Source organism: Engystomops pustulosus, chromosome 6 (assembly GCF_040894005.1).
Source record: "Engystomops pustulosus chromosome 6, aEngPut4.maternal, whole genome shotgun sequence".
In the NCBI taxonomy this organism is placed as follows: domain Eukaryota; kingdom Metazoa; phylum Chordata; class Amphibia; order Anura; family Leptodactylidae; genus Engystomops; species Engystomops pustulosus.
This window is the reverse complement of record NC_092416.1, coordinates 94,480,757-94,596,766: the sequence shown is the minus strand read 5'-3', so window position 1 is coordinate 94,596,766 and position 116,010 is coordinate 94,480,757. Positions and strand designations below refer to the sequence as shown.

General features: G+C 43.1%; 1 protein-coding gene and 1 long non-coding RNA gene across 3 annotated transcripts; one reads left to right on the top strand and one right to left on the bottom strand.

The window, feature by feature from the left end:
* Positions 1-13,116: 13,116 nt before the first annotated feature.
* Positions 13,117-58,749, bottom strand: LOC140064022 (uncharacterized). The gene is made up of 2 exons (XR_011847682.1): positions 58,395-58,749; positions 13,117-13,348 (listed from the first exon to the last, which is right to left on the bottom strand). It is a non-coding gene; the product is annotated as an uncharacterized lncRNA (long non-coding RNA).
* On the top strand, positions 35,862-75,441 carry LOC140064021 (branched-chain-amino-acid aminotransferase, cytosolic-like). 2 transcript variants are annotated; one of them, XM_072110407.1, is made up of 11 exons: positions 35,862-35,900; positions 62,343-62,417; positions 62,740-62,940; positions 64,708-64,818; positions 64,955-65,074; positions 66,602-66,765; positions 68,184-68,326; positions 70,201-70,286; positions 73,329-73,469; positions 74,253-74,327; positions 74,964-75,441. In XM_072110407.1, the coding sequence occupies exons 1-11, from the start codon at positions 35,877-35,879 to the stop codon at positions 75,000-75,002; spliced, it is 1,179 nt and encodes a 392-aa protein (XP_071966508.1). In that variant the 5' UTR covers positions 35,862-35,876; the 3' UTR covers positions 75,003-75,441. The 2 variants fall into 2 exon arrangements, with proteins under 2 accessions (XP_071966508.1, XP_071966507.1); XM_072110406.1 differs by lacking the exon at positions 35,862-35,900 and adding an exon at positions 38,847-39,026.
* Positions 75,442-116,010: the final 40,569 nt, after the last annotated feature.

Sequence of the window (116,010 nt, the reverse complement as noted above, 5' to 3'; positions counted from 1 at the left end):
CTGAACCGGCATCAGCTCAGCGTCCGATATATCGGACGCTGAGCGCTAAGTCACTGCGCTCAGCGTCCGATATATCGGACGCTGAGCGTTAAGAGGTTAAAGAGGTTGTCTGGACAGGCCCTAGGTGGTGTAAACATAAGTATGAAGTTATACTTAACTCTCTCCTATTCTCCGGTCCAGAGGCTCAGCAGTGACTTCAGGTGGATATAATAGATCTGCTATAGTTTTTCACAAACATTTTCTTTCATTCTGGCATACAATTGCCAGTCCATTATACTTTCTCTGTGTAGTCTCTGGTTTTGGGTCACAATAACTGTCCCTAAGACGAGGTTTGCAATCTGTGTGCAATCCAGAGGTGGATATAGACTCAAAGCTTGTGACCATGATGAAATTCAAAGTAAATCAAGAAAAAAAAAGTCTTCCGTAGCACATCCTGTTAACATTACATTCCTTTATTCTTCATCCATTAAAAATGTACAGTGGTGTACATGCAGGTACAAACTTTTTTTGGCTACTCAAACCTTACTCATGGTATGTTAAAACAAAAAATTAAACACCCTTGATATACCTACATCAAGGTATGTCGTATCCGGTCTACAAAAACACACAGTTTGCAGAGGAAACATCACAAATGATAGAAAAACCATAGAAATAGTAATTCATTAATAAAAAAGAGATTGTTAAATGCATATGGAACAACGTAATGGAGCATATTACATAAATATATGACAGGTCGATTTTAGAGTTAATGCCATTGGGATATCTCAACTCCAGTACTTGGATTCAGTATGCTTCCCTTCTCAGGAGCGTCTTTCTCCATTCCTCTCCAAGGGTTGGACATTTAACCTGTTCCAAACCAATGAAGCGGAAAGATCTTTATTGAGATTCTCTATAAAATGTTTTGCTGCTCCAGAAACACTGGAATCTCCATTCTTAAAGGGAACCTGTCACCAGGAGACCCATTTTTAGCACTCATCCAGTCCCCACAGAGCATAGTACATACACTGCCAAAGTGTTTTTGTATTAAAAATTGGTTTTACAGAAAAAAGATATGTTATATTGTACCTTTCATTAGCATGTGCTGTGTGACTAGACAGTTGCCCACTGGGAGGGGCTGGAAAGGAGGAGTCCCCCCCACCCTTGGGAAACAGCTTCTCCACGTGACCTTTTCAAATATATGAAAACACCCATCACTTGGCTAAGCGACGCCCCCTGCTCCTCTACAGCCAATCCCGAGTGTTGGGAGTTATTCGTATATTTGAAAAGGTCACATGTTTCCCAAGGGTGGGGGAGAGCTAAAAATGGGTCTCCTGGTGACAGATTCCCTTTAATGTTTGTATTATGTTGCCCAATCCTGGCTTTGAGTTTTTGAATAGTTTTGAATTTCAAAGTAGAACTTGTACAAACAAATTTTTATTACTGAATAATTATACACTTTATTAGTAGTGTAATTTGTTCACTGTATGACCATACATTATTTGATGGGGTGCGAACAACAGCTACTGTAAATGGCATCTGGTGTAAGGAAAGCCATGGTTATTAGGTTGTTAAGGGTACCAACACATGAACATGGCAAAAAATCTGTGCTAAAATGGACGTTAAATGTCTAGTTTTTATGGCCAATTTGCTTGGGTCTTTGATCAGTTTTTCACAGAACCTCAAACTATTGTCAGTGATCAGGGAAAAATGTTTCTGACTAGGAAATGCTCTCATTTTTAATGGGTTGGTTGATCAATCTGTTGAAGTGACAAGCATGGCCCTAATGCAATTAATTGCATTTAGTACGGCTGCGTGCTGACTGCTCAAAACCCAGACTTCACGCAGCCGATTTTCTATATCATGTACCAGAACCTGTGTTAGCATGATACTTTTACATTGTGTCTCCAAACACATCTCAAACACATTGGAAAAACATGTATACTGCATTTTATCAAATTGTATGTGTCTGTAGCAATGTATGATTTTCTTTGTAACAATAATAATGATTAACAATGCTAAACACATGTTCCTACTTAAAAAACGCTTCTGTTCTCATCAGGGCACAAATATGTTTGGTGATGCATTCTTCCCAATGTGTTTTAAAATCCAGTACCAAGGCATCATGTCAACGCTGTCTCCCTCTTCATTTTTATATTATATGCTGGCCTAAGTTTCTACAGTGACATACTTCATCTTAACAGAAGCACCAAAACAACACAAACAAAAATCAAAGTTTAAAATTAGATTTTTATATGTATGTTATTTGTAGTTATAAAGGTAATTTCCCCTTTCACACTGCCATTGTGGGGACGTATATGTATACGTCCCCATAGACGGCTACGGCACCTGGCCGCGGTACGGTGCGCACTTATTACTGGCCGTTTCCTGCGAACTGGAAAAAGATAGAGCATGCTCTATCTTTTCCCGTGTTTATGGACATGCACCATGACGCGCAATGGAGAGGAGAGGGGTGATCAGCGCTCATCCCTCCTCCTCTCCAGTATGCGGCTGTATGCTCACCCATCCTATGGCCAATCGAGCATGCGGCTGTGTGAAAGCAGCCTTACCATGACTCCTCTCCATACTGCCTAAATGACCCTGCTCTGCATTTACTATTGCACCACATGTTAGCAAGGAGTTAATGGTCTCCTATAAATAGTGCTCAATTTAATATTTGCAACAAACAAATTACCGTACATGCGAGAATATAAGTCAAGTTTTTCAGCACTTCAACCAGGGCCCCTGCTGCCATGAGGCAGGATGAAAATCCTGCCTCAGGCGGCAGATGACATAGCTCTGAGGGAGGCGGCGGTGCACAGCCCAACCACTGTGTACCTGCATGTGTACTGCTGCTTCTAGCACCAGCGCTGCCCAGGCACAGCAAACAGTTCTCTCAGCGTAGCATATGGGCAGCACTGGCTTCCTGGATGCCCCTGCTTGCTGCCTGTGATGTCCGGGAGGGATTGTGCAGCAGGGCTCAGCGGTTCCACATACAGCTGATCCTCCTGCGCTCTGCAGTGTAGGGAGAGTAAGCTCCGCCCACCAGCTCGGAGCTTCAGCAGACTTGTCCTGTGTGCTGCTGCTGTCTCCCCTCCCTCTCCTGCACTGTTCTGGTAGTTTACTGTGTAGTCAGCAGTGACAGGAGGGAAGGGGAAGAATTAACAGGGACACAGGAAGTCGAACAGGAGGACAGGAAAGTAATGCAACAGATGCCCAACTCCTTCCCTGAAGCTGATCCCTCCAGCAGCCCAAACTTGTGTCCCCCCTCAGCTTCTCACTTCCTCATCAGTGGCCCAGTAATATCTTATGACCCCCAGCTGCTGCATCATCTGCAAGATCTAGAAAAAATGTAAGTAGTTATTTTTGATCTGAGTGCATTGCATGTATCTGTGTATAATATGAATATATATATATATATATATATATATATATATATATATATATATATATATATATGGAATGTGTATATGCATGTAGTAAGAGTGTCTGGGGAATGTGTACATTTTTAGTGTGATGTAAATGTGCATTTAATGGCCCATGGCAATCACTATGAGGCAAAGTGCACCAGATAAATGAAGACTGGAAGAAAAAATGTGGCGCTCCCTGAATGCGGAAAACTCATATAAACGGAGTGCAGCAGTTTTTTTACTGGTCACTCAGTTTAATCAACGTTCGCCACCAGTGGCGTAACTAGGAGAAGCAGGGCCCCATAGCAGATTTTTGCATTGGGCCCCCCTTAAAAATATTCATACATACACACACGTTTATACAATCACTAACACACACTTAAATACACAACATAACATTCTACACTCACTTTTATACACTCGTCCACACATACATATGTATACACTCATATGCACACATTTATATACTCATATATACATTTATACACTAATACATACTGTATATACAAACTCCCTGTACATACATACAGTATATATGCATCAAAGTTGCATGCATACTGTTTATATACACACATACTGTGTATATATACAGTATACACACACAAAATGCATACAGCATATAATCACACATTCAGTATATGCAGCATATACACACACACAGCATATACACACACAGCATATACACACACACAGCATATACACACACACACACCATATATACACACACACCATATACACACACACACACAATATACACACACACACAATATAAACACACACACACACAATATAAACACACACACAGCATATACACACACACCATATACACACACACACACACCATATACACACACACCATATACACACACCCCCAGCATATACACATACACACCATATACAAACACACACACACCATATACACACACACACACCATATACACACACACCCACCATATACACACACACAGCATATACACACACACACCCACCATATACACACACACAGCATACACACACAGCATACACACACCATATACACACACACACAGCGTACACACACACAGTATATACACACACCATACACACACAGCATACACACACAGCATACACACACCATACACACACAGCATACACACACACAGCGTACACACACACAGCGTACACACACAGCATATACACAAACATACACATATATAGCATACAATCATTAACTATACACACATATTTAGGGACTTACATTTCTTGCAGACCGGCTGATGTGTAGTGGGGTGGGTCGGTTAGGCATCCTGCGAGCCTAGGAATTGTGCCGGCCGGGCAACCACGGCAGCAACATGGCGGCCAAGGAAGCAGTGTGGAGGAAGGGCGGCCCCGGGACCAGGGTGCCGGATGGGTGGCCGCGGGAGCAGCATTGAGGGCGGTGAGCCGCGGGAGCAGCATTGAGTGGCGGCGGACAACTCCCGGACCAGTGTGCCGGCCGGACGGCTGTGAGAGTATCATACCGGCCGGGCGGCCATGGGAGCAGGGGGTGTGGAGGGTGGGTGGAACACTGCGGGAGCAGTGTGCTGGCCGCGTGGCCTTAGGACCAGGCTACCGGCTGCGCGGCCGTGAGTACATTATGCAGGGCAGGCAGCCACAGGAGCAGTGTGGAGGGCGGATGGGCAGCTGCGGGAGCAGTGTGCTGGGCGCGGGACCAGGGTACCATTGTGGCGGCCAGGCAGCTGCGGAAACAGTGTGGAGGACCGGTGGGCAGCTCCCGGACCAGTGTACCGGCTGGGCGGCAGCGGGACTGAGGTAACGGCCGGGCGGCTGCGGGAGCAGCATGCCTGCCTGGCACCCGCGGTAACAGCATTGAGAACGGTCAGGCCGTACCGGCCGGGCAGCCGTGGGAGCAGCGTAGTGGGCGGCTGCAGGAGCAGCGGGGCGGGATGGGTCATAAACTCTGGGGCGGGCGGGATAAAGAGGGGGCGGGCCATGGGATTGATGTTTACCTTAATGCGCCGTATAGCAGGGACCGGGTACGGAAATGCAGCGCAGTCTGCAGACATTGTGATTGTGCCACTGCCCGGGCCCCTGAAGCTCACGGGCCCCGTAGCAACCGCTACGGCTGCTACGGCGGTAGTTACGCCACTGTTCGCCACAATTATGTCTACATATGGGGCACAGTGTTATGTTCTGATGCTCTTCTGCTTTCTCTCCATTTATTACACCTGCATGCTAAAACAAGCCGATCATGCATGTGTATATGGGTATTGGAAGAAATAGCTTAATGAAGGTTCATCTGCTGGCAATCGCTATCTGTGTATGGGAAGTATTAGTCTTGCACTACTTTGATAGTTTTTAAAGCGGTGTGAGTCTCAAAAAGACTGGCGTGTTCATAGTGGCGCACAGTGTTTGTACTGTACCTCACTGCATCAGGAAAGGTCCTTCACAACAAGAGAATAATACTTAAATGAGGGTTGCTGTACACTTCAATTGATGAAGAGAGCGATGTATTAATATATCAATATGGGGGGGGGGGCGGCAATTCAGTTATCGCCTCAGGCAGAAAAAAGTCTAGAATCGGCCCTGACTTCAACCCTTACTTGGCTTACAGTCATGGCCATAAGTGTCACGGGTGCTCCTTCCCGCAGGTCCAGTCCCGCTTCCCTGGCGAGTCCCTTACCTCGCCGCATTCCCACGATGTGTCTGTCTGTGCGGCGCGTACGCCCCCGCATCCTAGGGCGCGCGATCCGTCTTTGGTAAATTTAAAGGGCCAGCGCGCCATTAATTGGTGCTGCCCATTTTCAGGAAATTACTTAAGCCTGCCTCTCCCTACACTCCCTGCCGGATCATTGTGCCTCACAGCCTGAGCGAAAGCTCTATAGCGATTTTCCTGCGTTCCAATGTCTCCTGCGTTCCTGTGCTTCCTACATTCCCGTGTCTCCTGCGTTCCTGAGTCCCTCCGTGTTCCTGTGTCTACCTGAGCCCATCTGTGTTCCTTTATACCAGTGTTCCTCCGTGCTGCTGTTCCTGTGTACCAGTGTTCCTCCGTGCTGCTGTTCCTGTGTGCTGTGTTCCCCTACCCATCTGCTTGGACCTCCAGTTGGACTCAGACGTTTCATCTCTGCCGCGTGCCCTGACCCTGTGCTTGGACCTGACCTTGAGATTGTCTGCCGTTTCTGTATCTCAACCTTGGCCGCCACTATAGACAAGTCACACCTGAGGAACGACCTGGTGGTACCATGCCGCAGCTTGTCTATCCCACTTTACGGCGGGTTCTGGTGAAAACCGGGAACCAGGTAGTGGCTTGTGCCATCGTCTGCAGTGGTCCAGAGGATCCACAACCCTCAAGCCTGACAATAAGTTTTGAGAATGACACAAATATTATATTTATTTACACATGATCTGTTACCCTCTGGTTTTTATGGGTGTTTGTCAGATGTTTTTATCACATACAGAAATACAATTGCAATCATATTATGAGTAACAAAAGCGTTTATTGACAGTTATAATGAGTTAATGCAGCAAGTCAATATTTGCAGTGACCCTTCTTCTTCAGGAACTCTGCAATTCTCCCTGGCATGCTCTCAATCAACTTCTGGACCAAATCTTGACTGATAGCAGTCCATTTTTGCACAATCAATGCTTGCATTTTGTCACAATTTAGTGTTTTTTGTTTGTCCACCCGTCTCTTCATGATTGACCACAAGTTCTCAATGGGATTAAGATCTGGGGAGTTTCCAGGCCATGGACCCAAAATCTCTATGTTTTGTTCCCTGAGCCATTTAGTTATCACCTTTTCTTTATGGCAAGGTGCTCCATCATGCTGGAAAAGGCATTGTTTATCACCAAACTGCTCTTGGATGGTTGGGAGAAGTTGCTCTTGAAGGACATTCTGGTACCATTCTTTATTCATGGATGTGTTTTTAGGCAAGACTGTGAGAGAGCCGATTCCCTTGGCTGAGAAGCAACCCCACACATGAATGGTTGCAAGATGCTTTACAATTGGCATGAGACAAGACTGGTGGTATCGCTCACCTTGTCTTCTCCGAACAAGCGGTTTTCCAGATGTTCCAAACAATCGGAAAGGGGATTCATCAGAGAAAATTACTTTACGGCAGTCCTCAGCAGTCCACTCCCTTTTTCAGAATATCAGTCTGTCCCTGATATTTTTTCTGGAGAGAAGTGGCTTCTTTGCTGCCTTCCTTGACAGCAGGTCTTGCTCCAAGAGTCTCAGCCTCACAGTGCCTGCAGATGCACTCACACCTGCCTGCTGCCATTCTTGAGCAAGCTCTGCACTGCTGGTAGGCCGATCCCGAAGCTGAAACACTTTTAAGAGACGGTCCTGGTGCTTGCTGGTCCTTCTTGGGTGCCCTGGAGCCTTTTTGGCAACAATGGAACCTCCCTCCTTGAATTCCTTGATGATGCGAAAGATTGTCGACTGAGGTGCAATCTTTCTAGATGCGATACTCTTCCCTGTTAGGCCAGTTTTGTGCAGTGCAATGGTGACTACTAGAGATGAGCGAGTATACTCGTCCGAGCTTGATGCTCGTTCGAGTATTAAGGTACTCGAAACGGCTCGTTGCTCGGACGAGTATTTCCCCTGCTCGAGATCGAGCATTTAATTAAAAAAACACAGTGAAGAACAGTGAAGAATAGAATAAAAACAGTGAACACAGGATCATTTAAGTGAAAAAGACAGTGAAGAACATAGTGAGGAATAGATTACAGATGTTCGGCACATCTGCTTACTTGTCAGGAGATACGCGCGGAACGGCATCAGGGAGACATCAAGCAGCACTGAGACATCAAGCAGCACGGGGAGACATCGGGCAGCACGGGGGAGACATCGGGCAGCGGGGAGACATCGGGCAGCACGGGGGAGACATCGGGCAGCACGGGGAGACATCGGGCAGCACGGGGAGACATCAAGCAGCAGGGAGACATCAAGCAGCACGGGGAGACATCGGGCAGCACGGGGGAGACATCGGGCAGCACGGGGAGACATCAAGCAGCAGGGAGACATCGGGCAGCACGGGGGAGACATCGGGCAGCACGGGGGAGACATCGGGCAGCACGGGGGAGACATCGGGCAGCACGGGGAGACATCGGGCAGCACGGGGGAGACATCGGGCAGCACGGGGGAGACATCGGGCAGCACGGGGGAGACATCGGGCAGCACGGGGGAGACATCGGGCAGCGCGGGGGAGACATCGGGCAGCGCGGGGAGACATCGGGCAGCGCGGGGAGACATCGGGCAGCGCGGAGGAGACATCGGGCAGCACGGGGGAGACATCGGGCAGCGCGGGGAGACATCGGGCAGCTCGGGAGAGACATCGGGCAGCGCAGGGAGACATCGGGCAGCGCGGGGGAGACATCGGGCAGCACGGGGGAGACATCGGGCAGCACGGGGAGACATCGGGCAGCACGGGGAGACATCGGGCAGCACGGGGAGACTTCAGTGGAAGAAGAGGAGCGGATCCCGGGACAGCGTATCACCCCGACAAGTAAGCAGATGTGCCGAACATCTGTAATCTATTCTTCACTGTGTTTTTCACTGCGTTTTTCACTTAAATGATCCTGTGGTCACTGTTTTTATTCTATTCTTCACTGTTCTTCACATCTGTTAACTTGTCGGGAGATAATATACGCGCGGAACAGTGAAGAATAGATTGCAGATGTTTGCATACATCTGCTAACTTATCAGAAGACATTCTTTTTCAATTAAATAACACATTTTATTCCCGAACCATGGTCCCTTTGAAAAATGCTCGGGTCTCCCATTGACTTCAATGGGGCTCGTTATTCGAGACGAGCACTCGAGCATCTGGAAAAGTTTGTCTCGAATAACGAGCACCCGAGCATTTTAGTGCTCGCTCATCTCTAGTGACTACGCATGTTTCTTTAGAGATAACCATGGTTAACAGAAGAGAAACAATGATGCCAAGCACCAGCCTCCTTTTAAAGTGTCCAGTGGTGTGATTCTCACTTAATCATTGATCTCCAGCCCTGTCCTCATCAACATCCACACCGGTGATAATGGAGCAATCACTGAAACTATGATAGCTGCTCCTTTTAAGGCAGGCCTGCAATGAAGTGAAATGTGTTATGGGGGAAATAGTTCATTTTCTAGGCAAATATTGACTTTGCAATTAATTGCTGTTAGGCTGATCACTCTTTATAACATTCTGGAGTATATGCAAATTGCCATTATAAAACCTGAGGCAGTAGACTTTGTAAAAATTAGCATTTGTACCATTCTCAAAACTTATGGCCATGACTGTATACTCGAGTCTATGAAAAAAAACTAACTCTGTACTATACTGGGGGCATGTGCTGGCTGGCTATATACTGTGACCAATCCATTTCCCACCCTAGGCTTATAGTCGGGTCAATAGGTTTTTCGGGTCAATAGGTTTTCTGACTCGGGTCAGCTTATACCTGGGTATATATGGTAATTTCTACTTTCAAAGTGGTGTTCTACGGGGAGCTCGTGAAGTAACAAGTATCAAAATCAGTATTTTGGTGATGTCATTGCTCAGGCTCCAGCGCCATCTGGGTAATATGCGGGAAAGACCATGTGGTTCCAGGGAGTGCATGTAGGTGAGCATTATTTGATTTTTATAGGCAGGCTAAATATACTACAGGGGGGGGGGGGCAGGCTGGCTATATACTACAGGGGCGCACGCTGGTTATATACTACAGGGGGGGCAGACTAGATATCTACTATGGGGGGCAGGCTGGTTATATACTACAGAGGGGACAGGATGGCTGTCACTACAGGTGAAGTCTGGCTATATACTACAGGGGGAACAGGCTGGTTAAATGTTACAAGGGGGCTAGCTACTTACACTACAGGGGGCTATATACTACAGGGGCAGGCTGGCAATATACTACTGTGTGGCTGGCCAGCTATATACTGGAGGACAGGGGACTGGCTGACTAAATACTATGGGGCTGGCTAGATATATATTGGCTGGCTATATACTGAGGGCATGGGCTACCTAGCAGAACTTAAGGACAAAAACTTTTTTAACAGAATATTGCCTAAGGCAAAGGCTTTTTACCCATGTCCGAGTGTCATTAAAATATAACGTTTATTCCTATCAAAATAAAAAGTGAACTTGAATTGTTTGAAGCAAACAAACTTATTTAAAAACCCAACGATGTGTGGACAGTATTGATGTGGCCAGTCAGGTTAAATAGTAGCAAGTTGTTTAATTGTTATGAGTTGGATTTGTTATGGTATATTTTACTCGTGCGCTGCTGAGTTCGGCTAATGAGCTGTTAGATAAATTGTAACATAAATGTCTATTACTGACACTAGATGTTACTGTTGATTTTTTATCTTTCCTCTTACTAGTCCTGTATATTCCTAAGCTAGGATTAATTAGAATATCTCTAACTTCTCAGGTCCTCACATAAACAGCCTGCACTGTAGCAGCCACTTATAATTTTTAGGCACTTAAGGGGGGGCTGATAGATTTTGATTTTAATTTCAATGTAGTGTGAAATAGTAGAGCTAAATATTAGCATAAGACAGGCAGCTCTGAACTGCAGACGGAGATGGAAGAAGTTGCCATGACGTTCTGTAAATAGTAACCAGGACCGGGATAGGGAGGGGAAGGCAACTTCATTGCTCAGGCTCCGGTGGCATCTGGGTCATATGCGGAATGGACCATGTGGTTCCAAGGAGCGCATGTGGGTGAGTATTTTTTGATTTTTTTTTTTTTTGCACAGGCTGGATATATACAATACAGGGGGAAAGGCTGGCTATATATACTACTGGGGGGGGGTAAGCTGGCTAAATACTACATGGGGGCTGGATAGCTATATACACTACAAGGGGACAGGCTGGCTATATACCACAGTGGCGGCAGGCTGGCTATATACTACTGGGGGGCTGGCAAGCTATATACTGGGGGTAGGAGACTGGCTAAATACTATGGGGCTGGCTGGATATATATTTGCTGGTTATATACTGAGGGCATGGGCTGCCTACATACTGGGGAAGTGTGCTTGGACTACTGTCTTGATGAGGGGGAAATTATATGGTAGTAAATATTCTAATATATTGAGGGGTTGAGTGTATTATCTGTATATGCAGGGGGTATATCTGTTATCTAAGGGACATTGTATTGACTGTTATTTTTTTAGGGACGGAGTTGGAGATGTTTTCCAGAGGCTACAGTCACCCAGGTAGCAAAGTCATAGTTTAGTCATAGTTTATACGGTTGAAAAAAGACACTTGTCCATCAAGTTCAACCAAGGAAGGGTAGGGATTGGATGAGGAAGGGATTTAGGGGAAACAAAGTCTGTAGAGATAAGTCACTTCCAGGAGAAGTTTCCATGATGTTCTCCAGAACGAGATGGACCAGACCAACACAGGTATAGAAGTAGACAACAGCACAGCAAGTGATGTCTGTGCCCGAGTGCAGCCCAGATGTGCAGTATATTTAATGCTGGTATATATTGATGTGTGTAGTAAATTTTTGGTCTATATTTATAAGTGCAGGATATTATTGTGTGCTGTTTTTTCATTTCTGGTAAATATTTGTGCAGCCTAGTCATTTGTATCTATGTGCTTGGTATATTCATTGCTGAAATATATTTGTGTTTGCTACATAGGATCAGCCCTATTTAGGACACATTGGGGGGGGGGGGGGCACAATTTTGCTTGTCTGCCTAGAACACCAAAATGCCTCGTCCCTGCCCTAAAAAGTACATCTATTCATCAGTTACACTTGAATAGCATCTTTTTTAGAAACACTGTTGAGTTATGCCCCATTTTAGTATCCTTCCCTGAAATACCAAAGGTCAGGCTGATGATGTCAGTGCAGGGTAGTCTATTAGTCAACTCTGTGAGGTGCTTCAGTGCCATGGGGGTCCCGCATTAGAAACCCTTGGTGTAGGTAATAAATTCCACATGAAACAAGGAAACTCATTACAAGTACATTTATTTGGGATGTGTTTTTAATTAGTTTCATTCACCACATTCAGACTATATTCCAATACACAGTTACACTACGTCCGAATGCAAACGAACATGTACAGTCTATGGAAACTGGCCCATATGGTGACGCAATGCAACAGACTGCACACCTTGTTCAGAAGGGGAGTCCTTGCATTATATCGAAAAATAATTCAAGGAATTTGGCCTGCAGACCGCACTGCAGTCTGCATTTGCTATCACAGTGCTGGCACTAAAGTCTGGCCTAGCACTGTCTAGTGTCTGACTGGGATGCCCAGGAACCACCAGTTAAATCTGTTCTTGGGACTCACAATTGTACTGCTATACGCAAATGTTTTCTGACACCCATTTGCAAACTCCTACATCGCAGGCACAAATTAGTAGTAGCTTGCTTCCTCCCATTGCTATAGACCCTGGGGCCCTGTTAGTTACCCACTCGACTTCAACTGAGGCAATCTTAGCTTGGCAAGACAGGATTACATGCCCACACAACTAAAAGGTTCTGATGGGTGATAAAAACTTGAGTTGAGTGAGGTCCAAAAAGGAAGAATGGTTGGCTAGACAATGCATCTACATGTCATCTCAAGCATCTAGTACATTTACAGTATATACTAAATTGACCGGTGAGATTAATTAACTAGGGAGTTTAATCATTATATCTTACATGGCACAACTCTATCCACTGCTCTTGATCATTATTCATTGTCCACATGATAGTGTATGCTTTGTCCAACAATGATAAGTAACCATACTGCTCCCCTCTCATGATTTGCTCCATCCTTGATTCTTTACAGTTTTATTAATTTTGTTATTAGCAAAGCAAGTACAAATTATACAGTAATATGATTCATATATCTTGCCACGCAGGGCATTTGGACATGCTCATTTGACGTAGATACATTTGTTTTGCTTGTATACCAAATTTATATACATTTTCACACCCCTCTATTCTTAGCTAGCACCAGACACATGTAATAGCATGCAGGGTGCCACAGTCCATCATCAAGCTGACCTGTAAAACAGAAGAACAAATATAGAATATAACACATATATACATAGATATTGTTGGTTCAAATATATATGAATATCTCAGTAGCCTTGTAACTGAAAGGCTAAACTGAACATCAGCTAAAATGAGAGCAGACAGGCAAATGTGCTGCAATATGAATGGGTTAGGCTAGGTTCACATCTTATAGAACAAAAACAAGGAAAGGGAGGGGAGTAAAATGAAGACTAGAAGTTTCATTTACTCACCTAGTGCGCATGCCTTCTGGCTGCTGGTCCGTGTCTTCCGTGCTGGGGGGCGTGGTCGCGGAGGTCACATGACGCGGTCACGTGGACCATCTCGGTGACGTCGGCGCCCGACCTGGCCGGTGACGCGGACACACGCCGATGGCCATGCGCCGCATTCACAGCTGATCTCTACTATCTTCACATTTCATTGGTCAGTCATTGCTTAAATATTGGGCTTGTTTTGTTTAACATTACCCCTTGAGAAAGACCGGCGGGTTGAAACGCGCGTTGGGGCACTTCGATCGACCAGGTAACCATGAGCACAGGTTTTATATTTACAGCCATGTGAAATGTACAGAGCTAATGTTCAGATCAGTTACTTGACTATGTATATGCAACTGTTATTTCACTGCTGTTAATTACTTGGGCACAATTATTGCTGTAACCTATTCATTGAAGCTTTGTTATTGGCATGCCTTTCACTTTGTAGCATCTACCCCCTGTGCTTCATAGGCCCTGGTCCACATGAATTTCTGTCTCCTGTAGCCATCCTCCTTTTTATTCTTTGTACATGTTTTTAATATTCACTATGTAATTAATAAAGTCACAACTTTTTCACCTTTATTCAATGAACTTCTAGTCTTCATTTTACTCCCCTCCCTTTCCTTGTTTTTGTTCTATATCTGCTATATATGGGGATAGTGTAAGTCCTCCTGGTGCAATATCTTTCATACAGGCATAGGTGTGGTTCCACCCTGCCAATATACCCTCACTTAAGTTGCTTTTCTTACATACCTTAGGTTCACATCTTGTTTTTTCCACTGTAAGGATATTTTGGGAGGATTCTTACACTACTTACAATGTAGGGCTACAACTTATCCCACTGTATAAGCATAATTCAATACAATACAATACATCCTTCTGTTCAGCTTCTATTTCCCCAAAATGGGGGGTTGAACATCAGCAGGAGGCAGCAATTTCTGCAGCCGATGTTCAGGATGTTTACATATACACTCACCGGCCACTTTATTAGGTACACCATGCTAGTAACGGGTTGGACCCCCTTTTGGCTTCAGAACTGCCTCAATTCTTCGTGGCATAGATTCAACAAGGTGCTGGAAGCATTCCTCAGAGATTTTGGTCCATATTGACATGATGGCATCACACAGTTGCCGCAGATTTGTCGGCTGCACATCCATGATGCGAATCTCCCGTTCCACCACATCCCAAAGATGCTCTATTGGATTGAGATCTGGTGACTGTGGAGGCCATTTGAGTACAGTGAACTCATTGTCATGTTCAAGAAACCAGTCTGAGATGATTCCAGCTTTATGACATGGCGCATTATCCTGCTGAAAGTAGCCATCAGATGTTGGGTACATTGTGGTCATAAAGGGATGGACATGGTCAGCAACAATACTCAGGTAGGCTGTGGCGTTGCAACGATGCTCAATTGGTACCAAGGGGCCCAAAGAGTGCCAAGAAAATATTCCCCACACCATGACTCCACCACCACCAGCCTGAACCGTTGATACAAGGCAGGATGGATCCATGCTTTCATGTTGTTGACGCCAAATTCTGACCCTACCATCCGAATGTCGCAGCAGAAATCGAGACTCAGACCAGGCAACGTTTTTCCAATTTTCTACTGTCCAAATTCGATGAGCTTGTGCAAATTGTAGCCTCAGTTTCCTGTTCTTAGCTGAAAGGAGTGGTACCCGGTGTGGTCTTCCGCTGCTGTAGCCCATCTGCCTCAAATTTCGACATACTGTGCGTTCAGAGATGCTCTTCTGCCTACCTTGGTTGTAACGGGTGGTGATTTGAGTCACTGTTGCCTTTCTATCAGCTCGAACCAGTCTGCCCATTCTCCTCTGACCTCTGGCATCAACAAGGCATTTCCACCCACAGAACTGCCGCTCACTGGATGTTTTTTCTTTTTCGGACCATTCTCTGTAAACCCTAGAGATGGTTGTGCGTGAAAATCCCAGTAGATCAGCAGTTTCTGAAATACTCAGACCAGCCCTTCTGGCACCAACAACCATGCCACGTTCAAAGGCACTCAAATCACCTTTCTTCCCCATACTGATGCTCAGTTTGAACTGCAGGAGATTGTCTTGACCATGTCTACATGCGTAAATGCACTGAGTTGCCGCCACATGATTGGCTGATTAGAAATTAAGTGTTAACGAGCAGTTGGACATGTGTACCTAATAAAGTGGCCAGTGAGTGTATATGTCAGTGAGTAAACTCCCAGAGGGAAATTTACCTTAATTTTTTCTTGCCTTGGCCGTTCAGCACTTATTTTAGTTTTTGTGCATTTTTATCATGGTATTGTATGCGTTAGATGTGACTTGTCAATGTTTGGAGGATGCAGATGAGTTCTGCTATTTTTTTATCGATAAAGTTTCGAAAAATCCTGCAACAGAAACATTTTGACACAATTGCGCAAAAACTTAAGCAATAGAACAATAAATCTTCCTCCCAAGGTCTACATTTAGCAGAGGCTGGAGATGGATGCCATACACTGACATCACTCTCCCACAGGCTATTGTGGCCTCTGCTGGCCCTTTCTTTTCTTTTTTTTTTTTACAGCAGGCTGCAGGATAAAATTACATAGTCTACTAAGTCTTCGTCCTGTGTTTCCACCTTTCCAGGCGTACATCCTAACTTGTCAGAAAAACATGATGTGGACTTAGCATTATAGTGTTTATTCTAGTGTTTGGGCACACAGTCAATGTATTAACCAGCAGAATAAATTTAAAATGTTATTAATAGAGTGTGAAAAAGAGCAAAATAAGGACTTCCAAACTTGCTTCCAACAAGTATTGCACCCCACTGAGTTACAGTTAAAGTCCCTGTCAGAGAGAACTGTAGAATTTGGGCTACCCCCATGACAGGAGTTCCAATACGCTCAGCTGAAAGCATTTTGCGCCTCTAAATTATAGATAGAATCACTGCATGCCCCAAGTGTCAGATGCCACTAGTTGACTTATTGCATTCAATTGACTCCTTGATTTTCATGTAAGATGGAGGAAAATTGGAAAACGGAGAGGGGAAGAGGGCAAGATATGTATATGCTTCACCTTTATGCTTATGTGACTTATTGTATGACTGGTATACATTGCATTCATGTACCTTATTTCCCAATAAAAATGCTTGAAAATAAATAAATAAGGACTTCTGGTCCCGGCGTTGGTATAGTATGTGAGGATGTAGGTATGTGAGGATGTCCGCAGCTTAGCTTCTCACAACCCAGGGCACCCACAGCAGAAATTGGACCTGACAACTGACCCCTCTGCAACCCCATGGACAACAGGAAAGCCCCCGCTAACAGCCTGGCAGCATATTGCAGATATCTACTGCATGAGAACCTCCACAGGAGCAGACACACAACAGGGCCCGCACACTCCTATGATGGTGCTGCCGGGAACTGCACATGTTACACCGGCCCCACCTGCTTTACCACTGACAACAATGGAAGATCCAGCTGCTCACTTACCAGGTACTGACGCCAATGTACACTCAGTGGACTATACTAAACTGGCCACGGAAGTGGCTAAGTACATTATGCCAGAACTAACATCATCACTGCAAGCCACAGTACAGGATACATTGCAGGCACTACAGGAACAAGTCAGCCAACATGACTATAGACTGACTGAAGTGGAATCACTAGGCGAGTGGACAGAGCTCACAGAATTGGCCTTGGAGTTCCTCCCCTCAGAGGACCCTCCACCAGAGCAGTGCCCTAAACCAAGGCAGGCGATAGTGAAGTACCTGGATTTCAATGACAAGGAAGCTATATCGTAACTGCAGGGTCCCCTTGCCAATTTAAGATTCCAACTGGCTTACCCGGCGATCCTCAGAATTCGCTATCCTGATGGCACTTTGATCACGCTAGATTTGCCGCAAGCAGCTGAGGAATTCTTAGCAGAGATTCAGAGCCACCATAACAGACGACCATCTCCAAATTGTGGATCAACTCCACCTGACTCTGACTGCGATAGTTGGCGAGCATCCCTGTCACGGAGGTCAGAATGGCTCCCTTCCAGTCTTAAGCCACAATGAGAACCACCAACCAGCCAGATTGTGGAAGATCGCCCTTCATTGGGAGAAAATGACTAGTACAACGGTGCGGGGTAAGACACATACAGAGACATGGGTCTGCCTTGGTAGAACTGGCCTAAGGGAGGGAGACGCATTAAGAGACTTGTCCTGAGATGTACCCGGGGATCATTGTAACTATTATACCACTGGCCCCACTTGTCACAGTGGGGGCCGATTTTCACTTAGCTCATGAAATGAGGGAGGACTGAATATATTTCCTAAGCTCCGAGGAGGATTAATGAGCTTCTATTACCAGAAAAAAGGAAGTCCTTGTAACAAATTTATGGGTTGTACCTTTGAGCGTACAAGCTTTCATAAGTTACTTTATATTGTATGTTTGTTGTCACTCGACATACTTCCTGTTTTTTGACTGCAGGAGGGGGGGGTTAGGGAGGGAGGAGTGATGGGGGAAAGGGAAAACCCAGCTTTACTGTGCGAACCGTCAATGTCATGCACCTGTCCAGCAACCGCGCGACCACAACCAGGCTTGGCGCTAGCTGTCAGACTAGGTAGGTGGTGGCGAACTCACCCTGCGACGTCCCTGCGGACTAAGGCCCTGCCTAAAGCAGATAAACCGCCCTGATAAGGGCGAACCCACTATCAGGAACCTAACTGATGGTCCCTGAGTGACCCTACAAGATGACAGGGAAAACCTACTTCGTCTGGCAGCTGCTGGATGGTGGAGCGGGCAGGTAACCGGGATACTGATATAGGTCAGTGTTCACACTGGTAACAGAAACCGACACTAGACAGACAGGAAGGTGGGGTCATACAAGGAGATAAACGATACTGACGGACAAACAACAGATACAGACAGACAAGCAGAGTGAAACCGGGTCAAAACCAAGATGGCGGCAAAGGTACAGATTCGTATAGCAAATAGAATGGTCAGTAGGCAAAGCAGAAGTCAGTACACAGAATAGCCAGAAACACAATAGCAAGAGCACTAGATACACAGAAAGACTGCAATAACCAGCAGCAAATGAAGGGGCTGAGCAGAATATAAGGCAGTAATGGACACTGCCTCCAGCACTGACTGGCTAAGCCGTCCATCACTCAAACCGCAGCTGCAGGCAAAACGAGTTCAGAGGCACACCCAGCTTTCCCAGGATCAGAAATGCAGCTGTCAATCACAGGCAGCTCTGGGTGTGGTTTCCCAGCAAGAAGCCTGAAACCTGATCCATTCAGTACAATTTGCGAGTCATGACAGTCAAACTGTGGAATAGCCTGCCTCAGGCGCTGGTCACAGGGACAGCAGAGAACGTCAAGAAGAGTCTCGATGCCTTTTTACACCTAAATAACATTGACGGTTATGTTATATAGCTTCCTCTAATTCCCTCAAGCAATCCCTTCCCTTCCTTGGTTGAACTTGATGGACATGTGTCTTTTTTCAACCGTATAAACTATGATACTATGATAAAGTTACCTATATTTTAGTATGCCAGTGGTGACTTGGAAAGTTAAAGGTTTAAAATCACCTCATAAGAGGAACTTAAAAAGACTTAAGGCCGACATTGACATGCTGCAGGAGACCCACATATCGGCAGCAGGCTTTAAGGGCCGGTCTTTTGAGAATTTCGAAACTACTTTACCCGATGCAGACAGCAAACTAAACACCTCATTCTCACATTTTTTGTGGCATGGGAGACTACCTAAGATTAAATGGGAGAAATTGATCATGGCAAAGGAAATGGGGTTATGTGACTTCTATGTGTACGCACATTTAACTTTGCATGTATGGCCAGACATATCTTTGACTGGACACATAGAACCAACTCCTACTCAGATTATGATTTGGAAGCGGAATATTGCTCCCCCTATATGCATCCTGAGGAAAAATTTGAGGCCTAAATAATAGATTGTTTCATAAATGGAGAGAAAAAGAAATTGTCAAGGTGGGGCATCTCCTGCATGGCTCGCTAGTTGACAGTTGGAGGTGCTTGTTGAGCAATTTGACCTGGGTCCTGATCAATTTATTCAATATGCTCAGGTGAGGGGTGTACTCATGGCTAAATTGGGGGATATTGGGGGGATATTGGGGGATTCTTGGGACAATATGCCCTAACATCTCCTCTTACTATATGAGGCTAAGAAATATGATGACTAAATGAGACTAGCCATATACCAGTTACGGACATAGGGGAGAAGATAGTGAAGGGCTGTCAAACAGGAGAATAGTACTTAATGAAACGTGGAGGGACACACATTTTCGTATAATGCTCAAGGCTAGATATGCTTTTTTTCCATATTTGAGTTTGTTTGTAGTTGTAACAGATAAAATTACAATACAGGTAGGAGAAATACAATACAATACAATACAATACAAACAAGTATGGGCGAAATATTTCACCCTCAACATAAACCTATCCCTGATAGGGATCATTAAACAATAAATAACAATTGGTGAGGAAGAGTACCCACCAGAAGGTCTTGAGAAAGAGGCTGTTGGGTGGGAAAGGAGGAACGGGGGGGGCATCATGGCGGGTCCACGTGGTCATCCGCACCTGCAATGCAGAGGAGTTCCCTGTAATTGTCAGTGGAGCAGAAGGAGAACCATGGTGCCCATGTGCAATGTAGTCTATTTATGGCAGATGGGTCTGAGTGGACGAGGTGCTTGATGCCGTATATATTGTTAACCCGGTATAGCCAATATCCCACCGAGGGGGGGTCCACTGACTTCCAGCATGTCTTGATACAGGCTTGTACTGCGTTTATTAAATGTTGCATCAATGATTTTTTGTACAGGGGTATTGACAGCTCTGAGAGATGTAAGAGGGCCAGAGCGGGGTTATCCAGTCAGGTCAGTCAGAGGCCCCACCTCTTGGCAGAACTGACGAATCCTAGGACAATTCCAAAAGATGTGCAGTTTAGTCCCCTCCGAGGAACCACATCTCCAACACAATGGTGATGTGTCTGGGAACATTATATGGTAGGACGTGTGGAACAATATACCATCTGGTCATAATTTTGAAGTTTGTTTCTTGGTATGAGTTGGAAATTGAGGCTTTGTGGGACAGTGACAAAATTTGTTCCTTCTGTTCTGCTGAAAGGGAGAGCTTCAGATCTCTTTCCCACTTCTGTAGGAACGTGGGGGCGTACCCCTCCAGGAGAGCAGACACCATCTAATAGAGGGTGGATATTACACCCATTATGTGGCCCTGCGTAGAACAAAATGTTTCAAAGTGTGTTTGAAACACTTTGCCACTATGCCTCCTTGTTTTTTTTTTTTTTATACGTTAGGAGTCAGCGTTGTATTTGGGGTTGTTTATTAGTGAACCAGCGTGGTGAAGAGTCATGCGTTTCTCCGAAGAAGGCCCCTGGAATCCGTATTGGGAGTGCCTGCATCACGTAGAGCAGACTGGGAAGGACATTAATCTTCAGCATGCTGCAGCGACTGAACCATGAGAAGGTTCCTTTTGCCCAGCATGCAAGGTCCTCCCTCAGTTTCTGCAACAGTGGGGGTAAGTTAAACTGGTAAGTCTTGTCTGGAACCGTAGTGAGGCTGATCCCAAAGTACTTAATTGATTCGGTTGCCCAGCGGAAGCAGAAGTTAAAAGTCAGCAGGTCTTTTTGTCGGGATGGAATGTGTATGGCCATCGCCTCTGACTTCTGCATATTGATTTTGAAGTTGGATAGGCGGCTATACTCGTTTAACTTGCTCTGCAGACAGGGCAGGTGATGAAGAAGAGCAGGTCATCAGCGTATGCTGCCAGCTTGTATGTTTTATCTCCTACTTGTAAGCCCTTGATGTCTTGGTTATTCTGGATTTTCCTGAGAAGGGGCTCTAATGTTAGGGCAAAGAGAAGAGGAGAAAGGGGGCACCCCTCCCTTGTGCTGTTCTGAAAGCTGTCTGAGTAGTACCCATTCACCCTGACCTTAGCTGAGGGTGAGGAGTAAAAGGCCCAAATTCACGCTGGCATGTGTGAGCAAAGACCTACGTGTTTCAGCATGCCAAACAGGAAGGGCCAGTCTACCCTGTTGAAGGCCTTTTCTGCGTCTGTGGAAAGCACAACTGCGGGGGTTGAGGTCACTGCAGAATGATTAATAAGATTCAGCGCCTTGGTGGTGTTGTCTCTGGCCTCTATGGAAGGAACAAACCTCATCTGGTCCAAGTGTGCAGCCCTGGGATCAAGGGTGCTAGTCGGTTCTCTAGAATTTTAGCCAACAGCTTGAGATCCACATTCAAAAGTGAAATGGGTCTGTAGCTTGTGCACTGGGCCAGGTCCTTCCCCTCCTTGGGGATTACGACAATGTGTGCTCTCGCAATGTCCACTGGGAGGCTTGATCCAGAAGTGATGGTGTTAAAGGCTGTCAGGAAGTGGGAAGCTAGGGAGCGTTTTGTAGTAGCCAATTGAGTATCCACTGGGACCTGGGGATTTCCCATCTGGAGCATCCTTCAAGGCCCAAGAGAGTTCTTCCTGCATGATAGGTGTCTCTAGGGAAGCTATTGCTTCCACTGTGAGTGTAGGGAGTCCTGATGCTTTTAGGTATGCTTTTATGTCCGCCAATGTGGGAGTGGGGTTTGGTGTTTGAGTTGGTAGAGGGAGGAGTAAAAGTCCATGAAGGACCTAGCTATGTGGGAAGGGGAAGAGACCTTAGTCCCAGAGGGGGTCAACATGTGTGGTACATATGTGGTGGTCTTCTGGTATCTCAAGGTATCCGCTAGCTGCCGTCCTGGCTTGTTGCCAAACTCATACAGCACTTCACCATCTTCTCCAGATACAGTGTCCTAAGCAGTTTTTTAAGGTCCAGTAGGAGAGCTTTGGTTTCAGGGGTCTGGAGTTGTTTGTGTCTTAATTCTATGTCTCATATTTGGGACAGTAGGATGCTGGCCTTCTCCGTTTGTTGTTTTTTTAACTTTTACCCCTATTTTAATGATTACATCACAAATATAGCATTTATTTGATTCCCATAGGGACAAAGGGTTTGTCACTGAGAGTTCATTAGTGAAGAAGAAATGTTCACAGGCATATAGAGTAGAAAGAAATGGCACTCACCACCTTTAGATCTTCTTTAGGTATTTATTTTTATATACTCACAAAAGCATAGCAATATGCTGTTCAAACAAAAGGGAGTGGAGGACAAAAGGTGCAGGACATCACAAAGCCTTTAAACGACGTCCGTTTCGCGCTAGAATGCGCTTCATCCGGTGTGTTTGTGTGTAAAAGAGAAGTAAAAGTAGAAGTAAAAGTGAAGAAGAAATGTTCTATCTCCCTCAAAATCTGTCAGTTTCCTCTGCGTGCCGTCCTTTGTCATGGCGGTAAAGGACAATGTCTCCTGACAGCAAGGTGGTGTTGCCTGGGACCAATTCAATCTGGGACTTCACAGGTATACATCTCAAGCAAGTCAAAGAGGGCCGTCAGGTCTTGTCTGGACTGTGAACGAGGATCCGTTCTGCTTTACTGGGAGGTGAAACGGGAACCCCCAAGTGTAGGAAGCACCTGCTTCTCGGATTCTGTCTAATAGAGACCGCAAGATGTGGCACATGAGCAGCGTAGGAGTAGAGAGATCAGGCATGACCTGTATTTGGTGGCCCTTGTAATTCGGGTGCCCCCACAAGCGTGTGTTCTGCATAAGGGTTTCCTTTAATCTGTACCTGTGCCTCTCATTTTTACACGGTTTGGAGCCAAGCATTCTGTGGTCTCTGTTCAGTTCTATATGGGAGTCCGGTGGGTCTCCTAAAATCTTATTGAAAATGGTCACAGTCACATTACGTAAATCAGTACCTTTGATGCCCTCCGGCAGACTGTGTATCCAGACGTTGTTACATCTATTCCTGTTTTCTAAATCGTCATACTCTTGTGCAAGGTACGTAAGGCAGCTCGTATATGGAGGGCTACTGCTGACCTGTGGTTTCCACGCTGGCGTAGAGAGGCTGTGCTGTGAGTCGTCCATGGAGCATGATGCAGTGGCTCCCTGTGGTGTGTCGGGCCGCAGATGGAGGAGTGTACCGGTAGTTTTCGGTGAACAAGCTTAGAACGGCGGTCCCTCGTCATGTCCCTGAGGCCGGGAGTGATATTGGAGGCTCCAGTGTTCCGCAGTGGCACGGTGAGTTTGTAAGGCAGCGGGAGCTCTAGCACGATGCGACCACTCTCTTCACATGCTGAGGCCACGCCCCAGCGAAATACGCTTTTAACCTCCTGCCCTCCACGTCAATGCCAGATAGGAAAACATCCTGTTCCAAATGTCAGGAAAAAGCCACAGATCTGTTCCATGGACTATCGTCCTGCCAGATGTTCAACGTATGTGGAAACAGGTCCAGGAGATGTGCCAGAGGGTATGAGGGTGGTAGATCCCATTAGAACCAATGCTATATCTGTTCCATTATTTTGAAGAGTCAGATGAAAATTTCCTCACTACAAGCCCAATTTATCCCCCAATTATTTCATGTCTCAAGTCTTGTAACCATCTGCTGTGTGTTGGAGCCTATGCTCCATGCAACAAATCATAGAACAGATGAAACACCTTTTTGCTTCTAGAGAGATTAGAGACAGAAAGGAGCAAAAGTGTGAAGGAAAATAAATTCTTTGGCAAATGGAGGAAATGGATCATTGGTTATTTGGGTGCAGGGAAACTCACAGCATCGATGTTACCCTTCACCTTCATTGCATGGTACCTCCTGGAGAATCTAAAGGGCACCTTTGGGCCACTAAGAGTGCCATAAAATCAGGCATGCTCATTGTTCTCCACACTTTATTCTTGGAAATCCTTCCTGCTCTGCAAATGTCCTGTAGCCTTCTCATGCAATGATTAGCACCAATGTCAGGGTCGGACTGGCCATAAGACCCACCGGGAGAAATCCGATTAGTGGGCCGATTAGCTTTGGGCCGGTCCGGGGCCGGTTTGGGACTGGTGGGGCCGGTGGTAAAATAAAAACACATGAAACTCACCTTTCCGACGCTGCGACGCTGCTCCCCTACTTGATCCAGTTTGGCCACGGTGACAGGTCCATACGCACCAGCGCCGCATAGTCCATGACGTCATGGTCTGTGCGACGCCGGCGCGTGCGGACCTGCCACCGCGGCCAAACTGGATCAAGTAGTGGAGCAGGTGAGTTACATGTGTTTTTATTTTTATGAACTGAGGTGGGGCTGGCTGTATAACGGGGACTGGCTGTATACCAGAGTGGGCTGTATAGATGGGTGACTGGCTGTCTGGCTATATACTGGGGCAGGGGCTGTCTGGCTATATACTGGGGCAGGGGCTGTCTGGCTATATACTGGGGCAGGGGCTGTCTGGCTATATACTGGGGCAGGGGCTGTCTGGCTATATACTGGGACAGGGGCTTTCTGGCTATATAGTGGAGCAGGGGCTGTCTGGCTATATAGTGGAGCAGGGGCTGTCTGGCTATATACTGAGGCAGGGGCTGTCTGGCTATATACTGAGGCAGGGGCTGTCTGGCTGTATACTGAGGCAGGGGCTGTCTGGCTGTATACTGGGGCAGGGGCTGTCTGGCTGTATACTGGGACAGGGGCTGTCTGGCTGTATACTGGGACAGGGGCTGTCTGGCTGTATACTGGGACAGGGGCTGTCTGGCTGTATACTGGGACAGGGGCTGTCTGGCTGTATACTGGGACAGGGGCTGTCTGGCTGTATACTGGGACAGGGGCTGTCTGGCTGTATACTGGGACAGGGGCTGTCTGGCTGTATACTGGGACAGGGGCTGTCTGGCTGTATACTGGGACAGGGGCTGTCTGGCTGTATACTGGGGAAGGGGATGGCAATATAGGGGGCAGACTGAGTGGCTGTATACTGGGCGGACTGGCTGGCTGTATACTGGGGGACTGGCAATATACTGGAAGGGGGGGCTTGGCTGGATATATACTGCAGTGGGCTGGCTGTATACTGGGGGTTTGCTGGCTACTAGTAATAGTAGCTATATTCTTGTACATAGGGGGCAGTATTATAGTAGTTGTATTCTTGTACACAGGGGGCAGTATTATAGTAGTTGTATTCTTGTTTATCGGAGAAGGTATTGTAGTATGTTTTTAGTGTACATATATGGCAGTATTAAGTTGTGTGCACTTAAAGAGAACCCGTCAGGCAAAATAACCCCCCTAAACTAAATATATTTTCATAAACTGCCATTAGAAAGCATTGCCTCTATCCCTTCATTGTCCCTCTACATGCCTGTAAACCTAAGCAATGAGGTCCTAAAGCTGTATGCAAATGACCTGTGAAATGTCCAATGAGTCATTATCATATTCAAGCTGTCCAGCTTATTCATGAGTGGGAGGCACAGCCACACCCCCAGTGCTTGACTGACAGCCTGTGTAACGCTGTGATGGCTGCTACATGTGCTTGCTGGTGGCCACTGCCCCTGCCCCTGCAGCCTGTGTGTGTATAGGAGATATACCGTATATACTCGTGTATAAGCCGAGTTTTTCAGCACAAAAAATGTGCTGAAAAACCTCGCCTCGGCTTATACACGAGTCAATGATAAAAATAAATAAATTAATACTCACCCTCCGGTGTCCCCGATGTTCCTCGCGGCTCCCGGCGGCTCCCGATCCCTGTAGTGGCTCCCGGCGGCTTCTTCACTCTTCACTGGCCGGGAGATCGCGCTGGCCGTCGCACACTGTGGATGACGTCATCAGCGGCGACAGCACGGCATCACAGTGTGCGACGGCCAGCACGATCTCCCGGCCTGAGAAGAGTGAAGATTGAAGAAGCCGCCGGGAGCCGCGATGGGGATCGGAAGCCGCTGGGAGCCGCGACGACAACAGAGGGTGAGTATTAAGTTTATTTCTTTATCTATATACTAATAGGGGCTGCTGTATACTACTGAGGGCAGACTGTATACTGATGGGGGCAGGCTGTATACTACTGGGGACAAGCTGTATACTACTGGGGGCTGTGCTGTGTACTACTGGGGGCAGGCTGTATACTGCAAGGGGACAAGCTGTATACTACTGGGTGCAGGCTGTATACTACTGGGGGCAAGCTGTATACTACTGGGGGCAAGCTGTATACTACTGGGGGCAGGCTGTATACTGCAAGGGGACAAGCTGTATACTACTGGGGGCAGGCTGTATACTACTGGGGGGCAGGCTGTATACTACTGGGGGGCAGGCTGTATACTACTGGGAGCAAGATGTATACTACTGGGGGGCAAGCTGTATACTACTGGGGGCAAGCTGTATACTACTGGGGGCTGGCTGTATACTACTGGGGGCTGTATACTACATGGGGGCTGGTTGGCTGTATACTACATGGGGGCTGGTTGGCTGTATACTACATGGGGGCTGGCTGTATACTACACCCTTGGCTTATACTCGAGTCAATAGGTTTTCCCAGTTTTCGGTGGTAAAATTAGGGGTCTCGGCTTATACTCGGGTCGGCTTATACTCGAGTATATACGGTACAACAGCTCCAGGCAGCCATGCTATAGCAGAACATGTCAGGTACTTGTGTAGCTGATGTCTGTGTCTATCACATGTATATTAGGAGGATGCAGCATGTCAGCAAATACACTAACTATACATTACACACAGACATGAGCAGGCGGAGGAGAGGGGAGGGGTAACAGGGATGACATCACGGCCCCTGACCATGTAACCAACCTCATTTATGTAATAAAGAAAAGATAATTTTACAATGATTAATGTATGAAATAACTAGATAAAGGCTGGGATGGGATCCTTGTGAGCTGCTCCAACAGGTAGTAGTGACAGGACAAGTGACACAGACCTGATGACAGGTGTCCTTTAAAATAGAAGTGTTATTCCTGTATAAGGGAGGCAGTATGAGTCTCTTTCTTTGCAGTGTACATGTTGATTTAGACCAGGGGTCTCAAACTCGCGGCCCGCGGGCCAACTGCGGCCCGCGGGACAATATTTTGCGGCCCCCACCTGGTCGCGCTGCATGGAGAGGGCTCACGGGCTGAGCCCTCTCCATAGCCGGTAAGTCTTTGCTGAATATTGCAGCAAAGGCTTACCGGTAACACCCGCGATCGGTGCTAGCACCGATCGCGGGTGCTTTCACAGCGATGGCTGCCGACAAAGCTGCCGGCAGCCTCAAAAAGATAGCGGCGCATGGGCGCCGCCATCTTACCTGGGATCGCCGCTCCCCGTGACGTCATCGGGGGGCGGAGATCCGTCTCCATGGTAGCCTCAGGTCTTCCGAAGACCCGAGGTTTTAACCCCTTCATTACAATGTGCTGATAGCACATTGTAATGAATGAGGAGGAAAATCTCCATATACTGCCATACTGTAGTATGGCAGTATATGATAAGATCGATCAGACAACCTAGGGTTAAAGTACCCTAGGGAGTCTGAAAAATAGTATAAATAAAAATAAAAAAAAGTTTAAAAAAAAAAAATAATAATAAAAAAACCTAAAATTTCAAATCAACCCCCTTTCCCTAGAACTGACATAAATATAAATAAACAGTAAAAATCATAAACATATCAGGTATCGACGCGTCCGAAAATGCCCGATCTATCAAAATATGATGACGGTTTTTCAGTGCGTTTAACCCCGTTACGGAAAATAGCGCCCAAATTCGAAAATGGCACTTTTTTGCCATTTTGAAAAATATAAAAAAATCTATAAAAAGTGATCAAAAGGTTGTACAGTCCTAAAAATGATATCATTGAACATATTATCAAATTTCGCAAAAAATGACAGCACCCACAGCTCCGTACACCAAAGTATGAAAAAGTTATTAGCGCCAGAATTTGGCAAAATAAAAAAAAATATTTTTGTACAGTAGGTTTTAATTTTTGTAAATGTATGAAAACATTATAAAACCTATACAAATTTGGTATCCCCTTAATCGTACCGACCCAAAAAATAAAGTAGACATGTCATTTGGGGTGCTCAGTGAAAGACGTAATATCCAAGCCCACAAGAAAATGGTGCAAATGCATTTTCATTGCATTTGGAATTTTTTTCCCGCTTCCGAGTACATGGCATGGAATATTTAATACCATCACTATGAAGTGCAATTTGTTACGCAGAAAACAATCCATCACACAGCTCTTTACGTGTAAAAATAAAAAAGTTATAGTTTTTTGAAGGTGAGGAGTGAAAAATGGACATGAAAAAACAGGAAAGGGCCCGTAACCGGTTAATCCCCTTCCCTCCGGTACTTGAAGAAGATGAAGTCGCCGCTCTGAACGCACTTGGTGCAGGTCAGAGCGGCGACTTCATCTTCTTCGATGGGAGGGACACGGGGAGGCAAGTACCGGGTGGTGGTGGGGGAGAATGGAGTGTCCCTGACTGGGCTCAGTGCGGTAGGAGCTTGGGACCCCTCGGTACACAGGGCGCGTTCATAGAGAAAACACGTCTCCCAGCTTGGGGCTTTCCTTGCACTGGGAGACGCCGTGACATTTGAATCTGAATAATGATATTTTGTAAGCGCATTTTGTGTGGAAAACTTGATGCGGCCCAGCCTTACCCAGAATCTACCTCCAACGGCCCCCAGGTAAATTGAGTTTAAGACCCCTGATTTAGACCATCTATAAACAGTTTGTGGAGTTTAGGAACTCCACCCATACCACAAGGCCACACCTACTTGTTTTGACCCCGCCCACAGAATAGGGCCACTTTTACAGTTTTCTACGGGGCCACTTTAAATTCCCAGTCCGCCCCTGAGCACCATGTTGGGACTTTCTTCTGTCTGTTATGTTCTTTTACTGGTGTAAGGGGACGGTGTATCCCCACCTCTGCTGTAATGGTTTCTTTTTGTGAATTAACTGAAAACCAAATAAAAGCTTTATAAAAAAAGAGCAAATTTTAAGTTATCAATACGCAGTAGTGTGACAAGACTCCAATAGGCCCCAGTGCAAACCTTGGATTAGGGCCTTATATGCTTGAACCCTCATATACTGTATATATACGCTAAACAGACATATACACACATGCATCATATATATGCTATGGGTACATACATATATACACACACTACATATACTTACACCCTATAAATGATACTTACTTATCTATAAAATACTGGCAATACATCAACAATTAGTATATCACACGTATGAAAATAAATCCAAGATTAATATACACACAGATAAATATATACCAACATTAGTTATACTGCACATAAATATATAAAAATAAATGTACTGCACAGCAAGGCTGCCATCAAGCAGACATCACTTACTGTTTAAATCAAGTATAAGGTGACTTCTCCATACAATGACTTTGCTTCCAAATATCTTCACATCCATGCAACATATCTCCTCACAGCATAACGAATTCCCTCACATTAAAGAACCAGTCAGGGAGATCTGAATGATTATACTTACCTAGAGATGAATCCGATAATGTTTCATTGAACATGTTCAGGAGAGAGGTAAGTGTATACATTTCAATTTTTTTTTTTATTGTAGACTCGGAGAGAAAAAATACAGAGCAAATTGGGACACCAAGCCACATACTCATAATAAGCTGTGGGTGGTATAGTGGTCCTCAAAGGTCGCCTTTAAATACATTTACTGATTTATATACAGTATAAATTTATAATTAAAGGGATATTCCCATAAAGACAAGTTTTTCAAATGTACTCAGGATAACAACACATTCACTAATTCACTGTTATTAACAAAAATACAGCATTTCACAGATATAACCTGTCTCTATTAGTCCTGGTGTACACAATTTCAGTTTCCCCTAGAAACAACCCTGCAACTTCTGACTTAGATTTTGGATTTCTGTGTGACGGCCATGGAGCTGAGTTTCTCTCTCCGCTCCCTGAACTCTAGCCCCACCCCCTGCAGTCCAGGACAGAGCTCACTCACTGATGCACGCTGATACACAGACAATCAGTTCCTCCCGACAGCTGCATAGGGAGAACTACAAGCTACAGACAGTTAAAGTGGTATTCCAGGAATATGAATGATATATATGAATGATATATATTTTGATACAAAAACCCATAATGCTATAAATAAATGAATATAACAAAACTCAATGTCATTAGTCACAAAATGGAGCTAAAATAGTTTGATTTTATGATTCACAAAATGTATGGCCCCTCTAAAGTAGGCAGAGTTATCACCAAGGTGGCTGCCACTGGTAACTACAAGTAACTTTAGTTCTCAGTAACTCCTCCTCCCTCTTATGTTCTGCCCCCACTGATGATCTAACAGACTGTAATGATGTGTAACTGCCATCACTGCACATCAAAAAACACCGGTCTACTGGATGCACTGCAACCAACCGACTACAGCACAATTTAGTGGTGATTTCATGACCTGCCCAGGCAGGTGCAGGACATGTGATGTGGACATGTGACCATTTTTCTGCTAAGGGGGCTATGCAACAAGTTTTTCACTCCTGGATTTGGGGATCCTCTGCTATTCTTCCGTGCAGATCCTCCAGTTCCTTCAGGTTGGATGGTGAACCTTGGTGGACAGGGCCACCTCTGCAATGAGGCGGGAAGAAGTCCCCGACTCGGGCGGCAGATTACGGACTGCCTTTAGCCGCCGATAGTATGGACTCGCCAAACATTGCCAAGTCCATGTGTACTGGGGAAAGCTGTGTAGTACTAAGGTTGGCGTAGTTCTATATACTGTCTATGGGGGACTCTGTATATAGGGGCTGGATTTTAATTAAACTGGGTGGCTTTATATGGAGTACTGTATATCATTTGGGAGTATGTATATGGGGGCTGTTATAAATAAATTTGGAAATCTATATAAAATCGGGTTTGTATATAAATTAGCAGGGTGCTGTAGTTCATGGGGTATATAATAAATTGTGGGAGCTATAAATACTATAAATTATTTGGTGTCTATATAAAGGATTCTTTATGTGGGGAATTGTGTATTCAGTCATGTTGTGAGGATAATATATGTTAGGAACATGCTCCATTATATTGTAAGTGAGTTTTTTTTTTTATGGGCGCAGTGTGGAGTTGAGCTGCATGGAGCTGAAGTCATTTGACTGTCAATTGAGCAGAGATAAACCATGGCCGAGAGAAGTTCTCTTTCTGTGAGCAGATAATCACCTGTAAGGTACTAGAGGTCACTAATGTCTGTGTATAATGACTGACAACTAGTGTGTGAGGTAGCTTAAAAGGGAACCTGTCATCAGAAATTGCCCTAATAAACCACTCCGAGTCTGTTGTCAAGCAGCTGAGCAGCTTCTAGATGATGTTTCTTTCTTGGTCTGGTGAGGTGGCATCATCCAGAAAATCAACTTTGAAGTGAGATGTAAATTGGTTTTATGAAGTCAAGGACGTGGAGACTTTAACGCTGAAGTCAAGCTTTCCCTGCTTTTGAATGCCCCCTTTACTCTAATTGATGGACCTGCATCCAGGAACATAATTGATCAGATCTACTGAAGTCCAGTGAATGATATCAACTACATGGGGGGGGGGGGGGGGGGGGGTGTAGGCGCTTAGAGGAAGGGAGAGCATAACCTCATTGTTTAACTCTCCTCCTCCCTGACTTTATACATCCAACTTACATCTCACTTCAAAGTTCATTTCCTGATGATGTCACCAAGCTGGGCCAGGAAAGAAACATGTTCTAGAAGCTGTTCAGCTGCTTGATAACATACTGGTAGTGGTTTATTAGGTCAATTTCTGATGACAGGTTCCCTTTAATTAGGCGCTGGGGGGGGGGGTGTCAATATTCTCAATTTTTTCCTCAGGCAGTAGAAATTCTATAATCTGCCCTGTTTATCAGCCATTTCCAAGTCTCTCCAGAGATGCTGAATTGGGTTTAGGTCAGGGCTCTGGCTGGGCCCGTCAGGAATGGTCACAGAGTTGTCCTGAAGCCACTGCTTTGTTATTTTAGCTATTTTAGCAGGATATCTCTGTACTTGGCCCAATTCATCTTTCCTTCTATTGCAAACTATCATTCTGTCCCTGCAGTTGAAAACCACCCCCATAACAAGATGCTACCACCACCATGTTTCACTGTTGGGATAGTATTTGGCAGGTGCTGATCAGTGCCTGGTTTTCTCCACACTTACCGCTTAACATTAACAACAAAAAGTTAAATCTTCGTCTCATCAGATCAGAGAATGTTATCCTTCATGTGTTTTTTTGTAAACTGTATGCAGTTTCATATGTCTTGCACTTCGAGAGGTTTCCATCAGAACACTCTGCCATAAAGCCCCGACTTGTGGAGGGAGTGATAAGTTGACTTTGTGGAACTTTCTACCATCTCCCTACTGCATCTCTATGATCTCTGGAACTTAGCCACGGTGATCTTGGGGTTCTCCTTTACCTTTCTCACCATGGCTCTTCTCCCACAGTTGATTAGTTTGGATGGATTGCCATGTCAAGGAAGAGTTGTGGTCATCCCAAAATTCTTCCAGTTAAAGCAGTGTTCCCCAACTTTTTTGTATCTGGGGATCGTCTGCACCCAAAATTTTAAAACTTTATTTAAAAAAAAAAAAACTCAGGGCATAGTAAGCACACCAACATGTCCGTGTCCTTGGTTTACTATCCTTTATCCTGTTGATAGATGTCGTTTAAGAATTATGGAGGCCACTGTGCTCTTAGGAACCTTGAGTGCTGCAGAAATTGTTTTGTAACCTTGGCTAGATCTGTGTTTTATCTCTGAGCTCCTTGGGCAGTTCCTCAAATTTCTTATGTGCTCTGACATCCGCTGTGAGATCTTATATAGACATGTATGTGCCTTTCCTAATCAAATCCAATCAGTTCAATTAAACACAGCTGGACTCCAATGAAGGACTAGACCCATCTCAAGGAGGATTAGAAGGAAGTGGACATCATGTGAGTTAAATATGAGTGTCACAGCAAATAATCGTAATACTTGTGATATTTCAGTATTTATTTAATAAATTACCAAAAATATCTACATTTCAGTTTTTTACTGTCAAGATACGGGTGCAGAGTGTACATTAACCCCTTAACGCTCTGCGCCGTAGCTCTACGGCGCAGAGGTATAAGGGATGTATGAAGAGGGCTCACGGGCGAGTCCTCTTCATACAAAGGTGGGGGTTTTTGCATAATGCATAAAACCCCCACCGCCAATAACCGCGGTCGGTGCTAGCACCGATCGCGGCTATTAACCCCCCCCCGTTGCCGCCGGCAAAGTCGCCGGCGGCATTTAAAAGACGGCGGCGCGCGGGCGCCGCCATCTTTTTTTCGATCGCCACGCCCCCGAACGTCATCGGGGGGCGGCGATCGGTTGCCATGGTAGCCTCGTGTCTTCTTTTGACACGAGGCTATCTGGCAGCTGCAGATTCTTTACAATGAGCCAGTGGCTCATTGTAATGAATGTGCTGCAAAAATGCCATATATTGCAATACAGAAGTATTGCAGTATATGGTAGCAGCGATCTGACCATCTGGGGTTAATGAACCCTAGATGGTCTAAAAGATAGTGAAAAAAAAAAGAAAAAAAAAAGTTTAAAAAATAAAAAAAATTAATAAAATATTAAAAATGTTCTCTCCGTGTTTGCGTGGGTTTCCTCCGGATACTCCGGTTTCCTCCCACACTTCAAAACATACTGTTAGGTTGTTTAGATTGTGAGCCCCATGGGGACAGGGACCAATTTGATATGCTTGTGCAGCGCTGCGTAATCTGTGTGCGCTATATAAATAAAGAATTATTTATTATTATTAAAAGTTCAAATCACCCCCCTTTCCCTAGAACGGATATAAAACATAATAAACAGTAAAAATCACAAACATATTAGGTATCGCCGCGTCCCAAAATGCCCGATCTATCAAAATATAAAAACGGTTACAGGCGGCGGTGACCTCCGAGGCAGGAAATGGCGCCCAAATGTCCAAAATGCGACTTTTACACCTTTTTACATAACATAAAAAATGAAATAAAAAATGATCAAAATGTCGCACAGACCTCAAAATGGTAGCAATGAAAACGTTGCCTCATTTCACAAAAAATGACCCCTCACACATCTCCGTGCGCCAAAGTATGAAAAAGTTATTAGGGTCAGAAGATGGCAAAAATGTTTTTTTCTTTTTTGTACACATTCGTTTAATTTTTGAAAATGTATTAAAACACAATAAAACCTATATAAATTTGGTATCACCGCGATCGCACCGAACCAAAGAATAAAGTAGGCGTGTTATTTGGAGCGAAGAGTTAAAGTCGTAAAAACTGAGCCCACAAGAACGTGTTTTTTTTTCAATTTTTCCACATTTGGAATTTTTTTTCAGCTTCGCAGTACACGCCATGTTAAAATAAATAACATTATGGGAAAGTAAAATTTGTTACGCACAAAATAAGCCCTCACACAGGTCTGTACACGGAAAAATGAAAAAGTTGGAGAGCAAGAAATGAGCCGAAAAACCCTCCGTCCTTAAGGGGTTAATGAGCAAAAAAAAAGGAACTTTTATACCCTTATAGACACAGATATAATTGATTATCTAATCCTTCTCTAGGACTGCAGCTCCACATACCCTGCAACTGCAATCATTTCGTCCTTTTAAATACATTATATGTACTTAAAATTGTACTATTTTAAGTTGTGGGGAAAAAACCTATACAGCTACATCAACTGAAAAAAGTTATGTCTCTGCCAATGAAAAGGTGGTAAGTATGTCCATTAAAAGATGGGGTTCTCCACTAAGCTGGTTGTGTGGTCTATGCTACCTAATGACTGAGAGAATATGAAGGTGTGACCTGTGAAGGACAGAAGCAGAGCCCTGACTAGAACAGTAGGAAGACTGGAGAGAGGCCAGAATGTGACACGCCTTGGGTGGAACCAAAAGCAAAGGTTCTTTTTAAACTTTTATGTCCTACAAGAAAGATGATAATGAAAAATCCATATATATACACGCACAGATATACATAGCAGTTAATATAGCAAGCAACTATGTAAAGCTGGGTGCCACCCTGGGTGGTAGCTGCCCCGCTGGTTGGCACTCTGCGTTCCTTATATGAAATGTGTTATTTCCCCCAGTGTCACTAGTGACGCAGCGTAGCCGCCGCCCCCTGCTGATATCGGTTGAATTGCATCAGCTGATCGGATACACAAAGGCGTGTATGATAGGCGGCGTGTGATTGGTTAGATAGGCCGCCCTTGTCTTTGTATGGCCCCAGGAGGGAGGTGGGTGCAGAGCTGCTCTCTGATTGGACTAGAAAATGACATCGGGGATTGGGGATTGGAGAACGTAGCACGTGCTTTCAATCAACGTCTTGAGTTATATGTGTCCTGGCGAATGGTAACATCTACCATGCGCTGCTCACAGTGATCTGTAGGTGGCGTGCTTATAACCGTGCTACACTGGCAGGAGGATGTGCAGGCAGTACGATAGACAGGTAGTCAGCTACAAGGATGGGGATAGTTATTGATTGGCAAATTTAGAGTTTTCACAGTTGCTCTCTAGCTATAAGCAAGTGGATGGGGAGTCTACCATTTATAGTACATGTGTATGTAGTGTAGCCATCCACAGCTATTAAAGGGACGCATGTAATATGGGGAGTGCATTGCATCACCTTATAGTTATATCAGCAGCAGATGAGGGGTATATAGTGCAGCCCTGTATAGTTATTGCAGCAGCAGATGAGGGGTATATAGTGCAACACTGTAGTGTTATTTCTGCAGCAGATGAGGGGTATGTTGTTCAGCCCTGTATAGTTATATCAGCAGCAGATGAGTGGTATATAGTGCAGTAATGTAGTGTTATAGCAGCAGCAGATGAGGGGTATATAGTGCAGTAATGGAGTGTTATAGCAGCAGCAGATGAGGGGTATATAGTGCAGCGATGTATAGTTATAGCAGCAGCAGATGAGGGGTATATAGTGCAGCCCTGTATAGTTATAGCAGCAGCAGATGAGGGGTATATAGTGCAGCACTGCAGTTTTATTTCAGCAGCAGATGAGGGGTATGTAGTGCAGGACTGTAGTGTTATATCAGCAGCAGATGAGGGGTATATAGTGCAGGACTATATAGCTATAGCAGCAGATGAGGGGTATATAGTGCAGCACTGCAGTTTTATTTCAGCAGCAGATGAGGGGTATATAGTGCAGGACTATATAGCTATAGCAGCAGATGAGGGATATATAGTGCAGTACTGTAGTGTTATTTCAGCAGCAGATGAGGGGTATGTAGTGCAGGACTGTAGTGTTATATCAGCAGCAGATGAGGGGTATAGAGTGCAGGACTATATAGCTATAGCAGCAGATGAGGGATATATAGTGCAGTACTGTAGTGTTATTTCAGCAGTAGATGAGGGGTATATAGTGCAGGACTGTAGTGTTATATCAGCAGCAGATGAGAAGTATATAGTACAGCACTGTATAGTTATAGCAGCAATAGTTGAGGGGTATATAGTGCAGCACTCTATAGTTATGTCAGCAGCAAATGAGGGGTATTCATTTCTATAGAATGACAAATATGCTGGTTTTATATTAAAGATATGTATCTCATTATTCAATTCGTATCAGGCTTTTAGTTCTGTGAGCTACAGAACTGGAGATACAAACAGTTAAAGGGCACCTACCACCACGAATCTACCTATAAAGGTAGATCGGGTGGTAGGTGGATGTATGGGACGTGAGGATAGCCCTTTTTAGAGCTAATCCTCACGTCCCCGCTAGCGTAGTATAAACTTTATTGCCCTAATATGTTAATTTAATTAAGCGGCTACCGGGGTATGGAGTAGCCGGACACGAGGCTACACGGCGCGGCTACTCCACGCCCCAGTAGCTGCTTTCCCCCGCCTACCCTGTGATCTTGGGCACGCAGCTCCTGGCAGCTGCGCGCCCTCGTCCGAGAAGCCGGAGTTCTGCGCATGCGCAGTAACTCCGGTCAAGATGCGCGATCTCGGGAACGAGGCCGGAGTTACTGCGCATGCGCAGAACTCCGGCTTCTCGGACGAGGGCGCGCAGCTGCCAGGAGCTGCGCGCCGAAGATCACAGGGTAGGCGGGGGAAAGCAGCTACTGGGGCGTGGAGTAGCCGCGCCGTGTAGCCTCGTGTCCGGCTACTCCACGCCCCGGTAGCCGCTTAATTAAATTAACATATTAGGGCAATAAAGTTTATACTACGCTAGCGGGGACGTGAGGATTAGCTCTAAAAAGGGCTATCCTCACGTCCCATACATCCACCTACCACCCGATCTACCTTTATAGGTAGATTCGTGGTGGTAGGTTCCCTTTAAATACATAGGGGCAGATTTATCAGAGTGTGTAATGAAGTGGGCTAGTAAGGGAATGGCTCAGGCTATAGAGCAATTCTGTGCCAGGCTTTAGATAGATCATGTGCGGTGGAAGGGACAGGGGTTCAAATTCCCCCAAAAGTTGTAAATGCAAGCTGCAGATAAAAAAAAAACTATGTTTTGTACTGTACTTCCAGTTCTGTAGCCCACAAAACCACAAGCTTGATGCGATCTGAAATTCTTATCTTTGATATGACATATCTAAGACACAATAATGTTGTAGGTACTATAGAACTGAAGATAGGGGCGTCTGAAGTTACCCTTCTGCTGTATCCTACCCGAGTACACCTGCAGCGTTTGAGTGTAGTTATATTATTAGCATTTGAGGGGCATTTAGTGCAGCAGAGTATGGGTATATCAACAAATGAAGGGCATTAAAAGGGTTTACAAAAATTTACCAAGGTAAGTATAAGACTCTAATAGGGTCACCCATATCATACTTAGTCCCCATGCACATCCTGTTGTATGTTGAGCTTTGCTTGAGGACACGCATGTGCCTTATCCTGATAAAATTCCTGTGCAGTCCTCAGGAATGGTGGGTTCTGCAGCAGGACTCGGGGCTTCCTGTGATGTCCCTGTATCTGCATACTTATGGGAGATTAAGGGGGGCCGTGCAGAAATGAATGTGTAAATTGCCACTTCATAATAACCACTAACATATCAGTGGTTGGAGGGGTATGCCAAGGCCATCCGTGTGGTCTCCTTCATCTGCTGGAAGCCAGCAGGACACAGAGTCCCCACAGGAAGTCCCGAGTCCTGATACAAAGAAACTTTCCCAGGGTAAGTATGAAATGGTCATATGGTTTGATAACCCCATCAGGGTATTATACTTACCCTGGCAAAGTCTAGTGGCTAACCCCTTTAAGTAAAAACTGTATCCTAAAGAACTTCATCCAGTTTGGTGCTGCTTTTTTTAAAAATTTACTTGAACTTTGATGAGAAAATGTTTTGCCTATTCAGTTAGAAAAACTGCACCAAAACCGCATAGAAGTGATCGCACTTGTATAGGACGCCTGTTGAGAACGACCTGGCAGTGCAACAAAGGTGGGCAGTGTGTGCGGCTCTATAGACATGTATGGCTGGCTCTGGCCCCGCCCGCCGCTTTATTTCCATTCTCCAGCTCCTGTGCCTTGTGCAGGCGTCTAGAAACCCTGAGAGCAGTGGATCAAGTCACCGGGAGGGTCGTCACTGACTATGGCAGCCGGGGCAGCTTTATCCGGGATGAAGGTGAGTGCTGGCTACACAGAGAGCGCCGGATCCCCGGGGGAAGATTATCCGGTGCACAGGAAGCAGGGGGGGTCTGCTCCACATACACGTAGGGGCTGATGTACTGCTGTGTGGGCTCATTACACGGCTCATATGTATACTTCCAGGCCACTCGGCACTAACATGACACCCTCCACAGCTGTGCGCCCCAAGTTCACTATTATAGCACTGGCACTCTCCATACACATGTATATGGATCAATTATCTATAAATGGTATTTCCATCTCATTGCTGCATACATATAGACCATCATAGGACATATACAATCCGGGTGCTTGTGGATCCAGAAGCCCCTTTAACCCCACACCACTATATAGCTAACATAACAATGTTATGATATTTAATGGAGGCTGACCCTAGAATGACTAATATGCACCAAAGAAAATAGTTGCTGCTTAAAGGCAGTATTTCATGTCAGACTACCCCTTCAAAATGAGGTTGCCCCAATTAGGAAAGTCTTCAGAGGGGTGACCACATCTGGAGCACTCTGATTCTCAGCCTATGCTGCAGTCGAGCATCTGCCATATGCCTGAGCTTAGACTATGTAACCTAACGTGACCCCTTGACTCTATTTTATAATCTTACCAAAGTTACCTTAGGCTGCGTACACACGTTCAGTCTGGATTGCGTTTCAAAACATAATCCAGGTGGAACGTGTGGATGCAGCCTCATTGTCGTCCTGACCTTATGTAAAGGACATCTTCCACCTCAGTAACCTGGAGAGTTGTCCTGTGGAAGCCATACACTTGAATTACACCACAGATTTGTTGCAGACATTTCTGTTATTGATTATCAGTTCTCTGCATTTGAATGACGTTGTTTCTGCAGCATATGCAAAGATAAATTGGACATTTCCAGGACATCCTGCAACAAATCTGCTGCTCATGAATATAATGGATAGCCTTTAAAGGAATTCTACCACTGGAATCAAACATGGATAAACCAGGGGTATCTTTTATATGTGTTTTTTATGGCATCCTTCCTTCTGAAATAAACTTTTTAAAATTATGCTATGAAATCAGAAATCTTATGGGGAGTGTTACCAGAGCCTCTCTGTGCTGCAGCTTCACAGGCTGTCTCCCCCTTCTCCTCTGCCTTATGTCATTTCACCGCAGCATAGGAGGTTTCATCACTGTGTCTGTGTCCTGCATAGTGTAAGCTGCAGTATTGGGGGGTTCTGGTAACTTCAAACAAGTAGCCATTTTTGCTGTTTAGAATAATTATAAAAAGTTGATTTTAGCTGTGGATGACAAATATAAAAATATTACCACAGGCTTGGTGCCTGGATCTATGAGTAAATGTCCCTAGTTTATCACGGTGGATTTTTAAAGGTAGATATTCTTTAAGTAGATTCTGACAGAATCCATCCATTGGAGGAACTGAAACTTCTTGTTTGTATACGAGTGTAGTTTAGCTACAGGAGTGTCATTATTGTGGCTGCCTTTTTCCTGTGATGACTTACATTCCATTGTAAATCTCATGACTACTCTACCTACGGTTGTCATAGATCACTGCTGACAAACTATACACTGCTTTCTAAGAAGACCTTCAGAAGGTCACCCCTCAGCCTATAACAAAATGATCTACTCCACAACCCTTATAGTATATAGCAGTGGAAATGCAGGGCTGAACTACAAGTTGGATCTTGCTGACAACTTTAAGAACATACTGGATGATCAGTGATATTAAAACCTGTCATGTGAGAGGACATATGCAAAGGTGTAATCCAATATCACTTACAAGAGTGAAGTTTCTCCTTGCCACAATCTTGGTAGTATTTACTGCTACAGCAATACAACTACAAGTGTGCCTGACCTATAACATCCTTGTCCCTTTTATCAGTATGCAAGGGACAAAGGAGCCCAAGAGCTCCACACAGCATCTTCACATAAGTTGGATCACCACTGGCTCCTAAGTATGGTGTTGTAGGCTAGGGATGGTAAGATACATTGCCAATATCTATAGAGGGCCTGATACCTGGCACCTCCTCTGATCATGAAGCACACAGCTCTGTTCTTGGCCAAGTCGAGCATTTACAGCTCCGCTCCTATTCAAGTGTAAACAGGTGTGGCCACTACTTGGAGAATAGAGCTGTACTGCCACATAACTAGGTACAATGCAATGTTGTACTTTTTGCAGGATGACTGATATTTACATGAGAATTTTAAATTCAATTGTCACATTGAACAATATAATTTGATGGAGTTACATTTACTAAATACAAACGGTACCTTACTTAAAGGGCAGCTACCACCACAAATCTACCTATAAAGGTAGATCGGGTGGTAGGTGGATCAATAGGAGGTGAGGATAGCCCTTTTAAGGGCTAATCCTCACGTCCCCGCACTGTTTCAACAGGTTCCATGCCCCAGTAGCCGCATAACAAAATTGACATACATAGATAATAAAAGTTATCGAAAAAGTGCGGGGACGTGAGGGCTATCCTCATGTCCTATTGATCCACCTGCCACCCAATCTACCTTTATAGACACCGACATACAGACGACGCTTAGTTCTAGATGGACCTCTTTGTCCTCTGTGACCTCTGGTGAAGCTCTTTAGGTGCTTTATTTTAGTCCCACGCTGCAATGATCAGCTGTAAGGTGTCGGTAGTGAAATTTTATTGATAATCCTTGCTCTCATTCAGCAAATAATTTAGAAAATACAATTGTCACTGGGAAAAAAAAATTGTCTTGAGCTACAATTATAAAATATACAAATTCAACTTAAGTACAAACCAAAAGAACCTACTGTATATATTCGCATATAAGCCGAGTTTTTTTTAGCACAAAATATGTGCTGAAAAACCTCACTGAGGCTTATACGAAAGTCAAAATAAATAAACTCCCCGATGTCGGCGTGGCTCCTCTACTTTCTTCTTTAACAGCCATGTTATCTCCCGGCTGGCGCATACTATGATGCGGCCACTGCTGACGTCATAGTATGTGCTGGCCGGGAGACAACATGGCCGCGTCTATACCGGCTGTTACTGAAGATTGAAGAAAGAAGAGGAGCCGCTTTGAGCAACGGGGCCGCAGGGGAGGGTGGGCATATAAGTTTTTTTTTAAGAGCTGAGGGGGCAGGCTGTGTACTGCAGGGGGGGGGGCAGGCAGGCTGTGTACTACTGGGAGCTAGCTGGCTATATACTGGGGGTATTTATTTGGGGGTAAAATTAGGGGCCTCGGCTTATACTCAGGTCGGCTTATACTTATGTATATATGGTATCTTGTATTGCCTGTACAGCTGTTTTAACTTTCCATCAAAATCAAGCATGGATAAACCAGGGACACTGACTCCTAGATCCAGGCACTGTGACTGTGGTAATCTTCTTATATTTGTCATTCATGGCCTCCATCTTTCTCAAATTAAAATTATGCTAATGAGCCTTAGGGGCTGCACATGTGCTTGGGGAGCAGGGGGAAGGGAGAGACAGTGTAACAGTCTGTCAGGTCCATTCACTGAGGGGCTAGGGTAGCACTTCAGGCTTATTATCATAAATTTTAGACTGAAAGAGGTCCTGGATAACAAATTACCACTGTCATGGTGCCTGGATATATGAGTAAGTGCCACTGGTTTATCACACTTGATTTTGATGGTAGATTTCCTTTTGAATACAGTATAAATACAACTTAAGTATTAACCGTCAGAACTGTTCTTGTATGTAACCTGGAAACTTCCTGTATACATGTATGTGTTTGTGTTTATATATAATTTGGTTTTTAACCCCTTAATGACCGCCCTATCGGGATTCTACCTCGGTCATTAAGGGTACTTCTTCTGACGCGACGCCTTTCTACGGACATCTCAGGACATTTCAGGACATCGGGTCAGTATAGTGCCGGTGTCGGGCTGTGATATCACAGCCCAGACCCGGCACTAACACCCGGGATCGGAAAAACTCCGATCCCGGGTGTTTAACCCCTTACACGCCGTGGTCAAGCATGACCGCGGCGTGCAAGTGTGTCCCCCGTGGATCGGACCCCCCGGTGTGCTTACCGGGGGATCCGATCCCTCCTGCCGCTGCCCCGGGTCCCGACGAGTGACCAGAGGCTGTCGGCTCCTCTTCTCGCCGGGTCCTGCCTTCCTGGCAGGACCCGGCTGTAAGTAGCTGAGCATGCGCGGCTTGTTCAGTTACTTACACTTTACACTGCAATACAAGTGTATTGCAGTGTAGATGCTTGAATAAGTGATCGGATGATCGCTTGTTCAAGCCAAAATGTGGAAAATATGTGAAAGTAAAAAAAAAAAGATTAAATCATTTTATAATAATAATGAAATAAATAAATAAAATAAAGTCCCATAATCTCCCCAGTTACACATATAATGCAAATACAGTATATAAAACACACAAAAAATGTACATATTTGGTATCACCGCGTCCGTATTAATCTGTACAATAAATCTAAATCGATATTGAACCCGCTCGGTGAACGATGAAAAAAAAAACTACGAAAAACTTCCCGTAATATACAATTTTTCATCAAACACCATCACAAAAAGTGTTCTAAAAAGTGATCAAAAAAAGCTACGTTCCCTAATATGATACGACTGAAAAGAACAACTCTTTTCGCAAAAAAAAATAAGCCCTCAACCAGGTCTGACAACATAAAAATACAGAAGTTATGGCAATAAAAACTTGTCAATAGTAAAAACAATGCGATATTCTCCAATATTGGTTTTGCTCAGGTAAATTGAGCAAAGATAAGAAAAACTATATAAATGAGGTATCACCGCAATCGTAGTGAACCAGAGAATAAAGATAAAATATTATTTTTACATTATGGTGAGCGGGGAAAAAAAAATGCTAAAAATCCAAAATAAAAATTGATGATTTTGTTTGTGTCCCCCTTGAAATAGTTAATAAAATCTCATGAATAAGCTTTAGGCCCCCCTAAATGAATTATCTATACATTGTATCTCATCCCGTAAATAATAAGCCCTCATATGTTTGCATTACCAAAAAAAATAAAAATGTATAGGTAGTACAATGTGACAATACAAATCTGCAGTGAATGGCGCCTCCATTCATTCTATACTTGGCCGTGCTCCCATACAGCAGTTTACCACCACATATGGGGTATCAGTACACTCGGGAGGAATTGGGCATCAAACGTTGCAGTGCGTTTCATCATTTAATTTATTCTGAAACTGTCAGTTTGGCCTAAATGAATGTATTTTCCAAAAAAATTCCATAGTTTCTAAATCGCAGGTCCATATCGTTTTAACCCATGTGAAACACTTAAAGGGTTAATGGACTTAATAGAAGTTGTTTTACATACGTTGAGGGGTGAAGTTTCTATAGTGGGGTAATTTATGGGGTTTTACTATTATTTAGGCCTTACAAAGTCACTTGGAAGCTGAGTTTTCCCTCAAAATGTGAGTTTTGGCAATTTTCATGAAAATGAGAAAAATCGCACCTAAAGTTCTGCACCTCATAACATCCTAGAAAAGTGAGAGGAAGCATAAAATATCATCCCAACATAAAGCAGACATTCCGTAAATGTAATTTATCAAGCTTTTTGGGTAGTTTTACTTCCTATCTGGAAAGCAGAACATTTCAAACTTGGAAAATGAAGAATTTTTACAAACTTTTGCCAAATTTTTACTTTTTTTCAGAACGAATCGCAAAACATATCACTTAAATTTTATAACTAACATGAAGTACAATGTATCACGAGAAAACATTCTCAAAATCACCGGGATATGTTAAAGCGTTCCGAAGTTATAACCAATTATCGTGAGACATGTCAGATTTGAAAAATCGAGTCTGGTCATTGAGCTGAAAACTAGTGTCGCTGATAAGGGGTTAATTGCAATTTTTTTGAAACCAGTTAGACCTTTACCAACCCCTATGTACTATAAATGTATACATACATTTGCCTGTTATGGGGCATACAAAGTGAAGAGTTTTAGATGGCCGAATCCCCTATTATATGCAGTATAATAAGCGTGAGAGACCATAATAAACAACTATCACCAAAGCAACAAAAGATCACATTCTGGTTTCCTTTTGTGCCAAGATATATAATGGGATTTCTTTTGAGTATAGAAAACTTTGGCTGGTTGAGCAGTATCTGGTCTGACATCCATAAGAATGCAGCATTTACATAACATTTTCTGTTTAATAGAATAACAATAGGAATTGTTTACAGGCTACAGATCTTCTCTTATCAGTAGTAACTTGCTGCTGTGTATCTTTCATTTAAGCTGTTAAATCGGCCTGTGGCAAGATACATCTAATAACAGTGGGCTTCAGGATTTACACATGAATTACCCTGAATTATGCAAGGGAACAGGTCTGACTACTGAGTCATTTACATGAAGCTGGATAAGATCTACAGACACTTCTCCCCCCATGGGGCAAGCTGCTACCACCTTGTCTGATGGCCCATTTTTAAGCTGTACGTCAAAAAACAAATGCGTTTTTGAAAATACATGCATTTTTGACCAGTTTCAATTTAGATAATTGGTCGAACCTGTCAAAAACGGATGCATTTTCAAAAAATGCCTGTGTTTTCCAAAAATGCATGCATTTTTTGATGGACTGCTTAAAACCGGGCCAATACGTCATGTGTACCACCATGGTAACGCCTGTGATCGAGAATGAGCCCCTGGTGTTTTGCGATGCGAACAGGCCACGGCTTGCCCCGGTGCGCAGCTAAAACGGCACGTGTGCCACCACCCTTAGGCCGGCGCCACACGTGGCGCTTTGTCTGCGCTTGCAGACAAAGGACCAGGCCTAATTTTTAAAATTTGCCCTGTCATTATAGGAGGTTATAACTTTTTTGCGCTCTAACATATCAAGGGGATTTTGAGATTGTTTTACCGTCACACATTGTACTTCAAAGTAATATTAAAGTTTTGATGATATCTTTTGTGCTTAGTTATGAAAAAAATGTAAATTTGGCAAAAATTTCTAAAAACTTTATTTTCATAGTTCAAAATGTTCTGCTTTTCAGGCAGATAGTCATAGCACCCAAGTAACTTTATAACTAACATTTCCCGAATGTCTGCTTTATATCGGCATAGGGTTTTATACCTCCTCTCTCTTTTCTAGGTTGTTAGGAGGTTCAGAATTTTGGGAACAATTATTCTCATTTTTATGAAAAACTCCAAAACCCTTATTTAGAGGCACATGCTCAGCTTTAACTGACTTTGAGAGGCCTAAACAGCAGTAAACCCCCATAAATCATGCCATTTTAGAAACTACACCCTTCAATGTGTAAAAAAAATATGTTAACCCTTTAGATGCTTCACAGTGGTTAAAACAAAATGGAGGTCTAATTTACAAGCTGTCATTTTTTTAGGCAATATATTAATTTTGGCCAAAAATTAAACCGTCACAAAGTGTTAAATGACAAAAAAAACTCCACAAAGTTTGATACCCAATTTCTCCCGAGTCAGAGGATGCCCCATATGTGGTGGTGACTAGTTTATGGGCGCACGGCTGGGCATAGAATGGAAGGAGGCGCCATTCAGAGCAGATCTGCAATGTCACATCTTACAGGCTATAAAATGTTTATTTTTTTGTAATTTGGACATATGGGGGATTATTTTTTTGTGGATGAGATCCACTTTTCGGGTACATAATACAGTGGGGCTCAATAGCTAATAATCAGATTTTATTAACTCTTTCTTTATGGTGGTTAAAAAAATCATTAATTCTTGCTTATGGTTTTTAGCATTTTTTTTCTCGGACGTTCACCGTACCATAAAAATAATGTGTTATTTTTATTCTATGGGTTATCATGATTACGGTGATACCCCATTTATATGGCTTTTTTATGGTTATCTTGTTTTGCAGAATATAGAACTCATTTTGTGAGAAATGTACTTGTTTATAGTTATATTTTTTTGTTTACAGTGCTGGTTTAGAGTTTATTTTTTGCGGGACAAGCTGTACTTTCTTGTTATCATGTTGGGGTACATTTTACTTTTTGATCACTTTTTATGCGCTCAGATGTGAAAATTTAATAATTTTTGTGATTTTTTTTTTTGTGTTTTTTTTTTTTTACGGCGTTCTGTGACCATTTTATTTTATTGGACGGGTTGTTACGGACATTGTGATACCCAATATGTATTGCAGCATATTACATAGTCAGCCTGAGCCTATGCATTCTGCATAGGCTGACAGCTGCAATGTTAGATCGTGCAACAGGCAGCTACTATAGGCAGCACTGGGGTCCTGATCAGAACTCAGGGTTGCCATGGTAACGATAGTTGCGCCGATACACCAGGGTTAAACAGTTGGGATCGCAATAGTCGTGATCCTGGCTGTTACTGCGGGATCCCGCGGCGATCACAAGGGCTCAGCTTCTGAACCTGGGCGATTGCCATGACGTGATACTACGTCAAGGTGCGGGAACGACCCGCATCCTATGACGTAGAATCACATCAAGGTGCGTAAAGGGGTTAAAAAAAGTATGCATTAAATGCAAACAAAACGCAAAACCGCAGCCTAAGGGTGATGACATGCGTTTTTTAAAAACTCATCCGTTTTTTGTCCTTTTTTTATTGTGCAAATTCGGAAAACCTGTCAAAGACGCATGCGTTTTTAAAAAACGGATGCGTTTTTTAACGGAGTGCTTAAAAACGGACCAAAAATGGTTTCAAAACACCATGTGTGGCATCACCCTAAGGGCGCTTTCACACGATGCTTTTTGGTTTTTTTTCTGCATTTTTGAAGCATTCCAAAGGCTTCAGCCTTGGTCACATGCATTTATAACTGTTAAAAGCAGTGTGTTTTAAAACGGTCCAAGAACGCACAGCAAATGGACTGAAAACACATGCTGTAAAATGGTCCAAAAAACGCGAAATACATGGCGTTTTTAGGCCGGCGGCATCCGTTTTTAACTTGACTGCTTAAAAATTGCCCAAAAACGGCTCTAACCGCCATGTGTGCTACCGGCTTTAGGGTGATGCCACATGTGGCATTTTGAGCGCATTTTAGCCCCTTTTTAAGCAGTCCATCAAAAAACGCATGCGTAAAAAAAAAAGCATGCATTTTTGACAGGTTTGACTAATTTATCTTAATTCACATTGGTTAAAAACACATGCGTTTTTTTACAGACTGCTTAAAAACGGGCCAAAAACGTGTTCAAAACAGCACGTGTGGCATTATTTACACAATTAGATGCTAAGGTTACTTTGCGTTTTAGCAGATGCAGTGGAAATGCAATGTAACCTTAGCATGTAATCAAGGCTGAAGCCAGTGGAATGCGTCAAAAACGCAATGCACAATGCGACGCAACACTGTTTTCAAGCATGCATTTTCAGTTAAAAATGCATCGGTTTTAAACAGTCAAAAAAGGATACATTTTTGAGACAGAGGCGTATTTTGGAGAGTTCGACAAATCCTATTTTTTGGATGGGTTAAAAAATGTCAGGAATGTTAGGAGAAGTGTATCTTTCTAAAAGGGGACTATGTTGAAAAATAAAAAGATTTTTTTTTAAAAAAAAGGTGTCTTCCACACGGGTACTAATTGAATCGCCCTCGTACATATATATTCACATAGGACAACACAAAGACATTTTGGAAATTTTGTGGTATTTTCCCGTTTTGATCTACAGTGTTCACTACTCCTAAAATTTCTGGTTCATAAAAATAGTGAAAGGCACAAGATAGCTGCCCTTGTGCTTCAGTAATACACATACAGGGCCTTGGGGACATTTAGCTGCTAGATTTGTGCTTTATGTTATACCTGTTTTACCAGTTTCTCTATACAGAAGTTACTCATGAATTTGAAGGATCAGTGCATTGATGTGCATGCGCCCCTTTTATAGGGCAGCCATGAGTTCTGGCCCGTCGGGAAGATTTAAAGGACACCTGTCATCAGGTCTCTGCCACTAGTCCTGTCACCTCTACCTGTTGGAGCAGCTCACAAGGATCCCATCCCAGCCTTTATCTAGTTATTTCATACATTAATCATTGTAAAATCATCTATTCTTTATCATGTAAATGAGGCTGGTCACATGGTCAGAGGCAGTGATGTCACCCCTGTTCCCCCTCCCCTCTCCTCCCCCTGCTCATGTCTGTGTGTAATGTATAGTAAAGCATGGCTAGTGTGTGTGCTGCATCTGCTGACATGCTGCATCCTCCTAATATACAGGTGAGAGACACAGACATCAGCTACACATGAATCTGACATGTTCTGCTGTAACATGGCTGCAGCCTGAAGCTGCTGTATCTCTCCTAAACACACACATATGCACACACAGGCTGCAGGGGGCGTGGCCACCAGCACCAGGGAGCACATCATTATACAGCCTCACATCATTATACAGGCTGTCAGTCAAGCACTGGGGGTGTGGCTGTGCCTCACACTCATGAATAGAGTGGACAGCTTGAATATGCTAATGCTTCATTGGACATTTCACAGGTCATTTGCATACAGCTTTAGGACCTCATTGCTTAGGTTTACAGGCATGTAGAGGGACAATAAAGGGATAGAGGCAATGCTCTCTAATGGCAGTTTATGAAAATATATTTAGTTTAGGGGGGTTATTTTGCATGACGGGTTCTCTTTAATGAAGCATATTCATTAAAATATACTACACGCACAAACTGTATGAAAATGGGTTTCCAATTTGGACAACTGTGTATTAAGGCATATAAGCATAGTTATTGTTGTAAGCAGAGCTCTTGATAAACTGTTTCCCGAGACTTTAGTAAGGGATTCAATACTACAAAAAAGGTTTTCCATTTTTTATGATTTAAAGGGATCTACCAATATACATCTATTAAAAGTTCTGCAGCACTTTATTAATATATGAATTGAAGCCTCCTTGCTTTTTCCTCATCAACTAGACAGGGCTGGTTCTAGACAAAGTGGGGCCCAAAAATAAAACTATTTTATGACCAGTCTTACAAACTGTAAGAGGCTCCCTTTAGTATGGTAAAACAAATTGTAATATTGGAGAATTTTATAGGGGATAGATGGTAGGGAGATTGATAAGCAGCACAGTGGCTCAGTGGTTAGCACTACAGCCTTGCAGCGCTGGTCAACATCTTCAAAGTGTTTGTGTGGGTTTCCTCCCACACTCCAAAAACTTACTGGTAGGTTCACTAGATTGTGTGCCCCATTGGGGACAGGGACTGATCTGGCAAGTTCTGTGCATCGCTGGGTAATCCTTGTGCACTATATAAATAAAGGAATTATTCATTATAATTATTTTGATAGAAGATAAATATGAAAGAGAGATTTCTAGATGCAGAGCTATAAAGTAGATTATATACAGTAGATAGATATGAGAGATAAATACAGTAGAAGAGAAATAGAAGATTGATTGAAAAATAGAGAAAAAGTGAGATGTATAAATGGTCAGATTATAGGAGATAGATAACTAGACAGATAGATGATAAGCATCTTTACATGGACATTCAACCCTTTCACTGCCAGGCATTTCTGTATATTTTACTTATTGGGCAGAACAATTTTTAGAATTTTGACGTTTACAAATAAAATCAAAATTACAGCAAAAAGAATGAAAGTAAACCGCAGCAAACCACATATTTTCTGAAAGCAGACACTTGCCCCATTTTCAAAATTGCATTAAAGATTTTATAGACATACAGACATAGGCGCCTCAATGCAATTTTGATTCAAACTGAAACACTTGATAAATAATACTTACAATTTGACTTTAATGGCAAAAAATGTGCTCCAAACTGAAAATATTTTACCTCCACATGTGTAGAGTTCACCAATGCCTCATACTGATATGTTCACATAAATAAATCAACATAATATCACTAAAACTGAAATAACTAGCTTTTCAGCTAGAAATTTTAGGACCGTCACAGCCTTCAAAATATACCAATAAAACAGATTAAAATGTAAAGGCACCCGTAAAACCTATATTATTTTGAAAGCAGACAACCAGGGGATGGATTTGGCAATTAACATTTGACCACCCTCGTGTAATGTTGTGACAAACACAAATTATTAAAAAATGCCTTGATAACGTTTTTCCATAAAACTCACATCGAAGTGGAGGTTTACGCACAAATAGGGATTTAAAAATAATAACACAAAGTGAGCAGATTTATATACACCACAATACACAACATCAAGAATTTACACTCCCAAAAATGCTAAAACAAAGACTGTGACATATTTGGTTGCTATCCACAAATGTGTTTAAAAATATATCACACACAAAATAAAAGGCTCATATTTTTTCAAAATCAAATTTTTCCAGAAATCACCATGTAAATGAGAATAACTTTTAAATTCATACACATTACCACCTTCATGCAGCTTTGCAGCAAACCGCAATAAAATGCAAAAATTGCATGAAAATTCAAAATTTTCTCTAAAATATGTACAAATCCAGAATACTTAGTTAAAGAAAATATACTTTCCTAAAACAGCAAGATGTGAGAAAATCATACATACATACTTTGAACCTGAATATCTCTGGATCCATGGCACCTAGAAACACAATTTTCAATACAATTCAATTCTCTCTTCTTTGCCTACCCATAGCGCCGGCCATGCAACCAGATGTTGCTGACCATAAAATGGCCTCAGATGGAGAGTCATGTGATCTGTATCTGTCCATGAACCACCACGGTGCCAGGACCCTGATCATATGCCAGGTCTTGTTGGAATGTTGATAGAGACTGACAGACAGGGTATGTGTGTGACACTGCACCGGGACATAATTATAGCAATCCAGAAGAGTATGTAGTGGCACTATCTGGCTTCAAGAAAGAATCAAGAAATGGCATAAAATGGGGTTAGAAAACCAAGAAACAGGCTGGCACGGCGCTATTATGGAGAGAGTCTTCTGGTAAGTTGTAATTGTTTATTCCAAAAACTGTAAACGCGTTTCGGGCGGAACACCCTTCTTCAAGTACAAATGGAAATGGCTAATCGTTGTGCCCTGGATCCATTCAGTGCTGGAGCGCCTAGGTACATGACACGTGGGGTGAGTGAACACCGCGTGTATAAAAGCTCAACTGGCGGAAGTGTCGGAGGATGAGCCGGAGGTTTGAATCTCTCGCTACAGCAACAGGTTGCCTAGGAAACCCGAGATAACTGGAGAAGTTAAACGGAATGGCGGTAGGCATAGGTGGGATGAAGATATACCAAGTTCTGTCCGATATTGCACTTCTTCAAAAGTCCTTAGAATGTTAGTGGAGTGTATTGTTAAAAAAAGAGGCGGAACTCACCGATATCTGTGCAAAATACTTAATTGAAGGATGTTGCACATAAGTAAATGGTGCTTGGAAATGTGAAATGGCCCGTCGCCAAGCTCTGCTTTTACTCATGTGCTACATCCTCTAATGCAGCATTTTGGCAAGACTTTGGTGAGTGCTGCCTCGTTCTACTGCTACATCATAACCCCCCCCCCCCCCTCCTCAGAAAGGGGGTGACTGGAACAGTCTTTTATCAGAGGAATACTTGCCCTACTCCCATGGATAGAGGAATCAGTAGAACATGTATAAAGACTATGGGGGAGATTTATCATTAGTTCTATGTAGCTTCTTGGCGTATAACTGTTGCAAATTTTTGTGCAAGCATGGTTTTTGCATGTTTTTTTTTTTTTTTGCGAGGAAAAAAAAACGAACTCTCAAGTCACGCAATGGCGGAAAAAATACACCACAGAGTGTGCAACACCACATTTATAAACTGAGAATTTTCAAAAGAACACAAATTTAATCGCAAAACTACACCACATAGGACAGTGATGGCGAACCTTTTAGAGCCTGAGTGCTCAAACTTCAACCAAAAGCCGCTTATTTATTGCAAAGTGCCAGCACAGCCATTTAGGCAGCAATTTGTTTCTCCTCGTTCATTGACAACTTTCAATCCTCCAGCCTCCTAAAGACACCAGCCCAGTTGAAAGGAGGAGGGCAAATTCATCTATCATTGTAGAAAGATTCTGTAGGAAGATTCTTTGAGTCCTGTCTGGTGAACTTCATGCTGGGGTGATGGCTTGGGTGCCCACAGAAAGGGCTCCGAGTGCCGCCTCTGGCACCAGTGCCATAGGTTCACAACCACTGACATAGGAGGTGGTGTATGTGGGTTCGTTGCTACTACAGGGGGGAGATTTATCTCAATTTTATGTTTGAGGTATCTGAGAAGTTCCTGTGCAAAAACATCACAAAAAGGCAAAAACTGAGCAGATGTTAAACATACGTGCGACTGGTGCAGTCTATTTGCACACAGCACATACAGCTGATCAGTGGCATCAGAAGACATTTAACACTGCACATACAACAGACTATAAATCCGACTGTTGGAAACCTGCCAGTCTAACACATAGACAACTGCTCAAAATCCTGCCTAATGATAAATCTCCCCCTATGTGTGGTTGTTGGTGGTCCCTGGTGACAGGTTCACTTTAACTTCTAAATTCATAGAATACATAATCTTATGGGCGTAAAGGGGCACGGCTACCAGAAGAGTGGGCCGGCACAGGCGTTCCTGCCCCTTGTCTGCGCACTCGGGCTGCGTTCTGACCTGCCGTTTTTTTTCAGTGACTGGTGGGGCTGGTTTACCCCACCGATCCCTGGAAATATAGATTTCAGTATGTTTAAAAATGGTCCAAGAACACACTGTGTGACAACACCCTGAGGACGCATTCACATATTGCGTTTTTGCCTGCGTTTTCATTGTGTTTGAAATGCATTACAACAGTTGAGGAGAGGTGATTTGCCTAATTACATTACTGTGTTAACAAATGTAAACTGTAATGTAATTAGGCAAATCACCTTTCCTCAACTGTTGTAGTTCAAACGCAATGAAAATACAGGCCAAAACGCAACGTGCAAATGCGCCCTTAGGGTGGTGCTACACGTTCCTGTTTTAATTTCATTTTGTAACGGAATCAAAACGCACTGGGGTGGCCCGCAGACGAGCACATATGAGTTTGCATGCAAACGCACACAATCGGCAATCAGCGCCTGGTGTCTTGTATTGTCTTAATGCAAGACACTCTTCACTGATTACTATAGGAAAAGGGGAACGTGTCGCACGACCCTAAGGGTGAAGACACACATGGCGTTTTTGGGCCGTTTTTACTAAGTGCATTTTCAGATCGTTAAAAACGCATGCGTTAAAAAATGCATCCGTTTTTTTAAAACGCATCAGTTTTTTGAAAACGCATGCGTTTTTGGCCGTTTTTCATTGCGCAATTTCGGAAAAACGGACAAAAACGCATGCGTTTTCAAAAACCGCATGCGTTTTTAAAAAACGGATGCGTTTTTAACAATCTGAAAACGCACTTAGTAAAAACGGCCCAAAAACGCCATGTGTGTCTTCACCCTAAGTGCGTTTTCAGATCGTTAAAAACGCATGCGTTAAAAAACGCATCCGTTTTTTAAAAACGCATGCGGTTTTTGAAAACGCATGCGTTTTTGTCCGTTTTTCCGAAATTGCGCAATGAAAAACGGACAAAACCGCATGCGTTTTCAAAAAACGCATGCGTTTTAAAAAAACGGATGCGTTTTTTAACGCATGCGTTTTTAACGATCTGAAAACGCACTTAGTAAAAACGGCCCAAAAACGGCCCAAAAAACGCCATGTGTGTCTTCACCCTTAGGCCGGCGCCACACGTGGCGCTTTGTCTGCGCTTGCAAACGCAAACAAAGTCGCGCTCCCCGGCCGGGCCTCGGCCCGATCGCATCAGCGTTTCTATGGAAACGCCTGAGATCGAGAACGAGCCGCCGGTGTTTTTCGTTAACGAGCCGCCGGTGGGCGCGACTTTGTTTGCAAGCGCAGACAAAGCGCCACGTGTGGCGCCGGCCTAAGGGTGAAGACACATGTGGCGTTTTTAGGCCGTTTTTACTAAGTGCGTTTCAGATTGTAAAAAACGCATCCAGTTTTTAAAAACGCATGCGTTTTTTTAAAAAACGGATGCGTTTTTTAACGCATGCGGTTTTTACGATCTGACCCTAAGGTTGAAGACACTTGTGCCGTCTTTCGTTAGTGCGTTTTCAGATTGTTGAAAATGCATGCATTAAAAACCGCATCCGTTTTTTAAAAACGCATGCGTTTTTGTTCGTTTTTAAGTGCACAAATTAGGAAAAACGGACAAACGGATGAGTTTTTAAAAAACGGATGCGTTTTTTTAACAATCTGAAAACACACTAGCTAAAAACGGCCCAAAAACCGCCTGGCGTTTTTAAGGCTGTTTTCAGATTGTAAAAAACGCATGCATTAAAAAACGCATGCTTTTTTTACAAACTAAAAACGGCCCCAAAACGGCCTAAAAACGCCATGTGTGTCACCACCCTAAGGGCACGGTCACACATTCCGTTAGTGTTGCTTTCATAATGCGATGCTAGCGCACAGGGAGGGGGCCTCGGCCCGATCGCATATGCGTTTTCCAGGAAACGTCTCTGGAAACGCATATGTGATACGGCCAAGGCCCGTCCCCTGTGCGCCAGCGTCCCGTTATGAACGCAACACTAGCGGAAAGTGTGACCGGTGGGCGTGACTTTGTCTGCGTTTGCAGACAAAAGCTCCACGTGTGGCGCAGGCCTTAGGGTGGTGGCACACGTGGCGTTTTGAACCTGTTTTTAAGCAGTCCGTTATAAAACACATCCGTTTTTTAAACAGCCTGTGCACAGAAAAGAACTGTTTTGGTGAAGGATGAGTATTAGATTTTTTTTTTTATAGTTTTATATCCGCATTCCCCAAAATGCAGCCCATGCTCTACTTATCTGAAAAGACAGATGACCCTGGTAAAAATAATGTTTTTTGATATGATAAAGACATACTTGGTAGTGTCATACATGAAGGAGTGAAGGAATTATATTGGGACATGCATTTGTCTTGGGATAAACTAATTATGTTAAATCACCACATGAAAACATGGAAGACATTTTTAATTTTGTTTTCCTATTTATTATTTTGTGCTGTATAAAGCTCTGTATTGGGACTACCTAGAACACAGAACTTTGTCCCAAGAGAAAAACATGACCAAAGTATATAAGGAAATCAGAAGTTCACCTCTTTGCCGGTGGAACACTTAGGATTTGAAAGACTTGTTTTAGAAGGGTTAATGAAGTTGGGTCTTTCTGAGCAGGAGCGCCCTCTTGTGTTCTACGACCTGCACATGTTTTTACAGAACTTGGCAGTAGTGGAGAGAATACGTTTTTAGTTTAATCTATTTTTAGCATTTTTCCATCTTTTTGCTATATTTTTGTATATTTTTTTTTCTGTTGCCATCACTTATGAAGGATTGTATGTATGTTCAATAACCTTTATTAACCTTTATTAACCTTTTCTCTGGGTGGCCTTTTAATGTTTTAAATGTTGTGGCTTTTATTCCAAAGCACATATAACATTTTACCTTTATGCAACATGTCTCTACGATATTTCTATGGTTTAAAACATTTTCACAATAAAATGTTTTTGTACAGCACCAATTTGGTTTTATATTGTTACTATGTAAGGGGGGGGGGGTCACTGTGACAGTCACCATGTTCCCACACAGTAGCAAATATTCACAATTTGCCACCATATGGGCACATACTGGCCAGGCCAGTGTCTCTTTATTTAAAAAATATGTTTAGCTTTGTGGTTGCGCTGAAATGGCTGATTTTAATGGTAATGCCATACAAAGGTAACTACTGAGATACCTTCCTGCAGTGAAAACCAAATACTTTCAGTACTTTTTAAGGGTGTTGCCACACCTGGTATTTTGAAACCGTTTTTGGACCGTTTTTAAGCAGCAAAAACTGGTTCAAAATGCCATGTGTGGCATCACCCTAAGGGCGTGTTCACACGTTGCGTTTTGGTTGAGTTTTCATTTAGTTTGAAATGCATCACATAAGCTGATGAGAGCTAATTTGCCTAATTACATTACCATTTAGTTGGTTAACACATTGTTAACATTGCATTTACACTGCATTTTGTAAACGGAAATGTTAACAGTGATGCAAATCACCTCTCCTCAGCTGTTGTAATGCGTTTCAACACAATGAAAACGCAGGTCAAAACGCAACGTGTGTGCGCCCTCAGGCAATCATGAAGCTGATGTGGCCCACAGTGAAAATAAGTTGGATTCCCCTGCCGTGACAACCAATGGCAAAAGTAGTGGACAGGTGTAGAACCCCCTCCTTCTGCTAATACTTTCAACGCCATAGACAGCATTGGCAGCAAGGGTTAAAGGGCTACAATACGCAAGTGTGAACACTGCCCATGGGTGTTTGAGCAGAAGCCCGGCTATCTGTGTAACAGCATTGTAGAATTACAGAGAGGGAAACAGAAAATGTGCTGCAAACTTAGCTTATCACTGACAAACATGTCTGGGAAGAAACCAATATGTGCAGACACCTGGAAATATTTTCCAAGGTTACTTTGCCAGATAAAATGTTTTTCCTGTGTGAGGTCATGTGTAAGTTAAATTGGACTACTTTATTGATTTACCTGAAATGACAAGTGTATCAGCTTATTTAAGTCTCAGGGCGCGTTCACACCTTGCGTAAACGGTAATGTAATTAGGCAAATTACCTCTCATCAGCTGTTGTAATGCGTTTCAAACGCAATGAAAACGCGACCAAAATGCAACGTGTGAACGCGCCCTCAACATACATCACTCCCATTAACTCTTACATCGGCTGACACCATACACCAGGATCTGTGCAACTTTTTTCTTACTTTTTTTTTTAACAATAAGCCAGGCCAAGCATTAAAGTTGATGTCCGGAGGTTGGAAAATATCCCTGCTTTCCTCTAAAACCTTCTCCTCTCTTGGCCTTGGGTATTGTGTGTTATAGCAGTAAAGCTTGATCCTCTATACAGCTGCAATACCAGCACAAACCATGGTCAGGTGTGGCACTGTTTTTGGAAGAAAGCTGTCATGTTTTTCAACCTGATAGGTATGTTAAAGACAACTAATTTTTGGTGGAATTCTCAATAATTGGTCCAGAGGCAGATAACCCACATTTGGAGTGGAATCACCAAAGATGCAAATACATTGATAGTTATGTACATAGATATAATAGCTGCAAGTATTGTTAAACATTTATACCTAGTGTCTGCAGATTTAGGTTTCCCATACTTAGTGGGAGGTTTGCCATAGCTCCTGTCAGAGAAACTGGTAATCTAGGTACTGTTATGTGTATTTGTATTGGATAGGTCAGTTGTCTCCCACCTATGTTTCTTAACTGTTTACATGTCAGTATTCATAACTTTTCTATTGGCACATATCATAACATTATTATAATCTAAGGTCATAGTATGGCTGGTTTTTACTACCTTTTGTTAAAGTGCATGAATGCCCTGAATTTACATGCTGCCCTATGGACGCCACAAGCTGCCTGGGTAGGTCCTGGTGAGTGCTATCTAGTGTTATGTAATGGCATACTCACCCCCTTTTCTGCATGACCTCCTCCAGCAGCCGGAGAGCTGGAGATCCTTTCCTATATGATAGTTCATCTGTCTACTCTCCATCAGCTCACTCCAGGCTGCCTGGTGACCAGGACCCAAGTCATCACTGTGTGGGGGAGGGAGGGAAGGTCCAGAGTCCAGGATCCTGAGTAAACTATCTTTGGGCTGATTGGCTTGGGCGGAGGAGAGTCCTTCCACAGCCGACCTTCTAGGAGGAGTCTGCCTGTCAGGGGGTTGCTTCTCACGCCACTAAACTTGCTGAGCTGTGCAGAATGCAAATCAGCCATTTGCCTTTTGTACCCGCTGTGCAAGTGGGACATTACCTCAGTGTGCTGCCAGGACCATAATTAATGAACTGCTGTTAATCCCTCTGTGGAAAATGAGGCCAAATCCCACAACTGCAGTGTTTCAGCTTGTAGTGTGCGGGAGTTCCCTAAGAAAGGATGTGCCCTTTAGACACTGGTCACACAGGACATTTGCACTGTGGTATAGACATTACTGGGAAAAACTTTGCATAACTTACTAAAAATACTACCATGAAGCTGTCCTGGTCAGGAGTTTTTCCCCTTTGAATAACATAAAAAATTCTTGTGTCTTGTATTTTAACCTTCCAGTATTTGATGATGATATTGAAAGCCGAGTCCTCAAGCAGCTGGGGTGAGAGTACACAAACACCTGGTGAATTTACTTACATTTTTATTATAATAAGGCCTTATTCAGCCTGTAAAAAAAACAACATAAGTTGTATCAGCAACAAACACTAGTCTGAGGAAAACTAGAAGACATATGGAGAGATCCATGTGCAACATCCCCCAACAGGCCTGGAGGAAGCTGGGGCCCAGAATACCGGAGTGGCTGGCGGTTGCGGCTTAGGCACGCTGGTGTCACAGTGCTTGGTATGGGGACCGGAGGACTGTCCTACAGCCTGGCAGGTCTCCAGCAGGTGGTGTGTGCAAGAAGTATGGAGGGAGAGGCTGATGTACTGAATCTCCCTGGGGCAACCCTTAAAGGGAACCTACCACCCCGATTCTACCTATAAAAGTAGAAGGGGTGGTAGGTGGATGAATGGGACGTGAGGATATCCCTTATTTGGGCTAATCCTCACGTCCCGGGTGTCTTTTACAAAACTTTATTGGAGGAATATGAACATTTTTTTATGCGGCTACTGGGGCGTGGAGTAGCCGGACATGAGGCTACTAGTCGCGGCTACTCTACGCCCCAGTAGCCACGTTACTCCGCCTACCATTTAATCTTCGGCGCGCAGCTCCTCGTAGCTGCGCGCCCTCGTCCTGGTCCCCTGCGTTCTGCGCATGCGCAGAACGCAGGCTTTCGGCGACGCAGCTCCGGGGCCGGAGCTACTGCGCATGCGCAGAAGCCCGCAGATGCCGGGGGACCAGGACGAGGACGCGCAGCTACGAGGAGCTGCACGCTGAAGATTAAATGGTAGGCGGAGTAACGTGGCTACTGGGGCGTGGAGTAGCCGCGACTAGTAGCCTCATGTCCGGCTACTCCACGCCCCAGTAGCCGCATAAGAAAAATTTACATATTCCTCCAATAAAGTTTTGTAAAAGACACCCGGGACGTGAGGATTAGCCCAAAAAAGGGCTATCCTCACGTCCCATTCATCCACCTACCACCCCTTCTACCTTTATAGGTAGAATCGGGGTGGTAGGTTCCCTTTAATGTCCGTAGAATGAGTCCCTGGGTAGTGAATTGGGGAGCCCTTGATGTTACAGCCGTATTAGGGACCAAGCAACATTGTGCAAAAATAACTTACAGTTCTTTATTCGAACCAACAGCAGGCAACGCGGCAAACGATTCTGTACAGAGACCGGATTGTTAGATAGAGTGGTCATGGAGAGTGAACCTCAGGAGTTTGTTCACCAGCCTGGTTGTAGATGCAGACTGGGATGTGGCTGTGTCCAATGCTGGAAGCTGCAGCTTTAATCCTGGGTGTTCTGTGTGTGTGGGCACTAGAGGTGTGCACCACACGCTGTCTCTGGTCACTCAGTGATCTGATAGATGTGCTCTCTAGGAGAGCTGGGTTCCAAGAGCTTGTGCTCTAAGAAGTTTTTGGAACTCAAGACCTCTCTGGTGAGAGGTGGCTGGAAAGAGGATTTGTCATTTCCTGTCCAGGGGTTTTGTTATCCTCTGGTCAGGTGGTCTCACTCTCCAATCACACTCCAGTTACAAAGTTGGAACATCATTGGATAATGAACATTAAATACAGATTTAACCCTTGCCTGTCCAGGCAGTATCTACTGCTGCTTAATTACCTCTATCTAACTATATGACCCTGAAGTGAGTTGTACAGGCTCACCTACTGGGGACACACAGATAAAGGGGCTTATTCGCATCTACTCCTCTGCCTATACATCGGCAGGGGTGTTGCACATGTAATAGAAATATCTATTTGTGTTGTCCGCAAAACATATTGGTACTGCATGCTTCCATTGCCATGTGCAATCTGTTATCACACAAACCAAATATATGGACTGACCAAACATAAATGCAGGATCTTATAAATTCTGAAAGGACGGTGGACCATTGTCTTGTTGTCCAGGTAATGATGACCATGTTCACAAGAGTTTACAATGCTATAAGGAGTGAGACATGAATGCATCATATGGTGGCATACTTGATCCAAGCTCTTCCATGCATACTGTAACATAAGTGTAATTGCAGGGTCCTTGCATCACATAATTTGTTGTTATCTTTGCTATTTCTGAGGTGCTAGGATCGTCCCTGTTTTAAAATGTTTATAGCCCCTTCATATGACAGAAGTGAATTTAATCATGTTAAAAGGGGGTTTCCCACGAAAGAAAATGCCCCTTACTTTACAATTGTACTCCGTTTTATTGCTGTTTTATCTGCAATCACTCCCTAGGCTGCTCAGTGTAAAATTCCAAGGTGTGGGCAGGGCCTCTCTAAGCGGACACATTATGATCTATCTAGTTCTGTGGGGTGACAATGTGGTTACATTATCAGGGTACAGGTGTATATACACTTTCATCTGGTGTATGACATTGTACTAACGCACTGACACATAGAAAGAGAGATGAGGCAGATCAGAGATGATGAGATGCATGATGCCTATTACACAGAGGCATGAGAGACAGAGGCTGCAGACTTTTGTTACACTGTGAGGCTCTGCTACATCTCACGGATATGTGCCTGCCTCCCCTTTCCCCAGATCACTTATCTCCTTGTAGTTTGCAGCCTCTCTCTCTGATCATGATCTCCTGGCAGGAAGTGGTCAGTGAGTGTCTCTGAGCTCCATGCAGGGGGTCTGGCTACAGGGTCAGTGCAGAGAGAGACAGGAATCTCATCTGCACGCTGATGAAAACCAAGATGGTGGCCCAACCCTAAAGTCATAAGTTTACAGGGCCGTGTCTACAGGCAACTGAAATTATATACACCAGGATTGGTAGAGACAGGTTTGACTTACATCTGTGAAATGCTGTATTTTTTGTTAATAACAGTGAATTGTAGAATGTGTTATTTTGTTATCCTGAGTACATATAAGAAACTTGTCTTTGTGGGCAGACAATCTATCATCATTAGTTATCAGCCACTTCAAGCAGGGCATTGGGGGAGATTTATCATGATGCCTAAGAGTAAGAATATGCTTAGTTGCCCATGGCAACCAATTACAGCTCCCCTTTAAAATATTCATGAGCACTGGTAAAATGAAAGCTGAGCTGTAATTGGTTGCCATGGGCAACTAAGCACATTCTTACTCTTTGGCAGCTTGATAAATCTTCCCAATTGACTATATATTGAAGGAATTGTCTTGTTGGTCGCAGTATACTCTTTTTAGTAAATACCATATGCAAAATTCTTAAAAAAGGGCTGACTATACTTATTTGTAAGGTTGTTACATGGTATGCCCCACATGCTTACATGTTGGTTTTTGTTTCTTTTTTAAGGTTTTGTGCAGACAAATATGTGCACAGCGTAGTTGGCCTATTATCTCATGGAGAGCAGCAAGCACAACATTTAAGGTGAGGATCGCTGAATTTTACAATATTAATAAAGGAAGTGTGTCATATTAATCAAGTGCTAATGCTTTAGGCTGCATTCACAAGTTACACTGAAGTGTAATTCTAGATGATCAGGGAAGAGTAACACTTGAGTTTGGGAATTAGAAACACAAGTTTTGCTAGTCAACAACTAGTTGCCAAATGCAAGTGTTTAGGTCTATTCCCTGGTGCTTAAATTTTTTTTCCTAAATGCAATTCAAGTTCAATTTGTGAATGTAACCGGAAGAATATACATATGATGTATAATGTGCTGTATAGTCACCTTGTTATTTCTTCAATTCAGGCCGCAGACCTGCAAGTAGAATTGAACAAACATCCTAAAGAGAAGCCGGCTGTGAAAGACCTGGTGTTTGGAAAAACCTTTACAGATCATATGCTGACCATAGAATGGACCAACGAGAAAGGCTGGGGAAAGCCTCAGATTAAGCCCTTCCAAAACCTCTCCCTTCACCCTGCTTCTTCTGCACTGCACTACTCCGTCGAGGTAAGATGCTAGCATGAAGGAGTTGATGCCATTTACAAAAGTTTGCATAGTCTTCATAAACTGAGCTTTTCTAAATGTATATAGAGCACCATTTTATATTGCACCATCATTTTCTGTGTGCTCCAAACAACCCTTCTCCTTTATTCATTGGTCCAGGGCTGTGGAGTCAGAGTCTGTAACTATTTTAGTGGAGTCGGAATCGTGATAAATGGACCGACTCCAACTCCACAAGCATTTTATAAATGATAAAAAAAATATGCAATTTCCTTTAAATGATTTTTTTAATTCCTGATCTAAGGATTTAGGCCAGGGGTAAACAACATTTATTGGTCCAAGGGCCATACTTCCGTACTGCTCAACTCAGTTCCCCTAGGGTACTCAAACCCTAGGGTTCTGATCACTCCTACAATATACTGCAATTATTACAACTGTAATGGAATATATTGGGAAGATACTTCTTCTGCCGGAGGCAAACTGTAATAGTCTATCCAAGTGACAGCTATTGGAACCTTTAACATGCTGCCAGCTGTCATTGCGCCCATGAGCACCCTCTGGTGATGCCACAGAGGCATCCATCGTAAAGAAAAATGCTTCTGTGTTTTGTTTTGTATTTCTCTTTTTGGTTCTGCCTTTAGCAATGTGTCCACATCAGCTCCCCCCTGTAATCACACAGACAAATGATAGATGAAGTGAAATTAGTATAGATTTAAGTGACTTTGCAGTGGTCACTTATCTGGCTTGTTTGTAAGGACTTGAGACAACTTTTAGAAACTTCTCACTAGGAGAAAGGAGAAAAAAATGGGACATTATTATGCTCCATGCACACGTCTGTGAGATGCCAGCTAAGTGCTGCTCACTCCTCCCCTCTCCATAGGGAGCAAAGCTGGGAGGGAAGAGGACCTCCTTTATCTTCTTTGCTGTGGCCACATGGCCCAGACATGCAAAATGCTTCTCTATGGTGGCTGCAAACTAGCTGGCATTTTTGCGACTAGCTCCTGGCTACCATTTGCGGATGTGTGCATGGAACTTTAGGCAGCATAGCAGTATAGCACTTTTAGTTGGGTTATCAACTCATGTCTACATGTTTGGAAGGTAGGGCACAGTCTGACATGTTTTGGAAAGGAGTTCCAGAGTATGGGAAAGCACGAGTAGTCCTGCAGCAAATAGTAGGAGAAAGCAGTAGCTCTTGTGAGAATCACAGATAACATGTGGGACTGGATTAGTTATTAGGTCAGAAATCTATGTAGGGGACAGGATTTGTCATTTTTGCTATTTTTGGTTTAGAATTTGGAGAGTTAGGTAGGAGACCACAAAAAAGAATTTTACAGTAGTCCAAGCAGGAGGTGAGGATATAAAGGAATAGTAATTTTGTAGATTCTGGAGTTGAGAAAGAATCCCATGCGAGATCTGAAGGTGAGAGGTTGTAATGAGGGCCTGTATGTGGGGCTTAAAGAATAGGGCACAGGTAACTTCAAGGCAGTGGACTATATATAAACTATACTATTCACTTCTTGCCTAATACTGTAATACTTTATCTGTACAACATATTTTACACATATATCTAGATAAACAATGAGAGGATTTGAGTATGTCATAGTTGGAATAGAAGTGGCGTTTTACTGAATTGCATATATATGTGGATATTTTCATTTTGCTTACACTTAATGTGCATAAATTTGGCATTGAATTTTAATGTGACATGCATTTCATGAGGTACCGTATATATTCATGAAGTTATTGCTCATTTCCCCCTGTCTGATTTTGTAGCTCTTTGAGGGTATGAAGGCCTATAGAGGGGAGGACAATCAGATTCGTCTTTTCAGACCTATGTTGAACATGGAAAGAATGCATCGGACAGCGCTGCGGGCTTGTCTACCTGTAAGTCTTAACTATAGTGTGTTATAGTGTATTCAAAATTATGATGTTTCTTTATGCAGCAGAGTACAGATACAAAGAGAAAAATAAGTCATGTTGAATTTTAGGAATTATTGATTTCCATTCTCTTTTTTTTCAGTCTTATGATAAGGCAGAACTGTTAGAATGCTTGAGAAGACTTCTGGACATTGACAGAGACTGGGTTCCTAAATCCACTTCTGCTAGTCTCTATATTCGACCGACCTTTATTGGCACAGAGGTACATTTTGGTTCTGCTGTTTTGCATCTTGTTTTATGTAACTTTCCTTTTTTTTTTTCTAAAATGATCTGTATCAAATTTTTTTAACACAAAAGCTTCTTAGTTTCTCATAGCAGCCAATTATACTGCAGATTTTAGTGCTCTTTAAAATGAAATCTGTGCTGTGTTTAGTTGTTTGGGAACACAGTCAATTATGTTATGGTTTTATGGTTTCATGTAAATAACAAGAATTTGATACATGAGTCCAAACAATTTTTGTCCATTTCTCACACATTTTTTTTTTTTTTAATCATATTTATTTTTATTGTTTTTTATAAACTTTTACAAAAACATACAGCATTTATCCATTTCAGGCGGTCAAATGTACATTATGAGGAAATACATACTGAGTTGGCCAAGCATGGCCTATATCATCCCACCATCCTGGAGTACAATAGACCTAAGGATATCTGCTATATTGTGAATTCCAAGAGAACCACATATCATAACATAGCAAAAAAGAAAAAGAAAAAAGGGAGTCATTCAATAAGACGACATTATAAAAGGAGATTAGTCCCTTAGTTGTAGTAGATGTCAGTACTTCAAGGCTCCACAAGGTCCCACTGTAATCTGACTTGTACGATTCTGGGTATCGTAAGCATGCCGCAGCTGAAGGTATTGGTAGAACCATGCCTGTGGTAGCTGATGTGTAGTTCTCAACTCTTCAAATGTTTTACATATACCATTAGAGCATAGATTCTCTAAAGTAATAACGCCTCTACTTTCCCATGGAGAAAACCCCTCTAAACGAAAAATTTCAGGCAAAGCAGGGTTCCTCCATATGGGACTAAAAGTAGTATATTTAGAGACTCCCAGTATGGCTTTCGCCTTAGTCCATATTTTCCCCATCAATATCAAGGTAGGTTTCTTGCTTATCTGACCACCTCCAAAGCTAGCTTCTAATGCATGCGCTGGGGTGGGAAACCCAGTCCAGGACACAATCAGTCTGCCTGCTGAGTTAAGCCCCTCTTCCTTTCCCCAACCTGAAAAATGCTGAATCTGAGAGGCTAGAAAGTACATCCATGGATTAGGGATAGCAAGTCCACCATCCGTTTTACTCCGCTGAAGCGTGTCCAAACTAATACGTGCCTGCTGTCCCTTCCAGATCAGTGTGCGAAACAGCCCTTGGATTCTGTGAAAATAAATCTGCGCTATCCAGACTGGGGAATTGTGTAGAATATACAAAAGTTTCGGCATGAGGACCATTTTAATTAAATTTCCCCTTCCTATTGGGGAGAGAGGCAATTTACACCACATCTTGATTTTGGTCGAGAAACTAGAAAGCAGCGGTTCTAGATTATCTTTTATATAATCCTTTGGCTGTTTAGTTATTCTCACACATTTTTACAATGTTATTGGAAAGTCTGTGCAGTGAGCCATACCTTGTAGACAAGGATGGACCACATTTTTGTCATTAAGACATTAGAAGTAATGTTCTAGGGGTTATTTCGATATTACTATTCAAATAAATCTGTTCTCTTCTCACAGCCATCTCTTGGAGTTACAAAGTCCAACCATGCATTATTGTATATCATTGTTGGACCTGTGGGACCATACTTTCCAACAGGAGGATTTACTCCAGTTTCGCTTTTGGCAGATCCAAAATATGTACGGGCTTGGACGGGAGGAGTAGGAAACTACAAACTGGGTGGGTAAGTAACAGCATATGCTATAAATGTTTCTTTTGATTCTGCGTTCTTCATTTGGACTTTCCAGGTTTTATAAACAACAATACAGATGTTTACTGATGAATTACTGATGAACCTTTAATTACAAGTGATTTGGTGTGCGAGCATTTTGCAAGACAAGCTTGCATTTTACATGAAATAGAACTTGGTTTACAAACAAAATGTGAGCCCCCACCCTGTACTGTACCTGCCTTTCTCACAAAATTGTATAACACAATATTGAAGAAGTAAAAGAAATAAAGGGGCTAAATGTTGTACTACACATGACCAAATATTTTTGGAATGTGGAATGAATTGCCTGCATCTAATGATTTTCTATGGGAAAACTTGTTTTTCTATATGAATGATTACAATCATGTTTCTGGAACAAATAATGCTCGAAATCCAAGGCTCCACCGGAACTTATTGATTATAAGATATTAAAAAGACACAACTATCCAAATCATAAAGTAAAAAATGGAAAAGTAGACATAAATATCGTGCTGTAATTTTTTTTTCCACTTCCCAAAATGGTGCCAATTAAATTAAGAGGAAAAAGCATTGTGGCAGAAAATTATGGTTTTGTTGTAATAATATAATAAAACAAAAAAAAAAATATTAGTTTGTCCACAAGGCCTTCAGATAAGTTTCAACAAAATCCTTGACCGGACGCAGTTCACATTGCAACCACAGGATGGCCACACTCGTCATCTTCTGCCATACAGATTTAGACAGACTAATAAAACCCTTTTTATAAGAGAGAACTCCCCTGTAGGGGTAAAGGAATAAAAAACTGGATATGAGTCAGGTGAAACATCTTCATAGATTCATCTATATCAGTGATGGTGAACCTTTTAGTGCCCAAATGACAATCAAAACCCACTTATTTATTGCAAAGTGCCAACATGGCAATTTTTGCAGTAACTTATTGCTCCCTGCTCTGTCACAGCTTTCAATCATATCCGCATCCTGATGACACCAATACAGTAGAAAGAAATTGGAGAAAATCAGATTATCATTGTAGCTTCCCTCCAGGCTCCCCAAACAGGAAGAAACCTGGGGCCTGGTTCCGAAGCTCCAATAGTAATCCAGCTCTGTCCATACCTTCTCACTCTTCCAGTAGTCTCAGGCAGTCCAGGATGTGTGTCTGAAAATCGAACTGAGCATGGCATGCCTGGGTTTCCTTGGACTATAGGAGCACTTGAGTCCTGTCTGGCAAACTCTGTGCTAGGGTGACAGCCTGGGTGCCCACAGCGAGGGCTCTGAGTGCCACCTCTGGCAGGCATGCCAGAGGTTCGCCACCACTGCACTATATTATTGCAGTAACGATAAATATTTCATTTATTAAAATTTTTAAGCAATATTTTATTTTAAATATCTAAATTTCCTTTCCTTTTGCAAAGAAACTATGGGCCCACTATTTATGTGCAAAATGAAGCAACCAAAGAAGGATGTCAGCAGGTACTATGGCTCTACGGTGATGACCACCAAGTGACTGAAGCTGGAACCATGAACTTCTTTATGTATTGGATTAATGAGCAAGGAGGCAAGTTATGAATTTCTGTTTTTATATTGTGCTATCATGGATAGTAAAACTATGATCATCAGAAACGTAGACAAGGTAGTGTCTATTTTTAGTATGAGCAGTGAATGTGATCATCAGGGGAAAAGATTAATTGAAAACCATTTCTATAAGGAAGGCAACCCTACACCCAAATATATTTCTACTCTACAGTTCAGAATGTATATCTGGGAACCTTTATAGGGCCCGACTATGTAGGTGCGCAACTACTAGTTTCCTGTCCTGGATGCCAGCATTATCATGTGTTTCCCTTGATGTGAACAAAGGTTTTGATTTTTGCAAGTCCTTCGGACATAACCTTTATGTAGCCCCTTATGATTGTATCCATTTTAGTCAGTTAACATCTCTGTGTTTTTGCATCAGTTATTTTGTGCCAGTATTCAAAACTACTCAAGGCGTTTTCTTTCAAAACAAAAGTGGGAGGGGGGATCTCCCTGAAACGCTTGCGTTTTATTGCAAACACATATGCGTTTTGGCCAAACCCCCTCCTGCTAGTCTAGCTGGTCATTGGAACACTCCCAGCCCTTATTTTGCCACCTCATTTGGGATCCTGACTCCTGACAAAAGAATGATGATTAAGGAGAGAAACCAGAATGGGTTGCACTGCAACAAGTCATGTTAGCTCTGCATGTCTGCTCACAGTTTTCCAGGCTGCCTGCAGTCAATGAGCAAAGAGGTAGAACAAACAGCTGACATGGTCTGTAGCAGTGGGTGTGCCATCTGCAGACAATCAGAAAGAGGGAGAATGAACAGCTCAGTATAAAGTGAACTGACATGGGGGTTTTACTAGTTGGAAACCACATTGGAGATCAAAGTGATGTGGGGAGAAAAGTGCTGTACTCAGACTTGATGCCTGTGCAGGTGTTTCATTATTGACTAGGCTGCATGGCAAGGGCTATGAGGGAGAAGGAGCTTAATAAACACAGCCTTCTGTGCAAGCCTTCATGGGAATAGTAGTCCATGTTGCAAATAAACACTGCAGGAAATGGAAAATTTGTGCAGGGATCATAGGAACATTCAAATAAAATGCTATTTCCTATGTGGGTGCTAGTTTATGTGATTTTCACTCTTTAAAAATCCATTTAAATACTAATGTTAACTCATTTTGCAGTGATCATTCTGCAGTTTTCATTTTTCCCCTACAACTTAGTTCATGGTAAGCTGCTTTTTTCAGAAACCATGTCACACCTATCTATGGGTTGTGTCTGGTACTGAAACTCTACACTGATAGGAGACGTTTCCATCTGACTAATTATACTAAGTTACGTCACCAGTACAAAGGAGAAAAATTGTCATTTTAAAACTGAAATGTAACCATCACTATATATTTATTATGCTACATATTCTAACAGAGACCAGCGGTAATGTTAGATTCATCACTGGACCAGAGTACTGGGGCTTCTTTATTATTTTGAGACACCTGGGCCAATAGTACAAGCCTTTAAGAAACCAGAAAACCCTGTTTTCCAGTCCCACCCAGGTCAATATCAGCAAAGAGTTTGTATGTTTCCTCCATGTTTGCATGGGTTTCCTCCGGGTCCTCCGGTTTCCTCCTACACGCCAACGCATACTAGTAGGTTGATTAGATTGTGAGCCCCATGGGGACAGGGACTGATTTAGCAAGCTTTGTTCAGCACTGCGTGATCTGTAGCGCTAAATAAATTATTATTATTTCATTTCAATTTTTATAATTGCTATAGTACACACCATTTTAAACTCTACATTGAAGTGAATGAACCTGTGTTGCAATACTAAGCACATCCGTTTTTCTTCCAAAACTCCTTTAATGTTAATTGTATTTTTATTTTAGTAATTTATTAATTTCTTTGTGGTTGCAGAAAAAGAGTTAGTTACTGCACCATTAAGTGGATTAATCCTACCTGGAGTGACAAGACAGAGTCTACTGGATCTGGCGCGAAAATGGGTAGGTTATATCATTATTCACTGGGTTAGGATAAGGGTTTGTTCACCTCTCTGTATTAGAGCTCATTCACTGTGGGTATAACGAGAGTACGACTAATAGTTAAAACATAACCTTTATTAATATATGCTGATAAAAAGATAAGGAATCCTAAACTATATTTGTGTTAAAAAGAAACAAGGTCCGACCCCAACTACAGACTGAACGTCAATAACTACTGGGATCTGACAGATAATATTAGGAGGCTTTAACAGCTATTTGATAAGAAGGAGACACTGGTCAGTTCTAGTGCAGGTGCAGAGCGTGACCCCGCATAGATATCAACGGCAGCCGCCCGCGGGGAACGCCGGATATTTAATGCTTAAACCCCACCCCCCTTGTGTCAGCACGTTGCGATCTCTGACCAATACGGGGGCACCCTGGGAACGGGCCTCCCCGCATCAGTGCGTCCCCATGTTGTCATTCGACATTGCAGCCAATGGAAAGACTGGAAGCCGAAACACCCCCGATCACGTGATCAGAGGCGGGGCAAAGTCCGGTCATGTGGTCACACGTCAGAGGTATGTCCAGAAGGACCGCCCCGACCGTGCGGCGTCCACTACCATTGGCTGCTCGGGACCGAAAATATAAACAAAGATAGGAGACCGCTCCTGGCTAGATAATTTGGGCAAAAAGGGGGATGGTGCAGAATAAAAAAGGGGAATAAAGAGTACACTCGTCTTTTAGTGTACCCGGCTGATATGATTCCCACTGATAGAAGCACACTGGTCATAGAAAGCTAGCAAAACACAGATTTTCATTAAGTCCCTTAGGGTCAACTGTGTCCAGGGTGAAGATCCATTTGGTCTCCTTTTGTTGGATTAACCTGTCCCAGTTGATATCTATGCGGGGACACACTATCTATATGTGTCACATTAATAATGTGGTCAACCACATAATCGTATCCACAAGATCAGATCCCTGATGAACCTTGTAGGTTATAACAGTAGGTTATATCATACAGGGACCTGTTACACTGGTCAATGCCGGCAGAAAAGTGCTATATGCACATGCACACTTCTGTCAACTTTATTTATTTATTGCCCATTAAATTCATAAAATTACTAAAATAATTTTACCAATAAGAATTTCAAATTACTGTATATACTCGAGTAAATATGCTGAAAAACCCAAACTCAGCCTATTCTGAGTAAAAAATAATTAAATTCTCACCTTTCCAACACCCCGGCAGGTCTGTGCCGCAGCTGACATCATAGTGTGTGTGCGGCATTTATTGCTGTTGCCGCTCAGACTATGCAAGAAGAAATGAGTATTGACTTTATTTTATTATGTGCTGGGCAAAATGGCAGCTGGCTGGCTATATACTGGGGCATGTGCTTGCTGAGTGTATACTGGGGGTCATGGGATCGCTGGCTCTATACTGAGGGCAGGAGGCTGGCTAGCTATATACAGGGGCAGGGGTTGGCTATATACTGGAGTGCATCGGTTGGTGACTATATACTGGGGGCATTTGCTGGCTGGCTATATACTGGGGGGGCAGGAGGCTGGCCAGCTATAAACTGGGGCGGCAGCTACCTATATACTGGAGGGCATGGGCTGGCTGACTATATACTGGGGGGCAGGGAGCAGACAATATACTGGGGGGGGCAGGAGGCTGGCTAGCTATAAACGGGGCAGGGGTTGGCTATATACTGGGGGAATTTGCTGGCTGGCTATATATTGGGGGGGCAGGAGGCTGGCTAGCTATATACTGGGGCAGGAGCTGCCTATATACTGGAGGGCATGGGCTGGCTGACTATATACTGGGGGGAGGGGAGGCAGGAGGCTGGATAACTATTTGATGGGGAACAGAGCTAGCTAGTTATGTACCCTAGACTTGAGTCCATATGTTTTCCCAGTTTTATGTGGTAGAATTAGGTACCTTAACTTATACTCGGCTTAGCTTATACTCGAAAATATACAGAATGTATTTCTAAAGCATAAAGGTGTCCATAGTCCGGAAGTTGTAGTGCTTTAATAGCTTTCAACCTGTCTGCTGCTATTCCTATTGATTCTTAGGACACAAAGGGGCTGCAGCAGTACCCCTTTACATTTTCCCTCATAGTAAATAAGAAAAACGACACCGAAACATGCACCCTTATAGGGACGTAACTGGCAGAGGCTGAACCCTATATCAGACCTTTGAATGGGGCCCCCTTGCACACTCATACATGTGTGCACACAAAAATACAGCATATATGCACGCACATCCAGTATCTACGACATATACGCAGACATACAGCATGTATACACCCACATCCAGTATATACGACACATACAGACACACACATCCTGTATATACCATATACACACAGATATACAGCATATATACACACACATCCAGTATATACCATATACACACAGATATACAGCACATATACACACATCCACTATATACAACATACACACATATATACAATATAATATATATATATATATAAATATATATATATATATATATATATACAGTCCCCGGGTTGCGTACAAGATAGGGTCCGGAGGTTTGTTCTTAAGTTTAATTTGTATGTAAGTCGAAACTGTATATTTTATAATTGTAGATCCAGACAAAAAATTTTTGGCCCCAGTGACAAATGGAGTTTAAACATTTTTTGCTGTAATGGGACCAAGGATTATCAATAAAGCTTCATTACAGACACCTTACAGCTGATCACTGCAGTCTAGGACTATAGTAAAGCATACAGAGAGCTTCACCAGAGGTCAGGGGGGTCTGTCTGTAACTATGGGTTGTCTGTAAGTCGGGTGTCCTTAAGTAGGGGACCGCCTGTATATATATACACACACATCCAGTATAAATTCACCTCCAACAACGAAAGTGTTTGGAATACAGATGGTTCTCGTCTCGTCATCACACAGACCTGGAACGTGTGGTCGGGATGTGGTGCCGGGGTCACGTGGGGTCGGGTTGTGGTGGTGGAGATAATACTGATCTTTCCATTGTGCACTTCACACACTAATGTATCTACTTTTCCTGTGTGTTCCCTGCAGGGTGAATTTAAGGTTTCGGAACGTACGTTTACCATGGCTGAAGTACTAAGGGGATTGAAAGAGAATAGAATAAAGGAGCTCTTTGGTGCAGGAACAGCCTGTGTGGTTTGTCCTGTAAATCGGATAGTTTACAATGGCGAAGTGAGTACATGCCAAAAAGGTTCCTGACCCCTGCATTAAAGGTTCTTAACCTCATAATATATCTAATATTTTCCTATTAATATCTGATTACGGTGGACATCATAGAAAGGGGTACATTACTGGACTCTATGGAGGGTTATTTATCATTAGATGAGCCCCTTGGGACAGTTCTAAGACTGTGTTTGGACCTCCGCTGCCTGTCAGATTTGGCTCAGAGGCTTTGGCCCTTTTATTAATCTGCCCACAGTGTTTTTTTGGACTTTGTCAAAATATTGCATAACAATTCCAAAAATGCAAAAGAAAGTTTGGAGAGACTTTGACTTTTATAAAAGTTCTATATAATGTCAGTTAGTGCTTCTGGGTTTAACTGATGGAATGCCCTGTGGAACTTAAAAAAGTAATGATATGTGTCTCCTATAGAGAGTCCCCCACAATGTTGTAGCAGTGGCTGGTTTCTCAAAGGGATGGTATCTGTGTGTGCATGTGCCATAAAGTATGGGCTCTGTATTACCAGATACCCATATAATACTTCCCATTTTTTACAGACATTTCTTAATTACAACCTATAAATTCATACATTTGCCCAATATTCTAAAGGCTCTGAGAATATGTAATGTATAAAGAGCTATAAAGGGTTTTGTATAGAGCCCTCAAAGTATTTTGTTACTTGCCACATACATATGCAGTGTTTAACCTGTTGGTGTAAAGCTTTGTTTCTCTAGCTGTGTCACACATTTACTGCATGCAAGACTATATGATTATTGAATTTTATTATATTTTCAGAGCTACAACATACCCACAATGGAAAACGGACCTGACATGGCAAAACGCTTCTTAAAAGAACTTTCAGACATTCAGGTATGTTTTCTTCCATAGTTGTCTTCTTGAATGCTATTCTGAACTTCTCCTTTAACCCCTTCCTGGAATTTGACGTAATAGTACTGCATTGCGGGAGGTGTGCTCCTGCATTTTACAGTATTACGTCAAGCTTCGGGCATCGGCTCCTGAACGGACCCCCCCACAAGTGAATCAGACACCCACAAAACTACAAACCACTGGAAACATTTGCAGCACATATTTCATTTTTCTATCTCCTCTTCTTATCTAAAGCTGTACTGTTGTTAGTTATAGCATTTTTTCCTTTTCATTCATTTCTGGAATCTCCCCTAATTCTACTTTTTACAGATAGATTAGATCACTAGTAGAAATGATAGTAAACCTCAACATTTAAAATGGTGTATATTGTCAGTTTGCTTAAACACATTTAATAGAAATTGTAGAAAGAGTTCCCCAACACCTTCATCCTGGGGCTACTCCACGCCCCAGTAGCCTCTTGTGTTCCGCCTACCAATGCGAATGTGGGTGAATTACACTGGTGACAGCAGCTTTGTCCCCTTTCTAGCAGTGGTCACAATATGAGAAGTTGTGTATCTGGTTTAGAAGGGCCTATTATTATGAGCAGTAATGACACCTCTTCCTTCTCTTTCCTTCCAGTATGGCCGCACTCCCAGTGACTGGACATATCTTGTGTGACACAGAAGAGGCATTGCTACATCACAATCATCGACTTCTTAGATTTTATTTTTGTGTTTTTACTTGGGGCTCATCAAGAAACGATAAAACAAGAGTGTCTACCTCGAGCATTGCAGACTTCATTTTCTAGTCCTCCTGTATAATGTATAAGCGGCCTCTTGTATTTTAATGTATTATTACATAATTACCTTAGATGATTTAGAAATGTTCTGTGACTATACTATAGTAGGGGCTATGATGGTGGTGCAGGATTTGTTTTCTTATGTGTACTATACATTTTTTTAGTTTGCACACATGGACCATGCTACAGCAATACAATGTTGACAGATCTTCCTGGTTGCTGCTATACACAAGGCTCTGTGTTCTCCCAGCAATAAAGAACTGATGGCTTTTCAGTCTTATTTACACTCCGCTATTAAATTGCGCAAGTCACTTTCAACGATGTCCTGTCACTTTTTGCAATTTCCATTGGGTTTCCATGGTGGATGCAAACTTATAAACAGTCACTAGAGGGAGCACATGGGATGCGAATAAGAATACCTGGAACACGTGTGGTCATTACTCTGTGGCGTATATGTGGTATATTTCATTCAACAACTTTTACAACGTGACTATAATTACAATATATCAAACAGATGAAGGAATAGGATAGGCAGTACTCACCATCCAGAAGTCTACTTTATTGACACAGTGGGGGTCATTTACTAAGGGCCCGAATCGCTAGTTTTTGTCGGGTCTCCTGTATATTACGGATTTGTGCCGTTTTTCCCTGAATTGACCCGGGTTTTGACGTCGCGATCGGATTGTGGCGCATCGGCGCCGGCATGCATGCGTCGGAGATCGGGGGCCGTGGCAATCGAAAAACCCTGACGGATTCGGAAAAAATGCGGAATTTAAATAGAAATTTGTCACTTGACATGCGCTTACCTGCACCCAGGATAGGATAGTGAACTCCAGCAGACATCAGCGTAGCAGCGACACTACCATAGTGAATCCTGGCTGGACCCGAATCAGCGTTGGAGAACCCGCCTCTGGATTGCGACCGGACCGGGTAAGTAAATGTGCCCCAGTGGGTGAGATTTATGAAAATGCCAGTGAATAGACCAGTGCAGATTTAGACTCCACAGTCTGGAGTGTGGAGCTACATTAAGAACAGCTGTTCTTGGTCACAGACTAGACCATGGACCCTTTACAGACAAGTCAGAAAACTGCCCAGAAATGGTCTAAAACTTTAACCCCTTAACAACCAGGCCTTTTTTCGTTTTATCATTTCCATTTTTCACTCCCCACCTTCATAAATCTGTAACTTTTTTTTATTTTTCCATGTAAAGCTCTGTGTGAGGGCAACAAATAACAAATGATACTTCATAGTGACCATATTTAACCCCTTAAGGAGCAGCTAGTTTGCACGCTAAGGCTCAGCTGTTTTTTGTTTTTTTTTTAATCTGACCAATGTCTCTGTGTCATAATAACTTTTTAACACTTTAACTTATCTAACTGATTTGATCTGTTTTATAGACAAAATGTCACAGATATTTTTAGAAGAAAATTTTTGCCATTTGTCTTCTTTCTATTTCCATATATTTTTTCTTGTTTGCTTATTTTTTACAAATTTTAGAAGGTTTATAGTTTTAGTCGAAAGCTCTCAAATTTCGTGCACTACCACCTCCTCTTTACCCAGGAAAATCCCCTGGTGAAAGGCATGATGAGGAATAATGTAAATTCTCTTTTGAATGTCAACCATTTAATCCAGGAAGAGGTACGGCACCGCCTCACAACCACTAAGACAAATCACCAGTTTATGCATTTTGCTGACAATGCACAGTGCCAACCCAGAGATGAGATGATGACCCCAATTTTGATAGGTTATCTAAGATCCGGCCCATATTAGATTATCTTAATGCGCGATTTATGGAAGTGTATACTCCAGAGAGTGCATCAGGGTACTCTTATAAGTTCAGGATATATAAAGGGAAGGATTTCAAAATAGTGCCCCTAGAATGCCTCCCTTTCCTGGGAATTGCTGGAAAAGTAGTGTGGGATTTAGTGCACCCACTATTGGACCAGGGCTACCACCTCTAACTGGTAAATTTTTACACCAGTGTTACCCTGTCCAAGTGCCTTCCTTCCAGACAAACTGCAGCATTCGGCACTGTTGGAAGGAATCAAAGAGGTCTCCCTAAGTCGCTGCTAGGGGAAAAGCTCAGATGGCAGAGGATTTTGAATTATAACAGGTACATGGGAGGGGTGGATTTGTCGGAACAGGTGCTTCAGCCATACAACGCCATGCGGAAGTCGAGGGTGTGGTACAAGAAGCTGGCCTTACACATCATGCAGATGGGAACTTTCTTGGAATTTGAAGAGGTGGTAGTCAAGAGGTTGATTTTTAGAGACCAGTGCTAGTACATCTGGAAGCGAGGCCACAACATGCATTGTACAAGGGCAGCACTTTCCAGGATAAACTGTCAGCAAGGGAAGGACACAGAAGAGGTGCAGGGTGTGCTCCAAAAGGGGCATAAAAAAACTAACGATATAGCATTGTGACACGTGCCCCGAGAAACCAGGGTTATGCATGAAGATGGGTTTCCAGATTTACCACACGTCCCTGGATATATAATTGTATCTGATGCACATAGCTCACACATCTTATACATCATGCCGCATCTTCCCTGCTGAGCTCTGCCACGTACCCAGCCTGTAGATTATTGCCACTTATGGGGTATTTCCATACCCAGGAGAACCCTCATCATGATTTTTGGGTTGTTTGTCTCCCGTAGCAGGAGCTGGGCACAAGATGACATAATGGATAATTTTACTATGCACTATCCATTATGCATCATCCTTGTGGTCCACCTGTAGGGTTAAAATGCTCACTACACCCCTAGATTTATTCATGGAGCGGTGTAGTTTTCAAATAGGATCAGTTCTCAGGGGTTTCTACTGTTCTGATTAAAAAATTCAATGTCCGTGTCTCCAGCCTGTAGACTATTGCCAATATTGGGTATTGCCATACCCGTAATAACCTGCAAAATGATTTTTTGGGTGTTTGCCTAAAGTGTCATGGCTTGGGCACAATATATTATTCACTAAAATGACATTTTTTTTTATAAAAATGCATTTTTAATTCTCCACTATTTACTTTGCATTAGGGGGTTAAAATGCTCACCACAACCCCAGATTAATTATTTGATGGGTCTAGTTTCTAAAATGGTATCGTTTCTCGGGGGTATCTTTTGCACTGGTACCTCATGGGCCCTGCGAACATGACATGGCACTCCAAATCCAAACGTATGAAAAAGGAGCTGCAAAATCAAAATTTCAGTCCTTTCCTTCCCAGCCCTGCTGTGTGCCCAGTCTGTCAATTATTGGCACATGTGTGGTATTGCCTTACTTGGGACAACTCGCAGAATGATTTTTGAGGTGTTTGTCTAAAGTGGCATGGGTTGGGCACAATATATTAGGCACTAAAATGACATTTTTGTGATAAAAACGCAATTTTTACTATGCACCATTTACTTTGCATTAGATTTTGGCCAGCATGTTGGGGGTTAAAATACCACAACCCCAGATAAATTCTTTGAGGGGTCTAGTTTCCAAAATGGTATAAATTCTTGGGGGTTTCTATTGCACTGGTACCTCACGGGCCCTGTTACCTGACATGGCACTCCAAATCCAAACATGTGAAAACGGAGCTGTAAAATCAAAATTTCACTCCTTCCCTTCACAGCCCTGCTGTGTGCCCAGCCTGTCAATTATTGGCACGTGTGGTATTGCCGTACTCGGGACAACCAGCAGAATGATTTTTGGGGTGTTTGTCTAAAGTGGCATGTGTTGGGCACATTATATTTGGCACTAAAATGACATTTTAGTTAAAATGCATTTAGATAAAAATGCATTTTTAACTCTGCACAATTTACTTTGCCTTAGATTTTGATAAGCATGTTGGAGGTTAAAATGCTCACTGCAACCCTAGATAAATTCTTTGAGGGGTCTAGTTTCGGAAATGGTGACATCTTTGGGTTTTTTTTTTATTGTACTGTTTTTTTCAGGGGTTCTTTTTTCAGGGGTTTTTTTGGCCTGCCAAAAACCCAATAGCACTAACTTTACTCTGGACATAGCTGTGCGATGAAACAGCAATTGACATCCACATGTCTGGTATTGCCGTACTTGGAAGAAGCAGGCCAAAAATTTTGGGATCTATATTTACCTCAACTTCCTTCTGAATCTGTCCATTTTAGGGTTAAATGAGAAAAATCGTAATCAAAAATTGAAATTTCTAAATTTCCAATCCATTTTTGTTTTTTTCCAGAAAATTATTTAAAGGGTTAACAGACTTCTTAAATGGTGATTTGAATAGGTTGAGATGTTAGGTTCATAAAATGCTGTCACTTGTTGGGGTATATAGTACAAAAGCCTCTGTGGTACACTTCAAAACTGAATTGGTCAACAAAAATTTAGCATTTTTCAAATTTCAAGAAAATCTTGAAACCTTCTCACATCCGTAAAAAAATGGAAACATAAAACAAATTATGGAAATAAAAAAAAGACCAATGGCAAAGGTTTCTACCAAAAAAAAATTGTGGTGTGACTTTTTGTCTAAAAAGTGGAACATTTAAGACTTTGAAAATTGTAGTTTTTTTTCAAAATTTTCCAAAATTTTAGAATTTCCCCCCCCCCCCCAAAAAAGGAATTGATCACCAAAATGACACTACTAACATAAACTACAATGTCTCACGAGAAAACAATCTCAAAATCACAGGCATATCTTAAAATGTTGAGCCTTAAAGAGAACCCGTCATGCAAAATAACCCCCTAAACTAAATATATTTATAATATAAACTGCCATTAGAGAGCATTGCCTCTATCCCTTCATTGTCCCTCTACATGCCTGTAAACCTAAGCAATGAGGTCCTAAAGCTGTATGCAAATGACCTGTGAAATGTCCAATGAGTCATTAGCATATTCAAGCTGTCCACCTTATTCATGAGTGGGAGGCACAGCCACAACCCCAGTGCATGACTGACAGCCTGTATAATGGAGTGAGGCTGTATAATGATGTGCTTCCTGGTGCTGGTGGCCACACACCCTGCAGCCTGTGTGTGCATGTGTGTGTGTTTAGGAGAGATACAGCAGCTCCAGGCAGCCATGTTACAGCAGAACATGTCAGATACATGTGTAGCTGATTTCTGTGTCTCTCACCTGTATATTAGGAGGATGCAGAATGTCAGCAGATGCAGCACACACTAGCCATGCTTTACTATACATTACACACAGACATGAGCAGGGGGAGGAGAGGGGAGGGGTAACAGGGATGACATCACTGCCTCTGACCATGTGACCAGCCTCATTTACATGATAAAAAATAGATGATTTTACAATGATTAATGTATGAAATTACTAGATAAAGGCTGTGATGGGATCCATGTGATCTGCTCCAACAGGTAGTAGTGACAGGACAAGTGACACAGACCTGATGACAGGTGTCCTTTAACGTACAAACAGGATGCGTCCTTAAGGAGTTAATGTAGATAAATGTACAGTTATGCATTTTGGCCATGGTACAATTATGTTCCAAACAGTCAATTACTTGGTAAAACTGGAGTTGAAAAAGACTTGGGGGTATAGGTGGATGGTAAACTTAATTTTAGTGACCAGAGCCAGGCAGCTGCTGCTAAGGCAAATAAAATTATGGGATGTATGAGGAATAGACCACACATGGAATGTTGTGTACAGTTTTGGGCACCAGTGTATAAAAAGGACATAGTAGAGCTGGAACGGGTTCAGAAAAGAGCAACCAAGATTATTAGGGGAATGGGGGGACTAGAATACACTGACAGATTACAAAATTTGGGATTATTCAATTTGGAAAAACGACGACTGAGGGCAGACCTCATTACAATGTACAAATACCTGAATGGGCAGTTAATTCACCTGGACAAGGGGGCATCCTCTACGCCTAGAGGAGAGGCGATTTTACCATCAACATAGACAAAGGTTCTTTACTGTAAGAGCAGTGAGACTATGGAACTCTCTGCCGCAGGAGGTTGTTATGGCGGACTCTATGTACATGTTCAAGAGAGGCCTGGATGCCTTTCTGGAGAGCAAGAATGTGTATGGGTATGTGTATTGCATGTGTAATGTATTTCAGTTAGTGGCCAAGTCTGACTTCCAAATGTGGGTTGACGATGGCAGCAGAATTGATAGTTGACATGATACGGTGGAAAGAGATTGCAGGTAGGCTAATCCCAAGCTAAACTTTTGTACCAGGGCTCATGCGCCATTAGCTATGCCCTGTATCTAGTCCTGGCCTGAAGTAGTAAATTAGGATGGCAAGTTTCTATTACATATCAAAGACATTATCAGACATAGTGATGCTATACAGGAGAGGGAGCAGTCATCCTTAAACCCAGTACCTGAGGGGGCAACAGCCACTCTGTCACATTACTACACACCTGTATTAAAAATGGCTCTGCGGTGTCCCAAAGTTTACATGACCACGGCGTTTATAAAGTTTTTAAAAATCTTATTCCCCACAATCAGCATCCCCTGCACCAGTTATGGGGTGCCGATCGTAGCAGCACTATGACAGATTCTGTTGGAGACTGTCACTGTGTCTGTCAACCTATGGTTTGTTCAAGTCCTAGATTGGGACAGTAAAAAATGTAAAAATAAAAAGTTTAAAAAAAATTTACAAATAAAATAAAAAAATGAAGCTCCCTAATTGCTCTATAAATGATCAAACTCCCACATATAATAAAAAAAAAAATAGAAAATGACCACACAACTGCACATAAAAGGTATCACCACATTCATATCAACCTGTACAATGAAATAAAATCGTTACTAAGCCCGTACGGTAAAAAAATAAAATTAAAAAATGGCAAAAATTTGGATTTTTGTGCATCCAAACAAAAATGCAATAAAAAATTATCAAAAAGTCATTTACCCCACAGTGATTCCAATCAAAAGTACAACTCATCCCACAAAAAATAAGCCCTAATCAACAACAAAAAAATCAACATGTACGCCATTTAGAAGATGGCTATGTAAAACCAAGGGATTTTTCTCTCCAAATGCGTTTTTATTCACCAAAATGATTCAAACATGAAAAATCTATATAAATGGGATATCACACTAATCGTATTGACCCATAGAAAACAAATAATATGTTATCTATGCTATTTGGTGTATAAAACAAAAAATAAAAGTTAAAAAGCAATATCGGAAAAGTGTTTTTTTTTTTCATCACTTCCAAAAAGTTAATAAAATATAGTCAATGGGGGTATAGTCACCCCATAAATAATGTTTATACTGTATACCTTGAAACATTTAGTTTTCAAATAGGGCCACTTTTTAGGGGTTTCCCTTGTACTGGTATCTTATAGGCTAAACAAAAGTCAATGTGTGCCTGAAATGTGTGTAAAAGTGAATGGTGTAAAAGTAGCGTTTTGAACCTTTGGGCGCTATTTTCCATTATGGGGTTCACCGCCAGAAATAACCGGTTTTATATTTTGATCAGGCATTTTGAGATGTGACGATACCTAACATGTTTATGATTTTTGCTGTTTATTATGTTTTAAATGTGTTCTAGGGAAAGGGCGGTGATTTGAATTTTTAGGTGTTTTTTAAATTTTTTTATTATTTTTTAAAACCCTCTTGGGTACTTTAACCCTAGATGGTCTGATCATTCCTACCATATACTTCAATACTACTGTATTGCAGTATATGGCATTTTTACATAGTTTTCATTACAATGCGCCACATGGCTGGGTCTGACGAAGCACCGATGGTATCATGGCAGCCGATCGCCGTTTCTCAATGACATTCTTGGGTGCAACGATCAGAACAAAGTCGACTTTTAAATTCGGTATCAGAAGGATTAATACCTGCCATCGGTGCTATCACCAATTGAGGGTGTTAGCGGGGGGTGTTTGCTACAATATTTTGCAAACACAACCACTGTATGAAGAGGCACCCCTATTCACCAACTTTTGGCAAGGAGATTGTAAGCTGCACCCTACATGCCCCTTTTCACTATAGTGAGACCCACAGCAGTCATCGGATTACAGAGACTGATGGGATTAACCCGCTAGACCTGTGACCCAAGATCTAGTTAGCCACCTTGGCCTTTTAAGAAGCAAGATTGCCACTCAAGGGACCCGCTCGCTGCAGCTCATGGTGGGCTACAAATTTTGCACTTGCACGTGAGCTTTCGTTTACTTCTCAGCACTTATTAACTGCTAAAAATAGTCTTACTATTTTAGTGATATCTACACGGCTCAAAAGTTGTCAGGTGAACTTTGTCCATGTGCCACTTTGGCAATAGTTAAGGTCTAATGTGCTTGGATAGATGACAGGAAGCTGTTTGTAATATATTTTTTGTTAATATGTGTTATTTTCATAGAAATATGAACTCATAAGATTATAATGTAATATGTCATATGTCTGCTACGCGGTTTCATTCCAGACATAAGAAATAAGACAACAGATATTAATAAATGCACTGACGTATGTGACTCTTTACAGGGTGATTTATGTCCAAATGAACAATTTCCTATGATGCAGCACTCTTAAAATGCACCTGTCACATATACACAGCAGGGAAATGACTACTGGGAATCAGTAACATCACTGGGGTCTAACGTGTTCATAAGATTTTTGAACATGAGTTAAAAATTAAATGCATATACTTTTTAATAACATTTTCATCTACTGTTAAGTTTACAGATGGAACATAACTTAATATATATAAATTTAAGTTTTCTCCCAGATAAGATGGTAAGTCTACTGGCAGTTGTGTACTTGCATTTAACTTGCCTTTGGGGGGTCTTTCCCCCACATTCCCCCCCCCCCCCCCAGCTGTTTTCGGAGAGCGCCGATCATTGCTATAGCAGCCCTGGGGTCCGATCAGGATCCCAGAGCTGCCTGCAGGCAGGTCCCTTAAAGAGGACCTGTCACTCCCCAAAAGACCCCCACCTAATATGTCCCCATAATCCTCCCCCAGCCCTATTCTAGCAATGACATTTAAAAAAAGAAAATTTAGGTTGGCAGAGTTAGTTTCAATCGATCCTTACCAAATAAGGATCCTCGTATCCTGTCCCATGGAAGTCAGTCGGATTAATGAGGACTTGTAAGAATAGCCAGCAACAGCGCATATATTTTGCAATCGCTGCCGGCTCTCTGCGATGTGACTGCGCCGTGCTTATTCACAGCACTGTGCAATATATGCACTTACAGGCCGCGATATATCAGCTCTTACAGTTCCAAGCTGAACAGGGGCGTGGAGGGGGTGTGCTCTTATTTGGTAAAAGGTCAGATCGTTTAAAACTAACTTTGCCAACCTAATATTTTTTTTTAAATGCCATTGCTAGAATAGGGCTGGGGGAGGATTATGGGGGACATATTTGGTGGTGGTGGGGGGGTCGACAGGTCCTCTTTAAAGGCACAGTGTCAACCTATGCATGTGCATAGGCTGACACTGCTAATACTCTGCAATACATCAGTAGTGCAGAGTATTATCATGAACAAGCAATTAGATGATTGCTTGTTCATGTCCGATGAGGGAAATAGTAAAGAAGTAAAAAAAAAATGTTTTTCAATAAAAAATAAAGTAATAAATCAATAAAAATGTCCATAAGCCCCATAACATATAAAGAGACATGTAATGCTAATAAAGTCTAAATCATAACACAAACCTCACACATATAGTATCACCGCGTCCATAACAACCCGTAGAATAAAATTAAATAATTATTTAACCTGTACGATGAACAACATAAAAAAAACTTTAAAAACCAGCCAAAAATTATGATGTTTACCTTTTTAATCCCACAAAAAAATGCAATAAAAAGTGATCAACAAAACATATGTACTCCAGATGATGATACTGTTGCAAATTACAACATGTCCTGCATAAAACAAGCCATCAACCAGCTCTGTAGCCAAAAAAGTAAAAATGTTATGCCACTTGGAAGACGGCGATGCAAAAATGATAGATTTTTATCCCCCACATTAGGGTTTTATTTGGCAAATTTAGTAAAACATAAGAAAAAATATTATTAGTATAAGTATGGTACCCTTGTAATTGTATCGACCCATAGAACAAAGATAGCATGATTATTGGGCTATAGGATGAACACCAAAAAAAAAAGTAAAAAATCGAGTACAGAATTGATGCTTTTCCACTCCTGACCTAAAAAAAAGTTCATAAATTTTCTGCAATAGTGGATACCAATCCCAAAATGGTAACACTGGAAAAAGCATCTTGTCCCACAAAAAAAGTGCCATCACATGGCCCCAATAACGAAAAAGTTAAAATTTTATAGCCTGCAAAATGGGCCAATGAGGCTGCAGCTACAGGGCGCTCCTTCTCTTCTGTGTCTTGCTGTGCGCCCATATATCTTTTGGATATGTGTAAATTTTAGGGCTAAATGAACGTATTACCGACAAAATTTGACCATTCTAAATTTCACATACATTTTTATTCAATTACTATGAAGATCTTAAGGGGTTAACAATCTTCCTAGAAGCTGTTTCTGATAGTTTGAGGGGTGTAGATTTGAAAATGGGTTGATTAAGTAGGGTAGTTTTAATGCTAAATATTTTAAATTTAATTCAAAACAGTATTTATCCCCAAAATAGTCAATTCTGAAAATATGGAAAATCAATATTCTATTTATAAGCCGCGCAACATCAAAATAAATTATCCAGACATTTCAAAAATTATGAAAATGTAAAGTAGACATATGGGAAATGTTATTCAGCAACTTATTCAGGTGGTAAATCTATCTGCCTGAAAACGAAATGATTTCGAACTTTGAAAATGGCACAATTTTCAAAAAATTCATAATTTTTTCTTATTTTTTGTAAATAAATGCAAAACTTAGCAGCCAAAATTTACCACTAAAATGAAGTACAACATGTGGGGAAAAACATTCTCAGAATCGCTTTGATAAGTAACAGTGTTCAAAAGTTATGACCATAAGTCAGAGTACAAATAATGGGGCTGAGCCTTAAAGGAAACCTACCATTTCAAATGGTAGGTGTAAGCTGTAAACACCGAGCACCAGCTCAGGGTGAGCTGGTGCCGGTGCTTAGTTTCGTTAGTGTTAAAACCGCGGTATCGCGGTTTTAACACTTTTTAAACTTTATAGCATAAACTGCTTCGGCGCTGCGTGCGCACGATCGTGCGCGCCTACATAGGAAATGCCGCAGGCGTTGCGCGTGCACGGTCGCGCGCAGCGCCGAAGCGGCTTCTGCTATAAAGTTTAAAAAGTGTTAAAACCGCGATACCGCGGTTTTAACACTAACGAAACTAAGCACCGGCACCAGCTCACCCTGAGCTGGTGCTCGGTGTTTACAGCTTAAACCTACCATTTGAAATGGTAGGTTTCCTTTAAGCAGTAAAGTGCCTGTGTCCTTAAGGGGTTAACATTTATTAATAAAAACATTTTAATAGGATTACATACACATGTTAAAAGCAAAGAAAAACTCTATATGTGGTTAAACTTGCTAATTTCCTGCTAATAGAAAGACACCGTAACAAATATGCCACAAGAGAAAAGCCTAATGTGCCTTAATGTTATAATGGGTATTCCCATGAAGACAAGATTCCTACTCAGGGTGTACTCAGGATAACAAAATAACACATTCTCTAATTCACTGTTATTAACAAAAATACAGCATTTCACAGATATAATTCCAATCTGTCTCTACCAGTCCTGGTGTTTACAATTTTGGTTGTCCCTTGATCCGACCGTAAATCTTCTGACTATGGTTGTATTCTTCTCATGAATAGTTCTTCTTTCTGCACACTGCAGTGCTCTCTGCCTCCTCCCCCTCCCCTTGCATTACAATACCGGATCAGACACAAGTACTTCCTGCCCGTAAGCAACAGTGTGCAGAGACTCCACTAGCTACAGACAGATAAGGTCTTTATAGAAGAGCTGACTGTGTATATTATTGATTAGGTGATGGATCAGAGCTGACTCTGTGTTTTATTGATTAGGTGAGCTAGCAGAGCTGATAGTGTCACTGTGTTTTATATCCATCTCATGGATATCATCATTTTTCATCTCTGATCTGTCTCATCTCTCTTCTTGTAGCATGTTCTGAAGCTAAATAAAAGTGTAGATAAACTTGGTACCATGACAATCTAAGCACATTGTGAGCCCTCAGCATCTCATAGCACAGAGTCCCTGCCCACATGTCTAGTGATATAGGACCAGAAAGAGAAAAAAACAATAAAATTGCAAAGTAAGGGGTTTAAACATGATCTTTATTGTGTAAACATCACTAATGGATTAGAATTTGAGAACTTTCTTTCATGGGAAAAAGTGCCACCAGGACATGTATTTTTATTCACAGAAAACAAGTCCTAGACAAGCCCTACAGCTACCGTATATACTCGATTATAAGCCGACCCGAGTATAAGCCGAGGCCCCTAATTTTACCACAAAATGCTGGGAAAACCTATCGACTCGAGTATAAGCCGAGAGTGGGAAATGCATTGGTCACAGCCTCCCCAGTATATAGCCACCCAGCCCCTGCCCCAGTGTATATAGCCACCCAGCCCCTGCCCCAGTGTATATAGCCTGCCAGACCCTGCCCCATTGTATATAGCCTGCCAGCCCCTGCCCCAGTGTATATAGCCTGCCAGCCCCTGCCCCTGTGTATATAGTCTGCCGCCGCTGCCGGACAGATCGCACAGAAGATATACAGGGGTCGCCGGAAAGGTGAGTTTAGATATATTTATTTTTTGACTCGAGTATAAGCCGAGTTTGGGTTTTTCAGCACATTTTTGTGCTGAAAAACTGGGCTTATACTTGAGTATATAAGGTATGTAACAATGAGTAAAACATTTATTGGAAACAAAATAAAGAAGCCCAAAATTGGAAAAGAGCTGCAAGTGTTCAAAAGTTAAAGCCTCGGACCTTGTGTTTAGAATGATTGATGCTTAACAGGTTAAATGAATCAACTACAAATAACTATAGGTAACGAAACCATTCCTTTAATACAAATCACCAAGTGAGATAAATTAACCATGGGTATTTTTTATTTTGTGGTCTAAATTATCTAATTCTTAATTATAGCACTAATAACACATATATCTTATTTGGATAGTTGTTTATTAGTTATTTTCTGCTACATAATATTAATTACCGTAGATCAACTTATCATTGGTGAAGTCTCAGCCTTGGGAATGGGGGAGGGGATGGTTACGACCACTGGGACCACCCATCATGAGAAAGCTGGTCAAACTAAGTGATGGTGCCTCATGTGAAACATTTATTGGTCCACTCGTTCTCATGATTGTTGGGGTCTGTGTTGACAATTAAACAAGTCACAACCCCTTTAAAATTCTTGAGTATAAATGATACATTTTTTAACATGCATACAGCAAAGAGCTGATTTTTTGTCCTACTGTAGTGAAGTTATAATTCAGTGCAGTGCTTATAAGGAATGATGTCACAATATTGGGGTTTCCCCTTTCTGGATCAGAAAAGAAGATGTTGTGACATTCTTTAGTAGACATTTCCTTGTGTCATCACGTTTCCTCTTCCCACCTATCATAATAACATTTCTGCTCTCACAGCTGGATGGTTGCTCTATTAAGTACTTGTTAGACGTACTTCTGGTATAAAAAAACGTTTCTGATATTATTTAGTTCATTTACTAGATGATGACAAAACTAAAAAACAAATTATTTTTGTTATATAACCACTTGATTTGTGAAAGTACAAACTTACTATTTACATACTATGCTAATACAGTATATGTTGACATTTTAATGATATTACCTGGAAATGATGTGAACACCAATAAAGGCTCAGATCACCAATAGAGGCTAAGAATAAATATAGTTTGAAGACAACAGTTTGTAGCTCAAATTATTTAGAACTTTCTGGAAATTTCTGTCAAATAACTTTTAAAAATTAAAAAAAAATAACTAAAAACAGGCAAATTTTATAAAAAGTTTGTGACACTTTTCTGTCAGTAAAAAGTCACAAATTATGCACCAGATCTTATTTGTCTATGCACTCTATATAACAAATGCCCTTTATTCTTTTGAGCAATATGTTCATGGAGATACTAAATTTATGTAGTTGCTGTTAAATAAGTAAAAATAATTCTTTAGATAGCTGTATTCTGATACATTGTAAAAGATCATGATATAAATACTGCCTGTAGATTAGGACATTTGAAATCAATTTTTATTTAATAAACTTGATAAAATACTATGGGGTACACCAGCTTACTGGACGATAACTAAGCTCAGATACAGGCTGGGCTTATTACTTCAAGATGCAGAGAAATCCTGGGTTAAAGGACACCTGTCATCAGGTCTGTGTCACTAGTCCTGTCACCTCTACCTGTTGGAGCAGCTCACAAGGATCCTATCCCAGCCTTTATCTAGTCAATTCATACATTAATCATTATAAAATCATCTTTTCTTTATCATGTAAATGAGGCTGGTCACATGGTCAGAGGCAGTGATGTCACCCCTGTTACCCCTCCCCTCTCCTGTTCTGCTATAACATGGCTGCATCCTGGAGCTGTTGTATCTCTCCTATACACACACAGACTGCAGGGGGCGTGGCCACCAGCACCAGGAAGCACATAATTATACAGCCTCACACCATTATACAGGCTGTCAGTCAAGCACTGGGGGTGTGGCTGTGCCTCCCACTCATGAATAAGCTGGACAGCTTGAATATGCTAGTTAACCCGCTGGGGTTAATTCCAGCGGTTCATCAGAGGTACTGTAGTGACATTAGCTAAGGGGTATCATGACGGGTCAGGCGCACTATATTCTGATAACGAGCACGCCGCCCGCTTCACTCTGTATCCCCCTCGCTACTGTTGGTGGTAAGATAGAGCAGTGTGTGTCTAAAATAGGCTGTTACTGCCATTTGTTAGTTAATAGCTAGCTTGCAGGCTCCAGTGAAATTCTGCCTAACGATGCGCTGGCAGCTATCTTTCTTGGCTACAGAGTCCTAATTTACACTACCTGTACCCTGTAATGGAAAAGAGTACCCACCCAAATGTCAAAAAACGCCACTTATATTTTCTATAAAAAGGGATCAAAAGGTTTTACAGTACCCAAAAAGGTAGCAAAGAAAATGTTAGCTCATCGCACAGAAAATGACTTCTCTGTGAAATGTCTGAAAAAGTAATTAGTGCCAAAAAAAAGGGGAAAATATATATTTTTTTCGTACAGGAAGTCTTCATTTTTAAATGTATTAAAACACAATAAAACCTAAATAAATTTGGTATCCCCATGATCGTACTGACCCAAAGAATAAAGGAGACATGTCATGTTGGACGTACAGTGAAAGCAGTAAAAACCAAGCCCACAAGTAAATGGCAAAATGCATTTTTTCACCAATTTCAATTTCTCACTTCTCAAAACATGGCATTAAATATTAAATACCAGCACTACAAAGTGCAATTTCTTAAGCAGAAAACAATCCCACACACAGCTCTTTACATGGAATATAAAAAAAATATTATAGATTTTTGAAGGCGGGGGTGAAAAATGCAAACACAAAAAACGAAAAACAGCCTGGCCATTCAGGGGTTAAATAAGTCCTCATATAGTTCTGTAAATGCAAAATAAAAAAGTTATGGTTTTTTGGATGGTGGAGAGTGAAAACCAGAAATGAAAAAACAGTGGAGTGGGAATAAATTATTTCCTAGTGGTCCATGAAGAAATTGTGCAGCTTAGATATTATCTGCTGGTCTATATGTACCAATTAAATGAAGTTCCGCAGCTAGTAATTTTTTATAAGGCATATAATGGAACCAAGACCCTTAGCACCAGAAGCTCGTGATATATGAGCAGTACAAACAGTTGGAAAAGGATGTGAGCAGGTGTTGTGCAGGGTAGAGAGAGTAGATTGTAATGAGACACACAAACAAATTAGTAACTGCAAGGTGTATAGAAAATAAAAAAATGCAAAAATAACTCACCATGGTCTCCTATCTTACAACTGTCAGCCTTGACTCACTTGTCTAACTGATATATGTGGGAGAAATTACTTCCAGATCACCCTACTTACAGTATTTGTATTATTCAACTATAATCTGATATGCTGTTGTATAATTACCCCCCCCCCACCAAACACTGAAAAGAAAAAAAACTACATCTAATGAATAGTGTGTAATTTGGACCCTTAGTAAATGAGCCCCAAAGTGCCCATCTCGGGTGTTGAAGGCAGTCTTCCATTCATCCCCTTCACAGATGGGGATGAGATTATATGCTCCCCGAAGGTCCAACTTAGTGAAGACATTCCATGATCAAGGGTAGTGGGTACCGGTTCTTCATGGTAACTTCATTAAGCCCATGATAGTCTATGCAGGGACGGAGAGAACCATCTTTCTTGGCCAGGAAAAAGAATCCAGCACCAGCAGGAGACAAAGACTTGCAGATGAACCCTTTCGGCAGATTCTCCTTGATATAGGCTGACATAGCCGTGGTCTTGGGTACGGACAATGGGTATACCCGACCTGGTGGTGGAGATGTGCCCAGCAGCAGCTCTATAGGACAGTCATACGGACGGTGTGGTGGCAGAGTCTCTGCTTGTTTCTCAGAGAAGACGTCGGCAAAGTCCGTATAAGCAGCAGAGTCTCAGCTTGGGTTCTGTGGAAGACAGACAAACCGCAGTAGCAGAAGGAACCGTAGGAAATTGTGCTGATTAGCCATCACTTGCTGCAACATGGCGGTGACTTGTCCAAGTTGCTGATCTTGCATGGCAATCTGCTGGAACTGCTGGGTCATGATAGTGGTAAGGTCAGCCAGGCCAGATAGCGGACCACTGTGGAGGATGACGTAAGCCGACACCCCGGAGTCTAAGTGGTATCTGGTTTTCTACAGAGCCCGCCGCAAAGCAGGTCGGACTTGTGTGGTACCACCAGGTCGTTCCACAAGTGCAACTTTGTCCGCCAAGGCATAGTACAGAATCGTGGTCAGGGTCCGCGGTGGCTGCCAAGGCAAAGTCGTGGTTGGGGACAGGCAAGGGTTCGAGATAGGCAGCACGGGATCAGAGTCAGGGAAGTAGTGGTAGGTCAGGACAGCCGGATGTAGGCATACAAGCACAAAGATCTGGCGGGGGTCACAGAAAGAGGTTGAGCATTCATAGGTAATCAGGTGGCCAGGGCCAATTAGTGGTGTGCTGGCCCTTTTAATTTCAGATGGCGACCCCACGCGCACTAGGAGTCGGGGACATGCACACTGAAGCAAGGAGAGCGGATAGGTGAGGCTGCTGGCAAGAGGTGGTACACAGAGGTACACGGGTGCACCCGTGACAGAAATAAAGAATCAATCATAGCATGTACAGAAATAGTTCTATCTCTCACAGACAAAGATAGAGCAAAAAAATGTTTAAACTGACAAGGAAGATTCCTGGTTGCCCGAGAGACTCCAGATTACTACTCAGCTAGTAAAGGTTTCCAATGACAAATTTGCTCTGGTGGGGAGACTCACAGGGAATGTCCAGATTTGTCAAATGAGGATGACGCCGCCACAGATATTACACCATGATATATTTGAAGAATCCCTAAAATTATATAGCAGTGAAACTCAAAATCAAGAGACTTTGGGCCACATGTATCACTCGTTTTTTCTGTTACCTTTTCATAATGACGCACTGTTTTTTTGTGCCATTTTTGCGATCAAATGGCAAACTAGCCGCGCAGCAAAAATAACCAGCTTTCCCTCATTTATCCTAGCAATCCAGATGTTTTACTGTGCCTAATGATATTCATCACTTGCGACTTTTCATTAAGAAGCAAAAACTGGTGCAAAAAACGGGTGCAAAAACACTCCAGCCCGAAAAACTGAGAAGTAAACTGAGAAGTAAACTGAGCCCCTTTGCAGAGCAGCTCATTTCTAGCAGCAAAGCTCAGCCAGACACTGCAGACACTAGTACAGATAATACAGACATTAGATACTCTGCAGACAGGAGCTGCAGACTCTATTTACAGTTCATCACCTTCTATTTACAAAACATTCTGCAAAATCCTGAGCTCAGAGCAAGAGCTGAGAACTTTGCAGAATGTTGCAGATAGTACAGACAAGTGTCCCCCGTGTAATTCTGCACAGTATCCCCCCTCAGACACCAGTGTTAAAGTAAAGTGATTAATAAGAGGCAGGAAATTAACTTATCACAGATGGTTGTAGCTTGTGATAATTCTGGCAAAACAGTGCACCAGAATTTAGGCACAATTACTACACTTAGGCGTAGAAAAGTGATAAATGTAGACCTTTATTGCTAGTACAACATAGGCATGTGTCCTAGTAAATGAGTGTGGTTTTACAAAAAAATGGAGCATGCCTGAAAGGTTATGCAAGTAAAAGAGAATTATTAGACTAGACAGCCTTAAACGACTCCAGATTGGTCAACTAGCATTAGACACTGTAATAAATCTGGTACAGCATGAAACTGTTGTGTTCTGCAGTCTGCATTTCCCCTTCCACTGCTCCTTTTTTTAGGAGTGACCAGTGAGCTTGTGTTTTTGCAAACAGAAGAGTAATAATGCACAAACTCCATGAATCTTGGGCCTGAGGACAGGGTCGGACTGGGGTGCCTGGGGCCCACCAGTGAAATTGATTTTGGGGGCCCACCTACTACCACATAGAAATATTCTGGGATGAGGGAAGCAGATCCCCCTCACTGCACCCCTAAAAATACCACAGTTACAGTATAATGTCACCTGGATAAAACTATGTCATACACACTGCCCCCCCCCCAGATTTTATTAAGGCCCCTGATAAACACCGCCACCCCCCCCCCTCCATATTTTATTAAGGCCCCTGATACACACTGACACCCCCCTCCCCCCCCCCGCTCCATATTTTATTAATTCCCCCGCCCCATACATGCTGCCATTCCCTCCGGCATCTAAGGTTTGAGTGTGGTGCACGCACTCAGTGATAGTACTCAAGCGGCCACTTCTGGCCGCATCGAGTACTATTGCAGCCATTGGCCTCCCATGCAGGGGTGAAAAATTTAAGACCCCCCCCCCCCCCCATATATGTAATATATAAGGGAGTGTCAGGACCAGATCCATCATATTGGTTTGGGGTGAAAATCAAGCAATGCAAAATGCATACAGAGTACCGCCATTTAGTACAAAATGCATACAGCATGCCACCATGTAGTACAAAATACGTACAGCATAACGCCATGTAGTACAAAATACATACAATGTACCACCATGTTATATAAATACATACAGAGTACCGCCATGTAGTATAAAATTCATAAAGTACCGCCATGGAGTAAAAAACAGATACCGCCAGGACCGGATTAAGGCCAAGCAATCACTATATACAGCTCCTCCAGCAACCAGTGTATACAGCTCCCCCAGTAACCACCGTATACAGCTCCCCCAGCAACCAGCGTAAACAGCTCCCCCAGCAACCAGCGTATACAGCTCCCCCAGCAACCAGCGTATACAGTTGCCCCAGCAACCAGCGTATACAGCTCCCCCAGCAACCAGCGTATACAGCTCCCCCAGCAACCTGCGTATACAGCTCCCCCAGCAACCAGTGTATACAGCTCCCCCAGCAACCAGCGTATACAGCTCCCCCAGCAACCAGCGTATACAGCTCCCCCAGCAACCAGCATATACAGCTTCCCCAGCAATCACCGTATACAGCTCCCCCAGCAATCACCGTATACAGCTCCCCCAGCAATCACCGTATACAGCTCCCCCAGCAATCACCGTATACAGCTCCCCCAGCAATCACCGTACACAGCTCCCCCAGCAATCACCATATACAGCTCCCCCAGCAATCACTGTATACAGCTCCCCCAGCAATCACTATACACAGCTACCCCAGCATCACTATATACAGCTCCCCCAGCAATCACTGTATACAGCTCCCCAGCAATCACTGTATACAGCTCCCCAGCAATCACTGTATACAGCTCCCCCAGCAATCACTGTATACAGCTCCCCCAGCAATCACTATACACAGCTACCCCAGCAATCACTATACACAGCTACCCCAGCAATCACTATATACAGCTCCCCCAGCAATCACTATATACAGCCCCCCCAGCAATCACCGTATACAGCTCCCCCAGCAATCACTACATACAGCTCCCCCAGCAATCACCGTATACAGCTCCCCCAGCAATCACTGTATACAGCTCCCCTATCGACCACCGTATACAGCTCACCCAGCAATCAGTGTATACAGCTTCCACAGAAATCATTGTATACAGCTCCCCCAGCAATCACTGTACACAGCCCCCCAACAATCACTGTATACAGCCCCCCAACAATCACTGTATACAGCTCCCCCATCAACCACCGTATACAGCTCCCCCTGCAATCACCGTATACAGCTCCCCCAGCAATCACTGTATACAGCTCCCCCAGCAATCACTGTATACAGCTCCCCCAGCAATCACCGTATACAGCTCCCCCAGCATCACTATATACAGCTCCCCCAGCAATCACTGTATACAGCTCCCCCAGCAATCACTGTATACAGCTCCCCCAGCAATCACTGTATACAGCTTCCCCAGAAATCACTGTATACAGCTCCCCCAGCAATCACTGTATACAGCTTCCCCAGAAATCACTGTATACAGCTCCCCCAGCAATCACTGTATACAGCTTCCCCAGAAATCACTGTATACAGCTCCCCCAGCAATCACTGTATACAGCTTCCCCAGAAATCACTGTATACAGCTCCCCCATCAACCACCGTATACAGCTCCCCCAGCAATCACTGTATACAGCTCCCCCAGCAATCACTGTATACAGCTCCCCCAGCAATCACTGTATACTGCTCCCCCAGCAATCACTATATACAGCTCCCCCAGCAATCACTATATACAGCTCCCCCAGCAATCACTATATATAAATATACACACACATTACATATTACACCTATATATAAACCTATTTCATGTTATACCTGTATATACACACACATATACATATATCACATGTAATACCTGTATATACACATACATGACACCTATATATACACACCTAATACATGTTATACCATTATATACACACACATATAGAACACATTACACCTATATATACAGCTATTACATGTTATCAGTATATATACAAGCACATGACATGTTGTACATATATATATATATATATATATATATACACACACATGACAAAACACACATACACAGGGAAGACACACACATACACACATTACACTTACCTGATATCCGGCAGCAGGTCCAGGTCAGGCAGGGGATACATTATGGCAGTGGATGGAGCCGTCATCATCCTCTGTGCAGCAGGCCCGGGCTGGTGGGCGGGGCTTCTCCTGTCAGCTCTGCCCGGGCTGCACCTCCAGGGAGACCAGCCACAGATTTGAATGTGGTGCTCCCACGCCTCCTCCCCCTCGCTCCTCCTCCTGTTCGCTCCTCTGGCTGCTTCTGTGGTAGTGACACAGGAAGCGCTAGCAAGGGCTTCCTGTGTCACAGCAGCGCCGCACAGGACGTCCTGCGCCGCGCTGTAAGCAATAGTACTTGCGTCTGAATGATGCAAGTACTATTGTTAGTAGTAGAGGAGCAGCCTCGATTAAAGGCCCATGCCATAGTGACAGGAGTCGGGGCCCACCGGGGGATTCACCGGCCCCCCGGCGGGCCAGACCGACCCTGCCTGAGGATGTAGAAAAAGCCAAACAACGGAGGTTAATGCTTACCAAATCTGTATAGAAAAATGTGTCTCGAAGCTGGCGCTAGGTATCGTGCATGCTGCTCTCAGGAGAATGCGCTGTGAGTAGGATCGTGTGGCGGATATTTAAACCGGAAGTACCTCCCTCCGGGAGCGGAGTCGGGTGATGAGTGAAGTGTGTCGCATAAGGTCTAATGCGTGTGCGCCAGAATTAGCGGAGTTGCGCCATGGTCTAGACATTTCATGTGTACGTGTCATGGACCAATGTGTCGCACCAAAAGTGGCTCACCACATATGCAGTTGAGTGAGCCCATTGGGTCCCTGCCTAAACCACCACCACCAGGGCCAAGGGCAACTATATCTCTGTTTCCGGATTTCTCAGCAGCGCTCCAGAAAAAAGAGCCTAGTTTATGGGAATAAAGAAGCGTTTTTAATGTTAACATATTCAATGTCCTTCCTTGCAACTCCCTGTAAGAGGCAAAAGACTGCCTCAACACCAGACAACGGCCACCAAGACACTGATACCTGCAGCTGCAGCACCCAGGAGACAAAAACCGAGTTTGTAGCTGGGAATCTTCAGCCAGAGATATCTAGAGGACAGACACAGAGGACCTTCTTTTCATGTCAGCTTTGGTTTTTGGTGCAGGCAGATGTCCGAGACTGGCGAGTTTGCTCCTAGATGTACTTGAGGTCTTACACCAAGTCTTCCACGGCAGGAACATCAGATGGCACGAAAAAAGAAAAAGAGGTGGGTGTGGATGTTGTCCATAGACAGTAAAGAAGGGAGTACCACTGGCAGATTCAGAGTCCAGGGAATTATAGGAGAATTACACCCAAGGCAAGAGGGTGGACAAGGCGTCCTGTAGAGCAGAAACAAAGTGCCAGAGATAACAGCCCAGAGGCTGATTGACTCTCCACTTGCTGGTTTGATTGTGGATGATGGGCAAAGGAAAAGTCCAGCTCTGCAACCTTTGGTTGCACAAGGAAAACCAGAAACTAGAAACAAACTGGACCCCTCGGCCCGAGACAATGTGCTGAGGAAGTCCATGAAGTCGAAAGGTGTGGAGATAGAACAAGCTGGCCAGAAGAGGAGCTGACAGTATACCAGGTAGAGGAACGAAGTGGGACATTTTTTGAGAAATGGTCTGTGACCACCCAGATGACAGTATTACTGGAAAAAAGTGGAAAATCTGTTATAAAGTCCATGGTCACGTGAGTCCATGGGCATCTGGGTATAGGCAGTGGCAGAAGCAGACCTGCTAGTGTGAGACATGATGACTTATTTGGGGCACAGGAAGCACAGAAACTCACAAAGTCTTGTACATCTTTGACCAGACCTGGCGACCGGTAGAAACAAGAGATGAGAGCGACAGATCTATGCACCCCAGGGTCCCCAACCAGACAGGGTCCCCAAGATAATATCCTCTTCCGAAGGGCAGGTCCGACACAGGTCTTGCCAGGAGGAATTTGATATAGATCCATAGGAGCAACAAGTCTTTCAGGAGGAACGATATGTTGAATAGCTGGTTTGTCCCCAATAACATCGGAGGTATGAGAGAGGGAATCAGCTTTGACATTCTTCTCTGCTGGATTGAAATGGATCCTGTGGTTAAAGCGAGAGAAGAGAGACTAACGAGTCTGTCATGGATTGAGGCATTAGGCGGTATGCATATACAAGAGATTATTGTGATCAGTATAGATACAGACTGGATGACGAGCTCCTTCCAGAAGATAAAACCACTCATCTAAGGCAAGCTTTATGCCCAGAAGCTCCCGATCACCTATAGAGTAATTATTCTCTGCAGTTAGGAAGGTTTCTAGGAGAAACCGCAAGTGAGAGTTCAGCCCTTGGGCCCTTTCTGGGTGAGAATGGCTCCAGCTCCCACTGAGGAGGCATCAACCTCAAGCAGGAATGGTTTCTCCATATTAGACTTCACCTTGGAGAAAGCTTCTTCAGTTGCTTGAGGCCATAGTTTAGGATTGGAGTTTTTCTTGGTCATCGACACAATGGGAGACTCAAGGAAAAAGGTGGAATGGACTGCCTGTAGTAAGTCCAGGAATGTCTGGATAGCACAAAGTCCCACTGGGTGAGGCCACAGATGGACTGCAGACAATTTTGTGGGATCCATCTGTAGTCCCTTGTCAGAGATGATATACCTGAGGAAAGGAAGACTGTTTTGATGGAATAGGCACTTCTCAGGGTTTTCGTATAGGCGATTTGCCCTTAGGCGCTGGTCCAAACAGCATGACCAGATACTTGAAGTGGCCAATACAAGTACATTCATTGCCTCCAAAAGTGGATTAGATTGGGTCTAATTTGGTGAAGACCTGAGCTCCACATAAGCCGTCAAAGATATCGGGTATGGGTAGCGGTTCTTCCCCATAATTTTGTTGAGACTGCAATAGTCAATGCATGGATGGAGTGAGCCATCCTTTTTGGCCACGAATATGAACCCAGCACTGGCAGGGGAAGTGGACTTACGTTTGAACCCCTTCTCCAGATTCTCCTTCAAGGCCGACATAGCTGTGGTTTTAGGCACAGTTAGTCGGTACTCAAAAGTAATTTTTAATTCTCAATACAAGGATTTGTGTTCAAATGATTGGAAATTATATCTGCCTGAAGTTAGAACACTTAAAAATTCACTTTTATTACAAATATTAAAATAAAGGCCACTCTTCAGTCACAAACTGATAAATTCAGGCTTTCAGTGTGTATGTCAGAACAAAGATTGCTTTGTCTGAGATCAATGTCTGCACACTGAATTAAAGTGCTAATGTTGTAGTGTTAACTTATTCATCATGTGCGACAACCAGCGAGATCACAATAAAGGTTGCTTGTGAGATCACGCTCCTCTTAAGTGCCCATACACACAATGAACTAAAGTGCTAATATAAAGTGATCCTAATTTGCCTAATACACCCTACGCGTTTCTACAATCCCAGTATATGGGTATTGTGTCATCAGAGGCATGTGAATACATGAAAGGGTGTAGGTAACAGCGCGGCTGCACATCACATTATTTTCTTCTGTGCAGCCGCCTAGACGGTATTGGCACTATCGTGCGCGCACCAGAGCTATAAAGGGATCGCCCCACCCACATGGGCGGCCCTCTTTGGCCACCTATCCAATCCGGATCCAATGGGCGTTCCCTGAGAAGAAGGCTCGTACCTCAGCAGCCAATTCAGCTGCTTTCAGGTACCAAATCCAGATAAGGCATATACTGGACATTGTGACATGTCAAGTGTGCCGAGAGGAGGATCCATTGTGTCAAGAACATTGCCCCATACCGTACCGAAGCCACGATCATCCGGCTTATGTTCGGACACTTGATATATTGTCCCGAAGTCCTCTTGTCATATTGCATGTAAAAACGGGGGATCGTATTGCGGCATTACCGTTAGAACTGAACACTAGATAGGAAATAATATCTGCCAAATAAGATAAAACTCTGGAAAGAGAATAGGAAAAATGGATAAGAGAAAATGAGGGATAGGATAAAATAGGAGGGATTGTGCAAACTTTTAATGCAGGTACCATTGTTATATTAGTAACCAAGCAGGTCGCACACACTCGATGTGGCATAAAGCCCTCCGTGCTGCAGGAATTCCACATATCTATGTACGTCAGTGGATGATTTAAGAGCTGGATATAGGAATAAACTGTCACAAACAGGTCCTTGGATTGGTTATTGCATAGGTCCCACGGTCAGATGTTAATACAGCAAAGACTAGGGTGTGATCCCAGTCACCTCCCCATATTGGAGGTGTTACCAGTTCCACACCTTGAAATCCAATACTGAGAATTTTTGATGTCCCTGACATGTTCACGAATACGTACACGAAACTCCCTGTATGTCTTCCCCACGTATTGAACCCCACATAGGCATGTCATAAGGTAGACCACTCCGGAACTCCTACAATTGATGAACTGTCGGATCTTGAACGAGGGATGAGTCACCGAGCTCATCACTGATCTTCCCAGTGTAATAAACTTACATGCCTTGCAGGAGCCTCATTTGTGCGTTCCTGGTGGGGGTTTCGGGAGCCATGTCTCCTGTATAGCTGGTGTCAGATGGCTGTGAACCAGCTTGTCCCGGATATTCTGACCTCGCCTGTATGTGATCTGTGGGTAGTCCCCAATTTGGTCCCCCACATCAGGGTCCAGTTTAATAATCCTCCAATGAGCTCCCAGAATCTCCCTTACTTGTTTAAAATGGGAATCATATGTCCCTATGATCCGTATTTCGGTCCCCTCCTTACTTCTCATTTTTGGAGTGACGAGAGTATCCCTGTTGCTCTCAATCGCATGATGATGCGCTTCCTTAAGAATCTCATCCGGATACCTCCTTTCATGAAACCTGGATCTCAAATCGGATGCTGCAGACAGATATTGAGCCATGTCAGAGCAGTTCCTCCTCACATGGAGGTACTGCCCCTTTGGAATCCCTTTCTTTAATGGCTTTGGCTGCCAGCTGTGCCAGGTGCCACTCAAGTAGGGAATTTGTAGCAGTAGTTTTTCTATAGATGTTTGTGGTGAGTCTTGCAGATGAAGTTTTACTAATTGATAAATCCAAGAAGGAGATTGTCTCCTGATGGATTTCAAATGTGATGAAAATACCAATTTGGTTAGAATTCAAGATGGTCACAAATTCCTTAAAACGTTCTTGGGGTCCTTTCCACAGAATCAAGACATCGTCTATAAATCTTATCTATAATAAAATGTGGGACGTCACGTATAAGATTCCAAATCTTCATTAAGTACATGCTCCTTCTCCCACCAGCCCAGGAGATTAGCGTACGTAGGGGCACACGAGCTCCCCATCGCCACTCCCCTGAGCAGGTGGTAGAATCTTCCGTCAAAAGTGAAAAAATTATGCTCAAGCTCAAATTTAAGGAGTTGAAGAGCAAACTCGTTGTGGACATTGTATTGGTTGCCCCTAGATCTCAAAAAGGTCCCCAGGGCCTGATATCCAATATCATGTGCTATGGAATTATACAGAGCTTCCACATCCAGACTCGCTAGATGTGTCTCTGAATCCACATGTAGCCCTTCAATGCGTTTAAGGACATCCATTGTGTCCCTAATGTAGGATGGCAATGCTAATACATAGGGCCTCAAAATCTGATCAACGTACAGGCTCACACACTCTATACCCGATACTATGGGACGACCCTTTAGGGGGTTACATCCCTTATGAATTTTAGGGAGTCCATAGAATGTGGCTATTTTGGGGTGGATAGGCTTCAAAAATTCCATCTCCACCTCGCTGATCAGATTCAAGGATCGGCCTTGCTCCAGGATCTTAATCAAGTGAATTCCAGAGAAAAATGGAGAGTATGGAGAATAAGGTTTTGGAATTTGGTTTATCATTTGTACCTGCACCCAGATTTGACATGTTCAATTGGGTGAAGGATTTACAACTTTTCATCAGAAAGCTTAAATGGAAAAAGTTCTTCGCTCAGCATAATAGGAGACAGTGTCAGGAGCTGGGTCTTGAAGAAAGTGACCTTGAATGTCTGGATACCATGAGGGCTTTGGTGAATGACAACGAGCGGACTATAGGTGAAGGTCCACTCACCAACCTCAAAAAAGCTTCGACAAAATTTCCCCCAGTAAGCAATGATTCACCTTTGGATGTCTTTCTCAGTTTGGTCACTGAGGAACTCAGAGACCTGAACAGGGAAGGAAGAGGGGCACATCCAAATATAAGTGAAAATGAGTATAATACTATCCGGGGCTTGATGAACGATGATTCTATCGTCATCAAGTCCTCGGATAAAGGGGGTAATGTGGTCATCTTGGATCGTGAACAATACATATGCAACATGCCCCACCGGGGCCTAGCCCTTGAGGTGAGGCCTGGAGTCAGCCGGGGCCCGCGGTACCGGAGTGGCTGGCGGTTGCGGCCTAAGCGCGCTATTGTCACGGTGCTTGGTACGGGGGAACCGGAGGGCTGTCCTACAGCCTGGCAGGTCTCCAGCAGGGTGGTGTTGGCAAGAAATGATGAGGGAGAGGCTGCTATAGCGGATCTCCCTGGGGCAACCCCTTAATGTCCCGAGTGTGAGTCTCTGGGTGATGGACAGGGTGCCGGTGATGAAGGCAGCCGTATTAGCAGGGACCAGACGGAGACAGAAGTTGAAGAAAACAACTTACAGTTCTTTATTTGAACCGGCAGGAACCGCAGCAACGTGCCTTTAACAGGTAGATGGAGTGCTGAGATGTGAGTCGGAGGGAGCCTCAGGAGATAGTTCACCAGCCTGGATGCAGAGGGCAGGCTGGGAGGCAGCTGTGTCCTGGTAGGAAGCTTCAGCTTGTTCTGTAGGGCTTCAGGTATCACCTTTAAAGGTAAGATGATACCCCTTTTTCCTCACTACACTAACTCTAGTCTTCTTGCTCCACTCTTCAGAGGCAGGGGCTAGGCTCTTCCTGCTCTGGTATGGGCCAGACAGAGATTGCTCATTCACTCACTGATCTCTAGGATTCTCCTACACTTGAATCTCTCTGAGAGAAGATCTCAAAAGTTCTCTAGAACATTCCTGGCCAGGGGGTTTTATTACCTCCCTTTGGTCAGGTGGTGGCTGCTCCTCCAATCACATCTCAGCTTACAAAGGACAGGATGTAACACAGATCATTGGACAATAGCATCTTGCATCATACAAAATACTTAACTCCTGCCCTGCCAGGCAGGATTCACCACTGCAATACCCCTATGTCCTATCAGGACCATGTAGTGTAATGTGGTTATATGCATGTGGGACGTATTCGCAAACACTCCCTCGCCATTGCATCGGCGAGGGTGTTGCACATAAATATGTTCAAAAGTATCCTCAGAGATAGGGATTGTTATAGAACGCTGGATAGCAACCCTACAATGGCCTTTAGAGATGCTTTGATTAAGAGCCTGGAGCAAGGCAGATCCTCCACCCCAAAATAGCCACATTCTATGGACTCCCTAAAATTCATAAGGGATGTAACCCCCTAAAGCAGTGATGGCGAACCTTTTAGAGACCAAGTGCCTAAACTACAAACCCAAGTCCATGTAATCATCGCAAAGTGCCAACACGTCTATTTAGCCTAAAATCACACCATACCACTCTATAAGGGACATATAATACTGCCACATGATGACCATTACCAGTACAGATAAATACCACCATACAGATAATAAACAGACCACTAAAGAAAGTCCAACATCTCCATTAATATCACAAAGCAGGAGCAAATACAGTGAGGAACACTACCCCCATCCAGTGAGGAACACTGCCCCCATACAGGGGCAATATGAAGGGTTGTTGAATTCGGCAGCGGATGTGTAGGGTAAAGTGTCTGTTGTGTGGTGGAGGGTGGGAGCACTAAACAGCAGATCTACATGGAACCAGGCAGGTGAATTTACCATCAAATCACCACATGACACATGTCTGTGGCCACACACACACACACATATACATATATATATATATACACACATATATACACTCACCGGCCACTTTATTAAGTACACCATGCTAGTAACTGGTTGGACCTCCTTTTGCCTTCAGAACTGCCTCAATTCTTCGTGGCATAGATTCAACAAGGTGCTGGAAGCATTCCTCAGAGATTTTGGTCCATATTGACATGATGGCATCACACAGTTGCCGCAGATTTGTTGGCTGCACATCCATGATGTGAATCTCCCGTTCCACCACATCCCAAAGATGCTCTATTGGATTGAGATCTGGTGACTGTGGAGGCCATTTGAGTACAGTGAACTCATTGTCATGTTCAAGAAACCAGTCTGAGATGATTTCAGCTTTATGACATGGCGCATTATCCTGCTGAAAGTAGCCATCAGATGTTGGGTACATTATGGTCATAAAGGGATGGACATGGTCAGCAACAATACTCAGGTAGGCTGTGGCGTTGCAACGATGCTCAATTGGTACCAAGGGGCCCAAAGAGTGCTAAGAAAATATTCCCCACACCATGACACCACCACCACCAGCCTGAACCGTTGATACAAGGCAGGATGGATCCATGCTTTCATGTTGTTGACGCCAAATTCTGACCCTACCATCCGAATGTCGCAGCAGAAATCGAGACTCATCAGACCAGGCAACATTTTTCCAATCTTCTACTGTCCAATTTCGATGAGCTTGTGCAAATTGTAGCCTCAGTTTCCTGTTCTTAGGTGAAAGGAGTGGCACCCGGTGTGGTCTTCTGCTGCTGTAGCCCATCTGCCTCAAAGTTCGACGTACTGTGCATTCAGAGATGCTCTTCTCCCTACCTTGGTTGTAACGGGTGGCAATTTGAGTCACTGTTGCCTTTCTATCAGCTCGAACCAGTCTGCCCATTCTCCTCTGACCTCTGGCAACAACAAGGCATTTCCGCCCACAGAACTGCCGCTCACTGGATGTTTTTTCTTTTTCGGACCATATTCTGTAAACCCTAGAGATGGTTGTGCAAGAAAGATAAGATTTATAGACAATGGGGGTCATTTACAAAGGGCCCGATTCGAGTTTTTCCGACGTGTTACCCGAATATTGCCGATTTGCGCCGATTTGCGTTTGTGGCGCAGCGGCGCCGGCATGCACGCAACGGAAATCAGGGGGCGTGGCTGAACGAAAACCCAACGGATTCAGAGAAACCACCGCATTTTTAAAAAAAAAGTGTCGCTGGACACTCACTTACCTTCACCAGGAATAGGATCCTGAACTCCGGCGGACCTCGGCGGCCTTCAGCTCAGAAGCGACACCTGGTGGACTTCGGAGGAACTGCCTTAGTGAATCGCCGGAAGACCCGAATCCACCGCAGAGAACGCGCCGCTGGATCGTGAATGGACCAGGTAAGTAAATCTGCCCCAATGTCTTGATTCTGTGGAAAGGACCCCAAGAACGCTTTTTGAGGAATTTGTGACCATCTTGAATTCTAACCAAATTGGTCTTTTCTTCACATTTCAAATCCATCAGGAGACAATCTCCTTCTTGGATTTATCAATTAGTAAAACTTCATCTGGAAGACTGACCACAAACATCTATAGAAAAACTACTGCTACAAATTCCCTACTTGTGTGGAACAGCTGGCACCCAAAGCCATTAAAGAAAGGGATTCCAAAGGGGCAGTAACTCAGTGTGAGTAGGAACTGCTCTGACATGGCTCAATATCTGTCACCAGATGAGGTTCCTAAGGAAACGCATCATCATGCGATTGAGAGCAACAGGGATACTCTCCTCACTCCAAAAATGAGAAGTAAGGAGGGGACCGAAACACGGATCATAGGGACATATGATTCCCATTTTAAACAAGTAAGGGAGATTCTGGGAGCTCACTGGAGGATTCTTATACTGGACCCTGATGTGGGGGACCAAATTGGGGACTACCCACAGATCACATACAGGCGAGGTCAGAATAATCAGGACAAGCTGGTTCACAGCCATCTGACACCAGCTATACAGGAAACATGGCTTCCAAAACCCCCACCAGGAACGCACAAATGTGGCTCCTGCAAGGCATGTAAGTTTATTACACTGGGAAAATCAGTGACGAGCTCGGTGACTCATCGCTCGTTCAAGATCCGACAGTTCATCAATTATAGGAGCACCGGAGTGGTCTACCTTATGACATGCCTATGTGGGGTTCAATACGTGGAGAGTTTCGTGTACGTATTCGCGAACATGTCAGGGACATCAAAAATTCTCAGTATTGGATTTCAAGGTGTGGATCTGGTAACACCTCCAATATGGGGAGGTGACTGGGATCACACCCTACTCCAACGTGAGGCTAGATGGATCTGTACGCTGTTCACTTAGAAACCGCAGGGTCTAAATGACCTTATTAGCTATGTTTAATTTTTTCACCCCCTAGTCTTTCCTGTATTAACATCTGACCTTGGGACCTATGCAATACCCAATCCAAGGACCTGCATGTGACAATTTATCCCTACATCCAACTCTTAAATCATCCACTGCCGCACATAGATATGTGCAATTCCTGGAGCACGGAGGGCTTTATGCCACATTGAGTGTGTGCGACCTGCTTGGTGACTAATATAACAATGGTACCTGCATTACAAGTTTGCACAATCCCTCCTATTTTATCCTATTCCTCATTTTCTCTTATCCATTTTTCCTATTCTCTTTCCAGAGTTTTATCTTATTTGGCAGATATTCTTTCCTATCTAGTGTTCAGTTCTAACGGTAATACCAAAAAGAGAAATTGGCTGGCACAGCCCAAGTTAATCAAAAAGTGGCCTTGTGCAAAGAAATATATAAATGAACAAACAGAGCTAATAACGGCCAAACATTATATCAATCAAAATATATATACAAAAGGCTTTATTGAAATTCAAAGACAAACATCACAAATTCCATATACATATAAAAACATCTAAAACACTAATGTACAAGCAATACAGAGCGGGGACCCAGGTGAGGGTCAACCGTATAACACCTCGCTCCGACACTGTATAGTGTCTAAAAACCACCCTCCAGATGTCATACAAATTTATGGTTCAATACACAAATGACATTTGCCCATGCACAGCCTGTAGGATGGAAAACCCGAGAACAACCAAGTTATTATTAATGCAGAGTATTATCTCCTATATAACGACCAAATACCACAAAGTGCAAGTGCTTCAAAAGTGATGCAGTACTAATCTAGAATAATGTATCGGACGGAATAAATAGTTACTGCAAAGTTTTCTCCAGAGTCGTAAAGGTAAAGATGCAGAGATAGCTCCTGCAGGACTGACAAGCAGGCGGAGGTGAGGCAGGAGGTGAGGTGGAGGCTTCCCACGCATTTTGTTGTCACGGGGTCAGTCCTGCAGGAGCTATCTCTGCATCTTGACAGGACATCTGGTAGGTGTTTTTTAGAAACTATACAGTGTCGGAGCGAGGTGTTATACGGGTGACCTTCACCTGGGTCCCCGCTCTGTATTGCTTGTACATTAGTGTTTTAAATGTTTTTATATGTATATGGAATTTGTGATGTTTGTCTTTGAATTTCAATAAAGCCTTTTGTATATATATTTTGATTGATATAACGTTTGGCCGTTTTTTGTGCATTGCCTTAACTCTGTTTGTCAGTTCTAACGGTAATGCTGTAATATGATCCCCCGTTTTTACGTGCAATATGACAAGAGGACGTCGGGACAATATATCAAGTGTCCGAACCTAAGCCAGATGATCGTGGCTTCGGTACAGTATGGGGCAATGTTCTTGACATGATGGATCCTCCTCTCGGCACACTGGACATGTCACAATGTCCAGTATATGCCTTATCTGGATTTGGTACCTGAAAGCAGTGTGATTGGCTGCTGAGGTACGTGCCCTCTTCTCAGGGAACGCCCGTTGGATCCGGATTGGATAGGTGGCCGAAGAGGGCCACCCATGTGGGTGGGGCGATCCCTTTATAGCTCTGGCGTGCAACCGCATGCGCACGATAGTGCCGAGATGTCTAGACGGCTGCACAGAAGAAAATAATGTGATGTGCAGCCGCGCTATTACCTACACCCTTTCATGTATTCACAGGCCTCTGATGGCACGATACCCATATACTGGGATTGTAGAAACGCGTCAGGCGTAGAATGTATTAGGCAGATTAGGATCACTGACCGATCAATGTATAGTCAGTATCCAGTGTATGAACAATACTCAGCAGAGTGCTAAGATCTAAAACGGGAGTGATATGTAGCACTACTTTCACTTTATATTAGCACTTTCGTTCATTGTGTGTATGGGCACTTAAGAGGAGCTTGATCTCAGACAAAGCAACCTTTGTATTGACATACTCACTGAAAGCGTGAATTTAACAGTAAGTGGGTACACCTGACCCCGTGGAGGAGATGTACCCGGCAACAGGTCTAAAGGGCAATCATAGGGGCGGAAGACCCACCAGAGATTTGGATAACACTGGAGAATCCATGGTGGATATGGGATAAGGTACCACCAAACAGCTTGCTGGCATTTCGATCCCCAGGGAAGAACCTCCCGGTCTCTGCCAGTTGAGTACAGGAGTGTGATGTGGCAACCGCCATGATGGTGGTGAGATCAGTCAGTTCACATAGCAGAACCTTGGCGGAATCCATTGCCGGATCTTACTGTCAGGGTCGGCAGTAGTGTACCCACTGAACCACCGCAAACGATAACGTAAGGTGACACCTGGGAGCGGAGTCTAAGTGGCACCCGGTATTCACCAAAGCCTGCCGCAAAATGGGTTGAAATTGCTGTGGCCGGATACCACCAGGTCGCTCCACAGGCTTGACTTTTCCCACGGTGGTGGCCAAGGCGAGGTACAGAATTGGTAGGCGGAATTGGAGTCACGGTCAGGCAGTAGGTCAGGACAGGCAACACAGGATCGGGGTTGGGGTGTAGCACACGGTCAAGGAAGACGGCAGAGAATCAAGGTCAGGAATGTAGCAGGAGGTCACAACGGATAATAAACAGGTATCAGCAGGGGTCACAGAAAGGGGTTGGCTATTTAACAGGTTAGCGGATGGTCACCGCCAATTAGAGGCGCACTGGCCCTTTAAGTCTCACAGAGCCGGCGCGTATACACCCTAGGAGTGGGTCACAGGAGATGCCACTGGAGCACAGAGAGGTAAGAGTAGTGGGGTGCCGCTACACAGGGGCACACGAGTTCGCCTGCGACCTGAAATGTGGGTCACAGGGGCACCCATGACAGTGCCTTTATATAACGTCTACCATTTTTGTCCCTATCCCCAAATCCTTTTTCAAGTCACTGGATTCCCTGATTATTCCATTTATTTGGGACTCAGGACCAAGTTGGGCTCCAGGTTTCAGTAGACCCCTTAGAAACGAACTCCTGCGCCAGCATTAAAACTTCAGAAACTAAAACAGTCTCCTGTTCCCTAAAATATTCCAAAGTTTATCATACCAAACAGCCCCTTCATGGTTATTTATAACTACTATAATACTGCCCCCTATGTAGAAGAATATAACTACTACAATACTGTCCCCTATGCACAAGAATATAACTACTATAATACTGCCCCCTATGTACAAGAATATAACTACTATAAAACTGCCTCCTATGTACAGGAATATAACTACTATAATACTGCTCCCTATGTACAGGGATATAACTACTATAATACTGCCCCCTATGTACAAGAATATAACTACTATAATACTGCCCCCTATGTACAAGAATATAACTACTATAATACTGCTCCCTATGTACAGGAATATAACTACTATAATACTTCCCCCTGTGTACAGCAATATAACTACTATAATACTACCCACTATGTACAGGAATATAACTACTATAATACTGCCCCCTATGTACAGGAATATAACTACTATAATACTGCCCCCTATGTACAAGAATATAACTACTATAATACTGCCCCCTATGTACAAGAATATAACTACTATAATACTGCTCCCTACGTACAGGAATATAACTACTATAATACTTCCCCCTGTGTACAGCAATATAACTACTATAATACTACCCACTATGTACAGGAATATAACTACTATAATACTGCCCCCTATGTACAAGAATATAACTACTATAAAACTGCCTCCTATGTACAGGAATATAACTACTATAATACTGCTCCCTATGTACAGGAATATAACTACTATAATACTGCTCCCTATGTACTGGGATATAACTACTATAATACTGCCCCCTATGTACAAGAATATAACTACTATAATACTGCCCCCTATGTACAAGAATATAACTACTATAATACTGCTCCCTATGTACAGGAATATAACTACTATAATACTTCCCCCTGTGTACAGCAATATAACTACTATAATACTACCCACTATGTACAGGAATATAACTACTATAATACTGCCCCCTATGTACAAGAATATAACTACTATAAAACTGCCTCCTATGTACAGGAATATAACTACTATAATACTGCTCCCTATGTACAGGTATATAACTACTATAATACTGCCCCCTATGTACAAGAATATAACTACTATAATACTGCCCCCTATGTACAAGAATATAACTACTATAATACTGCTCCCTATGTACAAGAATATAACTACTATAATACTTCCCCCTGTGTACAGCAATATAACTACTATAATACTACCCACTATGTACAAGAATATAACTACTATAATACTGCCCCTATGTACAAGAATATAACTAATATAATACTGCCTCCTATGTACAGGAATATAACTACTATAATACTGCCCCCTATGTACAAGAATATAACTACTATAATACTGCCCCCCATGTATAAGAATATAACTACTATAATACTGTCCCCTATGTACAAGAATATAACTACTACAATACTGTCCCCTATGCACAAGAATATAACTACTATAATACTGCCCCCTATGTACAAGAATATACCTACTATAATACTAAATATATACACAGAAGCCAACATGAAAAAAATCAGTATTTATCATATACAACTACAGTACACGTGCGATCCATACCTATTGCATCCAGTGACGTGTCCTCTGATTGTACTCGTTCCTCATCTTCTGCATTAGTTCCACCACCTCCTTGTCTCTTCCTCCAGGTACACAGCATTCCTGCAGAGTTTACCACACAGACGTCTTATGTGCTGCACTTTCCCATTGTCCCTTCTTCTGCTACCACCAATACTGAGCCCCAAATACTGTAATAGAGCCCCCTGAAATATTAGCACCACACAAATAGTGCCCCATAATGTAACATACTGTAATGGTTAGCATAATTTATTTCTTCTTTCTCTCCTTTAACCCCCTTAACCCCCCCCCGCCCGACCCACCCCTGTATTGATAGAGCTCCTACTATGACCGAGGCATAAAAATAATGGCCCCAGCCTGCCCCAGACACATAATTAATGCCCCATGCCTGCACCAGACATAGAATTAATGCCCCCTGCCAGCCCTGGATATAGAATAATGCCCCCCCCCCGCCTCAGACATAAGTTATGCCCACTGCCAGCCCCATATATACAATAATCCCGAACCCCACCCCAAACATATAATTTATGCCCACTGCCAGCCCCATATATACTATAATCCCCCCCACCGCAGACATATAAGTTATGCCCACTGCCAGCCCCATATATACTATAATCCCCACCCCACCACAGACATATAAGTTATGCCCACTGCCAGCCCCATATATACAATAATCTCCCCCAACCCTAGACATATAATTTATGCCCACTGCCAGCCCCATATATACTATAATCCCCCCCTACCCCAGACATATAATTTATGCCCACTGCCAGCCCCATATATACTATAATCCCCCCCACCCCAGACATATAAATTATGCCCACTGCCAGCCCCATATATACTATAATCCCCACCCCACCCCAGACATATAAGTTATGCCCACTGCCAGCCCCATAAATACAATAATCCCCCCCACCCCAGACATATAATTTATGCCCACTGCCAGCCCTATATATACTATAATCCCCACCCCACCCCAGACATATAAGTTATGCCCACTGCCAGCCCCATAAATACAATAATCCCCCCCACCCCAGACATATAATTTATGCCCACTGCCAGCCCTATATATACTATAATCCCCCCCCACCCCAGACATATAATTTCTGCCCACTGCCAGCCCCATATATACTATAATCCCCCCCCACCCCAGACATATAATGTATGCCCACTGCCACATATAGAATAATGCAGCCCCCCCGAGACATATAAATAATGCCCCTCATTCTGTAATTTAAAAAAAAAACATAATACTCACCTCTTTGGCGCAGGTTTCTTTCTGTCCCCGGTCTTCGGTGGCTTGGTGTAAGAGGCGCGGGATAGTGATATCACTGCTCGGCGCCTCCACGCCAAGCTGCAGAGCTACATGAAGACAGGCAGCCTGACATCTGGTAAGTGTCAGCCTCCTCCACGCTACACAGGTTGTGCAATGAAGTCAGTTGTGTGACCTGTGTAGCTGAGTGTATACACAGACGCAGAAGAAGCGTACGATGCAGGTACTATAGATTATGTTAAAAGTTTTAGGGAGTGCGGACCGGCCCCGCACCAGTTCCGGGCCGGCCCCAGACCGGCCCAGGACCGACGGGCCCAGTCCGCCCCTGCATGTATGTACCCATTATAAATACTTTTCATGTTGTTTGATACAGTGAAAATTCCTGTGTTTCTTCTAAAAAGACAAGTTTGATGATTCATGCATGGCAAATTCACTTCTACGTTTTTCTTGTTAAAAACGAGTTAAAAAATTATAAGTTAATATGTAATTAGTTGCTGTTTAAAATCTTGTGGACATACACTATAATGAATAATTAAAATGCTCCTGGCCCTTTGGCTGCTGGTCACATGTCCACATCACCTTTCCTGTGATATCCCCTGCTAGGTCATCACTATGTTTGGCTGTAGACTGTTGGTTGCAGTGCATCCAGTTTGACCAATGTTGTGTTGAGATGTTATCTCTGTAGGCAATGTGACTGTGACTATTGGCTACTGGGAGGCACTGTGACTATTGGCTACTGGGAGGCACTGTGACTATTGGCTACTGCGAAGCACTGTGACTATTGGCTACTGGGAGGCACTGTGACTATTGGCTACTGGGAGGCACTGTGACTATTGGCATACTGGGAGGCACTGTGACTATTGGCTACTGGGAGGTATTGTGACTATTGGCTACTGGGAGGCACTGTGACTATTGGCTACTGGGAGGCACTGTGACTATTGGCTACTGGGAGGCGATGGCAGTTAAACACTTTATTACTATTGAAACAGAGTAAAACAGTCTGTTAGGCATTACTGGGAGCAGAGCATAAGCGGGAGGAACTGTTACTGAGAAATGAGGGATCAGGGTAGATGTAGTAAACTGTGGTGGCCATATTGGAGACAACTCTGCCTACTTCAGAAAGCCCATAAAATTAAGTGGATCATAAAAGCTAAGCTTTGTTTTGTGATGAATGGCATTGAGTTTTGTTGTATTTATATATTTGTAGCATTAAAGGTTTTTATATCAGCCATTCATACTGTTGGAGACTTCTTCTGCACTACTAAATATGATGTCTCTGAATTTCTATCAGCTTCTACGCTTGCCATATTATGACTCTACAAACATGTAGTATGTACATGGCTTTAATACTGTAAATGAATAGTGTAACTAGTCCTGGTAGTCAATAATAAATATTGAAGGCCTTTATCTATTTCCAATGTGCACCATGCATATATTATTCTATTGGAAGTACACATTTTAACATTTCTTCTCTTCTATGGTTAACAAGAAATATGTTCAGTATAAGCTCAGTTCATTCAATATAAAGACACTTTACATTGCTTACATTCATTGACCCATTGAAATTTGGGGTGTAGACTACGGTACCACATTAACTACAGCTTTATTCATAAAAATATGTAACTTCTCCAGTAGGTTGCATCAGATCCGATTATAAACAGTTCATTTTGACAGGTGGAAAATATAGCCCTAGGCCAGCAGGTAAAATACAGAGGGATCATTTCATCACAGCCACAATGCAGATTTACCTTGTACTTAAAATAACTGGGAGGACAAATATAATTTTGCGTGAGAATTTCAGGTTGTTTAATCTGGTCGCTGATGTAATGTGAAGAAAAGACGGCAGAATATATAAATTACTTGCGTGACAGCACATAAGATTTGCTTGTCATGTTTGAAGAAAAGTATTTATATAATTTGTTTCAGAAAAATAAAAGTTTAGAATGTTAAAGTATATATTGTATGTAAAGTAATGGGTTAGCTGATGCAACATAGAACTCTTGGCCTTATGTTGTTCATCGTATTGGATCAAAGTTGCAGAGTACGTAGCAGAAATCGGTAGTGATTAGAGATGAGCGAACATACTCGTCCGAGCTTGATGCTCGATCGAGCATTAGCGTACTCGTAACTGCTCGTTGCTCGGACGAATACTTCGCCCGCTCGAGAAAATGGCAGCTCCCGCGTTTTGCTTTTTGGCGGCCAGAAACAGAGCCAATCACAAGCCAGGAGACTCTGCACTCCACCCAGCATAACGTGGTACCCTTACACGTAGATAGCAGTGGTTGGCTGGCCAGATCAGGTGACCCTGGGATAGACTAGCCGCTGCCCGTGCTGCTCGGATCATTCTCTGTCTGGATGCCGCTAGGGAGAGAGCTGCTGCTGGTCAGGGAAAGCGTTAGGGTGTTCTATTAGAATAGTGTTAGGCAGGAGTGATTCAACAAGAACCCAACAGCCCTTCTTAGGGCTACAATAACGTTATACTTTTTTTTTTTTTGTTTGCTTGTGGCTGGGCTTGCTGGCAGCTAGTACCATATTGTGAGGAATTTGCAGGGGGACTTGCTACCGTTGTGTTTAGCTCTTAGTGACACACATATCCACCTCAAACACCAAAGTGGGAAAATTTATTAGGGGTCTGATTTCAATTAGGCACAGTCTGCCAGTTTCTTTTTATTTTACGTTTATTTTTTTAATAACTCAGTGTCATCTCATCTTGCATAGTAGTGTGCTTTCATACTTGGCTAGAAAATAGCCATAGGAGAATCCAAACGGCTTACTTATGCCTACAGTAGCGTTATATATATTTGATTTCTGGTTGATCTGCTGGTGGCTGTAGTTGCTGCAGTGCATCTACTAGCAAATTGTGAGCAATTTGGAGTGAGACTTGCGACCGCTGTGTTTTGCGCTTAGTGACGCACATATCCATCGCAAAGACCGAAGTGGGAAAATTTATTAGGGCCCGGGGTTGTATTTCAATTAGTCACAGTCTGCCATTTCCTTTTTTATTTTACGTTTATTTTTTTCATAACTCAGCGTCATCTCATCTGGCATAGTAGTGTGCTTTCATACTTGGCTAGAAAATAGCCATAGGAGAATCCAAACGGCTTACTTACGCCTACAGTAGCGTTATATATATTTGATTTCTGGTTGATCTGCTGGTGGCTGTACTTGCTGCAGTGCATCTACTAGCAAATTGTGAGCAATTTGGAGTGAGACTTACGACCGCTGTGTTTTGCGCTTAGTGACGCACATATCCATCGCAAAGACCGAAGTGGGAAAATTTATTAGGGCCCGGGGTTTTATTTCAATTAGGCACAGTCTGCCATTTCCTTTTTTATTTTACGTTTATTTTTTTAATAACTCAGCGTCATCTCATCTGGCATAGTAGTGTGCTTTCATACTTGGCTAGAAAATAGCCATAGGAGAATCCAAACGGCTTACTTACGCCTACAGTAGCGTTATATATATTTGATTTCTGGTTGATCTGCTGGTGGCTGTACTTGCTGCAGTGCATCTACTAGCAAATTGTGAGCAATTTGGAGTGAGACTTGCAACCACTGTGTTTTGCGCTTAGTGACGCACATATCCATCGCAAAGACCGAAGTGGGAAAATTTATTAGGGCC

Coding starts and splice junctions, on each gene's coding strand:
- LOC140064021 (XM_072110406.1), top strand. CDS start 38,994: ATGGCAGCCGGGGCAGCTTTATCCGGGATGAAG. Junction 62,418..62,739: donor CAGCAAGCACAACATTTAAG/GTGAGGATCGCT, acceptor TCTTCAATTCAG/GCCGCAGACCTGCAAGTAGA. Junction 64,819..64,954: donor CGCTGCGGGCTTGTCTACCT/GTAAGTCTTAAC, acceptor CTTTTTTTTCAG/TCTTATGATAAGGCAGAACT.